This window comes from Mustela putorius, unplaced genomic scaffold, assembly GCF_011764305.1.
Source record: "Mustela putorius furo isolate JIRA1106 unplaced genomic scaffold, ASM1176430v1.1 tig00537227_pilon_pilon_pilon, whole genome shotgun sequence".
Taxonomy (NCBI): domain Eukaryota; kingdom Metazoa; phylum Chordata; class Mammalia; order Carnivora; family Mustelidae; genus Mustela; species Mustela putorius.
Window position 1 is genome coordinate 36,629,353 of NW_025422368.1, and position 132,038 is coordinate 36,761,390.

Sequence of the window (132,038 nt, forward strand, 5' to 3'; positions counted from 1 at the left end):
GTAAGACGTACTACTTTGCTTTTACTGACCAAAAACCAGTGGCTCTGAAAAATTAGGATGCCTGCATTTGTCAAGAGTAATTAATATGAGCTGCTGTAACAACCAATCTTAAATTTCAGTCACTTAATATATATATATATTTTTTTTTCTTGCAGGCATATTGTGTTAGGTGGCTCTACTGGGCAGGTTTCCTCCCAGGAGCTACTTAAGAATAGTCTCCTTCCAGGCTGTGGCTCTGTCCTCTTTAATATGTGGTTCCAGCATTTCTTGCTGTTATCCAGCCAGAAGATGGAGCAATGAGACAGAGTCTGCTTCAGACCATGTGGGACATATCACTACTGCTCTTTCCATGGGCAAGAGCTAGTTACATGGCTGTACCTAGGTGTAAGGTGGCTGAGCAAGCCCTTAATAGCACCTGGAGAGAAGACATAGGTTAAATGAACAGAACCCACCACAGTCTGCCATGATTCCAAAGCATGAAGTGTTAAGAGATAAATCTGGTCTTCAATCATGGTCTGATTGGCTATAGGATCTGTGTTTTTCTCTTATGCCCCATTACAGTACAAGGCAAAGGAAAGACCTACAAAAAGACTAATTGGTTCTTCATGCTGCACATGGTGGGTGCATAGTCACGATGAAAACAGGTCCTCAGCTTTGCTCTCTCATAAACTTTCTATTTGTTAGCTCACCAAGGATTGTTTAGTGCTAGGTTTACCAAACAGGATTTGTTAGAAATGACATCTTAATAACCTAAACTTAAAAACTTTCCTGGGTTTATTGATAATTTTTCTCCTCCCTATTCTAGGGTGAATTACAGTGGTATAGGACACAAAAAGATCAAACGAGTGATAAATTGACAAGAGAATGGGGGAAAGGGCAAATAAAGCTGGAGTCAAAACAGAGGCAGAGTTCAATCTGATAGCCAGGAAATCCTCTACAGAGCAGAGTGGGCAATGAATCTGGCTCTAAGATAGGTAGAAATATGGTTCTAGGATGCAAACATAAATAGCTATGAGGTGCACTACATCTATGAGAAGAATTAAATCGTCTGCTTCAAAAATATGTACAACCACAATACATATGTAAACCAGAAGAAAATATAACCCAACTCATGGACCATTGATTCATCCATTCATCATTTCATGAATACCTACTGAGTGACTGTTATGTGTCAGATGCTGTTTCAGCTCTGGTGTTACATCTGTGAATAAATCAAAATTCTGTGCCTATAGTTAGGGAAGAGAGATGATAAATAAATAACTTTTTAGTGTGTTGCGGGCTGACAAGTCCTAAGGGGAAATTCAGTAAGGGTGATAGATGAACCAAGCAGGAGTGGAGGAGAACTTGGAGGAGAACCAAGCTTCACTGACCGGATGACATGGGAACAAAGAACCAAAGGGGTGGGTTTGGTGCTTAGCTGTGCTAAAATCTGGAATGTTCCAGAAGCACTAAGTGGCAAGGGCACTGGTCTGGAAACATCTTTAAAGCTTTTGAAAGACATTAGGAAGCCAGGGAGGTGAAGTCAGAAAGATACTGTAGTACTGTGATATTTCCGTGCAGTAACAATGACCGTACAACATGTTCACATCATCTGATCAAGGCATATATTCCCCTAGGCTATGTTGAACGCACTTGACAGATTTTGCTCTTTGGTTTTCTTTTTCTATGCTTTATTCAGACCACTGCATTATTATTATAACAAAAATGAGTTCTTAATAAGATTTGGATTTCCTATTCCTATCTGCAGTGCATTTCTTATTTTATTTTATTTATTTGACACAGAGAGAGAGAGAGATCACAAGTAGGCAGAGAAGCAGGCAGAGAGAGAGAGAGGGAAGCAGGCTCCCCGCTGAGCCGAGAGCCTGATGGATCTCTTTCTTCTATATAAATTGTGGTCTGCGCTCTTGGGGAGAATATAGCCTAATAGAAGAAACAGATCCTAGGACCCTGAGATCACGACCTGAGCTGAAGGCAGAGGTTTTAACCCACTGAGCCACCCATGTGCCCCTGCAGTGCATTTCTTTTTTTTTTTTTTTTTAAGATTTTATTTATTTGACAGACAGAGATCACAAGTAGGCAGAGAGACAGGCAGAGATAGAGAAGGAAGCAGGCTCCCTGCCGAGCAAAGAGCCTGATGTGGGGTTCGATCCCAGAACTCTGGGATCATGACCTGAGCCGAAGGCAGAGGCTTTAACCCACTGAGCCACCCAGGTGCCCCTGCAGTGCATTTCTTAATCATGTCTTAGAGACTGTAGTTATTTATAAATATTTTAAGGTTGATTTTTACTAATAGTGTTCAGATGTTTGAGTACAAACATGTATTTAATAAAGCATTTATCTTGGAAAGAGAAGATCTTGGTTCAAGTCCTGACCCTGAAGCATACTTTCTGTAACCACAGATAAGCCACAATCACTGAGTCTCAATTACCCTGCAGTACAATAAAGAAACACATGTTCTTCACAATATCTGTCTTCTCTGCCTCATAAAGCTGTTCTAGGTAGGGATCAAAAAAATGATCAGTCTGGAAGTATGTTGAGACTTCAGTTTAAGACCATTGCTTTCTCTGATCCATTTCCCATATTTGATAACCTTGTGCCAGATATTTCACTAGGGTCTAGCTACAGTGATAAATTGTGGTCTGTGCTCTCGGGGAGAATATAGCCTAATAGAAGAAACAAGACAAACTTCTACCAGGGAGAACCACTCTGGGTGCTGAGAAGTTGGAGAAGGGCAGTCTATGTGGGAGGGAATTCAAAGTGAAGGTCAGAGACACTTCTTAGAAGTGAGCGGAACCCTAAAGAACGGGGAGGAATTGTTAGGAACATTAGGAGAGAAAGGGCATTGCAGGTATGTGGAACTGAACATGCAAATGCTTGTAGAGTCAGAGGACTTAGTACTTATCGTTTACCTTTTCTTATTGTAGGGAATATGTATGGATGTATGACTGGAAGATATTGAAACATGGAAAGAGAAAGGCATTTATGGACATCATTAAAAGATTTAATTAATTAAATCATTAAAAGATTTAATTCTGTAATAGTTTAAAGATTCCAGATGGGAGGAGGTGTTCTGTGGCAAGACTTGCTTCTTGGAGATATTATTCTGGTGGCAAAATAAAAGATGAGTGGATGGTTAGACTGAGAGATGGGGACCAGTTAGAAGACTTACAGAGATTCAGGCAAAAGAAAAGGGGATAAACTAGACAACAGAAAAGGGGAAGGATGGATGCTAGAATTGTATAAGGTAGAACTTTCTTTGATGCCGTTTGATGGGGTGGAACGGAGTGAAAAGAGTGATAAGCCATGCAGCATTTCTTCAATGTACTGATAAGCCTCAAAAGCTGCAAAAAAAAAAAAAAAAAAAAAAAAAGACTTGAAGCATATCTCCCCCCTAGGGAGACAGGGGAAAATCATTTCCAGATAGTGTTTGCACCTAATTAGTATCAACCTTTAAGAATTATTTAATGGTATGTACTAAAATCCTGTTCCTTTGGGTGGCTCTGCCTTAGGCTCAGGTCATGATCCCAGGGTCTTGGGATCAAGTCCCACTCCTGTCAGGTTCCCTGCTCTGCGGGGAGCCTGCTTCTCCCTCTTCCTCTGCCCCTCCCTGCTGCTTGTACACACTCTCTCTCTACCTCTCTGTCTCAAATAAATAAAATCTAAAAAAACAAAACAAAACAAAAAAACAACCAGAGATAAAATCCTGTTCTTTTACTGTTATCAATGAGGGACATAGAAAAGAAAATTAAGTAGGTTATACACCCATTATGAACTCACAACCCAAAGATCAAGAGTTGCACATTCTACCAACTGAGCTAGCCTGGTCCCTCAGGAGATATGTAGAAATTTTTTAATAGGTTTTTTTTTTTTTTAATCAACTTGTAGTTGAACATGTCTCAATAATATAGTCAGAAAACTGTAAGTCAGAAGTTGATTCAGGATTATCTTTAATGTTTTGCCTGAAGGGGACTGAAATAAACAAGATGAAATTAAAAAGATATAAATGTAACCCATCATAGATTGCACAGAGGTTAATAATAATCTAGATTGTTATTATCAGTAGTATCAGATAATAATATGGCCATTAATATTTATATAGTGCTTTTGATTTTTGAATACTTTCAAGTGTATTTTCTTACATGAACTACTCAACAACTTGATGAGATCAACATTTTTCACCTCCATTTTACGAATAAATAAATTGGGGGTTTGGTGAAGCTAAGTCACATTTTTTATTTAGTATGAGGAATAATGTTCTGGTAGTCAGAGCTTCCATAGATGGAATGAGGGGCCCAGTAGCAGCTCCTCATACTAAGGAGGTTTAGACAGAACTGGTCAGTTCCTGCCAGACAGGGCGTCCTGTGAGAAAGACATCAGTGGGCAAGAATTTGGGGCAGAGGAGTTTTTTGTGTTTAAGGGTTAGGGAATCATTGGATGCAAAACTTGACAAAAACTTGGAGCTAACTTTACTCCATCCTCTTCATTTCCTGAGTGAGAGGACTGACACCCAGAAAAGTCAACCTGTCCAAGTTGGCACAAGCCGTGGAAACTCTCTGTAGGTCACTGATCTCTAAGCTACACTCAATGATTCTATGAGAATCTTGGGAATCTCACAAGGGAAGGAAGGGAAGAAAGAAATGAGTGGAGCATATGGTTGGCATAAAGCCTCAAACCATCACATTTTCCCCCATGGGGAATATGAATATTCTTTCCCAGAATAAAAGTAGTTGGCAAGTGAGAGAGTTCTTTTGTGGTCAGCAACCCTTAACTGATCTTTCACTATATGCAGGACTATAAAGAGGTATGAGATATGGGCCTTATGCTAAAATCTCGTCCAAGCAAGTTGTGGTAGGCAGAGTAATACCCCCCACCCCAGAGAGTTCATAATCTAATCCTCGAGAGTTGTGATTATGTTATCTTACACAACAGAAGGGACTCTACAGCTGTGACTAAGATTATAGACTTTTTTTTTTTTTAAGATTTTATTTATTTATTTGACAGAGATCACAAGTAGGCAGAGAGGCAGGCAGAGAGAGAGAGAGAGAGAGAGAGGGAGAGAGAGGGAAGCAGGCTTCCTGCGGAGCAGAGAGCCCGATGCGGGGCTCGATCCCAGGACCATGAGATCATGACCCGAGCCAAAGGCAGCAGCCCAAACCACTGAGCCACCCAGGCGCCCCGATTATAGACTTTTTAGATGTGAAATTATCCTGTGGGCCCAATCTAAACATCACAGGAGTCCCTACAAGTACAGAACTTTCCAAGCTGTGGTCAGAGACAGAGAGATAATGACAGAATAGGGGTCAGAGAAACACACATGTGATGTAGGACGGACTAGACTGGCCACTGCTGGCTCAGCTGAGAAATGTGGGAGGTCTAGAAGCTGGGAAAGCCAAGGAAACAAGATTTTCTCTAAGAGTCTCCAGAAAGGAACACAGCCCTGCCAATACCTTGGTTTTAGCCTCGAGGGATAAGCGCTGGACTTCTGACCTAGAAAACTGTAAAATAATAATTTTGTATTGTTTTAGCCACTGGATTTGTGGTAATTTCTTACTTCAGCAACAGGAGAAGAAACAATGTATGCATGCAAAGTTAAATACACATAATCCACATTCCCTAGGACATAGCTACCTAGGTTAAATGTGAGGCCAGACTGATAGGGCTAGCCCATGTTCTTTTGTCTTTGTCTTTAGTCAGTTGCAAGACCTCAGTATTATTTCTAAAAAGCAGGTTATCGGCTGGCCCTGGGAGCCCTCAGGGCAGTGGAATACCTCATAAATTTTTGCCAATCAAATCCCAGCTCCAGCATGGAGTCTCCTAGTTTCCTTCTCTGCCTTTGATTCACCCTGCTGATGTCTACTGTTCTCTTGAGGCCTGAGGTGCCAGGCATTGGGACTGGGGCTCTATGGCTGACTCCATTTACAACCCCCCACCAGGATTGCTCTGTTTCCCTCTAGCCTTCCAGGTCTCCTTCAGCTTCCTGCCGCCCTCCTGTGGTGAAGCTGGGCTGCCTTTTCAGACCAAGTCTGAAATCTGCCTGCCTCACGTCTATGTTAAATGCCTTTGAAACAGTTCCAAAGCAATGCTACCCAAGGTCTAATGCCGTCTGTCGTTGCTTTGTGCAGTAACTCTACCGCTTACTGTTCCAGTCTCCTTCAGCTGTAAGTCCCGCCTCGAGTCTCTTTTCTCCTTGTAATGAATGATTTCCTGGGGGTTTCTCCATGCCTCCTATAAATAGATTTCAGGAGTATCCACCGCACCAGATTGCAAGTGGGGATCCCTCACAATTGCAGGAATCGTACAAGAGAGAATGTGCTAAGTAATACGAAAATGGATGGCTGTTGCAGGAGTTCTGAGGAGAGCAGAATCTAGCATAGTCTGGTCTGGAGTAAACTGCAGGATGGAGAGGTCCCCGTGGGTATTCAGGGTGAATTCCTACCGTTCAACACTTCACTTGAGCCGCGCAGATAATGAGCACTGAAACCAACAATTATGAAGTAATTGCGATGCAGAAATAACCAGCTGGCAGGAATGGCTGGAGGGAAGCATAGCTGAAAATGAGTCAGAGGGCCAGACATTTGAGAAAGAGGCAATAATTGAAATTATAAGGGTATGAATACTTGGAGAGTACAAAAAAAAAATAACAGATATCTAGACACTTTATTTATTCATGAGTATAAGCGTGGGACCTCTTGTTTATACCTTAACTAGCACTGTATCTAAAATGTACTTAGGGGCGCCTGGGTGGCTCAGTGGTTAAGCCGCTGCCTTCGGCTCAGGTCATGATCTCAGGGTCCTGGGATCGAGTCCCGCATCGGGCTCTCTGCTCAGCAGGGAGCCTGCTTCCTCCTCTCTCTCTCTCTCTGCCTGCCTCTCTGCCTACTTGTGATTTCTCTCTGTCAAATGAATAAATAAAATCTTTAAAAAAAAAAAAAATAAAATAAAATGTACTTAGGTGTTTCTGTGTCTCAGCGTCACTATTTCCAGAATTTTCTCTATTTCAGAAAGTTAAAAAATTTCCATCTTTTGTTTGAACTGCTCAATAAAATTGGAGAGTAAATTCTGACCTCTTTCACTTGGTTGTATTTTGCTTTTAAAAAAATCCCTATGTATGGGGCACCTGGGTGGCTCAGTGGGTTAAAGCCTCTGCCTTCGGCTCAGGTCATGATCCCAGGGTCCTGGGACTGAGCCCCACATCGGGTTCTCTGCTCAACAGGGAGCCTGCTTCCTCCTCTCTCTTTCTCTGCCTGCCTCTCAGCCTACTTGTGATCTCTGTCTGTCAAATAAATAAATAAAATCTTTAAAAAAAAAAATCCCTATGTCCTAGAGGGGCACTGTAATGGTTCCTTCACAGTAATGGGATTTTTAAATAAAATTTTGTAAATTAGAATGGGGATGTAGCAGTCTAGTAGGGTGCTGCATAAATTAAAAATATGAGCCATCTGCAGCCTCTGCCTCAGGAGATTCCGATGCTTGGGAAAGCAGAATCGGAGACTGCATAATATCTAATAGTCATAATAATAATGGCAATAATAATATTGCTCAGATCAGTTAAATAGGCTTTTTAAAATCAATCATGACCTAAAGGATGGGAAGAACAGTTGGCTGATGAGATTCCATCCTTTTTATCTAAAGAAAATTAATGTAATATTCATACACCATAAAGTTACACATTAACCATTTTAAATGTACAGTTCAGTGACCTTGAGTACAGTTCATCCAATTTTAAAAGAGCTCTGAAGGAAGAAAAATTTCCATAGAGAAGCTTCTAGCTCCACATTACATTGCACATGAAGTCTTTCTGTTTTAAATAGGTGTTTCTTTCTGTTTGGTATGCTATCAGTGCTGAGCAAACTGGTCACCTATTTAAGGTATCTGTGACCAGCATTTCTTTGAGAGAACTTGTATTAAGTGTTGGGTATCTGCTTTGGAATTCTTTCAGTCATGTATTTTCTGTGGTGTTTCCTCGGATTGTAAATTCCATGTGAGCAGGTTATATGGCTACTTTCGTTGATGCTATATCCCTAGAGGAGAGCCCAGAATGTATTTAGGAAGTATATGCTAATGACTGGTTACCTACTACTGATACTTTTATTTCCAATATTCCTTAGCGATTCCCCAGCAAAGGCTTGAGGTTGCCAGTATTTCAGGAGAGGACTCATAGAGCTAAATCCTGATCAACTAGGGACCTTTCAGAGCACCCATGAAGGCTGCTGCTACAAGGTCGGACATGAGGTGGCGCTGTTGCGCTTTATAATGACTTCCTCTTCTCCGCCAGGACTGACGTCTCCTTTATACCTGACCAGGCGGCAATCACTAAAGGAGGAACTCAGTAAGTAGATCAGTAACAAGTGCAGCTTTCACAGTTTCAGCAGAGGTTTCCTGCTGGCTAGTGTGTGGTGAGTCCCGGAAACCTCAGTGCCCACAGACTTCCCTTTGTGGGGAGCCCGCCCAGACTCCATCCTTTGCTGGCAGCCACGCCCCACCAGTGGGAAGGAGGGACTGAAAAGCATTTCCTTGAGGCTGGCACACCTTGTCGTTCCCAAATTGTTCATTTTTTTTTCTCCCTCTGGCTGGGCCAGTTGCATCTGAGAGCAGAGCGGCCGGAGAAGGGACACGGTAGTGGACGGGGATTGGGGGGCAGGAAGGGTGGGAGCTGGGTGCCAGTGATGCAGCAGGAGTGGACCTGGACACTTGGAAAGAAAAGAGGGAGGCCCAGAGTGGGACGGTTGTGAAGGGAAGTTCCAATTTTATGTGAACGAACAATAGTCATTATGTGAGTGAACATGTATTTCTTTGGAAGGAACATCTTGTGGGTTTTGACTTTTATGTATTTATGACTACACAGTATGATATACTCTTGGTGACCGAATTTCTCTAATTTGTCTTCCTTTTTCTGTGCCTCTTTTCCTTCTCCCTATCCGTCAACCCGGTCCCCATTTTGTCTCCTTTCCTCCCCTTTCATTTCGGTGACCGTGGACTCATTTTGTTAGGAATCCACCAGCCATGTGAGTTTCTCATACATTTCAGACCAAGCTTTCTTCCTGATAGTGAGAGCCATCAGCAGTTGTGGAAATAAAGCACTAGAGCTCTTGTAGGGTGCAGCACACACATACTGAAATGCACCTACCTGGAGGTGTCCTTCACCTCACACTCCTCACCCCTGCAAGGGGCCAACCTGGTCTCTAGTGAGAGGAACAGGTGCCCCATGCCCTCAACCTGGGTTTGAGTTGTGTGCATCCAGTTATATATGGATTTTTAAAAATAAATTCAGAACAGCACTGTAAATGCATTTTCTCTTCCTTAGGATTTTAAAGTGTTTTCTCTAGCATACTTTATTATCAGAATACAGTATGTAATACATAGAATCTACAAAGTTAGTGTTGCTCGACTGTTTATGTTATTGGTAAGGCTTCCGGTCAACAGACTATTAGTAGTTAAGTTTTGGGGGAGTCAAAAGCTATATGCTTACTAGCTGCTGCTTGGAGGATCGGTGTCCCTAAACCCTGCATTGTTGAAGGGTCAACTGTGCAGGCAGACTTCAGAGATATTGCGGGTTTGGTCTCGGACCACTGATATAAAGTGAGTATTGTAATGGAGGGAGTCAAATGAAATGTTTGATTTCAGTGCAAACAAAAGTTATGTTTATACTGTACTGTAGTCCATTAAGTGTGCAATAGAATTATGTGTAAAATTTAAAAAAGTGCATCCTTTAGTTAGAATACTTTATTGCTCAGGCATCAGTTGGTTGAATTTTGCTTTCTTGTGCTGCAAAGACACTGTGTTTTTTATGGTCATTTAAAGTGCCAGGCTCTTGTTTTCCGCTCAGATCATGATCTCAGAGTCTTGAGAGAGAGCCCGGTTCCAGGCTCCATACTCAAGTGTGGAGTCTGCTTAAGGCTCTCTTTCCTGTACCCCTGCGTGGCTCAGTTGGTTAAGGGTCTGCCTTCAGCTCAGGTCATGATCTCAGAGTTGTAGGTCCCTCAGGTGGGAGCCTGCTTCTCCCTCTGCCCGCTGCTCCCCCTGCTTGTGATCTTTCTCTCTCCTGGACAATAAACAAAATTAAAAAAAAATTATCAGAGGCATCTGGGTGGCTCAATCACTTGGAAACCTGCCTTTGGTTTGGTCATGATTCCCAGGTCCTAGGATCCAGTCCCACATCAGGCTCCCTATTCAGCCGGGAGCCTGCTTTCTCCCTCTCCTCCCCACCTGTGCTCTCTCTCACTATCTCTGTCACAATCTCTGTCTCTCTCTCTCTCTCAAATAAATAAATAAAATCTAAAAAAAATTATCATTATTAAAAAAAAAAAGACTTTCTTTCTCTAGGGGTGCCTGGGTGGCTCAGTGGGTCAAGCATCTGCCTTGGGCTCAGGTTGTGATCCTGGGGTCCTTGAATGGGGATCCAGCCCTTCCTCATGCTCCCTGCCAAGCAGGGAATCTGTTTATCCCTCTCTCTCTACCCCTTCCCACTGCTTGTGCTCTCTCACTGTATTAGTTTGCTGGGGCTGCTCTAACGAGGTACACAAGCTGAGTGGCTTGAGCAACAGAAATTTAGTGTCTCAAAGTTCTGGAGGCTAGAAGTCTGAAATCAAGCTGTTGGAAGGGTTGGTTCTTTCTGAGCACCAGGAGGGAAAGAGCTGTCCCAGGCCTTTTTCTTTGGCTTGTAGATGGCTGTTTTTTTGTTCGTATGGCTTCCCTCCTGCATATATGTTTTCAAATTTCCTTCTTTTTTTTTTTTTTTTTAAAGATTTTATTTATTTATTTGACAGAGATCACAAGTAGGCAAAGAGGCAGGCGGGGAGTGAGAGAGAGAGAGGAGGAAGCAGGCTCCCTGCTGAGCAGAAAGCCCCATGCGGAGCTTGATTCCAGGATGCTGGGATCATGACCTGAGCGGAAGGCAGAGGCTTTAACCCACTGAGCCACCCAGGTGCCCCAAATTTCCTCCTTTTAACAGGATACTAGTTATCCTGGATTAGGGCCCCCTTGAATGACCTCCTTTTATCTCAATTACCTCTGCCAAGACTATTTTCAAATAACTTCACATTCTGTGGTACTGGAAGCTAGGACTTCAACATCTGAATTTTGGGGTGGCACATTTCAACTCATAATAGTACCTCCTTCTTGAATTATGTACGCATTCAAAGTTAGTTGAGCTCGTCTATTTCAGGTGTCTTCTGCAGAAACTTTGTTTCCACCTTTCCCAACCAGCTCCTGCAGGCATGTGCTTCAAACTCCTCTGGGGAGTTTTGTGATTCTGCAGCTCTGTTTTAAACTGAGCATGTTAGTTTCCTTTTGAAATTTTATTTTTTAAAGAAGAGAGAGAGAGAGAGAGAGAATGTGTGCTGAGCAGAGGGTGGGGTGAGGGGAAGGGCAGGGCAGAGGGAGAGGGAGAAGGAGAGAGAGAATTTTAAGCAGAAAGCCTGACACCAGGCTTGATCCTGCGACCCTGACATCGAGACCTGAGCCCCAAATCAAGAGTCAGACGCTTAACTGATGGAGCCACCCAGGAGCCCCAGGCAGGTTAGTTTCCTATTGTTGCTGTAATGAATCAGCACACATTTGTTGGTTTCAACCAACCCAGATTTTTATCTTACAGTTCTGGAAGTCAGAAGTCTCAAGTGGGTAGACAGGCCTGCATTCCTTCTGGAGGCTCAGGGCAGAGGCCTTTTCCTTGCCTTTTTTCAGCTTCTAAAGACTGCTTACATTGCTTGGCTTGTGATGCTTCCACCTACAAAGCCATTTCAAGTCATTCTCACATTCCCTATGCCGGCAGTGACACCTGTGCCTTTTTCTTCCACATTCAGGGTCTTTGTGGTGACATCAGAGTCACTGGATAACCCAGAATAAGGGTTTCAAGGTCAGTTGCCTAATTCTGTCTGCAATCTCTATTCCCTTTTGCTATTTTGACACTCTTAAAAAACTAACATATTCATAGTTCTGGAGAATTGGACATAGATGTCTTTGATGGTTACCTGCCAGCCACACTGAGCTTTCAATGACTGGGTTCCCTTTATTGGGTTTATTGTCCTATTTTCACTCTGGGGGATCAATGTTTTGCTTGCTATGTGTAGCAGAGAACTACATATCCTTGTTATAGAGACAACCAGCATCCTGCCTAATGATAGAACTAAAGATGTGTTCCCATTGAGCAGAGAGCTGGGCACCCTGATACTTCCTATCTAACACTGTCAGAAACCACTTCCCAGCCCTACTGTAATTTTAGCATTACAATTAAATTCTTTATACCCAATTTATTTGTGTAGGTTATTTTTCTCTAAATATTTTTCTTTTGGATCCAATGCTATTTTTATTTTTTAATTTGCCAAAGATTTAAATATTTAAATATTTTAAAGATTTAAAATTTGTTAAAGATTAAAGATAAAAGATTTATTTATTTATTTTAGAGAGACAGAGTGAGAAGGTAGTGCTAAGGGAGAGAGAGAATCCAGGTGCACTCTTTCCCAAGTGGGCTGCCTGATGAGGGGCTTGATCCACAACCTTGGGATCATGACCTGAGCTGAAATCAAGAGTCGGACTCTTTTTTTTTTTTTTTTTTAAGAATTTATTTATTTATTTGACAGACAGAGATCACAAGTAGGCAGAGAGGCAGGCAGAGAGAGGGGCCGGGGGAAGCAGGCTCCCTGTCTAGCAGAGAGCCTGATGCAGGGCTCAATCCCAGGACTCTGGGATCATGACCCTGGCCGAAGCCAGAGGCTCAACCCACTGAGCCACCCGGGCGCCCCAGGAGTTGGACTCTTAACTGACTGATCTATCCCGGCGCACCCCCCCCCCAGTGTTATAGGTGAAGTTAGCAACTTTTTTTCATTAAACAAACATATGAATTTTGTTATGTGTTATATGCTGGTCTAGATGGGAAGGATACAGTAATGAAAAAAGAAAGTAGATGAAGGCCTGAAATTCTTGTTCCATAAAGTTGTCTCTCTCTCGCTTCATTCTTGGCCTTCCCACCAGCCTAGGTTTAGCCAGTCTCAATGCCCCACCGTACTTCTGACTTCAGATGCCCTCTGCCTGATTCTTGGCTGTGTTAATGAACGGCCTAAAGAAGCTGACCATGCCCTCCAGGAAATTACCAGCTGGTTGGGAAGAAACAGATAATAGGCCAACCGAGTAAGCACTGAGTAAGCAGCTTGGGTACTCAGTACTCTGTATTAGCATATCATCTATTGGACACAGTTTCTTTCTTTCTTTCTTCCTTTTTTTTTTTTTTTTTTTTGGACACAGTTTCTAACAGGGAAAATGAAAGTGGAAGAGAATGAGCACACACCCACACCCACCCATGAAGCAGTTACTTTCACCAACAACTGTGTAGGATGCAAAGAGTCTGCTCCGGAATGCAGGGACCTGAAATCTGTTTTAAGCTCTGGCACTCTTTTTTGTGCTCACTTTTTTATGATTTACCTCATTGTTATTCATTATCTCCTATTTCCCCCCTACCCCTTAGCGAATGAAGGGTTCATGTAGACTGGGAAACCTCAGGGGAATCTTCCTGGGTTGGAAAAATGAGTCTCTTATTTTTGAAATTCTCACCATTTCTTTCAGGTTCCATCAGGATAATAATGAGGGGATAGGTTAGAATTTAGCTGGGGAGACAGTCACCTCTGGGCAAGAAAGGAAAGTGGGGGTGGGGTGAAGGGGTTCCCATCCATCCCCTGATTTCAGCCTCTTTTCCTGAGCTGACTACTCTTACCTCCTCAGCTCAGGTGGCCTTCATTACTTGCTCCTGCCTAGAACACCCACTGAGCTGGGCAGGGTAGATCCCAGCGAATGCGACTTCGGAAGGTTGAGTTTTCAAGGAACAGAAGGATCTCCCGATGCTCCTGCCTTCATTAGCCCTCATCAGTCTCTGTCATGTCCCAACTTCTAAGAATTGTCTCCACCCCGTAACTCAATCTGTTTCCTCCATTATAATTACAATCTTTCTGGCAGTAGCCATGTAACCATATAGCTAATTTTTAATAATGCCCGTGGTCAAATCAACTTGAAGATAGTGATAACATTTTTCAAATCTGCAGTTGTAGATTTTTAGGTACTAAATTATTGTCAAGAAGTATAAATGAAAAGGAAGCCTGTTTTAATTTTCCTGCTGTAGCTGTTAATCTCCTATAGCCCCACATAGTAAACTGTCCCATTTGTATATATTCAGCAGTGGTTTTTAACATTGTCAGGTAACAAAAGACAGAAATATGGTGCTATTTCTAGAACACTGGCCTAAATTAAATTTACTATATGCACATAATTCTAGGCAATGTTAGAATTCTACTAAGAACAAATTGTAGCAGATGCTAAAGGTTAAGAAGAAACTGTATCAAAATATATATTATGGCCATAGGTAAATCTCAGTAATGAACATATAATACTCATATTTTAAGCCAGTTTGCTTTCTGGAGAAAGCTTCAGAATTATTAACTTTTGTCTCAACAGTTTTGAATGATTTAAGCAAACATACTGTGTTGGGTAAATACAGAGTGTTGTGTTGAAGAACTCCAGGAGACAAAATGTATGTTTATATTCATATTATGCTGTTAACTGAATGATGAAAAACGAAATTGATCCTAAGCACGTTTTTCTTTTCTCTTTTTTGAAAATATTTTAAAAATTTATTTGAATTTATTTTAAAATGTATTTATTTAAAAGAGAGAGAGAGAGAGAGCATGAGCAGGGCAGAAGTAGAGGAGAGAAAGGGAGAAGCCAGCTCCCCACTGAGCAGGGAGTCCAATGCAGGACTCGATCCCAGGACCCTGGGATCATGACCCGAGCTCAAGGGAGATGCTTAACTGACTGAGCCACCCAGATGCCCCCTAAGCACATTTTTCTGATGGTACTGAGCTATTAGGGCCAGTCGTATGTTAAAGCCTCCCCTCCCCAGCCCCAGTTTGTATCCTTTGGGTCAGCTTCTCCAAATCCCTCTTAAGTCAGTTGGGTCTGGCTTGGCCCAGGCAAGAAAAGCTCCTGTTGGCTCTTACCACCATGCTCAGTTGGGGCCCCAGTGTAGTGCTCCTTCTGGCTGGTTGGAGGCTAAGGCAGCAGGAAAGGGCTTGTTGAGCTGAGTAGTAGAGGTGACAGACTTGCTTATAGTTCAAGGAAGGTGAAGGAAGTCTAAGAAAATGCTAAATATTTATCTTTATTGCCTTGTTTTTCATCAGATTTGTAAGCAGATTCCACAAATCCAGCCAGTCTGGTCTGTAGCTGTCCTGCTTCCTACTTTTGTGGTTTCTTCCTACAGGTTTCAATACTTGGTCCCTTTAGTTGTTCCGGGGGACTGATGTCTTATTATGAGTCAAAATGAGTTCTGGCAGAGGAAGAAGAAGGAAATAAAGCATCCACTAGAGTATTCTTAAAGCCCTGTAGTCCCCGCAGGGGACTGTGAAAACACAGCTGGAATGTGAAGTCTCTAGTCTTCAACCTTGGACACGTAGGGCATAGATTTCCACAGGCTGGTCCAGACATACACAACCCAAGATCCATCAGGCAGAAGAAACTATGAAAGTATGTGCGCATTAGGAATTCTAAAAACTAGTATCCTTTTTCTTATCCTTGCTCCTACAAAACTTAACTGAATGACAAGGGGTCAAATCTCCAGTCAGCCTTATGAAGGGTGGAAAATGGTAGCAAAACAGAACCGGGGGGAGATTGAAGACACACAATAGAAGTCTGAGTTTAAGTGCTCATTGACTGTTGAAAGACATCTCTCTTGTGTGACTGAGTTTCCTCATTGGTAAGATGAGGAGGCAAGTTTTTCCTATTGCTTTTAGAGGGCTCTGCTGCTTGTTCAGCATTCTGTGGCATTTCTGGAGCGTGTGTTGCCCTCCATAGCATGCTCCTCAGGCAGAATAAGAGATGGAAGGCAGGGCTGCTCTTTTGTTACTTTAGTGGGGAGGTATGGCTATAGCAGCCCAGAAGGCCCAGCAGTGGTTACTTCCTTTTCAGCATGGAAATCGAATGGCTTGTTGATATTGAAAGTTGAACCTGTTGTATTTGCATCTGTTCTTGAAGCCCAAGCATCTCATGTATCACCAGCAGGTGACTCGGGTTTCACTGGCTGTGCTTCTCATCCTCACCCACATTCCATTTATAGGATAGTCCAATCTAGAATTCTAGATCAGGAGCATTCACATCTGATTAGATCTCTGATTTATCTTCTGACCTTGGGCCAGTCACCTTAACACTCAGACCTTCATTTCCACGGATGAAGTTGTTAAGAGAGCTGTAGAGTATTCGGAAGTGGCTTTCTATTATAAAAATGAAGAGGGACGCCAGGGTGGCTCAGTCAGTTAAGCGTCTGTCTTCGGCTCAGGTAACGATCACAGGTTTCTGGATCAAGTCCCGTGTCAGGCTCCCTGCTCATTGAGGAGTCTGCCTCTCCCTCTCTGTCTGCCACTCCACTAGTTCATGTTCTCTCCCCCTCTCTCTCTCTGTGTCAAATAAATAAATAAATAAAAATAAAATCTTAAATAAAAACAAATAAATAAGAATGGAAATATTACAATTCTGTAGGACTGGGGAAAAAGAAATATTAAATAAACCAAATGTGATCTTATAATGATCTATAAAGAACTACCCCTTCAACAACATTGCTTTTATCTTTCCAAGTCTGCTTTTCTTTGGCTGATATTAAAATTGACTATTTTTAACTCACTGAGTTAGCATTGGCTGGGGAATGGTGCCAAGCCGACTTAAAAATGGAAGCATGAGCTCATGTTAACTACAAACAGATGGCCCATAAAGATCTGATAGTATCATCATGGCCCCAGGTTGTGGGTTTATAGATATTCAGATAGCATATGAGATAAGTCCCTCACAAAAAGAAATTCACTGAACCTTGGGATAGAACTCTCTGTGCTAGATGGAAATCCTTATTATTTTTACTCTGAGTTATAGGATTTAACAGTGATAATCGGGGTTGCTCCTTTGTGGCTTTTGTTTAAACTTTAGTAAAACATATTTTGGGTGTCCAGGGAGCAGTGTTCTCCATAGATTACATGTGCAGAAGTATCTATGTGGATAGAAATTTAGAGATGTCATTCTTTGAATACTGTCTCCAGTCCCACCAATACAGGGCAATCTGAGAAGCTAGGTGAACTCAGGCTCATCCAAGAAAATAAACTGAGTTCTGACAGTCAGAGCTACAGAATGTGATGTTCTGTGGTCTATGCATTTATCCAAACATAAGAAGGAACAGTAGTGGCCTTTTAGTATGCTATGGTATTAGATATAGATAGGATGTCTGGCCAGTCTCTACGAGGCAGATATTGTCCAACCTGTTCTAGAATGAATTTTCTCAGAGACAGAACATTCTGTGATAGCACCACTTCAGACACAAATTCTGGCTTAACTTTTAGAGGCCACAGAACTGTGAATGTTAGCGTTGACAACAAATGAGACTTGTCCACTGAAAACTACAAAATATCATTGAGGGAAATTAAAGATCTAAATAAGTGGAAAGACATCTTGTGTTCTTAGGTAGGCAGACTTAATATTAAGATGGCAGTACTCCCCAAGTTGATTTATATAGTCAATGTATTCTCTACCAAAATTCCAGAAAGCCTTTTTTACAGAAATGGCCAAGTGGATTCTAGAAGTAACGTTGGAATGTAAGGATCTTACAATATCCAAAACAACCATTGAAAAGATCAAACTTGGATGACACATATTTAATGATTTTAAGACTCACTGGAAAGCTAAGTAATTAAGACTGTATACTATTGGTATAAGGATAGACATATAGACAGATTTAAGAGTCTTGAAATAAACTCAGACCTATGGCCATTTGATTTACTACACAGTGCTGAAACAGTTTATTGTGCAGACACATTGGATGTTCATATGCAACACTAAGACACTGAAACTGTGCGGAAACAACTGGATATCCACATGCAAAAGAATGAAATGGAATGCTTACTTCACAACATATGTAGAAGTTGACTCCAAATAGGTCTTAGACCCAAATGTGAGAACTAAAACCATTATTCAGCCACAAGAAAGAATGAAGTACTGATTTATAGCTACAGCATGGATGTGATGGTTAAGAAATGGGGTTCAGATGGTGGAGAAGTAGTGGGACCTGGGGCTTTCCTCATCCCTCAACACAGCAGTACTGAGGTCCGGTCACTTGGAACACCCAGGAAACCCATCTGAGGATTGGAAGAAGGATTTCCGTAGTTGGAGGGAAATGACATGGCAGGTGTGAGGTGTGTGGAACTGAATTGGGAGACAGAAAAGCTGCCATGCTGTGGAGGGGAAGGACCCCTTTCTGCAGGGAGAGAAGATGGAGAGAGGGAAAGACAGGTTGAGAGAGTGTGGCATCAGGTGTGCACAAGAAGAAAACTTCTCAGACCCAGACTGTGGTGGTTAATTTTAAATGTCTATTTGACTGGGCTGTTGAGTGTCCAGATAGCTGGGAAATGTTATTTCTGGGTGTGTCTGTGAGGATGTTTCTGGAAAGGATTAGCATTTGAATCAGCAGACTGAGTAAAGACCTGCCCTCATCAGTGTGGGTGGGCATCATCATATTTGGGGCAAATATGGTGGAGGAAGGGTGACTTCCTCTCTCTTGAGATGGGACTTCTGTCTTGTCCTGCCCTCCAACATTGGAGCTCCTGGTTCTCTGGCCTTCATGCTCTGGGACTTACACCAGTGGCCCCCAGTTCTCAGAACTTCAGCCTCATAATGAATTGTACCACCAGCTTTCCTGACTTTCCAGCTTGCAGACTGTGGGACTACTTGGCCTGCATAACTACATGAGCCAATTCCTATAATAAATCTCCTCTTACGTATCTGCATATCAGTGTATATCTATCTATCTACATCTATATATCTTATTGGTTCAATTCTCCAGAGAACCCTAATACAATGGGTGACCTTAAAAACATGGTAAGTGAAAGGAACCAGACACAAAGCTACAGATTGGATGATTCAGTTCATATGAAATGTTCAAAATAGGCACATCCACAGAGATAGCAAGTAGGTGAGTGATTGCCAGGGGCTGGGGGAGTGGGCATTGGGGTGTGACTGCTATTGGTACAGATTTCTTTTGGGAGATGATGAAAGTATTCTAAAATTATAAAGCAGTGATGGTTGTACAACTTTGTGAACATAAAAACCACTGAATTGAATACTTTAAGAAAGATGAGTTTTATGGTTATGTGAATTATATCTTGGTCAAAAAGAAAGCAATATTGAAGGTAATTCTAATTTTGCAAAAAAAAAAAAGAAAAAAGAGAGAGAGAGAGAGCGAGAGAGAAAAGAAAAGAGCAAAGATTTTCAAAGCTCTGCTAGAAAGATGGCATAATGTAAGAAAACAAATTCCAAAGCCACACAACCTGGAAATTCCAAATCCCTGTTACTAGCTGTGTGATCTGGAACAAGTTACTTAATCTTTCTGTGACCCAGTTTCTTCATCTGTATGTGAAGTGCTTAGAACGGCACCTAACACATAGGGAGCACTGTATGAACGTTTGTCATTGTATCTATATGCCATCAAATGCACTAGGCTGGAGCGGGAAGCTGTGCTAACCCATAAATGACCATTAAGGAGGGGCACAGCAGGGCAAAGTCCAAAGCAGATGGCTTCACTTGGTTTATTGTTTGAACGCCGCTCCGTGTTGACTCATGGAAAGAAATGGAGTTTAGTGGGAGAGGAGGGAGAGAGAGTATGGGTCCAGGATACAGTATCTATATTTAACTTTTCCTGGGTCCTGGAAAAGATCTAAAACTATGTCAGGAGAGACATTCAGAGGAGGGAACCCGAGAAAGGTATGGTGAAAAGTACTTTAAAAATTTTTGTTGTTCAATTTAGATAAATATTAGGCAAAAATTTTGAGGGTTTTCCTCTGGATTTAGATAATAAACTTAGGATCTTTGTTCTTCCCTTCCTGTCTCTACTGGGATGTTGTTACCTCTTTCATTACAAAATAAAATCAAACAGCTGTTTCAAGATTTTATTTATTTATTTATTTAGAATGTGGAGGGGAGGGGCAGAGAGAGAGGCAAGGAGAGAGAATCTCAAGCAGACTCTGTGCTGAGTGCAGAGCCTGTTGTGGGACTCGATTTGATAACCCTAAGATCATGAGCTGAGACGAAATCACGAGTTGGATGCTTAGCGAACTGAGCCACCCAGGCACCCCCAAGCATATCTTTAAAGTTCATGCCACTCCCACATTTTTATTCCCAAGACAATCAAGAAGCCAGGGCCGTGTCAAGTATTTCTAACAATATTCGCGTCCCTTTGTTTTAAACTGCTTTCTGCATCCTTGTAGGGTATATTTACTCTTCCTAACTTTTCTGTAAATCTGATTCTTTCTGTCAACATGTAGCAAAGAAGGACTAGATTACGCAGCCATATTGAAGGGATGGTAGAAGGTATTAGATTTCTTACTTAAAAGGATAGAGAAAAACTCAGTTGTCCATCTTTCCTTTGGTTCTACACTTCTGAATTCTCTTCTATGTGAATATATGTTACATAGCTTCAGATCATAATTTCGATTTCTTGGATACTAAATAAATAATTCTAATGCCTTATATTTTTACTTTATATGTTTCATGATGCTTTGTATACAAAGCTCTACAAAGAGATGTTAATTGGTTTATGTAAGGTCACACACAAGATGAGGCTAACCCAGGCGGTAACTGAGATCTCATATCCCCTTTGCCTGTATGAGCAGAGGATCCTTTTCTTTCTTTCTTTTTTTTTTTTTTTTTAAATATTTTATCCATTTATTTGAGAGGAAGAGAGCACTCATACACAGAGGTAGAGGGAAAGGGAGAAGCAGAATCCCTGCTGAGCAGAAAGCCCTTGCGAGGCTCAATCCCAGGACTCTAGGATCATTACCTGTGCTGAAGGCAGATGCTTAACTGAGCCACCCAGGTGCCCTGAGGATACTTTCTTTTCATTCTACATTTCTCCAAGAACTTTCTATTAAGAATAATCTAGGTGAGAAAAACATGACCAGTTCTAGGGCAGAAGGCAGCTGAAGCCAAGGTGAAGATTAATGCCAGAGCCTCATTATACTTGTTAGTATATATCCATGCTAGTATAGAAATAGTATTATTTAATGTTCATATGATCCCAGGTTTTTCTCCAAAGGGCATCTCTTATATGCATTAATCTGTCTTCCTAAAAATTATTGGCATTAATATATGAGAGAAGGAAAAGTATGATCAACAAATGATGGAACAGTGGGTAGAATTGGCCTGAAATCTCTGAAATACCAAAGACTTAACCCTATTTCCCAAACATTTACTATTGAAAAGTTCTAACTGTGGGCTGCAAGGATACTTCAGACAAAAGAGCCCTAGGCATGTGGGGGGAGGGGGAAAGGGCTAACACGATAATTCTACCTTAGACCTCTGAAATCCATTAACTTTCTTCTATTCTAGAATTTTAAGTCCTGTTGTATGTTTTATCTTATTTGTCTTGCCAGAACATCTCTGATTAGGTGGTTCAAGGATTATGATCCATTATTTTATGGATTAGAAGTTAAAACCCAGGGATGTGATAAAACTTGCCCAAAATGACAGAGTCAGAGAGAGACAGGGATAATGTTAAAACATGGATGCCAATTTAGAACTTTATTAAACTAGGGCCTGATAAATTTTAAATCTGACTACATTACTTTACCCACTAACTTAAAAAGCCATTTATTAAAAACTTCAGCTGAATATAAAATTGAGCATAAAATTAATGAACTTGAACATAAAATTAATATATTTATAGCAGTCCATTGTCCAGTTGTATGAAAATTTGACATCCCTCTTTGTATTCATTAAGGTTTTCCAGAAAAAATAGAATGAACAGAACATTTATATGTCATCTATGTATGTAGCTATCATCCATTGAGATTTATTTTAAAGACTTTGTGGATAGTTGGCAAGTCCAAAATCTTCAGGGTAGGTGAGCAGGCTGGAGACACAGTGAAGATATGCAGTTTAAGTGCAGCATGATGGCAGAATTTCCTCCTCTTTTGAGGAGGTCAAAGACCTTCAACTGTTTGGGTGAGGCATACCCAAATTATGGAGGGTAATCTCCTTTACTCAAATTTCACTGACTTAAATGTTAATCTCATTTACAAATTCCTTCACAGAAAGATCACTGTTTGATGAATTATCTTGGTACCATGGCCTAGCCAAGCTGACACATAAAATTAACCATTATACTCTTTTTTTTTTTTAATAAAGTCTTTTTTTTTTTTTAAGATTTTATTTATTTATTTGACAGAGAGAGATCACAAGTAGGCAGAGAGGCAGGCAGAGAGAGAGAGGAGGAAACAGGCTCCCTGCTGAGCAGAGAGCCCGATGTGGGACTCGATCCCAGGACCCTGAGATCATGACCTGAGCCGAAGGCAGCGGCCTAACCCACTGAGCCACCCAGGCGCCCACCATTATACTCTCCTTGATGAAAATTTTTATTTCTACTTTTAATTTTTTTATTGTAGAAAATTTCAAAATTATACAAAAGCAAATAGATAGGATGGTAAGATGACTACTTATGTATTTAATAACCCCAATTTAATGATTTTCAACACCTGGCCAATCACGTTTCATATTTATCTCTGCACACTTCCATTGCTTAAATCCTGGGATTGTTTTGAAGCACATGCCTATTTCTGCTTTCAAAAGAAATAAATAAAAGTACAATAATTTTTTTTTTTTTTGCATGTTCAGACTCATCTTCCATTAAAAAAAATCCTCTTAAGGGATGCCTGGCTGGCTCAGCTGGTGGATTGTGTGACTCTTGGTCTTAGGGTTGTGAGTTTGAGCTCCATGTTGGGTGTAGAGATTACTTAAAAATAAAATCTTAAAAAAAAATCCTTTTATAATTGACTCGGGAGAGAAATTCCTGGGTCAAAATTAGGAATGTCATTAAGGTTCTTTTCTTACATGTTGCCAAATTTGTTTCCAAAACTATAGAAATTTAGATTCCCTGTGGTTCTTCAGAGTATCAGAATTCTCTTTCATTTTTTTCTTCTTAAGCGGATAGGCAAAAATATTCGCATCTTGTTTTTACTTGAATGAGTATTATTTAATTACTAGTTAAGGTAAACATCTTTGATCTTACATTACCCTTCTTCCATATTTGTTAAATATTAACATTTTAGTTTGGTGTGTTGATTTTCTTTTCTTTTTTCTTTCTAATTTATTTTCAGCATAACAGTATTCATTATTTTTTCACCACACCCAGTGCTCCATGCAATCCGTGCCCTCTGTAATACTCACCACCTGGTACCCCAACCTCCCACCGCCCCCACCACTTCAAACCCCTCAGATTGTTTTTCAGAGTCCATACTCTCTCATGATTCACCTCCCCTTCCAATTTACCCTAACTCCCTTCTCCTCTCTAACTCCCCACGTCCTCCATGCTATTTGTTATGCTCCACAAATAAGTGAAACCATATGATAATTGACTCTCTCTGCTTGACTTATTTCACTCAGCATAATCTTTTCTTGTCCCTTCCATGTTGCTACAAAAGTTGGGTATTCATCCTTTCTGATGGAGGCATAATACTCCATAGTGTATATGGACCACATTTTCCTTATCCATTCGTCTGTTGAAGGGCATCTTGGTTCTTTCCACAGTTTGGTGACCATGGCCATTGCTGCTATAAACATTGGGGTACAGATGGCCCTTCTTTTCACTACATCTGTATCTTTGGGGTAAATGCCCAGGAGTGCAATTGCAGGGTCACAGTGAAGTTCTATTTTTAATTTATTGAGGGATCTCCACACTGTTCTCCAAAGAGGCTGCACCAACTTGCATTCCCACCAACAGTGGAAGAGGGTTCCCCTTTCTCCACATCCTCTCCAACACATGTTGTTTCCTGTCTTGTTAATTTTGGCCATTCTAACTGGTGTAAGGTGGTATCTCAATGTGGTTTTAATTTGAATCTCCCTGAGGGCTAGTGATGATGAACATTTTTTCATGTGTTTGATAGGCATTTGTATGTCTTCATTGGAGAAGTGTCTGTTCATATCTTCTGCCCATTTTTTGATATGATTGCCTGTTTAGTGTGTGTTGAGTTTGAGGAGTTCTTTATAGATCCTGGATTTCAACCTTTTGTCTGTACTGTCATTTGCAAATATCTTCTCCCATTCCGTGGGTTGCCTCTTTGTTTTTTTGACTGTTTCTTTTGCTGTGCAGAAGCTTTTGATTTTGATGAAGTCCCAAAAGTTTATTTTCGCTTTTTGTTTCCTTTGCCTTTGGGGTGTGTTGATTTTTTTTTGTTTTTCACTTTTCATGACCATTTATTTATTGTCATCTTAGTAATTTTCTTACTATAGTTACTAAGTTATATAGAATTTCCTTGTTTTTATTCATTGGTTGATCCTTTGTGAGTTTTTTTCCCTATTGGAAGGTGTCTTCTCACTCTCTCTTTATTTAAAAATATTTATTTATTTGAGGGAGAGCGAGCACACAAGCAGGGGAAGGGAGAAAGACAGGTGGACTCTGGGCTGAGCCTGGAGCCTAGTGGGGGCTCAATTCCATGGGGAGGGGTCACTACTGGAGCTGAAATCCCAATTCGGGCGCTCAACCAATTGAGCCACTCAGGTGCTCTAGGAGTCTTCTCTTTTAGACTTATCAAATCCTCACCAATCCAATATAACTTACACTGTTATTTCTTAAAACATATAATCATTTTTACAACTAAAATTTAATTTTGCATAGGAATGAAGGATGGAAATTAAAATTGCCAAACGAGTAACCATAATATACATATTATGCATAATCCACATAATGATAATCAATCTTAATAGTTCTCAATCTAGCTGTAATTTAGTATCTCCTGGGAAACAGTCCCTTTTTTCAGGGGTGATAGAAATCATAATTATGGGATTCATAATCATCACAATCTCTTCCAAGATCCACATATATAAATGTTATGATAATAGGTGTTTTGTTTTCTTATTCAGAGTTATGGATGCTTACTGATTGGTACAGCTACTCCCCAGCCTGGGAGATAGGTGAAGGAGGGAGGAAGGGAGGAGAGCCTGCATCGAATTGACTGTCATGGGTTGGGCACCATACTAGACTTTTTACATAACGTATTCTGTAGAGCTTTCAAATGCTTTGACAGATATTATGGTCTCTACTTACAAGTGGAAAAACAGGCTCAGAAAGGTGACAATGACTTATATGCAGTTATGATGAATGGTGGACCTGAGATTCAAATAGTCTGATTCCAAATCTCCTTCTCTTACCACGATCCCATAGGGAATTATAGGCAGGGTAGGGATAGGGATGAAACTTAGGAGTTTCTGGGCCTTCTGTGATATGGGTCAGAAGATGCCAGTCTGAAGGAGTCTTCAGAATTTGAGAGGCAAGGCGGTAGAGCTGCTTGAGGGGACTTGCTGGTTGCCCTGCCCCTTTACTGGTGGGATTCATTTCTTGCTGCTCTCTGTGGTTCTTCGCTGCCCTCAGGAGAGAAAGAGGCGTCCTGCTCCCTAAATGAGGAAGGGAAGGCATGGCAAGTTCTGGTGTTATGTCTCTGGATGCTTGTTGAATAATCTATCAAGCCAGGCCAGGACCTCAGACTTCCGACTCTGTTATCATAGCACCAACTCTTTGCTGATTCCACGTCTCATAATTTCCAGAATGCTTAGCTCTGCAGCATGCTGACTCACTCCTGAAGAGGGACTCTGCTGTTTGCTCCTCGAGGTGCCAAATGACATTCCCAGAGGCATCTTTTTTATCTTGCCAGGCCTTTGTTGTTGTTTACCTAGGATTACTTTCTATGTATAGAATCTTTAGAGGGACACACCCTGGATGACATGGCCTTGAGGTAAACGGCAGTTGAGCTGATTTCCTGATTGTGAAATCCCCTGCCCATTTTTCTCTCTGCCTGCCTGGGTCTGGGACTCTTTTATTAGACTATGAGAAAGTGTGTGTGTGTGTGTGTGTGTGTGTGTGCGCGCGCGCGCACGTATTCCTTCAGTCTTTCACAAAATATCTTCCTTCTGTCCTGTTCAGTGTGGCTCTCCTCTCTGCCAGAGGGCAATGTACTAGGATAGGCTGGGGAAGTGGCAGAGCAACAAAGGGCTTCTCATTTATGGGGGAAACTGCCAAGATTTTAAAAGTACCAGAAGTCTCCCCACCACCCTGAAAGAAAAGTCTAGCAGAGTGAGGGGGACTGATCCTTGGAAACACACTGTGACTGAAGACAGTTGCAGAGAGGTGTTTGAGAGAAGCCCCCAGCAGGTGTCTTCTGGTGTGTCCATCAGGTAGGACGAAGGGGACGCAGATGGAACAGAAGCGATTCTGTGTTTGGGGCGGGCCGTAGCTGTGTGTCCTTGGCTTTTCCCTGATTGAGAAGTCTTATCCTGGATTGGGGACATGGTTGTTTATTAGTGATCTCGGGAACAGAAAACAGTCAGTGGGAGAATATCTAATTTGAAATATATATGTTATTTCTGGGCTTTTGAGGTTCAAACATGGTAGATGGAGAATAATGGAATCAAGAATGTGCAAAATAGAATGATCCTTATAATAAAAATAAAATGTCTTGAATTTGTACAACACCTCAAAGGAAATAAAATGTAATCTCTGTAATCATATTTAAAATCTGATGGGGCATGTAGGGTTACTGTAATTCTTACCTAGATGTTAGGGAGCCTGTCTTGCAATCACATTGCTCCTCTATAAAGCAAATTTTTGGGGCTATACCAGAATGGAAGTTAAGCTTTCTTGTCTCTACCTGTGTAGCACATGCTTTAGGAATTCCTGTAGATATGTAAAAATAAGAAAAGTTGATAACACTCAGGCCCATTGTTAAAAGAAGGTCAGGACCTTTTTTTTTTTTTTTTTAAAGATTTTATTTATTTGACAGAGGGAGATCACAAGTAGGCAGAGAGGCAGGCAGGGAGAGAGGAAAGGAAGCAGGCTCCCCGCTGAGCAGAGAGCCCTATGTGGGGCTTGATTCCAGGACCCTGGGATCATGACCTGAACCGAAGGGAGAGGCTTTAACCTACTGAGCCACCCAGGCGCTCCAGAACCTTGGTTTAAACAAGGCCAGGATTCCCAGACACATAGAAGACTCTCTTCCAACCATTTGTAAGTGCATTTCAAACTCCGGGTTTCTAGGAAAGCAGGGGAGGCTGAAGATCAGAACAGCCACAGTCCTTCAGCATCTGAGAAGAACAGGAGGACAAGGGATTCCTTCTGGGTAACCTCCCTCTCTCTTTGTCTCATCCACACTATGTGGTATCATGCTGCACAAGGCAAGTTACCTACACTGGTCAGGTTTTCTGGATTGCAAGAGGGTCTTTCAATGTGCCTTTCTCTTTACTCTTTGTCCTCTGACCAGTGTGCTTCAAGAGAAAGGTGGAGGCTTGGGTGCTGCGTGGTGATTCTACCCCTGAGGCCAGTGACCTGTCTCCTGGTAGTTCTAGCCCCTTCCTGACCCTCATGCTCTCAGTGAAAGATTGCTAGTTCTGGAAGCTAGACCCTTTTTCTCAAAAAGCAGAAGGTAGAAAAATGATTAAGATGAGATCCAGGACGGTGAGCAAACAAAGAAAATGATCCAGGATTCTATGCTCTGGTGAGTACTGGGAAAAGTTTCTGATACTACTTTTATTTTCTGAATACGTTTTGAAGACAGACATGCAGACATTGTCTGTGCCCCTGTAAGATCTTGGAGAACTACTCACCCGCCCTTCCCAAATTATGTTGTATTTGTTGGTGAAGTTTGGTTTCAGCATTATTCTTTCTGTGATTTTCTTGGATTCTGACATAATTCTTTTTTGACGCTGTTGGTCTTGTCCATTTGAATGACAAGTACAGATGCGTAGTAAAGTAGTTTAAGGAATATTGGGTCTGTAATTAAAAGAGGGGGGCATGAAACCTTGCTGTGTCATTTACTTGCTTTTTTGTGTTAAAGGTTTTATGTATTTATTTGACAGAAAGAAAGAGAGCGAGCACATGAGCAGGGGAAGCGTTAGGCAGAGGGAGAAGCAGATTCCCTGATGAGCAAGGAGCCAGATACGGGCCTTGATCCCAGGACTCTGGGATTGTGACCGGAGCCAAAGGCAGACGTTTAACCTACTAAGCCATCCAGGCACCCCTGTTTTAACTTTTTTTTTTTTTTTTTTTTAAACCCTGGCTTATTCAAAACATGATCTTGCTGAACTGCAGTTTCCTCATTTCTGAGAAAATGCCTAACATATACCTGGGACATTGTAGTTGCTCAGCATATGTTTATAAGAGCTGAAAATAGGAAGGACAGCTTGCTTTTCAGAATGTTCAAGATTAAGTCATTTTGGAATCCTGTAGATAGAGCTGAGAAGTTCTTTTCTATCTCATTTCCAATTTAAGATGTTTATTCCAGAAGCACTTGGGTGGCCCAGTGGGTTAAGCCTCTGCCTTTGGCTCAGGTCATGATCCCAGGGCCCTGGGATCAAGCCCCATATCCTGCTCTCTGCTCAGCGGGGAGCCTGCTTCTCCCTCTCTCTCTGCCTGCCTCTCTGCCTACTTGTGATCTCTCTCTGTCAGATAAATAAATATTAAAAAAAAAAATCTTGTGGCAAATTACAACCTAAATATTAAAAGAAAAATGTTAATTCCAGTAAATGGTTTTTGGTTTTGGTTTTGTTTTGTTTTGTTTTGCTAGACAGCTCAAGGGTGGGGATGAAGGGGGAGGGGAAGAGAAGGTGAGTGAGGTAGAAGGTGGGCTGCCTCAGTCTGGGGGCTGCCACTTCCATATATTTTACCCTCCTCACCTGAGGCCTTTGAGCTGTCTGCCTCATAGCCCACAGCTATTAATAGCTCCCTTACCCAGCGTGGCATTCATCTGGGCGGATGGGTTGCTTGTCTTCATTAAAAACATGGCTGGTAGACCCACTTGTGTTGACACACAGATGAAAAGTTTGAGGGTGAGGCTGGTGTAACATTAATCATATCTTATGGGAACGGGGCCAGGTGTTATACAGAGGTCAGCTGAGGAATTTCTCATAACACGTAGGCAGAACGTGAATACAGAAGAATGGATCTAATTCTTAAAGTCTATTTGTAGATGTATTTGGTAAGAATTTCTTCTGGACACTTCTGAGTAAATTGCTGACTATATCTGGGAGATTATATTGTGCTCACTGGATAGAAGTGTTGCTAGTAGGAGTTGTTCTTCTTGCAAATAGAACTGTGTTTGTGTATAATGAAGCAGGTACAAATATGTGGCATAGTGTTATGCTTGCATTGTGCCTACGTATAAGAGTTTGGAGAGTTTGGGGCGCCTGGGTGGCTCAGTGGGTTAAAGCCTCTGCCTTCGGCTCAGGTCGTGATCCCAGCCAGGGTCCTGGGATCGAGTCCCACATCAGGCTCTCTGCTCAGCAGGGAGCCTGCTTCCCCCTCTCTCTGCCTGCCTCTTTGCCTACATGTGATCTCTGACTGTCAAATAAATAAATACAATCTTAAAAAAAAAAGAGTTTGGAGAGTTTATGTTCATAGTTAGCTTAATTTCAGTTATAACCATTCACTTGTCTGGTCTCCAGACGGTAATCTTGCAAAGATTTGGGCTGAACTTTACCCCCCATTTCACTCTCATTTTCTTCCTATCGAATCTCCTTCTTCGTTGTGCTATTTCCTCTTCTAGATTCTCAATTCAAGAAGGGAGCTGAACTTTGCAGTATGCCAACAGAAAGCCAGAAGTGGTTGAGAAGAAAGAAAATAAGGAATGATAACCACAAATGAGGCGATAACATTGTTTTAATTGGAGCCCTACCTGAGGAGATTTGGCACTGTTAGATGTAGGTATATGTAAACTATAGGCAAGCTGTGTACATATTTTCCAACCATTAAATGGAATTATCAGAATAAACAAGTTCCCAACTTTACTGGATCCTTGATTCTAATGACTTGAATCTAGTAATACAGGGCATAGGGAGAGAACTGTGGGATAATGTTTCATATATGTAAGGACTTCTCTTACAGTCTAGGTAAGAGAAGGAGTAGCCAACATACATTTTTTCTTTTCAAAGATTTATTTTATTTTAATTTTTAAAAGATTTTATTTATTTATTTGACACAGAGAGAGAGATCACAAGTAGGCAGAGCAGCAGGCAGAGAGAGGGGGACGTAGTTTCCCTGCTGAGCAGAGAGGCTGATGTGGGGCTCGATCCTAGGACCCTGAGATCACGACCTGCGCTGGAGGCAGAGGCCCAACCCACTGAGCCACCCAGGTGCCCCTCAAAGATTTTATTTTTAACTAATTTCTACACCCAACATGAGGCTCAAACTCACAACCTTGAGATCAAGAGTCACATGGTCTGTGGACTGAGCCAGCAGGGTGCCCCTACATTTTTGTCTTAACACAAGGAGAAAACTGTCTAGACGTAATCAAAGGGGATAGAGTATTAGCCACATGCACATAAATGTTGGTCAAGAACACTGATAAGTTAGAATCTAACCAAGAGGAAGAGTCATCCTAGAAGGTTCTGGCATGAAGGCATGTCTTTTCTCAGGTTGACACAGGGGGCACGCAAAGTGGTGTGGTAACTGAATATTTTGTTGTAGAGAGGAAAGTGATGTGGAGAGGAATATTGTTGCTACAAGTGAATATGAGCATCTTCTAATAGAAGTGCTTTGGTGGGCTCTAAAGGTGGTAAGGTTTCCTGTGTAGGCTTCCATGCCCCTGGGGGCGGGAATGCCTGGTGTGTTTACTTTAAAAAATTCTAGACTCGTTTTGTATATTCCATATGCCCGTAGCCAAACTGTAACAGTTGGAAAGAGCTTATTGTACAAATGCCTGGAAAGCAGTCTACGAGTGGCCCTCACCATAGCACCCCCCCGCCCCCCGCCACGTTTGTTTCCCTGCTCCAGCATCCAATTACATTGGGCTTCTAGTTGTTAACTACACCCAGGTTCTTCAAAATATCCATGCCCAAATAAAACTACACAAATGAACCTTGTTCGGGAAATGTCATAGAAGGTCATAGTGTATCCAGATGACCACCCTGTGCTCTGTAATAAGTATGACATGCCGGTGCAAGGGGATAAGCATGAGTCACTGGGTGTGGGTGGGTATGTTTGGCCGCATGCTTGTAGTTGTGTTTGGCCTGCCATGAGCCATTCTAGCAGGATACGTGTGCACACAGGCCTTTACATTTCTTCCTGCGGTAGGTAGCAGTGGGTGTATAGTTTGGTTTCTGGGCGGAGCTGGCAAGTTGGAGCTAGCTGCCGACCGACTTTTTTTTCTACTTGTACTGTGGTTAAGAGAGATTATGTTCACGAACACTCCTGGGAGAACCAAACTCGTTAAACTGGCTGCTCCCTAAATGAACACAGTTACATCTGATAGTGCACTAAAGGGAAGTAAGAGCAAAGGAAAACCAAATGAGAACGGCGGTGAGAAATTTCCAAGCAGCTTTGGAATTCTCCTGACCGTGCTAATGTCTTGTCATTTAAGATCCTCTCCTTCTCTACCATCTCAAAGCTCCCTGATTCCTGCCCTAGCACCAGTGCTATGTGGTCTTGTGGGATGTGGAAACTTTCCCAAATGACTTTCACCTTGCCTTCTTGGGTTATAAACTAGAAGAAGATGGACATCGTTATCTTCTAATTCACCGACTTTGGAGATCTCTTGTCCTGCACAAACCCACAAGGTGCCTCTCCTCTCCCAGGTCACTCCTCTGTATATATGAGCTTCTGTCAACCAGCCACACACCTGTCTTTCTTCTGAGTTTTAAGAAAATTGTCTACTTCTCATTTCACAGTACAAGCTCATGGAGCTCCAAGAAGAGTGAGAATGGGGGTGAGGCTGAAACTGGAAAACTTTATGTATGTGTTTCAGGCACTAAACGACTCTGCCTCAATAAGTCGTATTGTGGTTCCTAGTATCAACAATAAAGCACAACATGTAAATAGAAAACCACATATATGGTATAGAGCACATATGTACAATATAGTGTTCTGTAATTCTGATTTGTAAAATTTTTCTTATTAGCAAATCACTATAAAACTAGATCACATATGGGGCACCTGGGTGGCTCCGCGGTTTAAACCCTCTGCCTTCGGCTCGGGTCATGATCTCAGGGTCCTGGGATTGAGCCCTGCGTCAGGCTCTCGGCTCAGCAGGGAGCCTGCTTCCCCCCACCTCTCTCTGCCTACTTGTGATCTCTGTCTGTCAAATAAATAAATAAAAATCTTAAAAAAAAAACAACAACTAGATCATATACTTAGGATGCCCTGGACAGTTTAAAAAAATCACTTTTTTTTTCAGATTAGTCAGAATTAATTGGAACCAGGGAAGACTTTTGTTAACCAAAAGCAAAATAAAGTTTGCGGACATCTATAATATATCTATCTACAAGTTTACATATATGTGTGTATGTGTGTGTATACGTATGTATGTATAGACACCAGTTCTCTTCAGAAAGAGCGAACTGGGTTTTGGGAGATGTAATTTCATATATATGCTGACCATACAGTTAAAAGTGATGCACCTGAAAAATCTGTGGCCCAGTAAGCAAGAAGCTAGTTTCCTTGGAGGATAGTTCGGAACTGAATAAAAGGAGAAGGATGGGGTGGGAGAAAGATTTTTATGGTATATCACTTTAGTTTTTTTTTCTTTTTAGTTTCAAAACTTATATATTATATATATATAAAATATATTTATATATTTATTATAATATTTAATATCATTAAATATTATTATATTTAATATTATTAAATATATTAAAATATATTTATATATATTATATATTATATATATATATATTTTTTTTAAAGAGAGAGACACAGAAGATGGCTTGGTTCTGAAACTCCCTTTAATCTACATACTAGTAGGAATGAATGCCTGTGTCTGTCTAAATATAATGACCAGAGGAAGATCCAATTAAAAAATAAGGGATACACACACAATAAAATTAAACCTGCTTAGGAGTATAGGGGACGTAGATCAATCCTGCCGACCACAAATGCTCACACAGGTGCTGGGAACGGTGAATTTGAGCATTGGAGCGGGGGTCTTGGGTAGGAGGGGAAACTTTAAAATAATTTGAGAAACAATGGCACGAAGAGATAAGGCCATATTAGGGCTATATTTGCTGTACAATAAGAAAGACAAAATGCTAGGAAAGAACAAAGTTCTTCACACTTCAATATCAGGTAGATGGACAGAGATGAAAGGGTGACTCAAAAAGTTCCAGGTAGCCATGTACTTAATACCTAATGATTTTTGAAATTTAATTTTTAAAAAAATTTTATTCATTTATTTGATAGACAGAGACACAGAGAGAGGGGGAACACAAGCAGGGGGAGTGGGAGAGGGTGAAGCAGCCTCCCGGCAGAGCAGGGAGCCCAATGCGAGGGGCTTGATCCCACGATTCTGGGATCATGACCTGACCTGAAGGCAGAAGCTTAACAACTGAGCCACCCAGTAGCTCCCCTAATGACCTTTTGAGGGGCCTTAAAATTATCTGCATGCTCCGATTTATTTTTTTCAGAATAACTCCATTCTTGGGAATTATTCTCAGTGGTGCTCTGTGCATTCTCTGAGGGCCAAGCAAAGGAGTGGACAGCTGTGTGGCCTGGGAGATGAGAGGGGCATGGCACGAATACTACTGGAATGCAGTCTCAGTGACAAGCTGTGTGGTAAGGACAGACACCAGAGATGCCTATCTTCTGATTCCAGGATGACAGAGACTAAGGTCTGCATAGATTCCAGAAGGAAGATGAGTTTACTACTAGTAGAAATGAAGACAGTGTCCATAAAGGAATGGGCACTAGGGGTCATTGTCTTTGAAGAGGGACAAGTGCCAGTCAGAGATCCAGAGGCTACATCCTTCATCCTACATCACCTTAGCAGGAAAAATGAGAGATAAGACACAGAGCACACTTGATAGACTGAGATGTGGGGACACTGGGGTTTCTGATTAGAGAGCTGCTCCCAATAATGGTTCCATTGTATGGAAGTAAAGGGGAAGAAGGAAGGGATGATTATTTCAGGAATGAGGAGCTGAGGACTGGTGGGTAGGGGAAGTTGTGTGGATGTGAGATTGGGGTTCTTCTGCAATCTCTCCTCTCCCTGCCTGATTTCCTACCCAGTTGTCCGGGAGCAGCAGTACGAGATTATCATCATCCCAACCATCCTGGTTGGCATCTTCCTTATCCTTCTTGCCGTCATCCTGTGGCTTTTTATCAGAGGTCAAAGAGCTCAGCAACAGTCTCCTGGACTCCGAGGTAAAACTCAAACTGGGGCTGGGAGGAGGGCCAGGGAAGATGGAGATTACAAAAAGGAAGACCCAAGTCTCAGTAAGCCCAAGTCTAGAAGGTGAGGTCCTTGCTATGGGAGACGAAGTATGGGTCCTGTCTCGTGGAGTTGAGGAAAGGTGAGCTCTTCTCTAGGAATTCATGAGTAGAAACTCTGTAATGCTTGTTAGTTGAAACAACAGTGGGCAGAAGAGACTTCATGTGACTTGTTTCTATCTTTTTTGTTTTATTGCTCTATCAAATATTTGGCCATAGAAGTGTCTACATATTGGGGAAGAAGTTTAGTAGGTAAAGCCCTAGGCTTTTTTTTTTTTTTTTTTTTACCAGCCTTGAAAGATGATATTTTACTCTGTAATACATCCCAGCTCTGCTCTGTGTTCTGGACTGTATGATGAGAGGGGGTGGCCTTTATAGCAGTCTTTGGAGCATTAAGTAGGAGACAATGTCCTGTTCTGATGTACCACTGGGTATACCACTGGGTGTATAATGAAAATGAATTAGTTTACATGAAATTAGGAGTAAAAAGAAGAAAAAAAACATCCTGACAGGGATCAGAAACTGTTTGGTGGCTGATCCCTATTCCCTCTCTAAATGGGAATTGGGTGATGGGCATTAAGGAGGGCACTTGATGTCATGAACACTGGGTATTATAAGCAACTAATGAATCACCAGATTCTACCCTTGAAACTAATAATGCACTGTATGGGAACTAAATTGAATTTCAATAAAAATTTAAGAAATTAACCCAATTCTCTTCTAATTCATTTACAGAAAAACTTCTCAGAGAAGTGGTCTAACTTCACTCCCATGACTTCTACTTGTCACATTCTCTTTCGAACATACTAAAATAAGGCTTTTATCCCCACCACTCCACCAAAACAGTTCTTTCTGAGATTGCAAATGACAGCTATAACTGAGTCTTCTTCTCAACCTGTCAAAAGCATTTGGAACAAATTTGCACCTTCTCCTTCTTGAAACACTTTTCTTTTTAAATCTATAGTCACTCCCTTTTTTTTTTTTTTAAAGATTTTATTTATTTGTCAGAGAGAGAGAGAGAGCGCACAGGCAGACAGAGTGGCAGGCAGAGTTAGAGGGAGAAGTAGGCTCCCTGCTGAGCAAGGAGCCCGATGTGGGACTCGATCCCATGACACTGGGATCATGACCTGAACCGAAGGCAGCTGCCTAACCAACTGAGCCATCCAGGTGTCCCTATAGTCACTCCCTTAATGGTCTCATTTTCAGTACGGATTCAAACACTTTCTCTCTTCTAATTGTAGTCCCCCCAAACTTCAGATTCCTCTGTTCAACAACTAATTTCACAGTTTGGATCCAATACACATCTTGTATGTAATATGCCCCACAGCAAAGGTCCTGAAATTCCCTCAGAAATGTCCTCTGATTTTCGATGTGTTCAGTCTAAATCTTGCAGATGTCCTTGACTCCTTTTTCTCTCATACTTTGTATCCAATCCTTAAGCAAATCCTGTTAACTCTTATCTTCAAAAGAAATGCAAGCCTCTCTCATGTCTCATAGATCACTGCAATACCCTTCTAACTGGTTTCCCTCATTCTCTCCCTATCCCTTCAACCACTGTTCTCCACAGAGCGGTAGAATGATTCTTTTAAGGCCTAAGTCCTGGCCATTCTCTGCTTGGAATAAAATGTAATATTTTTTAGAATAAAAAAAGACAAAATTCTTTCAAGGCCTTCTAGAATCTGGGCCCACTCAGGCCTCATCTCATGTAATTCTCCAATTATCCCACATGACTCCAGCTGTACTAATTTCATTCCTCTTCCTCAGATATGCCAAGCATGTTTCTTCCTCAATACATCTGCTCTTCCTGTTCCCTCTGTCTGTAATATCCTTCCTGGTACCAGTGTGGTTTGGTCTCTAATTGCTTCCAGGCACTTCTCAAATGTCATCCCATCAGAAAGGCCTGTCTTGGCCTTGAAATACAGAATGGCATCACAGATAGCCTCTGATTCTCCTGTTTTCCTTTATAGCACTCATTCCCTGGTATGATAACATCTACTTCCTCTAGCCTACCACAAGAAAGTAATCATAAGAATCTGGACTTTGCCTATTCCCAACACCTAGAATAGTTCCTGGCATGCAGGATGTGATATCTGTCACATAAATGGGTAGATTAATGAGTGAATGGTGGTTTAATGAGAAGAATGAATTTCTCTTTCCAACGGAGAAAAATTGACTAAGAAAAAGGGAAAGTACCAAAAAATTTTTCTTTTTTTCTTCTTTTTTTTTTTTTTTTGGCTAAGACTCTAGGAAATACGTAATTAATTTGACTTTGGGGACATCTTAAGGGAGGAAGAATAACCATGCCTTCGAGTTGATTGACTTAAGCATTAGTCCCTAGTGGTAGTTACCATCACTTTATAGATATCAGCAGTTTGAGTACCTATTCAGGAGCGTCCTAAATTGTTTCTATACTAATGCTGAGCTGTAATCCTGAGAAAGGTAGAAAGAAAATGACATTACCACTTTTCAGAGGTCCATCTTGAGAAGTAGTAGGGTTATTATAAATGTTTTCCAAGGTTCGTGTTGATGCTGGTTCACACAAGGTAACACCACAACGCGTAGAGAGAAAATTGCTAAAGGAATTTCCTGGTTATCTGTCTGTGTGTTCCAGGCTCTGCTCTCCTGGAGCCCCTAGGGTAGGGTAAAGATGATTAGTATCATCTCTTTGTTCTAGGCATTGGCCCTGAACCTCCATCTAGGGGCCTAAACTGGGAGGCGGCAGGGCATGGAGGAAGTGTGTTTGTGCCACTTAAAGAGACCTCGGTGGAGAGCCTCCTACGGACTACCACTCATGCTCTGGCTAAGCTGCAGGTGCCCCGGGAGCAACTCTCTGAAGTTCTGGAGCAGATCCACAATGGTAGTTGTGGAGCCATCTACCGAACCAAGATGTACACGGGGGACCCTGCTAAGCCAAAGAGTGTTGTCCTCAAGGCTTTGGAAGGTAAAAGGAGAAGTGTTTGACTTCCCTATCTCTTTTTTACTTTCCCACAGTGAGCCCCCAGCCCTGAATGCTGACAAGCTTATGGACATTAAGATGTTAATCAATGGATAGCTGTGATCACAGTTGTGTGCAGAGGAAGAAAAGGATAGAAAGTGAAAACTGGAGGCAGAAATATTTTTCTTGGGGTCTTTTCCTAGCTCAGTGTTGCCTATTGAGGCTGCTGGAACTGATTTTTTCATACTGAATCTTAGTGCATGAGGATTTTGAGGTGGTTCCTTCATTTGTCTGCATTATCACTTTCCCTAATATTGTTTCCTTCCTTCCTTCCCCACTTCCTTTCTCTCTCTTTATATGGACCAGTAGTAATGGATACATAAAACAGAACAAGAATAAGGTAAGCAAGAATACTAATTGAAAGGCCTAGGCAGTGATAATATTTGAATGTGAACACTTGTCTATTTAGGCAGATGAAAGTCTATCCAGTTCTAAAGCCTATGATTGTTTGCTTTGACAAAATATCAGTGATATTGAGAATTATCTTCTAATTAGTTCCCCTTTCTCTTTTAACTTTTGTCAGTATTTCTTCTCCTGTGGAGTCTTGAAAATTACCATAGTCTTCCCTCATACCTCCCGTTGTATTGATCATGTTCTGACCACTTCCCATGGCTCATCTGTCCTCCACAGAACCAACTGGGCTCCAGGAGGTACAGGATTTCTTAGGGCGAGTCCAATTCTATCAGTACCTGGGGAAGCACAGGAACCTGGTGCAGCTGGAGGGCTGCTGCACGGAGAAGCTGCCGCTCTATATGGTGCTGGAGGATGTGGCCCAAGGGGACCTGCTCAGCTTTCTCTGGACCTGTCGGCGGGTGAGCAGCAGGGTAGAGGTGTTGGGAAGGAAAGGCTTGACCTGGCTGATGAGCTGTTCACATGTCAAGTAGCCTGGCCAATGACAAAGCAGAAAGATCTTATAGCAACATAATAGTGATTGAGTATTACCATCCAATAGAACTTTCTACGATGACAGAAAAATTCTCTTATCTTCTCTGTTCAAAATGGTAGCCACTAATCACATTTGAAGCCCCTGAAATGTGGCTGATGTGATTGAGAGACTGAATTTTTAAAATTTTATTTAATTTTAAATGATAAACACTTAAATAGCCACATGTGGCTAATGGCTATCATATTGGATAGTGTAGATTTGGAGTATGAACTTTGCACTTTATATCCTATGAGCTATGTGACTTTGGGCAAGTCGCCCCTCTGAGCCTGAATTTTCTGCATCTGTAAAATGGGAATAATAATAGGTTATTAATAAAGTTAACAGAAATTATGTATGTAAAAACTATTGTTAGTATGGATTGTAATTTTACTGCTGTTAGTCTTAAATGTGTCTTCTGTTCTATACCATCACTCCAATGTGCCAGGGTCGACAAGGAGAAATCCAGCCTGAACGTTACTGTACTTCATATTCATATTTAAATTTGTTTAAGTACAAATTTAAATGTTCAGAAATTTCCAGAGTAAAGTGCAAGTCGCTTTCCTTGCAGTTTTTCTGCTTCTCTACATATTCCTCTATCTGAAGTACTGCATGTTTCCCTAGTTAGTTCCTCACTTACAAGTTTAATATTAACCAAGCCTCCTCCAAAGACTGATTACTTTACTACTAAATGTGTATGATAAAGGGACCCTGTTAATACCTTACATCTGGTGGTGCAAATAGGACAATGTGCAAGTCTTGAGGCATTAAAACCTTTGTAAGAGATTATTCGTCTGTAACTTGTTCTCTGCTCTAACTTCGCTATTCTGTTTTTCAAAACGATTATGCTTCTCTAATTTAGACCATCTACACATGCTTCTCGCATTACACCAAATGTCTCCCCTTTCCTTTTTTTACTTTTTTGCATAGTCATTGTCCGCTCATCCTTCAGATCTTTTTTTGTCACCATCATCTGCTCTCTTTTCCATGTCCTTCATGGATCTTATAGATATGTAACCATATGTTTATATATGGTTATATACTTTGAGTTCCAGAAGGCAGCAGACGTGTTAAATAACTCACTCTTGTGTTCTGAGTTCCCAAGATGGAACCTGGCACATAGTAGGCATTCAGTAATGTGCTGAGTTAATGTGCTTAATTAATCACACACATACACAGTGCCCCAGGAAAACTGTTGCTTTATCCAGGGGACAGTCTTATGCATACCAGACTTTCTTAACTGCTATTTTGTTATTCCTTCCTTCTGTTGTTTATCTATACTCTTTATTGTTTATCTAAGTTGATATATCATTCTAGTTCTTTGCGTATCTGAGAATCTCTCATATTAACCTCTCCTTGAATCTTCATCCTTATGTTTTGGTATCTTTTCCTTAGCCTTGACATCTGAATATCTCTGCCCTTATTTTATTTTTTTCAAATCTGTTCATGTCATTTTGATATCATGCTTTTTCTTTGTCTCTTTAGGATGTAATGACCATGGATGGCCTTCTCTATGATCTCACAGAAAAACAAGTCTATCACATTGGGAGGCAGGTTCTCCTGGCTTTGGTAAGGCTTGGCAAAGTGACAACAGTTGGTATGGATTTTTCTTGTTAGCCTGATATTTGACATCATATTTCTCATATTTATATTTCCAAATGGTATAGATGATTAAGAAAACTGGATGGAAGTTAAGGGGCAGAAACTCAAGCGCTGATAAATTGTTTTCAGTTCTTTCTTTATGAAATTATTTAGATAATGTACCACAGGATTGGTAATTCTAGGCATAAAGTCGTAGGGTTTGTAGAAGGAACAGGAAGGATTATAAAAGGTGGTTAACAACCAAGGCCAAGAACTATATGCTTGACACTCTTACTTCCCCATATATACTAATATTAATATATGTAAAATGAAAAAAAAAAGATATGTAAAATGGCAAATAGTGAGCGAGTTGGGAAAAGAAACCAAATGGGTGAAACTCTACAGAGCTAAAAGAAGTGCACAATTTTATGCCTGAAAAACAAGAAAGACAAGTTCAGAACATGTTTGGCTGGAGACATGCTTTGATGCTGAATGTGATAGGAAATACACATACTTTAAAAAGAACAACAAACAAATGGAAAAGAAGAAATAAAAAGGGGCAACAGTGAGATCAAGCCTTCATTCTAAACCAACTTAATTAAATAAAGAGGTAAGAGAAAAATAGGGTTTAAAGGGTTTAAGAGAAAAAATAATGTACCTTTACCAGAATTAGGAAATTTAGATGACTATTTCTATGAAGTTATTTAGATAACTGTGCTTAAAATTAGCATTTACTATACAGAAAATCAGGCTCTGTGAAACTACTATTTTAGGTAGTTGATATATCTTGCCTCCTTGAGGTGTGAAATGTATCAGGGATCTAAATGGAATCTGGGAAAGCTTAGAAAAGAAGCCATGAGATGAGAAGGAGGAGTAGTTAACAGCAGAAGTTCCCATGGCATAGGAGAGAGCACATCGTAGAAATGAATATTATCCACAGAGGTTGGAGGGCCTAGTTAGTTTGCTCCCCTGATAAAGTTAGGGTGTCAGGATATAGACTATCTCATATTCTGAGCCACAATTGCAGTGGTTCCCCAAAGGGATGCACTGATCATGGGTCTGGGTTACTAGTTACAAGGCATTGTCATACTATTTTTTTTCTTACTTGGACAACCTCAAAGTCACTACATTCTTTAATTCTTCTCATGACAGTACAATCTCTTTGTCCTAAAACCTCACCTCACCAGGGACAGAAAGCTGCTAGGTACTGTTTTCTTTCACATCAGTGACTGGAAATGACCATCTTAACCTTTTATGTATGTATGTATGTATGTATGTATGTTATTCTTGTTTAGCAATCATAGACCTCAATCTCTAGCTCTTTGGTCATGTATAGCTTTTCAGGTTCGTACGCCTTGAATAGCCTCCTGTTTGGGGAAATGATTGCAGCAAATCCGTGCCATCCAGGCGCAATGGCTTTCAAATGCTTTGGCTACTCTAGAATCATTGTGATACTTCTTAAAAATAGAGATTACCAGGTCCTTCTTCCTAGATTTTGGTTAGGTAAACCTGGGCCAAAAATCATATGTTTTAAAAAAGCTCTCAGGAAATTCTGATTTGTAAGCTGACCAGAGAATTATTAGCAGAATTTGTAGTACTTCCTATGAATTAGAATACCCAGATCTGTTCACTACCACTTGAAACTGCGTGACCTTATGTAATTATTTAGATTTATCTGAAAGATACTTCCCTAACTCATCTGACCTACTTATTTTAGGGGCAGAATGAGATGATATAAAGCTCTGTATAAATTCAATATTATAACACTCAATTTCACTTTGTATGTATTACCTTATTTGCAGGACTGCTGCTAGATACTTGAAACCTGTTTCCTTTTCCAGGATCTAGCTGGAACCCATCCAAGAGAAATGTAAACTCAGTCAGGGGTCAGACCTTGACACAGAATGAGTGATCATACGGTCCAAACCCAGTATTAATGCTATTTGGATTATTTGCTCAGTTTGGTAATCCTAACCATAATGCAAAAATGTCTGATCCATTATGGTGATTTGGAAGTAATCTGTCATTATCAACAAGACTTGTTCAAAGTTGAAAAGTCCTGGTCTTTTTTGAGGATTCCTAGGACTGCTTCTCCTTGTCTTTGACTGGAGCCATGACCTCAGACAGCTGATCCATTTTTGATCTTATGCTGACAGGAATTTCTCCAGGATAAGCATCTGTTCCATGGGGATGTAGCAGCTAGGAATATCCTGATCCAAAGTGATCTTACTGCCAAGCTCTGTGGACTGGGCCTGGCTTATGAAGTCCATGCCCGAGGGGCCATCCCAGCTACTCACTCTGTACCTCTCAAGTGGCTTGCCCCAGAACGGCTTCTGCTGAGACCAGCTGGCATCAGAGGAGATGTGTACGGTTTGTCCCTGCCCTTTGGACTTCTTCCCTTCTTGACCTAGGTGTCCTTCAGTTCCTGACCATGACTACATCTGTTGTCAATTATGTCTCCTGTGAAATCTCTACTAAGTCGTCAGACAGACTCTCCAGGAGAAATGTGTGTTTTGTGACAGAGCTCATACTTGGCATCTGACTGCAATCTTTTCTACTGCCTTTTAAAGTATTCCTTCTGTATTAGATTAGCAGTTTTAATTAGGAAAGAGAAAAGAAATGTGAAAAGGTTCTTCATACCAATATCCAAGGACTTAATCTAGTAGAGTCCCTCTTCTCTGAAGGAGGTGGGTCCACTTAATCAAAAGTTCCTTTAAATCAGGAATTATTAAAATGAAAAGAAAATACATATTTATTGATCGATCTTTTGAGGGAAGGCCGAAGCCTTTTTTAGAGAATTGATCTGTTAAATGAAGTTATATATTGTACTTTGTATATAAATAACATCCATAACACATTAATTTTGAGGTTCAGCTTGGGATGATTCTGAGTGAAAAATCTGAAAAAAAAATGGTAAAGCAATTTGACTGCAGATGATTATTATTTTTTTCCAATTTTCTACTGTTGGCTCACCCACACAATTTGGAAACCCTTTCTTTTTAGCAGTGTATTTTTATAGTGTACTTTCAAAGCATTCAGCCTAGTTTTCAGGAGCTAATACTTTTTTGCATTTATATTTAATTGGTTACATAATTACATTGATATATCTGATGGTATAGTACTGTAAAGAATAACAATTGACTTTAGGTAACCATATAATTCAGCAGCTTGGAGAAGCACATAGATGTAACATATAATATCTTACTAGCGTGAATGTCATGAGAAGCAGAGGAAATTTAGAACATCAGTTAATATGGTGAGTCAATTAAGAGATTTCCATTGCTGCTTCACTGACATCTGCTTTTCAGTAGAGATCTGGGAATAATAAGCTTACCTGGGAAATATTGCTTGTTTAATGGTGATATTATAGAATAGTGAAATTAACATGTCTCAAGTCATATTGCTCTGACAAATATCTATTTCTGTTATGTGTAAGCTTGTTCTGTTAATATTTTTCCTAGGTTTGGGCAGTTAGATCTATGGAGGAAATAGTAGATAAATGATAAACCTCACTGGGACTTGTGCTAAGAATAAAGGCTAGAATTTCAGCAGGGATGAATGGAAAGGATTAAAAAGATGCAGAAAGTAGTTTCTTTAAGTTTGAGTAGATGTGTTTGTGTGTTTGCATAAACACACACACCCACAATTTAGCAATTGATAATAAACATCCATTAATGTGAAATATAGAAGAAAGGAGACATACAACCACTCTGAAAAGAGATTAGACTTGATGGGGATTGAACAGAAATACTTTTTAATGATTTCTAATTATGTTATGAGACACCTTCAGTTCCCCTGTTTGCCTTTATATGGTTCTTACGAAGGCCCTGATAGTTTAAGTACTCTCTTTAGGAAAGGAAGAAATAGAAATTAAGTAAATGGCTTTGTTTCTTTCACAGCTGGTCCTTTGGGATCCTGCTTTATGAGATGGTGACTCTAGGTAAGGAGCATCCCTAAAGTACTGCCTGTATGCAAATATAAAGTATGTTTACTGGGATGGGGGATGACATATGCTATGGGAAGAGGTTTCAGTATGATCTCTGAGGTTTGAACTGGGCTGACATGAAATCCCTTTACTCCTTTTAACTTTATTTGCTTTCATTTTCTTTCTTTCCCTCGACACTTTACCAATTCCAAAAGAGGTTTGAAAATCCAAAGAATAATTCCAACAATAACTTTGCATGAACATAAATATGTTGTCCTTAAATTTATTAACCCATTTGATAGAGAAAATGCAGTACTTTCCCACATTTGGGGAGTGGAGGGCAGGTCTCATTTCTCACTTCTCTCTGTTACTTTTATAAAGACTCAACATTTTCCTAAATTACCAGTTTTTTCACCCTTCTAAACACTTCTTTTTAAACCCCCAAACTCTCTACACTACATTCTTACTTGTTCACAGGGGAGCAACTATATTGTATCTAACACTTTTCCTTTGGCTCTACCATTTGCAGGCAGTTAGCCCAGGTGGATAAAGAGTCATGTTATAGTTCATATTATAGAGGACCTAAAGTTCCCTTGCTACTCTCATTTTTTCCCATACCAACAGGGGCACCACCATATCCTGAAGTCCCTCCTACGAGCATCTTACAGTATCTCCAAAGAAGGAAGATCATGAAGAGACCCAGTAGTTGCACACATACCATGTAAGTGGCTTTTAGGGTCTACTCTTCTCTCATTACAACTCATTTTTGATCATCATCAACTGCACCCTTTTATTTTATTTTATTTATTTATTTTTAAAAGATTTTATTTATTTATTTGACAGACAGAGATCACAAGTAGGCAGAGAGGCAGGCAGAGAGAGAGAGAGGAGGAAGCAGGCTCCTGGCCAAGCAGAGAGCCCGACGCGGGGCTCGATCCCACGACCCTGGGATCATGACGCAAGCTGAAGGCAGAGGCTTTAATCCACTGAGCCACCCAGGCGCCCCCAACTGCGCCCTTTTAAAGTGGCTCAGATAATCCCTAGCTGCCCCTTTATGTGCTAATATACAGCCTAATAGACTACATACAAACCTAGGTAGTAACATACATCTGCTCATATGTCATATACATATATATGTATATGTGTGTGTATACACACATGCACGCACAGTGTTGAGGCAACGACTGAAGACTATATTAGGAATCTAAGCTGATAAAGTTTAGTTCTTCCAGAAGCTTCTAAAATAGGTAAGAAGTGGACCAGATCCAATGTAAATACAGTAGTGTTTTGCTTGTCTAAATGTCAGTATCAGAGACTGCCAGTCTCGGTTCTGATAGAGCTGCCATAAAATCCATTGCTCTACAGTTACTCACTGGCTCCTATTTAGTATTTAACTTTTAAAAAATATTGACTGTTTTTCCAGTTCTGAGCAAATTAGAAGCCAACAAGAAGAAGGTGGGTAGCAAGAAATTAGAAAGATGGGAGAAGGAGTATCTAATAATGTCAGCAGAAGGGGAACAGCTGACGAGCCAGTGCAGAGGCAGAAAATGGGAAAATTAAAAAGCAAATTGGAAGGGGAGGTGAACCATGAGAGATTATGGACTCTGAAAAACAATCTGAGGGTTTTGAACGGGCGGGGGGTGGGAGGTTGGGGGAACCAGGTGGTGGGTATTAGAGAGGGCACGGATTGCATGGAGCACTGGGTGTGGTGCAAAAACAATGAATACTGTTACGCTGAAAAAAAAAAATAAATAAATTAAAAAAAAAGTATACACAGAGTTTTATAACCTATAATTTACAAAAAGGGAATTTTATAGACTATAAGAAAAGGTTAAAATATTTGTAAGAAGTCAGGGGAGAATATATTACTATAAGTTTCTGATAAAATTATTGCTATTTTTAAAATTCTTCAGCATTGAAAGGGTAAATTTCCATCACCAGAGTTCCTTACCAATAAAGTTATTGTATCGAGCAGATTATAAATGTTAAATACCAAAACTGTGTATATATATATATATATATATATATATATACACACACAACACACAAACACACACACAAGCATGGATACAGTATAATCATACTATCTGGGTATACTGGAATGATTATTGAAAAATATTTCTTATAGGTTTTTTTCTATGTGTAAAAATCTGTCCTTTATATATATATACCAATAAAGTAATTAGAAACTAAACTAGTCTTGCTACTTTACTGAGCATCGTTTACTTATCTTAAAATAGGTATAATGATAATCCTACCTCAAAGTTACTGTGAGGGTAAAATAAAATAATGCATTTCAAGTTCTACTACCATGCCTTATAAATAAAACAAGTAAGTTCTTGCTAAATGTTTCCAAGTGTTATTAAATTAGCATCTTTTATACAGTCTCATTGTACAACAATAAAGAGTATGGGAGACTCCGTGTGAGCTGAGGCTTATCATGGAAGGTTGCCTAGAAGAACTGTAGGAAATGATGACCATCAACAGGATGCTCAAGGAACTGGGCATTAACATGAGCAAAGACAGAGTTAGATGGGGTGAAGAAAGATGGTGTGTTAACATCTAAGGGATAACAAGACACTGACTTGTCTGGAGGAGAGGTGTTCAGTTAGGCAATGTTAGGTCTCTGAGGAAGAGAAGCTAGCAGGTAGGATGTCAGTTTTACATAGCAGACAGTGGGACACCCCTGTGGGTCCCTGAGAAGGATAAGACACCTGGATTGTAAACTGGATTGAAGAAAAGACAGCTTAAAGGTGGGTACATACTTTAGATTAAGGCAATTTCTTGGAGAAACAAAGTAATAAAGGAGGTCAATGACCTGGATTAATGAAAGGAAACATCTAATTAATTAGATTATTCAAAATTTGTGTGAATCATATTATTCCATAGCTTCTTATTTTGTTGGCTGTGAGGTAACTTGTACTGGGAGATACCTTATAGCTATGGTCTGCCATGCTACAAGTTAGTAACATCTAAAGGATAAGAACACTTCAGTTCTCAGAGTTTTGGGCAATAGAATGAAAAAAAAAAAACAACAACGACAACACTGTTCTGTCATACTGATTCTAGTTTGAGAAAACTTCATTCGTTCTTCTTATAAAAAGGACCCTGATAAGAAGATGGTATTAAGCGATTTAATACTAAGAGGAGGAGAGGGAATATTATTCTCCAGGGAGAACAGGAGAGGACAATGAGAAGGAGATGAAAACTGCAGAGTTTGTTGCTCCTGTCGTTAAGGTTTGTAAGGAGAAGAGACACGTTCCTCAAACATCTGCCTTGTCAAGGAAGCCAGTTTCTCTTATCTCCTTTCAGGTATGGTCTTATGAAGTCTTGCTGGCGCTGGAATGAGGAGAGCCGCCCCTCACTGAGAGAGCTGCACTCACGCGTAGAAATCGCCACTCGAACTGCAGATGACAAAGCTGTGTTGCAAGTACCTGAGTTAGTGGTGCCTGAACTGTATGCAGCTGTGGCGGGAATCAGTGTGGACAGCCTCTCCTACAGCTACAGCATCCTCTAAAGATCCTGGGGAAAGAAACATTTATGGGTGATCACATGCTATTGGGATGGATTCATCCAAGAATTGGAGAATAGCTTTCTTAGTGGGACATAAAGGGAGAAATAGGATATTCCTCTACACATTTCCCTAGATACCTGAAATGATCCTAGATGAGGCTCTACACTCCATTTACCCTGGAGACTGAGAAGGAGAGTTTCATTTCTGCTGTCCCAACCCTGGAGTCCCAACCCTGGAGACCCATGGTAGATGAGGTGGATGGTCCCATTACAAAGCAAGTCTTAGGGATCTACAATGTTTGTCTGGCACTTGCACAAATAAGCTGGTCCTCCCACCACAGGCCGATGTCCACCTGAAGCATGCTTTTATCTAGATTATTTTAGGGTCCAGAGAAGTTGGAGTCAACTTAGGGAATAGAGAGTCAATAAAGAAGATGATGAAAAATAAAATCAAAGGTTCTCTTTGTTCAAGTGTACAGACATGGACCAGGGTCATCCTTCAAACAGAGGGTGGAGGAAGGAGATGAAGTTCCTCAGCCCTGGTCTGTTCATGTAGGACTGGAGGAGGACCACGAAGGAAAATTTCCAAGTTTCTTTGTGGGTATAGATAAGAGAGAGATGGCTTCTTTTGATCTACGAGACAAGTGAACTCTGCTGGGACTACTTTTAATTAGAAGCTGGAGGGGTCCTTTCATGATTAACAACATTCACCAGTTATTGTTCATCAGACTAGCTTCCTGGTCCCCATAAAACTAGGGAAATTGAGCCAAGAGAGTCCATTAGGCTGTTAGGAATACACAGTGGACCCTTGAACAACATAGGTTTAAACTATGTGGGTCCACTTATACATGGAGTTTTTTTCTTGATAAATACAGTGCAGGCTTATCAATGTATTTCTCTTCCTTATGATTTTTTTCTAGCTTACTTTATTATAAGAATACATTATATAATATATAGAACATACAAAATATGTGTTGACTGTTTTTGGTAAGGTTTCTGGTCAACAGTGGCTATTACTAGTTAAGTTTTGGGGGATTCAAAAGTCATACAGAGATTTCTGACTGTGCAGGGGTCGGCACACTTAATTGCTGTGTTGTTCAATGTACTATGTACTATATGTGTGTTTAATAAGTAAGAAATGTGAAAGCCAAGAAAGAATGCTTAGTTGTCCAGAAGGTCTTTGAAAGGATTATAAAAGGGTGCAATCTGAGACAGAAGGATAGTAGTTTCTGATTCAATCATTTATTGATGTACTGTGAAGTTTATTTAGTTAAATTAATATGTATTGAGTAAAGGAGGATTTTTCTTGTACACAGCTGCCAAAATCTCTACAATAGGGAGGATAAAAGTAAATAAATTAAAAAAGTAAATAAATGGAAGTTAATGTCAACAGAAAAATTCAAGAGACAGTCTACATTGTCAGAAAACTGATTCCTCATGTGTGAAGTGGGGATAATACCTACACATAAGGTTGTTGTTGTGAGGACTGAACAAGAATATACATTTGTAGAGTATTGGGCTCATATGTGCTCAATAAATGGTAGTTTCCTTTCTTTTTCCATTCCTGTCCTAGAATCTTTCATCTCTTTTTCATATAAAATCTGCGGTAGCCAGAAAGAGAAGCTCAATGTGTCAGTCACACTGCACAGAAGGACATACTGAAGGATGGTATGGTACAAGTACCACGTGACTAAAATCATGAGCTCATCATTTTTGTATGAGTTTCTAGATGATGCTAGTAGCCTCAAACAATTTAAAAATACTGAAAATAACAGGGTGATGACAATGTACTTGAACATGTGATCTATGGTTTTAAAGAACACTCTGGGTGCTTCTGGAGGGACACTGAAGGCTACTGTAGGAAAGATTGGCAGTTGACAATTCTGTAGAAGTTGGAATCCTTATGAGGTCATGATTAGTCATCCAACTGAATAATGATTCTTGCCCCCGCAGAATACCACATGACGAGTAAGGATGCGAGTGAGTGTTAAGTTGCAATAGGGAGAAGGGAGGTAGAGGGCTTGGCACGTCATGATCAAGTCCTATGGAACCTCATTTTTGTCACTTGCCTGTTCATTTAAGTCAAATTTACAAAATATTTATGTATTAATTCAACTATTTAAAAAAAGGTGAGTGCTAGGTTCAACTGTGCAAGGCACTGTTGTACGTGTTGGATAAAACCGAGAGCTTTCGATTACAGTCTAGAAAGTAAGAGACTTTAGGTATATCTTTGTGTGGGTATAATTACAAATTGTAAGTGCTATGAAGAAAACCTGTAGGATAGTAGAATGAAATGTAAAATGACTTCCTGAAGAAATGGCATTCAAACGCAAACCTTAGGGGCAGGTAGGTAAACCTGACAAAGAGTGAGGAGAAGAGCCATCCGGGAGGGGAGTGGGGCTATAAGTATGTAAGTATATCTTGGGCAAGGAAAAAGGCAGGATTTGTTTGAGGAACTGCAAGTAGGCAGTGGATGGGGGCATAGTGAGGTTAGGAGGAAAGTGGTGCGTAATTCATCAGAGCACCGCTCTTTCATACTGTATGTTAATAGTTGTTTTGGTAGGAGGGGAAGCAGCAGACAATTCCTATTTAAAATTTTTACCCTTAATTTTATTTGTATTTCTGAATATAGGTTTAGAAAAATGGATAAAATAATTGTTTATTCTAAGAAAACTGGGTTTTCCCCCTCCCTCGGCCAGGCTTCCTCCAAAAGGGGGTTTATATTTTTGGCATTTTATCTGGACAGCCAATTCAGGCATTTCTGAACTAATGAGTGAAAAAGAGAATTAGAATATTTACCATTCAATTAACTTGAATCTGGGCTAGGATTTGTTTTATTGTTTTGATTCCACCCTCCTCTTGTTTTTCCAGTTTATGTTTTATTGTTTAAAAAGCCTCTAACAGCCAGGAACTAACCAAACGCCCACCTAGATACAGAGTCTAATTGAAAGTTGAAAATGTAGTTTAACTTAGAATAGTCTGAACCAGTAGTTTCAAATGACGCTCATGCAGAACACTAGTGTTTTTCAGGGTGGATTAAGGTGTTATTAAAATTGAATGACTTTTTTTTTACCATTTTTAAAGAAAAAGTAAGGTAATGGATAGAATTTTCTTAACCTTGCTGTAATAATTTTTATTAAATTTTTTCTTTATCATAGCTCATTTAAAAAAGTATGGCAAATACAATGGAAACTGGGAGGATAGCCTTAATTTAGAGACTGTTTTTTTCTTGTTTTGGAAATAAGAGTTAGTGGTCATGCTATGTGTTGGAAGCATATGATATTGTCATATACTGGAAAAATTATTAGTCTGAATACTGGAATTAAATATATCTTCATGTCATAATAATCTAGCAATAGTGCCTACCACATAGGAACATAGATCTGAGAAACAATGGTATGAAGCTTTTGGTGTTTCTGCGTAATGGTATTTCTCTTATTAAAAATGTAATACCACTAAGTGGTTGCAAAGATATTTACTAATGTTCAAAACCCATAGAGAAGTCTATTTTATTTTTTTAAAGATTTTATTTATTTATTGATACATTTATTTATTTGATACTTTTATTTATTTGAAAGCAAGAGACTGCATGCATGTTTGCAGCAGAGGAGGCATAAAGGGAGAGGGACAAGCAGTCTCTGTGCTGATTGTGGAGCCCCACGCAGGGCTCCATGTGGGGCTCAATCCCATGACCCTGAAACCATGACCTGACCTGAAATTGGGTCAGAGGTTTAAGTGACTGAGCTACTTAGGCACCCCAAGTAGTCTGTTTTAGAAGAGAGAAGAGAAAGGTGGGTGAATGGCACACAAAGGCTGAAATAGACCATTTCATTCTGTCATTAAAAGTTTTTTGATTACCTTAGAATGTTGTTTTAGATTATGTAATATTCTTGATTTATTACTCTGATCCATTTAAGGGAATGAGATAGCCCTGGCAGCTTTTGTTCTGTAAATACAAATTCAAACTATTCAAAAGCTACTGATAAAGAAAACAAATGAAAACAACAACAACCAACAACAACACCTCTCCTCTTTAGTGGTTATCTCAGGAAATTCAGGACATAATTGTGAAAATTTTAAGTAAGAATGATTTGATAATTTTAAATAGGCAAAAGGCAAAAGAAATGTGTGAGGACAGAGCAGACTCGAGAGATCAAAAGAAGAGAGAATCTGAGATGCAGGAAAAATCAGAACATTTTAAAAATTAACACTTCTAAGAAATAATCATCTCTGACCATAGCCCTCTGACTTGATACATCACTGTGAAGCTGAAAGCAGTAAAGTTAAAATATCAGGGGAAAATCATTATTCTATCAATGAATATTGTGTATTTGATTAAATCATTAAGCCTTAATTTTGGCTGGAGTTGGAAATAAAATGTGTATTTCTTAACTACTTCAGAAGGATATTTTAAAGCTAATCACAGATAGGTTGCTTTGGCAAAGGCAGAAATAGTTTTTTATTTGGCTTCATTTAAGCTGCCCAAACATTTGTTTTCATAAATAAACTCTGGTGATCCCGGTAAGTATGCTCTAATTTGAACCCTACAGCAATTGAGATTGAGATTTCTCAGTGTTTGAAAAATATTTTCACTATTTCCAGCCCAAGTAAAAGTATATGAAGTGGTTCTTAGGTAACTTCACTGTCCAACACAGTAGTCAAAACACACATGTAGCTAGTTAAATATTAATGTAAGTTCATACAAATGAAATAAAATTTAAAAAAATTTTCACTTCCTGGTCTCATCACTCATATTTTAAGTGCTCAAGAGCCGTTCAGAACATTTCCACATCTCTGTTGTATAACATCCAAGAAAAGACCACAAACCACAAAAACTTTATCACTCTGCAATCCTTATCAGATAGAAGAGAGAGTGAGGCTTATTTTTTTCATATAGATAAAGGATTAAATACATAATATTTTCACATTTCATCCTAAAAAGAGATAGGGTTAGAGCGGATTAGTCTCTACCTCAGAAGGGGATAAAGACAGTAATTGGCCTATAGATAAATATCTTAACACTGTGGATTCCACACTCACTGCTTACATCGTACTAAGTTCTGGTACCGGTAGCTCGCTCTCTTACATAAGCATGAACATGAACACTGGCATGTGTGCCAGAAATCTGAAGGACATGCACTAGGGAATCTAAAGATATTGAATGAGTCTCCCTTCCAAAAACAAACCAAATGGATTACTTCTTATATTTTCAGAGCTACTATGGGATATTGTAGCCAAATTTCTGTGGGTTATTCTTGTAGTAAGTACACTGACCAACTCATCCCTGTTTGCCTGGGACTTTGCAGGTTTTAAAACTGAAAGTTCCACATCCCAGGGAACTCCCCAATCCTGGTCGAACTGGAACAGTCACCTTAGTAGTAAGGGATAGTGCTTTATGTCTTTTGAATGTTTTCCATAATGGCAGAATAATCTTTATATATTAACATTTATGCAATGGTCAATATAGATTGCTATATTGACAGTTATAGAAGTATTAATATAGACTCTACATAATCTGGCCCAGTCTGCCTTTCTAGTTATTCTACTTGCATGAACCTTATCTTCTAACTATAGTGATTTCTTCGCTTTCCCAAATCACACACTTTCATAACACTGTGCCTTTGCTAAGACTGTTTTCTGCCTGGAATTCTTTCCCTCCCTTTGAACATATACTGAACTTATTCAGTGAGGTCTAATTCAAAATGTACCCCTTGTCACAAACCTTTCTTGATACTTCCCTTTCTACAGTTTCCCCGATTCCCCAATAAAATGACTTGCTGCTTCTGCTGTCCTACCAGCATTTTAAAAATATTCTTTCCTTTACTTAACAATTGATAATTTATTAAAATGGCTGATTTAAGCATCTGCAATGGTGACTTCAACCTCACCTCCCAGCTCAATAATGATGGATGTAATCTGCTTAACAATTTCAGGAGGACTGTGCAAATCAAGGAGTATCCTGTGGATCCTCAGCTGAAAATGATCCCAAGTCTTAGACGTTTTTCTTGTAGTGATTCTCAAAGCCTTGACAGGCATCTGAACTGGTCTTTCACTTTGAGATTCTTTTCCTCAAGTCAGCACATACCTTCTCCAAAAATTTATCTTGTGGCTGGTTAGAGTAATTCTTTTTTTTTTTAAATTTTTTTCATTTATTTATTTTCAGCATAACAGTATCATTATTTTTTCACCACACCGTGCTCCATGCAATCCGTGCCCTCTATAATACCCACCACCTGGTACCCCGACCTCCCACCCCCCGCCACTTCAAACCCCTCAGATTGATTAAGTGAATTGCTACCTCTGATTCTATGGGTATCTTCCAAGTGTCTTTAAAAAAAGTCATGGCTGCAGTGTGGCTTCCTGACTGACTTGTTCCTCTGTGAGAGGGGAACAGTGATGAGTCAAGAGCAGGAGCGGGATATCCAAAGCTCCACTGATGCTGTGACTGCATCTTCCTCAAGGAACTAAAAGTATTCTTTCTTCTAACATTTGCTTCATTATGTTAATTTTCTACTGTTTGCTTTCTTCTTTGGACTAAAAGTGTAAAGGGCTCTATCATTACCAGCGTCCATGCATTTCTGGCACATAAGAAATACCTGTTTTGGACCGCCTGGGTGGCTCAGGGGGTTAAAGCCTCCAGCTTCGGCTCAGGTTATGATCCCAGGGTCCTGGGATCGAGCCCCGCATCAGGCTCTCTGCTTGGCCTGGAGCCTGCTTCCCTTCCTCTCTCTCTGCCTGTCTCTCTGCCTACTTGTGATCTCTGTCAAATAAATAAAATAAAATAAAATAAAATGCCTGTTAAAATCATTAGGTGTTTTATAAATTTTAAAGCTTATTATATATTTATTATCTCATTTGGTCTTCTCAACAATTCTGGAGGTTCACAAAGTCGATTGCAGGACATTGTAGGATATTCATTTGGCTGGTGAACAAAACCAGATGTAGACAGTGAATAAATAACCAAGGTTAGTAGATGGTGTAGTATGTGGTGGGAATGAATCCAGGTCTTCTGACTGACACTCTTCTAAATCTTGCTGAAGGTTAAAGGTCACCCAACAGAATTACTCTGCTGGTAAAAATGAAAAAAAGGGTGATCAATAATATTTCAAAAGTAGATTTTGTATAAAAGTTCACCTAGTCTTTCTACTTCCCCTTCAAAACCCATTCCACATTGCAGCGTTTTGTCATCTCCCCAATTTAATTCTTTCTGGTAAGAAACGTGGGTTGGGGCGCCTGAGTGGCCGAGTCCCTTGGGCCTCTGCCTTCAGCTCAAGTCATGATGGGGGGGGGCGAGTCCACAATGGAGCCCCACATGGGGCTTCCTGCTCCGCGGGGAGTCTGCTTCTCTCTGCCCCTCTCCCTGCTCACACACTCTCTCTCAAATAAATAAAATCTTAAAAAAAGAAAAAAAAATAAGAAACGCGGGCTAAATCATTTGATCTTAAGTCAAACTGTCAAACTCCGTAGGCTACTAAAGATTAACCCTTACTGAATGATTCAAGTTTTACTATTAAGAGGAACTCTTAATGCCGTGACTGTCAGAGAGCTTCAGTTCCAATGTGCCTTTCAAATTTCAGACCTCTTGTCTGATGGATTCTTTCTACTTCATCTCTATTCCAGGCTTCTAGCTGCCGGATAACTAGCAGTCACTGCCCAAACGGGAAAGCTCCGGTCAGGAATCTAACTGGAGGCAAGGGTGATATTCCAGGTCAACCATTCGGATTCTGGGCTTTCTCTTTCTCCTTCCACCAGTTAAAGGGGACCGAGGCCACACCCACCTCGTGAGGACAGGATGCCGCGAGAATGAGACCCGAAAAGTAAGCGACTTGAAAACCTTAATTCTAAACCCATAAAAAATGCGCTCACATTTTCACACTTCTGTGTTTTACTAATATAATCGGACCTGTTTAATTTTGGGGGGAAAAATGTTCTTCCAACCCCAGTAAAGCAACATTCCTCTCGCCCTGGCGCCTCCAACCCTCTATAATGGGAAACTACCTTCCCGCTTTCCTTTGGTGACCTGGGACCCGAAAGGCGCGCCCGCAGTGACGCATTAATCCCGGGCGATGACGTCACTGCCAGGCGCCCGGCGGCAAGTTGGCCGGGCCTTGGGCTGGCTTCAGCGGGGCAAAAATGTCGATGGCCAGCGATTTCTACCTGCGTTACTATGTAGGGCACAAGGGCAAGTTTGGACACGAGTTTCTGGAGTTCGAGTTTCGGCCAGACGGTGAGCAGAGGAGGGGTGCTGCGGCCGCAGTCTAGCGCGGTGCGCGGCTAGGGGAAGCGGGGCGGAGCGGACGCGGAGAAGGCGGGTGGAGTGAACCCGTTTCAGTGGCTTGCAGGTGTACAGTGGGGACTGAGGTCACTGCTAGAGCCAAAGTAAATCCGAACCGAAGACTATCAGAAGCATAAGTTGGTTGTAAGTGAATTCAGAAAATCGAATCCTGCCAGATCCTGGAAACTTGAACATAGGGTAATCAGAATCCTACTTTCAGCACACCGTCTGGGTTACTTGACGTCATTCTTGAACACTTTAAAGAACGTCCCACCCCGCTGTTGCGCAATGGATGCTTAAAGTCTTCCGGTGACCGGTAATTTTCGGACTCCCATTCAATCATTGTATTCAGGCAGACGCTCTATGTAAGGCCACGTGTCTAGGAAAAGGAGTGATACCTACTCTGCAGGAGGGAGCTCCGCGTGTAGAAAAATAAGTGTAGGGTGCTTAAATATAGTCGTTCCCCATAGGATGCAATAAGAATAAAAAGGGGAAAATAGTTAGGGGTACATGTAGGAGTCAAAGAAAGCTTCCTAGGGAAGGTAGCAGTTGAAATTGTAGCTGGTGCGCAGGGATGCTCTGGGGTTCTCAAACACCGTACTGGGGGCTCACAGCTGACAAAATCCAAAGGCAGAAAATCTACTGGTGGTGAGACAAGAAAGGAATTTATTTCGGAGAGGCCAGCATCGGGAAGACGGTGGACTAGCATCTCAAAGACTGTCTCCAAAATGCCAAAAATAGGTGCCAAAAAAAATGTGGAGCAAAGGTGGGTTTGAGATCATCATAATGTAAGTAGTGAAAGCCCTCTTTCAAGGTGAGCCTTGAAATGAGAATAGGTATTTTCTTGGCCTTCGAGGGGGAAAAAAAACATTCAGACTGCTGAAAGCATCATGAGCAAAGGGTGAGGTGGAATTGTGTGTTGACAAGTAGGTGCAGGATATTCTATCATTTGAGAGCCCTAATTCTCTTTAGAGAGTTACTGTAGATTGAACTCTGCTTATAATAAGGACAGTTCACCTGCATAGACTTTTGAGAGCTTTGTGAGCATTCTTTGAGTGTGTGTTATGTGCAGGGCAACACATAAGTACAAAAATTGAGGGTACAATAATGAGTAAGTCTCTTTAATTTCTCTGAAGGAGTTATGTCTTGGAGGGTGATGCAGACATGAACCTAGTCATAAAAACAGTGTGGATGTTAACTGGTGTATTAAGCTTTGGACAAAGTTCTGTGAAAGTGAAAAAAAAAAAAGTAGAGAAGCATCACATTAGGCCAACTAGAAGCAGTACATAGTTCGTGTGCATCTTAGTCACAGTGCTAAAATAGTGGCATTGCTGTATTGTATACATATATTAATTTGAAGGAAGTAATTAAAAGAACATTTTGAAGTATTGGGGAAAACACGAGTATTGGAAGAAAGTAGACCTAGAGATGAATCTTTTTGACCCTGAGCAAGTTACTTAACTTTGTTCTCTCAAGTGTGAGTAGATGAGAGAATAAAACATTTTAAGGGTTGTTTTACCGATTAAATTAATTTTCTGGGTAAATCACTTAGGGCCAATACAGATATATAACATAGGCTTTAAAAGAAATGTTAGTTCCTTTTCAGGTTCCCTGTCTAGTTCATGACATAGCTTAAGCAAATGTGCCTTAAAAATGACCTTCCTCTTATACTAAATTATATTGAGGGTATGAAATATTTAAAAATTATGTTGAATATTTAAAAATTCTATTGAAAGCATGAAAGTTTTGAAAATGACTGACTTCAGTTGTAGCCAACTTCTTACCAACAAATATTTGAGTGTTTACAGGTCTAGCTAACATTGATCTTATGTTAAAAGGTGGAAATATTAATAAAAGTAGTACTGTAAAACAGTCTTTACCTTTGAAATTGCTTACAATGTCATATCTTTATTATTTTTTTAGCAGTTTTTGCTGTTATAGAGTGAATTTTTTTCCGCTCCCCACAGGAAAGCTTAGATATGCCAACAACAGCAATTACAAAAATGATGTCATGATCAGAAAGGAGGTAAGTTCTTTTCAATTGTTTTATTTTTTTACACTTAGACCATTTTCTTCATGTCTTAAGAATTTACAAAAGTTGTATTGCTGTAAAGAAGCCAATTTATAGATAGAAAAAGGAGTCCATTTAAATTAGATCTAAATGTAGCATGTGTAATGCCAAAGAAGCAATCTGAATATATTAAGTTGTCCCACCTTTGAACATATAATTTCATTCATTTCCTCCTTAGTTTTGTCTTTTTATCCCAATCCCTGCTTACATTAATTGATAGTCAAGATTATTTATTTATTAAAAAAAGATTTTATTTATTTATTTATTTGAGAGAATGAGAGAGGGAGAGGGAGAACACGAGAAGGGGGAGGGTCAGAGGGTAAACCAGTTCCCCTGCTGAGCAGGTAGCCTGAGGTGGGACTTAATCCTGGTTCTCCAGGATCATGACCTGGGCTGAAGGCAGTCACTTAACCAGCTGAACCATCCAGGTGCCCAATAATCAAGATTTAAACACAGTATGAATTTTAAATGAAAGGCTCAAAAGTTAGGGGTAAGAAAAAGTTCAGAGCAGTCACTGTAATGTCTACTTGTATCTGTTTGCCTCACAGATTTTCTGTTATCATTGTTAACTATTCAGAGGTATTTGAGTCCCATGTTATAAAGGCAAAATCCAGGGTTTTAAAAAGGGGCTATTTAACTTATCTTTTTTTTTTTTTAAATTTGGAGACAAATACATATTAAAGGAGAGGGAAAGCGAGTTAATAAAATCTTAAGGATGAGTGATTCTCTCCCATCTTGTATTTTGGTATCAGTATTAGATTTTTCTGTGGCAGTCTCTTTGAATATTTAGGGTTTGTCACTTTGTATGTTATTTCATTCGAGGAATTGTGGGAAGTAATATACATTGCAGAATTTTTATTGTAATTTATTCTCAGGCTTATGTGCACAAGAGTGTAATGGAGGAACTGAAGAGGATTATTGATGACAGTGAAATTACAAAAGAAGATGATGCATTGTGGCCTCCCCCTGACAGAGTTGGCCGACAGGTTTGTATTCAGTGGTTCTTCATGTGCACACATGGTAGAAATTGGTGATATAATTTTTATGTTTCTCCTTATTTATTTAGCATAGATCCTCACTGATTCTTTGGTTTTTCATTTAGTAGGCACCCAATTAAATACTCTTTAATTTTATTTTACTTGGTCTCATTTTCTGTACTGCCTCTGAATAGGAAAAGAGTCAGTACAGAGCTCTAAATTTAGACTTCTCTCTGACCAGTCTTCTCTGTAGCCTCACCAGTTAAAGTTAGGATGTTTTCCTGTTATGGATAATTGCTATTGAATATTAATTACTTCTATTAGGAATAACTACAGCTGTTTGTGAAATTCAAGAGAGGATTATTATTTATTTATTTTTTAAAAGATTTTATTTATTTATCAGAGAGAGAGAGAGAGCACAGGCAGACAGAATGACAGGCAGAGGCAGAGGGAGAAGCAGGCTCCCTGCCGAGCAAGGAGCCCGATGTGGGACTCGATCCTAGGATGCTGGGATCATGACCTGAGCCGAAGGCAGCTGCCCAACCAACTGAGCCACCCAGGCATCCCGAAAGGATTCTTATTGACTGTAGAATTTCACCTTCTTGGTTTTCATAATGTTGAGAACTCTTTACTTGCACCCTTATGCCCAGAGAAGGATTTGATTGGTTTCTCTGTTCAAACTGACCATTACTTTTGCCTCCTATTCCCTATGGAGTAATTAATGTTTCTCAAAGGGCTTTTGGAGAAGTTTGAAGGCTTAATTTCACTTTGTAGAGAGACAGTTTGATTGGGTTTTTTTCAACTCTTAAAGAAATGAGATATATCTCCTGGAGGAAGAAACACTTAATTTCACTTTTGTATATTCCTGAGGATTATACTTAATATCCCCTTTGACTCGGCAAAAATGTGGAGAAATCAAATAAATGGTGACATCCTGTAGCAGTCACTTAACTCCTCTTCTGTTTGAGGAAGCATTTAGGAAAGCAAAGGTAGAGTTAACAGAATTTATGTTCTGCATTGTAAATACTTCTAAAAAGTAAATTTAAATCTCGGTTTGTTTGTTGCAATAAGTACATACATACTAAAAAACAGATAACAGCAGTAAACCTTTAATCTCTTTTAGACTCAGGGAGAACCCAGTATTTTCATCTAGTTTTTGATATGTTCATGTGTCTTAGTGGGGAGGGGTAGGTATGTTCCAGAAATCATCTATTGGATCTTTGAGTCAAAGATTTTTTGATCCTTTGAGAGCGTTAGTTAGTCTCTGTTTTTTATGTGCCAAAAACTGTACATAATTAGGTCTCGTAATGAAGTACAGAGCTAAGATCATCTTTATTGGCATTTGTTATTTAACTCGGTAAATCACTGTAGACATAGACACTTAATTATTGGTTTTAGATTTGCAAATAAAATCTAGAAAAATATTTCTTCAATAATTATGGCACACTAGGAATGACTACAGTGTGTCATATTTGTTTTACTAGGTCTTAATTTTCTTTTTTTTAATTTGACAGACAGAGATCACAAGAAGGCAGAGAGGCAGGCAGAGAGAGAGGGGAAAGCAGGCTCCCTGCTAGCAGAGAGCCCAATGTGGGGCTTGATCCCAGGACTCTGAGATCATGACCTGGGCCGAAGGCAGAGGCTTAACCCATTGAGCCACCCAGGTGCCCCTAGGTCTTAATTTTCAGTGCTTTGTGAAGTCAAACCAAGGTGTCTTTCAGTCTTAACAGCCGAGGATTCAAATACCAATACCTTTGCTTACTCATGGTTGTAAATACATCATTGTTTTTTCCCTATGCTTTATGCGTCTGGTATTGTGCATTTATAAAATACTCTGAGAAGGATGTCTTAGGGCTTACAGAGTATGTTTGTAAAGTCCTTAATGGCAGGATCTCCTACCTAGTAGATGCCAAAGCGATGCTGTTAGTATTACACATTTTATTTATAAAGTCTGATAGAAAGATTAAATGTGCTTGTATTTATTTATTAAAAATAGGTTTATACCCATATTTACACAATTGTGCTTCAAAGTTGTATCTTTAGTTTTTACTGATTTAAGAAATATTTGTGTGTACTCTTACATATATCATTCATATTTATGGTGTCTTCTTTCTGAGATTTCTGGAAAGCTATTCTTGGTTGATCCTAATACTGGGGACTCCTGAGCAGTTGATGAGGTTTTTATTTTACAGACATAGTTTATGTCTATCATTCTTTTCCATTTGTTTCCTTCTCCTTTTCTTTTCTTTCCTTTTTTTTTTTTTTTTTTTTCCCCTCCTCTCTGACTGCTGGAAAACTTGCAGCTAAATTGGGACCTCTTGGTAACAAGGATTAGACACCATTGAGGTGGAGTTTTACATTAACTACAGCAATCTATTTTATTTTTTTCAGGAGCTGGAAATTGTAATTGGAGATGAACACATTTCTTTTACCACATCCAAAATAGGTTCTCTTATTGATGTAAATCAGTCAAAGTAAGTATGCTAAAGTATTTTAACTAATTGATGTAATTTAGAGATGTCTGTATGGCTCAGTCAGTTAAGCTTCTGCCTTCGGCTCAGGTCATGATCCAAGGGTCCTGGGATTGAATCCCACATCCAGCTCCCTGCTCAGTGGGGTAGCGGGGAGCCTGCTCCCTTTGCCTGCCGCTCCCCTGCTTGTGCTCTTTCTTTGACAAATAAATAAAATCTAAAAAAAAAATTGACATAATTGATTTGAGAGGCTCATTTTAGAACAGTAGCCAGTTTTCTAGGATTATTTCAGTGGCCACTTAATCAGTTTATTCTGCAGATATAATTCTGACGTTTATGTCATTAAAGACTTCCTGTCAAAGTGATTAGCAGTTTATTTTTCTGATTGTCAAAAAAATTTAATCTGACCACTTCATAACAAGTGGGCAAATTTTAATAGCTGTTTTTGGTTAAAAATCTGGGTAGGGTTTCATAAAATTTAAAAGAAATCCTTATTGGATTATATCAGCCTCATTAGCCTAATATTGCATCATTCTCCTCCTTGAGTTTAATGTGCGAAATTGAAGAAAATCAGTATAACTTAAATGTGCTTTTAGCTTCTTCTGTCTTCCCAAGTTTGTTTCCTTTGGGCCTTTGTAGGACATACTATTGTTTTTGCCCCCCAAATTTCTGTGCTTCCACTTCTTACTCGTGTGCCTCAAAATGTTTTCTTAGTGCTCTGTCATTTTAAATTGTAAGAACTTACTTGTTTGCTTTTCTGGTTTAAATGTGAATTTCGTGAGAACCTTGTTATGTCACCAAAGTTAGCACAGTGCCTGGCACACAAGAAGTGCTTTGTAAATATTTATTAGAGGAAGGAAAAAAGGAATGAATGCATAGTAACTATTGGATACAAAAGACTGTGTTTCTAAAAGATCAGTCAGATACTTTTGAATTATCAAGATGATTTTCCCACAGTTGATGAGGATGTGGTGTTCATACCCTAACTGGGATTTAAAATTGGTACAGGGTTTTTTGGGAAGCGGTTTGGTAATTATGCATCAAAAACTGCTAACATTTCATTTTTTAAAATTTATTTTTATTTAAATTAAATTAATTAACATATAATATATTATTAGTTTCAGAGGTAGACTGATTCATCAGTCTTCTATAATACCCAGTGTTCTTTCCATCATGAAGCTGCTAACATTTTAAATTCATGGTTGCTGGGGGTGGGGGAGGGGTAACTGGGTGATGGACATGGGGGAAGATGTGTGTTATAAAGAGGGGAAAATAATGTTAAAAAGGGCACAGGGAATGATTTTATGTATGAAAATAGAGAAATGCCAAAATATTTATAGTTATCCTGTGGGGAATGACATTTTATAGTATTATGAGGATTATTTTTTTCTATCTTTATAATTTTACCTGCTTTATACATTCTTACTATGTATAGCTATTTTTTTATAAGGAAATAAATACTAATATAAAATTATTATTACTAGTGAAGAGATTTATATATTTTTTAGAAAAGACAAATGGTGATCAGTATGTTCATTTTAGTTTCAGCAGATCCTTCCTTTCTCCTGAATTCTTTTGTTTTGGTGTGTGTTTTGTTTTTGGGAATTGACTTTAAAATTATGTTTCATCTTAGGAACAAAAAAAAGTAACTTTTACCTTTTTTAAATTTTAGGGATCCTGAAGGCCTTCGAGTATTTTACTATTTGGTGCAGGACCTGAAATGTTTAGTTTTTAGTCTTATTGGATTACATTTCAAGATTAAACCAATCTAAATTGTATGTTTTTGAAGCTGTTTTTATATTTAATTAAGGGATGGGTTTGTCATATACACTCTTGGGATTTTTATAAATGTGAAGGTTTTTTTTTTTGTATGCCAACTAACAATAAGAAAATACATAAACAGGCTTAATGGTTATTCTCAGCTTGGGTCCAAGTGGTCTGGATAGTTCTCACACATGAAATTCTGTAAATAAAAGCAACCTTTTGTTGAAAGTTTGCTGTAATAAAACATATCAAAGCCTGGATGGAGAGTGGGTTTTTTGTTTTCTTCTTTTTCAGAAGGCTAAGTCTTTTTATTCACTTTAAGGTAATAAAGAATTGTTCTAGTAGGTACATCCTATGGTAGAAGTTCTTTCAGGCAGAAATGTGATGCCAGATTTTCATCGTTTAAAGGCAATTGCAGATGTCTTCTTACCTAATGGTCTGTAATTTTTTTGGTGCCTATAGAAGTTGTTTACAGAAGATTCTGGATTTTTCACATGTATCCCAAACCCCTCAGGAATTCTTAAAATTTAAATATTTTTGGTATAATAAGTAATTGTCTAAAGAGTTATGAGTCAGGTCAGCACCCCAGTTGAAATACATCTTCTATTATACCCTTATTCCTTATTTGACAGTAGATTTTTGTCTATAAGATATTTCAGAATATATTTTATGTTTCTGTAGGAATTAAATGAGTTCTCAGCATTACAAGTTATTTAAAATCGAGACTTTAATGCATGTGTGTGTGTATCTGCACTATTAAGAGCATGGCTCAACTTATGATTCTCAGTTTCCTGCAACCTCTTTCATTAACTTCCCCTGGTAGTAACTATTGCCCTGGGATTGTTAATCTCCCATCTCCTAGTAGTGATAGTTCACTTGCCCTGGGATGTCAGGACTGACCTTATTGGGAAGAATTGATCTCTGAAGGTTTGCCAGTTTCCTGAGCTTGGTTCTAGAGTGGGTCTGTCCAATAAACTTCTTTGACATAATAGAGATGTTCTGTATCTGTCGACCAATAAGGTAGCCACTAACTACTACACGTGGCAACTTAAGTACTTGAGATGTGGCTAGTATAACTGAATTTATAGTCCTATTAAACTTTTTTCAAGATTTTATTATGAAAAATTTCAAGCATAGAAGTTATAAGAATGTAAAATGAATACCCATCTGTCAATTCAGTTCTTTAACTATTTTTACTGAAGTAAGTCTATTCTAGATCATGTCCTGTTAATTTTTCACGTAAGAATAAAATGGTGTAATTGCTGTTAACCAACCACTCTTTTTTTTATTGCTATTTAATTTGATTAAATTTTGATAGTCAGTGTGCCCTGTGTCTACCCTTCAGATATTGTAGCTCTAGAGCTTGTCTTGGCAGCCTGTTTGCCATGGAGTCCTGTCTGATCTTTGACACTGCATGAACATCCATGGCCATCCTCAAGATTTGTCCTAAAAAGTCACCTGATCTCACTGTGCAAGACTATACTGGTTATCACCTCCAGGTCTCTTCAGGAAATAAACATTTCTCTTCAAGTTGTAGACCTTGATGGATATGCAATGTCAAATCACATTGTAATTTTCTTACACTTAGATGTCAACCTCAAGGAGAAAGGGAGAAATGTTTACTCTTTGATCTTGTGGGCCCACAATTTTGTTTTGTTTTGTTTTTTGTTTTAAATAACCCATATTATTTATTTTTAACCATATATTTGCCCTTTACTGTTTACTACTTCCTCCATTTACATTCTTCCACCTAGGATTTTTTCCTTCTGCATGAAGAACTCCTTCGGTGGATATCTACAGGATAGGCACCAACTTCTCTTAGGTTTTGATTAGCTGAAAATGGTGTTTTTTTTTTTTAATTTTTAATTTTTTAATGAACATATAATGTATTTTTATCCCCAGGGGTATAGGTCTGTGAATCGCCAGGTTTACACACTTCACAGCACTCATCATAGCACATACCCTCCCCAGTGTCCATAACCCCAGCCCCCGTTCCTGACCCCCCTCCCCCCAGCAACCCTCAGTTTGTTTTGTGAGATTAAGAGTCACTTATGGTTTGTCTCCCTCCCAATCCCATCTTGTTTCATTGATTCTTCTCCTCCCCTCTTAACCCCCCCATGTTGCATCTCCACTTCCTCATATCAGGGAGATCATATGATAGTTTTCTTTCTCTGATTGACTTATTTCACTAAGCATAATGCCCTCTAGTTATATCCACATCATTGCAAATAGCAAGATTTCATTTCTTTTGATGGCTGCATAGTATTTCATTGTGTATATATACCACATCTTCTTTATCCATTCATCTGTTGATGGACATCTAGGTTCTTTCCATAGTTTGGCTATTGTAGACATTGCTGCTATAAACACTCGGGTGCACGTGCCCCTTCGGATCACTACGTTAGTATCTTTAGGGTAAATACCCAATAGTGCAATTGCTGAGTCATAAGGTAGCTCTGTTTTCAACTTTTTGAGGAACCTCTATGCTGTTTTCCAGGGTGGTTGCACCAGCTTGCATTCCCACCAACAGTGTAGGAAGGTTCCCCTTTCTCTGCATCCTCACCAGCATCTGTCATTTCCTGACTTGTTAATTTTAGCTATTCTGACTGGTGTGAAGTGGTATCTCATTGTGGTTTTGATTTGTATTTCCCTGATGCCGAGTGACGTGGAGCACTTTTTCATGTGTCTCTTGTGGGGCCACAATTTTTGGTTGCTCCTCCAAATAACCATTCTGTGGCTCCTCAGTAAGACATTGAGTGAGTAAGATGATCAAGATGGAGCAAAGTTGGGAGAAAGTTCTTCATTCTCTGATGTGTCTTCATTCTCTGACTTCTCTTTCATGCTGACTTGTTTTGTCTGTCTCCACTGTCTACTGAGTTTCTTAGATTCAAACCAAGATTGGAGGCTACATCATCAAGATAAATATTTTATATTGTCTCTGATTTTCTAATATCTTGTTTGAACTGGCTCTTAATTGATTATAAGCCGTTGGTGGACAATGACCACTAAAATTTTGTATAATACTAGTTTTATATGAAACTGGAAGGTTATAGCACTCAGGTCAGCAGATACACATTCCCTTCCCCCTCACCCTGTAAGCAATAATCAAAACTTATTTTCCAGGTATTGGTTTTGTGCCCATCGTTCCTTTGGCCCCTTTATGGGATGGAGTGTTGTTTCCTAGCATCTAGCACAATATTTTTCATAGAGTCAGTGCTTTGTAAAAGTATTGAGGTGGTTGTCTTTTGTACTTACTGCCATCAGATTATTTTGTCTCTGTAAATTAGTGTGAAGGGGAAGAGGTTCATTTCTGCTGCTATGGAAAGCCTTTCAGTCACCATGAACTTTGCATAGGCCCATACTCCTGCCAGAGTTGTATATTCAGACACCTTGGATAAAGATGTGTCTTTTGGATGTGGTCCAGCTGTGATCCTAATTTCTCAAGTAGAGCACTGTAACTTTGCTCAAACAAAGCAGTAGCTAATGGGACAGCAGAGAGGACTGTTGAGAATCCGGATGATCTGCCTGCCTCCACCATTTAATTTAATTTATTTTGAGTTTCTGAGGTTTGTGCCTCTGCTTCTTATAGTTAAGAGTGCAGATGGGTAGAGCACCTGGGTGGCTTAATCATTAGGCATCTGTTTTCGGTTCAGGTCAGGATCCCAGGGTCCTGGGATTGAGCCCATATTGGGCTCCTTGCTCCTTGGAAAGCCTGCTTCTCCTTCTCCCACTCCCCCTGCCGGTGTTCCCTGTCTTACTGTCTGTCTCTGTCAAATAAATAAATAAAATCTTAAAAAAAAAAAGTACAGGCAGGTATTTTACCAAATGATGCTGGCTTTATATTCATATGGACAGTTTTAATATAAATTGAATGATAGCTGAGATTCTTTATTTTGTATATCCTGTTATTAGATTATTCTGTTTTGAAATATATGAGACTTGTGAACATGGATTGTGCTGTAAGTTCAAGTACTGATTCCTGTAGTTTTTTAAAAGACTTTCTTGGGAGCAATTTTAGGTTCACAGAGAAAGGAGAGGAAGGTACAGAGATTTCCCATATATTCCAGCCTGCACACATGCTTAGCCTCCACCAGAATAGTACATTTGTTGTGTTTGATGAGCCTCCATTGACACATCATTGCCTAAAGCCCAGAGTTTCCATTAGGGTTCGCTCTTGGCAGTGTTTGTTCTGTGGGTTTAGGCAAATGTATAATGACATATATCCTTTTTTATAGTATCACAGCTAGTATTTTCACTACCCTAAAACTCCTCTGTGCTCTATCCATATCTCCGTACCCTCATCACCAACCCTTAGCATCACTGCTACTCTTTGTATTGTCTCCACAGTTTTTTTCCCATAATGTCATATAGTTGGAGTTATACAATATATAGCCTTTTCAGATTGACTTCTTTTACTTCTTTCACTTACATATTTAAATTTCCTTCATGTCTTTTATGACTTGATAGCTCATTTCTTCTTAGTACTGAGTAATATTCCATTGCTTGGGTGGACCTCTGCTTATCCACTTATCTAGTAAAAGACATCTTGGTTGCTTCCAGGTTTTGGCAATTATATAAAGCTCCTGTAAAAATCTATGTGTAGGTTTTGGGTGATCATCAAGTTTTTTGATTATTTTAATAATTGGCTTCCTATCATATGGTAATGAGCTAGAATAGAATGTCCACAAAATTTAATGAAAAAATAAACAACAGGTAAATGAATGATTTGAGGGTAAGTTCAGAGTCTAAACCATGTAAAATAGTGGAGGGAACACTAACTGAAACATCAGAAATCTCAATTATGCCCCTACTTTGCAGACTTAACTTTCCTTTTCCACCTGTGAGTAGACAGGTTACCTTTAGTGGCAGAGAGTCCATGTGGCCCCTGAAGTCCTTTTTTTGCCATAATTTTTTCAAGCTTATTTCCTGAGTTGGTCTTCTCATTTAGTTATTTAGAAATTGGAGGAAGGATGGGTATTGTTTGATAGACTGCTAGAGGGAAGTTGGGCCCTTATAAAGGATTTTACCTCCAGAACATTAGAGCCGATTTTATTGTAAAGACAAGGGCAGATGAGGTAGCTAGTTAGAGGAACAAGAAACCTCAAATGAGGTCTTTTGAGTTTTTTTTACATCAAAGACCAGAGAATTAGCATTGCTCAGTGCCCTAAAGTTTAGGTATGAAGTCTAACTGTGGAGGTGGGAACCTGGTGAGGTGAGGTACTCCTCTTAGAGGGATGCAGACCATCCTTCCGTAGAGGCTGATGTTGCCTCTAGATATCTTTCACTTTGGTCTGAAGTGGAAGAACAGCATGCTGCTGTGAAGTGATAAGCCACTGAGGTTTGAGGTGTTACCAGAAAGTTTGAAGGTGTGACTAGAAGCTGTGAGCTAAGCTAGTTGACAACGTTAATAATTGGTCAATAATGGTTGGGGTACAATGTGTGGTTTCCCAAATGAAAACAGGCTTTTACAGCAAAACAGCTAAGAAGTAAATAACTACATGCTTTATATATTCGTAGTGTGTATGTGTTATGTGTGTCTTGCACATAAGTGAATTTAGACGACGAAGTACAGGAACATTGAAAATATTTTTCAAATTTTTCATCTTTCTGTTTCATGAACCAGTGGTTTTTCAGATGAAGTTTGGTGCTTCCCATTTTGTGCTGCTTTGATCAAAGGGCCATGCTAGGAGTTTCAGTTAGTGCCACCTGAAGTCAGTGCAACCACTATCTGATGCTGCTTGTCTTCTTTAAGAAGAGTTTTGCCTCTTCAGAAATTCGAGATTAGTAACAAAGAAACCAAATAACTAGAGCTTGGAGGGAGCTGCTACACAATTTGCTTACCCAATCATTCATCTCCATTGCTTTTCTCTAAAACTGAAAAATCAGATTTTCTAGTCAGTTCCTTTTTTTAAAAAATTTCAGAAATTATAGTTTATTTCATTTTATTTTTATTATGTTCAGTTAGCCAGCATATAGTAAGTGTTCCATTAGTTTTTGATGTAGTGTTCAACAATTCATTAGTTGGGTATAACAACCAGGGCTCAACCCAACACATGCCTTCTTTAATACCCATCACCTGGGCACCCCATCCCTCCACCCCCACTCCTCCCTGTAACCCTCAGTTTGTTTCCGTGTGTCCAGAGTCTCTCACGGGTTGTCACATTCTCTGATTTCTTCCCATTCAGTTTTCCCTCCCTTCCTCTGTGGTCCTCTGCGCTATTCCTTATGGTCTACATAAGAGTGAAACCAATTCCTCTTCACTTGCTCCATCTTGTTCATTGAGTGCACATGTCAGCATCCCATGTCTTGTCTGTGCTGCAGTTACGAATAAACCAGACAGACGTGGTATTCAGCTTACAGAGGATAGACAGCTATGGTGGCGTAAAACAGTGTTCTGTACCTGGCCAGCGTGCGTCATGGGAACTGACTCCCTCGCTCCCATCAGCTCTAAGGATGGAAATCAAAACAGAATAAAGGCTCAGCATTACTAGTGACTGCATTGGACAGTAAGGTGTGAGTAACGGGGTCTGAGGTCACAGAATGAAGGTGGCACTATGCTGCCACATATTTCCAGCTCCTCAACTGTATTCATGTGCCCCCTGCCCCTCCCCACTCCTCTCTTCCAAGCCTGACATGAGGACAGAGAAACCAGCTCAGCCTGTCAGGATTTCTACTTTGCTGTCCTAGCACTTGCACTATTTATAGAACCTTGGGAGAAAGAGGGAAAAAAATGAATATTTGTGTGTTTTGAAGTCTGAGAAATCCTATCTATTGCTACTCTCATTGAATTCTCCCAAGCTTATGAAGTGAGTGATATTCTTATTGAACATATGAGGAAGGGGTCTCAATCGGGAGTGACTTGTTGACATTTTTACATCTAGGGAAGATTTGAACCTTGGACCTCAATAATACTCAATATTTAATGAGCCTGATTTAAACATGGATCAAGAACTAGCAATAATATGTCTTTGGGCAAGTCAATGAACTTCTTAACATTAGTTTCTTCATATATAAAATGGGGGCAATACTAAATAGCTATCAGCGTGGGGAGGTTTTGATAAGGTTATACATACAGTGGGTCCTTCAATAAATGACAATGTCTCTCTCTGCCACCTTTCCGATCACCATTAATACTGCTCACATCCCTACTCCCTGATTCTCTCAGCAGTTGTTTTATCTACCTATCATCTGTCTGTCTATCTATCATCTATCAATTTATTTATATTCGGCATTAGGATAGAGGGCTAGGATCTTTCTCTGTTTTGAGATTAACAAAGCCAATCCAGGATTGGAGTAAAGAAAAAAAAAATGTCCAGCAGCTGGTATTCTTGAGGTGTCCAGATCCAACCCATGAAGCTCTGCTTATATTATTGAATTAAATTAGCATCTGGGAGGTATTTCAGCTGACTGCCTGCACATGAAGACAAAGTGGTGATCAGAGATTAAGGTCGCTTTGTGTGTGTCGGGGGCGCCTGGGTGGCTCCGTGGGTTAAGCCTCTGCCTTCCGCTCAGGTCATGATCTCGGGGTCCTGGGATCGAGCCCTGAATCTGGCTCTCTGCTTGGTGGGGAGTCTGCTCCCCACCCCCCCGCCTGCCTCTCTGCCTACTTGTGATTTCTCTCTGTCCAATAAATAAATAAAATCTTAAAAAAAAAAAAAAGGTTGCTTTGGGGACTGAAGGGCATCAGCTGAGGGCCAAACCACAGCAGGGTAACCTAGCCTGGTCCTAGTGGTCAGAACACTCAGTAGCTGTGTTTGTACAGTGGTTTGTAAGAGAGGGGGGATGCATGAGCAAACTGAAGAATGGGAAATCCATCCGAAGTATGATGGTTTAGTTGCAGCTGGAGTTTGGTAAGGAAAGAAAAGAATGAGTAAGGAGCTTGGTCAGAGTCTGGTGAAGTAAGGGTGAGCTGTCTCTGCATGACCTCCCTCCTCTTCTGCTATAGTCCATATTAACCATAATCATCTCCTTCGAAGAACAGCTTCAGTTGGTTTCATAGACCTGTATGTCAGAAGACTGACAAGCCATATTAAATGAAAATGAACTTTAGTGAGGTTCGGGTAAGGTCTGGCTCATAGAAACAGTTACAGAAGTGCATTTCTTTCAGCTGGAAGTTTGTAGGTCTTCGTGAAGTAAGATTCATGCACAAAACTCAAGGAATAATTCAGCAACATCTCTTGAAAAAAAATCAAACGTGAACATTTTCACATACCACTGGTGGTATATAAATGGGAGCAGCTTCTCTGGAAGGCATTGGGCAGTATGTGTCAAAGTGCTTTCATGTATTGATCCCCTAATTTCATATTTAAACATTTTTCCTCAGACAGCATTATTTGTGAGTGATATTCTTGTAATGTAAGGGCAAATATTTTTTATACTAGGAATAAATTGGAAAACAACCCAAATGTTCAACAGTAGAGGATGGCTTAAATAAATTGTGGCATAATCTATATGGGTAATGACTATATATGGGTTTTTAAATAACATTTTTGATATTTTTTAAGTGAAGAAACATTTGTTAAAAATAATAATAAAAATTATGTATGGAATAATGCCAATTTTCATAGTAATCATAATGTGTGGATAAAAAATGGGAAGAATATACACCAAAATTTTTTATAGTGGAATTATGGATGTTGTAAAATAGTTTCTTTCTTTTTTTTAAAAAAAAGATTTTATTTATTTATTTGACAGACAGAGATCACAAGTAAGCAGAGAGGCAGGCAGAGGGAGAGAGGGGAAAGCAGGCTCCCTGCTGAGCAGAGAGCCAATCCCAGGACCCTGAGATCATGATCTGAGCCGAATGCAGAGGCTTAACCCACTGAGCTACCCAGGCGCCCCTGTAAAATTATTTCTAAAATACATTTACCTGTAGTTCACATAAATGGGAACCCCCCCTTTTTTTTTTCAAATAGCAGCATGCAAGAGAAAGTTTCTAACAGACTCTTTAAGACTTCAAGAATTTAGTTATGCTATTTCTTAGGTATATGTATACTTATACATAAACATTTTAATATTTTGTTTTGCTAGTAGTTTCTTTTAAATATGTGAGTTTTTTTGACAATATTGGTTCTTATTTTTTTTTCAAAGCTGTGTTTGTTTATATTTTCAGTCCTCAAATATGATTTTGAATGTTATTTTGCAAAGTGTATGAAGTGGTTGGTTAGCAGAAATGGAGGAAGATGCACCTCAACAGCAGCCTTTGCGTACAGTTTCCTTTCAGCACTTTGGTCAAGAGGAGGGGCAGTAAATTTCTGAGTAGGAGTACCCTTCAGAGACGATCTTTGTTATCTGAGTGTCCTACTAGTGCCACTGATAAGGAAGAGATACTGCGGAAAGAAAGATTCTAGGAAGGTAACATTTTATTATAAATGGCTTGGCGTGAATAGGGGACTGATCGCATTTAGACCTGCATTAACTCTTAAGCATGTGAAAACTGTAGTGCAACATTCATGGGAGGTTATTTTCTTTTTCTCGATACATTGTGACTCTTGCTTTGTGTCTGAATGATGTACATATTATCCGCCCTAAAAACTGTGTAATAGAAAAGACTCCTTTCCTTACGAAATTAGGGAAAATGTGATTAAGTTTAGGACATTTTGTAAATTAATAAATTTAAAGAGAATATAGTTACATGTGCAATTTGTTTTCCATATTTTCTGTTTCTTTTCACACCGACTCATAAAAGAACCAAGGTAAATTTTAAAGGTTTACTATTTAGTAATTTTTTTATATTGATATCCATTAAGAGATTGAATCCTTTATGGATATTAACCAATGACTGCCTGCTGACAATTTTATTTTCACAGAGGCTTCTCTTGCAACATCTTACACTAGAAAATTATGTCTAAATTTCAAATACAGACGGAATCTTTTGAGATTAAAAATATGGGCAACTGTGCTTCAACTGAGAGATTTTTCTCAGCACATCTTGCACAGGGCATTGGAGTCTGGATTGTTGGCCAATCTGTGATGTTAACCTTTAATAATTCTTTTGCAGATGGTGTATGGATTGTACGTTGAGAAACGCTCTGGTAGACTCATGTCATAATTGAAAAGAATGCAAGAACTTTTAAATATTTATATGTAGATATGAACATGTGTACTAAGGCCTTTTAAAGGCAAGATATTTATATTTTTTCAGAATTTCAGAAACAGAATTTACATTTTTTGAATTGATAGTTTAAAAATGTCTTAGTAATTTATACTGGTGACAATTTTGCCCAACATTTTTATATGTATGTTGAACATTTTGAGCTAAATTGGCTGGGTGAATAGGACCCAACCTATTCAATCTATTGGGAGATTAAAAAAAGAAAATTCTTTCTGCATATTCTAATAATTTTGGCAGTAATCACTAGGAGTATTTTAACAGAAATATTAAGGGGTTTTCCATTTCTTATATAATTCAGGCTCAGTCCACGTGCTTTATGCACTTGAAGGAGTTAAACCCACATTCACACATACACATACATACACAGACCTCTATGAATGTCCCCGGTATATTTCTACAGCCCGACATTTTAATTGTTCTTTTGACAGAAATCATCCTTTTGTGAGGTTTTAATGCAAAACATAGTTCCCTTCTTACTGTAGATATGAGCAATCAGCAAGTGATTTATTCTACCCTGAGATTTCTTCAGTCTCCTTCAGAGTCACCAAATAGATTGAGGCCAGATGGGAATCAAAAGTCTGGGAACACTGATGGCAAAGGTATGTCTTAAGCATCTCTTACGGATTGTCAAACTTTGACATTTGAAAAAAAGTTTCTGTCTGTCCTTCAGGTTGTCAAATGGTAATAAGAAACCATAATGGTGTAGAGAGCAGAACAAGTCTTCTTCTTTTTTTTTTTTTTTTTAAAGTTTGGAACAAATTGTTCCAAATTTGCAAAGCTAATAGTGTTTTTATTCAGATTTGGTTAAGAGGAATTTGTGAGGGCTTTAAAATGTAAAGGACAGATTGGAGTCTCAAGAGAGCACTGCATTTCCTAGAGAAATACAGCTCTTAGAGAATGTTTGAGAAATGAAAATATTTGTTAGAAACAATGTTTTTATTCAGACAAAAATTTTTAGGTGTCTTAAATATTTACCAATCTTATTTTTTCTTTATATTTTAAAGTTTTTTTTTCAGATTTTATTTATATATTTGTCAGAGAAAGAGAGGGAGAGAGAAAGAGAGAGAGAGAGAAAGAGAGAGCAGAAGCAGGGGGAGTGGCAGGCAGAGGAAGAAGCAAGCTCCCCAGTGAGCAAGAGGCCTGATGCAGAACTCAGTCCCAGGACCCTGGGATCATGACCTGAGCTGAAAGCAGATGCTTAACTGACTGATCCACCCAGGTGCCCCAATATTTACCAATCCTTAATTAGCAATGGAGAAACAGAAAGTTATTCCAAAGGAGCATTTACTTTTTGCTGCTGTCTTTATTGTTTATTTATTTATTTATTTGACAGAGAGAGCACATTAGCAGGGGAGGGACAGGCAGAGGGAGAGGGAGAAGCAGACTCCCCATTGAGCAGAGAGCCCGATGTGGGGGGCTCCTTCCTAGGACCCTGGGATCATGACCTGAGCTGGAGTCAGATGCTTAACTAACTGAGCAACCCAGGCGCCCCTTCTGTTCTTTTTTCTGTTCTTACCTTCTACCTTCAAATATTGTTACAGACTCTAAATTGAGAATAATTTTTACTGTCTTAATTAGTGATGGAGATAGAATTCTTAGACACAGGGCCTCAAAAGGAGGATAAAGGTAATATTGTCTAGGGAAAAATAGAACTGATGAAAAAAAAAGGACAGTTGATTTCTAGAAACTCTTTTAAGAATGGACCCTCATCACATTTCCAGCCTCATAATATACTCTGTTGGCTACCAATTCCTCAAGAAAAATGACTGCTTTATCCTTCTTTTTCATCATTTGTTGTGGTTACAGGAAGGAGTATACATGTCAGTGTGGATTCTTATACATTTTTATTATATTTGTTGCCCTCTGCTTTTTTCTTAAAATTTTTTGAAATTTTAAAAATTGAATTATAGTTGACATACAATGTATGTGAGTTTCGGGTATACAGTATAGTGATTGGACAACTCTATATGTTATGCCATCTGTAGGGGAAGTGCTTTTAAGATCCTAGAGGACTGTTCTTTTGTGTAGGATTTATACAATGGTGTATATCATCAGAAATATGAGACCTTAAAAACTGTAGTTCCTAGGTCAAAAATTAAATCAATTTGTATGATACATTTTTCTAAAATTTTTAGATAAGATTGTCTCTTTGTTTCAGATAGTATCCCAGGTTAAGGTTAGCAGTGAGCAAGACACTTCCTGATGATTATCTTTCTTCTTTATTTAAAGGGTTTTCAGTGCCCTGGTATCTCATTGCAGTAATTCTTGGGATCCTGTGTTTACTACTATTGGCGACAGTTGCTGTGTTGGGGACAAAGAGTGAGTAATTAAAATACATGCTTCAAGTTTGAGTAATAGTGACCACTATTTACACAAATATTAAGTGTGCTTCATTAATTGTTCCCTGGCTATCATTAGGGAATGTCCCACATATGTCACAGTGTCATTTTCATTGTGCTTAGCTCTTCCAATGGCTGTGTAGTTTAATGAGCTGTATGATATATCGCATTCTTTCAGATACAGAACTTCCTCATGCCTTCTGAGTTTAATCATTGTGAATCTTAGATACATATTCCCATAAAACAACTGTTGGAAATAAAGTATGACTTTCTCTTCATTTTTTCCCGTTATGTAATGAGGATATAGTTTAGTAAAAATACTGATTTTTTATGTGGATATTAGATGATCTTGAGTTCAACTTTTATCTTTTATTTGGATTTCTTGACATCTTTAGAGAAAATCACTAACATGTGACACTCAGATAAATGTACATATTTACGTCTTCCTCTCTTTTCTCCTGTGGATATTCGATGTACTCCAATAATAATGGTGCTGTTACTTTATGTTTCTTAGTGCAAATTTTCATGCTCAGGTGATGTGTTGCTAAGTGTTGTCTGATTGGATTTTCCTCTGGTACCTATTTAAAATTATGTGCTGACTGTTTCAAAGAAACTGAACTGGGGGCACCTGGGTGGCTCAGTGAGTTAAAGCCTCTGCTTTCGACTGAGGTCATGATCCCAGGGTCCGGGGATCAAGTCCCACTTTGGGCTTTCTGCTCAGCAGGGAACCTGCTTCCTCCTCTCTGCCTGCCTCTCTGCCTACTTGTGATCTCTGTCTGTCAAATGAATAAATAAAATCTTAAAAAAAAAAAAAAAGAAACTGAACTAAATGGTAAGGTGTTGCCATCATGATTTTATTCAGATATCTTATTTTATTTATTCTATGTGCAAGTTGCTAATAGCAGGAAGTTTGATGTTTCCATTTGTATGGTTAGTTTATTGAGGTGTTACTTTCTAAATGTCACATTAACCATTTAAAGTAATGAAATGGGTTGGTTGTCAAAGTGAGATCTTTTCTTTTGTCTTAAATTTTAATATTCAAGCATTATGAGTACTTTTGTATTATATCTATGTTATTAACTTTAGTTTTTCAGTATACTCAAGAAAACCGTCGGCAGAGGGAAATGATAGGAAACCTGACTCAAGAGCACCACATTTTGCAAAATGACAGCTACTTAAAGGAGAAACTTTTGACATATAAGACTTTAGAATATAACATTCTCAAAAATGAATTGCTTCAGCAAAAAAAGAAACAGGATTTACTCTTTACAAATAGGACATGTCAGAGAGAAAATAAAGGTATGAAGGGCATCTTGAATGAAAGATTGCATGATTTGCCATTATTTCTTCCCCTTCCAGAAGCTTTGAGGCCTAATAGGCAGGCTTATGATATGCTAGTGATCTAGGTCTACTAGACATCTTTTCATTTGTACTTCAAGCTGTAATATGAGTGTTTGGATTTGCCCGTGTAACATGTGAGACTGAGGACCCAGGAGTTGTGTTGGGATTAATAGAGTTCTGTATCTCCCCAAATTCAGTGGAAGTTCCTACATTCCTATTGGATTTCACCTAGAAGATGAAATAATATGTCAGCTTCCATGAAAACGTGGATCATTTTGGATCTGGGGGCAAATTAGACACTCCACTTTGTGGTTCACATAAAAAATGGAGGCTATTACTAAAAATATATTTAGGCTAAAATGGGTGCAAGGCCTTTTGTTTGGATGTTCTCATAAAGGTAATTGTGTGTGTGTTTCCATTCTGCATTGACCTCACATGTTGGGTCTATACACTCTCTGTAGTACTTCAAGTTTTGCCAAGGTGTTGGTGTTTGTATAACTGTGTGATAACACCCTTAAAAACATCTAACAGATAAGAATATTAAATCTCATATAATACAATCTGTTATGTAAATGATGGAACAAACTGACCCAGTTAATCAATAAGTATTAAATATTTGTTTAGGATTTGGAGTTTGCAAAACAATTTTGCTTACTTAATATCTTTTAGACATGGCAGCAGGAATTTATATTTTCTGTTATTAAAGAAATAATAGTACTTTAAAAATTTGGTATATTATAAAATGTGTGAGGAAAAGAAAAATTCCAAAAAATTGTGTTTCTTTTATTTACAAGGCATCCCAGAATCTTTTTAAAAATTTACTTTTATTATTTAAAAAACAGTTTTATTTAGGTATGATGAATGTGTGAAAAATTGCTCATATCTAATGTATATAATTTGACAAGTTTGGACATATGCATGTTTCTATAAAATCATCCACAATTAGGGTAGTAGACATGTCCAGTACCTCCAAAAGTTTTCCCATGTCACTTTTTCTTGGGGAGTGGTTAAGAGCACTTAACATGACATGTACCCTTTTAACAAGTTTTTAAGTAACAATTCAGTATTGTTAACCATAGGCCCTATATTGTACACCAGACTTTAGAACTTACTCATTTTGCATAACTGAAGCTATATACCCATGAACAAAAGCTCCTTATTTCCACCTCCCCTAGCCACTGGCAATCACCCTTCATTCTCTGTTTTTCTGAATTTGACAATTTTCTTGTGTCTCATATAAGTGGAGTCTCCCAGTATTTGTCCTTCTGTGACTGGCTTATTTCACTTAGTATAATATCCTCAAGGTTAATCCATGCTGTTAAATATGACAAGATTTCCTTCTTTATAAGGATGAGTAGTATTTATATGTATATAACCACATTTTCTTTATCCACTCATCCATCAATGGATTCTTGGGTTGTTTCCATATCTTAGCTGTTGTGAATGATGCTGCAATGAGTATTAGAGATATCACTTGGCATTCTAGAATCTTGGTGAACCTGATATTATCATTATTGATAGCTATTTAGATTTTATTTATTAGATTTATTAGATTTTATTTAATTATGGAGGGCTGATAAGTATATTGCATTATTTAACAGAATGCCAAATAATGTTTCACCTTATATGTTGTAGGCAAAGTCTATGGAAACTGCTGGTCCTGTTATGGAATAAAGTGTTATTATTTTATTCCTGAAAGTAAAAACTGGAGCAGATGTAAACAGACTTGCCAAAGTTATAATTCATCCCTTTTGAAGATAAGTGATGAAGATGAACTGGTATCATGGACTGTTACATCCATTTTTATTTTCCTAACTATGTCTCTCATGCTTGGGTCCAAGATAGTGAGGATGGGGAAGTCCAGAAAGAGGCACCTTCAGTTATTCTCTGTGTTGTGTCTGTTGAGTCAGCAAAAATTATGTAGGTGAGAAAGGTAAGGGTTCTAGAAAACCCTGCCTACTGATAAGCATATATAATCTTGCTACTTTCTAAGCATCCAGTATATATTATTTATCATGATGACCATTATTATTTCCAAAATGGAAACCCCTTTGAAGATTCAGTTTGGGTCTTTGCATTCATTTCCTTTTGTAAGGTGTGTGCAGGACAACAACTCACTGAAAAGTATGCCTCTCCTTCTGATGGAGCCCTTAACCCTTTAGTATTTATAGCCTGGAGGCAGTGGTTACTTACCCTTGCAGGGTGGCAACTAAGAACCTGGAGGAACCTAATCCACTAGGTGCTGTTAGGAATCCAGGAGCCAGATTGCCTGGGATCCTGCAAATCCGGTTCTGCCACCTATTACCTGGGTGACCTTGGGTGAATTACTTAACCTCTGGATCTCAGTTTTTCCATCTGCAAAAAGGAGATAATAATGAGGAATATAAAAGTGATAACAGTTTTACAAATTAACCTCGTGGTGATTTTCATGACATTTATAGGTAACATTTTCTTGATCAGTATTCTAATATATTGTATAGTGATGTATATCTTTCAAAAGGAATTGCAAAAGAAAATAGACAACAATATCAAAATTATCTTTTAAATTTATTACTACTAAAAACTATCCACACACACAAAATGTTTTTTACAGAGAAATATTTTTCAAAGATCAGCCTATACCTCTAATTATCTCTTAAGAAAACAGCACATTTATATGCAAATCTAATAGATGTTTTATCATCATAGCATAAAAAATTTATGATATCAAGTCATAAAATAATGTTTGTTGCAGTAAAATTCACTTAATTTAAACCTATATTTTAAAATATCTTCAGTCATTTAGTTAGACATTATGTAAAATGTCACTTTGCCGTATTACATTTTTTGACATAGGAAATATTTCCAAATACTGTCCCTTTTCCCTTCACCCCTTCCAACTACTAAACTATAGCAAAACTTTCTCCTGTGAGGCTGAGGGTTTTGGTGCACAACTTCCCACATATAGTTGTTATTTTAATAAATTTGTTGTGAAGATTACTATTTTCATTAATAATAAGTAATGATCAGGACACCTGGGTGGCTCAGTCAGTTAAGCTGCTGCCTTCGGTTTAGGTCATAATCCCAGGGTCCTGGGATTGAGTCCTGCATCGGGCTCCTTGTCCAGCAGGGAGCCTGCTTCTCTCTCTGCCTCTGCCTGCCACTCTGCCTGCTTGTGCTCTCTCTATGACAAATATATAAAATCTTAAAAAAAACAACAACAACAATAAGTAATGATTAGTTTCCATACCATTAAATATTTTTCTGGAGCATGATTTTGGGTAGTTTCATAGTGACAGACATTATTTAACAAATACTTAGATTAAAAATTTTTTTATATTTTAAGTAATCCATGAGAGTGGCAGGCATTTTTAACATTAAGTAAATAATCTTTGAGGAAAAACTTACTTCGGAAAAAAAGGCACGAGGATGGTGGAGGGGAGGGAAGGTTTTCTAGGAAGTAGAGATGAAGGGTGGTGTGGTGTGTAGCAGAGTACTGTCCCAAGAAACAGCTGGGACCTTGACCTTCCTCCTTTTCATTCAGCTAACAGATGGGGCTAGTCACATGATATGTTTTGTTTCCTTACAGGCCTTTATTCAATCCCAAACTTATAGGAATAACTACTGGATTGGATTATCATATGATGACAGAGAACAAAAATGGAAATGGATTAACACTGGCCCACCTTTTGGGATGTAAGTCTCTGGAATGCATTCAGGCTCCAAACGTTTGTGCTGGGGTTGGGAAGACTGTATCTAAAAAGAATCTCTTATATCACATGGTTTTCACACAGAGGTCATTGGTAAGAATAAGTAGAATGATGAAGAAAATGTTTTAGGAAGTATAATGAAAAAGAAAGAGAAATGTACAAATTATGAACAAAATTTTGATGCTAAACACATGCTCAGAAGTATGCCTTATGAGGTTCACAAACCAAACCCAAATAATAAAGTGATATGATGGTATTGGACCATCCTGACTCAGCTATAGTGATCCCTCCCACAGTTACAAATTAAGAACTTTAGGATCCCTAAAGTTCATTTGAAACTTCTTTATAGATGGTCCCTAACTAACAATGGCTTGACTTACAGTTTTTCTAATTTACAATAGTGAAGTCAATATGCATTCAGTAGAAACTGTACTTTGAATTTTTAATTTGATCTTTCTTTGGGTTGATGTGCGGTATGATCTTCTGTTGTGATGCTGGGTGGTGGCAGCTGGAGCTCACGGGGAGCCACATGATCACAAGGATCAGCAGCCCAGTACACTTAAAACCATCCTATACCCATTCAGCCACTCTGGTTTTCACTTTCAGTGTAGTATTCAGTAAATCACATGAGATACTCAGTACGTTATTATAAAATGGGCTTTGTGTGAGATGATTTTGCCTAATTATAGGCTAACACAAGTGTTCTGATCATATTTAAGGTACAGTAGGCTAAGCTAGTAAGGTGGGTTTATTACATGTGTTTTTGACTTACGGTATTTTTAATTTGTTTGGGGTTTATCAGGGCATAACACGGTCATACAATCTGTATATTACTAGTTTATATTACTTATAAATATAAGTGTGTGTTCACACACATACATACATATGCCTTCACTATAGTTTTTTTTTGTTTTGTGGTTTGTTTCTCTGTTTGTTTAGCTAATCACTACACCCAGTGTGGGGCTCAAAGTTATGACCTTGAGATCAAGAGTCACCTGCTGTCCAGCTGAGCCATCCACGCATCCCCATAGTTTTATTCTGAAGTGCAGCATTTTGTAAACTCTTGGGTTTCCATTTAGTTATAATATTCTGTTAGAGTGTTCAATGATTTTTTAAAAATCTTAACTTTTATACTTTTTATTTCTAGGGATTCTGGTTTAAGTTTTTAAATCTTGCTAGTTAATTTTCAAGGTGTCTTTTATTTCTTGAAAGATATCAAACGTACTTATTTTAAATTTGGTATCTGATAATTCTAATCTTTGAAGTTTTGTGGGTCTGCTCTATGGTTTCTGCTGGCTTTTGTACATGGTGTCATTTTCTTTGTAGTGTTTAGGGATTTTTTTCTTTTTGTGCTGCTGTGGGAATTATTTGAGGACCGAGATGAAGGTGGCAGCAAACTTACAAGAGTTGTCATGCAGGAAGTTATCTTGATGCAGTCCTGGCCTGTGAGTCACTTCCAGGAAAACAGCTCAGAGGCCCAGAACAGAAACGCCAGGCCAAATTAATATGCTCAAATTATATAGTTAATTAAATCAACTTAGAACAAGTAGCCTGATGCAAGGGGAAAGAAATGGGATAGCTTATCAGAATGGGTTGGGATAGCATCAGTCATCACACTCAGGATAAGGAGCAAATGGGTGAAAAGATCACCTGAATCCTGGTTACATAGTCTTCAGATGGCCTGACTCTTCTGCATCCCCCTTGCCTGACAGTGGTGTGGTTTCTAGGCTATCACTTGAGTTTGAGCAATGGGGCTCACAAACAGAAGGTTCTATGACTAGCATGCACATTTGCTCTAGTAGGGAGATGTGGGAGCATGTAAGGGTGGGGACAGCTGCAGCTTTTCAGTGATCCTGATGAATAAGCTAAGGATTTTTTTTTTTTTTTTTTGAGTTTGTTAGGCAGAGGGCCAGTATGAGTGTCACCAGTAAGAGGTGAAGTAAGACCTCATGGATGTTCCTATGTGTATAATGTGTATTTTGAGTGAGACATGTAGTGCTGCTTGGTTCTTTCTTCTTTTCCTGTGTTCAGCAAGCACATGCTCTCCTTACAGTATCTATACCTGATACGTCTCACTTCCTCATCTGTTACATATTGAACACATCTCATGCTTTCTGCCCATGCCTCCCAAGCTACCTAGTTTCATTTATATTATCTATCTATCTATCTATCTATCTATCTATCATCTATCTATCTATCTATTTCTGTAGGAGATTTGGATATTCAAATAATAGAGCAAATACAAATTGCATGTGGGATAGTTGGTAATTTTGGATTCTTAGGTGGGATTATTCATTTTCTCTTCTGCTTAAGTCCAAGGTTCAAGACTTTTCAAGACTTTTCGTGTATGCTGAAGATACATTTTCAGGGTCTCAACTCTTTGTAGGTTGTCTTCCGTATGGAAACCTGAGTGGAATTCATATTTAATCTAGTGTATAAATGAAGGGAAAAAATGACTTCAGTCCTTCACTTACACTTCTGGGTTCCCACCTTTACTTAACCTCAGCCTGAGCATGAATTTGCTTCTTGCCAGCTCATAAATTTATTCAAGAAGGTTTTAGTTTTTTTATTTTTTATTTTTTTATTTTTTAAAGATTTTATTTATTTGACAGACAGAGATCACAAGTAGGCAGAAAGGCAGGCAGAGAGAGAGGAGGAAGCAGGCTCCCTGCCGAGCAGAGAGCCCGATGCGGGGCTTGATCCCAGGACTCCAGGATCATGACCTGAGCCGAAGGCAGAGGCTTTAACCCACTGAGCCACCCAGGCGCCCCGGTTTTAGTTTTTTTAAAGATTTTATTTAGAGATACAGCAAGAGTGAGTGAGAAAGGGAGAAAGAGAGAGAAGCAGGCTGTCCACTGAGCAGGGAACCAATCACACCTGAGCCGAGGGCACACGCTTAACTGACTGAGCCACCTAGACATCCCTAAACAGCTAACCATGTGTGTTTTCTATTCTACAGTAACTATACATTCATGAGTTCTTCTGGAAGAGGACAATGTGCATTTTTAAGCTCAACAAGAACAGCAACTATTGAGTGCTCTAAGACCTACAATTGTATCTGTGAGGAGAGAATTCATGATGTTTTCTCTGCCTACTTTGATAGGTACAAGAAGAAAAGGTGCAATGGAACCTGTCATTTGTTTGTTTGTTTGTTTCTGTGATAATTTGTGAATACTTACATACTAGTGTTTTTGCTAGTAAGACTTAGTTTACTGGGGAAACAGAGATGAGTAGGAAAAGGAAGGAAATGTTCTTTTGGACTATGATTTAAGAGATTAGATGCCATCTGTCTTCTTGAGGGAGAGTGCATGCTTTTATCTTTGGAGAGGTTTCCCCTCTCTTTAATGGCCCTGAGAAATTCCCTTTCTCTCTCCTTAAACCACCCATAGAACCACTTAGACAACTCTGGTAGCCTGTTCTTTTTCTTATTAATAGCCTGGGTCTTTTCCTTATTAATAGAATAGATTGGATAAGTAATTTCAGTAGCCTCCAGGTTTGAGAGATGGCACAATTAAGAATTAAAAAATAGTTATTTTGCCTCCCTTCCCCCATCTAGATAATCATCTTGCATTAAAATGTTTTTACTTTGCTATAATTTCATTCCTCCTTAATAGTTGAAACAATAGTATAAAAACTCCCATATAGTTACTATTTGTTAATATTTTGTTCTTTCTGTGCTTTACAGTTCTCTCTCCCCTACTCCCTTGCTGTTCCATTTGATAATTAATTGTGGATTTTATGTCCCTTTGTCTAAATATTTTATAAGAACAAATACTTTGTCTTGTATAACCATGGTGGAATTATCAAAATCAGGATATTTAGCATTGATAGAGTACTGTGATTTTTTAAAAAAGATTTTATTTATTTATTTGACAAATACAGAGATCACAAGCTGGCAGAGAGGCAGGCAGAGAGAGAGAGGGAGAAGATGTGGGGCTCGATCCCAGAACCCTGAGATCATGACCTGAGCCAAAGACAGAGGCTTACCCCACTGAGCCGCCCAGGTGCCCCAAGTACTGTGATTTTGTCTATAACCCGTATTCAGATTTTGTCAACTGTCCTGATAATGTGCAGGATCATGGGATACATTTAGTTGTGATGTCACTTTCGTCTTTTTTAATCTCGGAGAATTCCTCAGGTTCCTTTGTCTTCTTGACCTTGACATTTTGTTTTGTTTTACTTTATAAGTACATATTTATTTATTTATTTAGAGAAAGTGTGAGAGGTGGGAGGGGCAGAAGTTGAGGAGAGAGAATCTCAACCAGACTCCATGCTGAGGGCAGAACCCTACCCCGGGCTCCATCTCAGGATACTGAGCCAAAACCAAGAGTTGGTCACTTAATAGGCTGAGCCACCCAGGTGCCTCCTACCCTCGACATTTTAAAAATCAACTTTATTTAGTAATTCTTTCATGCAATAAAACGCACACATTGTAAGTCGTGAGGTCAGTGGGTTTTTAGCAAATGTATACATTTCTGAAACACCATCAGGTCAAAGATACAGGACATTTCTATTGCCTATAAAAGCTCCTTTCTTCCCCCTCACTATCCACCTGGCCCCAGACAACCAGTGTTACACTTTCTGTCACTATGAATTAGTTTTGCCCCTTCTGGAATTTTGTAATCATGGACTCTTTTGTATCTGACTTCTTTTGCTCAGCATGTTTTTGAAATTAATCTGTATTCTTTCATGTGTCAGTAGTTTGTTCCTTATGTTGCTGAGTTGTATCCCATTGTACTGATATACCACAATTTGTTCATCCACCTGTGGACATTTCATGTCTTTCCTATTTTTGGCTATTGTGAAAAAACCTGTCATCAGTACTTACATGCAGGTTTCAGTGTGGACAGGTGTTTTCATTTCTTTTTGTTTATTAAATACCTATGAATTTGATAGCTGAGTCCTAAAGTAAGTGCATGTTTAATTTGATAAGAAACTTCTAGTTTGTTTTCCAGAGTGATTGCAACGTTTTGCATTCCTGGTAGCAACATATGAGAGTTTTAGTTGTTCTATATCATTGCCAGTTCTTGATATTGTCTGTTTATTAAAACTTAGCCATTATGGTGTGTATGTAATGGTATCTCATTGTTTTTTAGGTTTGCATTTCCTGAAAAGTAATGACATTGAGCACCTTCTCATGTGTTTATTGGCCATTTGTGTATTTTCTTTTGAGAAGTGTCTGTTTAGTTTTTTTGCCCATTGAAGTGTCCATTCAGTCTTTTTTACTTTTTTAAAATTTTTTAAAGAAGATTTTATTTATTTTACAGAGATATAAAGAGTGAGAGAACACAAGCAGGGGGAGCAGCAGAAGCAGGCTCCCCACTGAGCAGGGAGTCCGACACAGGGCTTGAATCCAGGACTCCAGGACTGGGGGATCTTGGCCTGAGCTGAAGGAAGATGCTTAACCAGCTGAGCCACCCAGGCACCCCTGTTCAATCTTTTTTAAAACTGGGTTTGCCTGTACCCCTGGGGATAAAAATATAAGTTTATAAAAAATAAAAAATAAAAAAAATAAAAAAAATAAAACTGGGTTTGTCTGTCTTCTTATGGAGTTGTAAATGTACCCAAATAAATAAATAAGTAAATGAAATCTTAAAAAAAAGATATAGAAAGATTTACTTCCTTTCCTTCATTTTTTCCTCTTGCTTTATGGTACTGCTTAGGGCCTCTGGTACAATGTTGGAGAGAGTGATAAGAGTCATCCTTGTCTTGTTTTCCGTGTTACAAAAAAAAGGTATTTAGTTTTTCCACTCATATGTGAGGTCTGCTGCAGGTTTTTGGAGATCTATCAGGTTGAGGAAATCCCCTTCTATTCCTGTTGATTGAGACTTTTACCATGAGTGAAAATTGAATTTTCTTATATAAATTTTCTGTATCTCTTGAGATGTTTATATAGATATTCTTTTATATTCATTAATATGATAGATGGCAGTATGATTTTTCAGTGTTAAACAAAACTTGTACTCTTTGGGTAATTCCCATGTGATCATGTTGTATTTATTATCATTTTTCATAAGTTGATAGATTTGCTTCTGTAATATTTTGTTAAAAATTGTGTATTAATGTTCGTGGTGGATATTTAATTAATTTATTTATTTTAAAAAATCATTTATTTATGAGAGAGAGCACATGTGAGCTGGGGAAGGGGCAGAGGGAGAGGATAATGGACAGAGACAGAGTTCCTGCTGAGCCAGCAGCCCAAGGCAGGGCCCCATCTCATGACTCAGAGATTATGTCCTGAGCTGAAATCACGAGTTGGATGCTTAGCTGAGCAACCCAGACCCCTAATTTGTTTAAGTATCTTTTTCTGTTTATGGTATTGGAGAAATACTGGCTTTATGTGTTCATTTGGGATCTTTCTGAATATCTGTCTATTTTGTGGGGTAGCATTTGAATTTTCACTCCTGAAGTGTTTCCTCAAATGTACTAGAGAAAGAATTTGTGTCTGAAGTTTTCTTTGGGAGAGTCTGTTTCATTAGGGTTACCATTTCTTTAATAGAGGCTCTTTAGACATTCTGTTTCCTGTCCATTTTGATTATCTTTCAAGGAATTTGTTGATTTTGCTTAAATTGTCAAAGGTATAGTTTTAGTGTTTTTCACAGTTGTATTAATTTCCTAGGGTTGCCATAACAAAGTACCACAAATTCACCAGCTTAAAGCCATCACAATTTATTCTCTCACTGTTCTGGAAGACCGAAGTCCAAACCAAAGTGTCAGTATGCTTCCTCAGACTTGGGTGGAATCTTTCTTTGCTTCTTCCTGGCTTTTCACTTTGGCTATTGCTTCCTGGCATTACTTGGCTTGCAGTTGCCTATCTCACTTTCTGCCTCTGTTATCACATGGCATCCTTTATGTGTGTCTCTGTCTTTGCATACAGTTTCCTCTTCATGTAAGGGTGCCACCCATATTGGATTAGAGCTCACCTCTAATGGCCTCATCTCAACTCGACTGCATCTACAGAGACCTTATTTCCAAAAGGGTCATATTCACAGGTGCAGGGGTTAGGACTTAGCATATCTTTTCAGAGGATATAATTAAACCCATAATAATGATATTCTCCAATTATCTGTTTACTGTTTATAGGATTTATAACCCTGTCATTTTTTTCCGTGATATTGTTTATGTTTCTGATATTGTTTTATTTGTATTCTTCTATTTTGATGAGTCTAGTTAGAGATTATCAATTTTTTTCTTTTTTTTTTTTTAAGTTTTATTTATTTATTTGACAGAGAGAGATCACAAGTAGGCAGAGAGAGAGAGAGAGGAGGAAGCAGGCTCCCGCTGAGCAGAGAGCCCGATGCGGGGCTCGATCCCAGAACCCTGGGATCATGACTGGAGTCGAAGGCAGAGGCTTTAACCCGCTGAGCCACACAGGCGCCCCAGAGATTATCAATTTTATTTATCTTGTCAAGAACCAGATTTTTGCTTCATTGATTTGCTTATGTTTGTCCATTTTTCATCTTACTTATTTCATCTTTTATCTTTTTTATTGTGTTATGTTTGTCTTTACTTCTTCTCTTTATTATTTTCTCTCTTCTATTTATTTTGAATATGACTGCTTTTATTTTCTTGCCTTCTTCAGTGAAAGCATTTTTATTTATTTACTTATTTGAGAGAAAGAAAGAAAGAAAGAAAGAGAGAGAAAGCAAGCAAGCGAGCTCGAGCTGGGGGATGGGCAGAGGGAGAAAGAGAAGCAGATTTTCTGCTTAGAGCAGAGCTTGACACAGGACTCCACCCCAGGACACTGCATTCATGACCTGAGCCAAAGTCAGACCATTAACTGACTGAACCACCCAGGTACCCCTTAAGCGAAAGCTTTTAATCCTGTTGTCACACATAGATCTTTACCTATATGAGACCTAAAAAGTTTGTAAAGGCCGAGTTAAGATGCTTTGTCATTGATCATTGTCTGAAGCTAAGGGGCCAAGTCTCACAAATGACCTCCTAAACTTTACCTAGTACAAAGGTCACAAGATGGAGGAATTGTACAGAGATGGGACAGCTGTAATGGAGATGTCCCTCAGCGCAGCTGAGTGCTAACGCCTTAGTGCACCTCACACACAGCCTCAGCTGTAGGTGATCATTGCAGGGATGATGGTGCAAGGCCAGGGTTTAACACCCTGAGAGATGTGTGAAGCGGAGGCTGAGAATCTGAGAAGGAACATAACATGTACCTTTTTTGCAAAACCCAGGTTCCGGGATTTAAGGTGGGTATTGTCCATAGGAGACAGGGATAGAAAGCTGGAGGATCGGAGAGAGGGAGAAGCCAGGGTAGTTTTAAGCCCCGTGGACCTGAGGCTGCACCTCTAGCAACAGCTACCTTACTTCTATGTTCCTGCCTCTTGTTGGACGCCTCTTCTGTGCTCCTAGGTTCTGCACAGGTGGCTCAGGGAAACCACCTCCTTTCCTCCCTAGGATAGGATAGGGGCTTCCCAGTGTTAAACTCTGAGTGTCTGTCCTTCTTGATTCCTGGTTGGTTTCGGAGCATCTTTGTCTCCTCATTGAATTCCCTAGATTTAATTCCCTTTGTTTTAAATACTCAGAGACATTTCTATTTTCCTTGTGGACACTTACTAATATACATGTATCTTCTCACTTTACCACTGTAACCATCCCGTGAGACAATACATCATCCTCATTTTATAGATGAGGAAACTGAAGCTTAGTAAGATCAGTCAATTAATTAATCATGGTGTTGGGGTTTGAGCCCTGGCTGCTTGCCTCTCCTCTGACAATGATATAGCTCTGATCTTTAGCTTTAGCTCGGATATCTTTGCATTGTCTTAATAGGTCAAGAATAATGATTGATAATAATAATTAGTGATAATAATGGATATGTTCCTGGGTACCAAGGCAGATGTATATGTTCTCATAGGCGTTTAAAAACAGTAGGCGCAATGCTTCCATGCAAATCATATGCTAATTACTTATAATAGGCCTTTCAGTCTATTATAGGAGCAGTAAGAACAGGTGTAGATACAAATTGAATTTGATAAAAGAAACAAAACAAAATCAGCAGTTGGACCTGATATTAAGTTCCCTGGGCAGATGCCTACTCATGATGTAAAAAAGATACAGCAGATCAACTGTGGCAGAGAGCTGTTTTCAATTTTCTCCTTTTGCCTTTATCAGCCATGTCTGTGTTCACATCTCCAAGTAAAATCTAGATTTTATTTAAAAATTTTAAAAATTAACATATAATGTGTTATTAGCCCCAGGGGTACAGGTCTGTGAATCGTCAGACTTACAGACTTCACAGCACTCACCATAGCACATACCCTCCCCAATGTCCATAACCCAATCACCCTCTCCCTACCTAACTCCCCCCGCAACCCTCAGTTTGTTTTGTGAGATTAAGAGTCTCTTATGGTTTGTCTCCCTTCTGATCCCATCTTGTTTCATTTTTTTCTTCCCTACCCCCCAAACTCCCCACTATGCCTCTCAAATTCCTCATATCAGGGAGATCATATGATAATTGTCTTTCTCTGATTGAGTTATTTCACTCAGCCTAATATCCTCTAGTTCCATCCACATTGCAAATGGCAAGATTTCATTTCTTTTGATGGCTGCATAGTATTCCATTGTATATATATACACCACATCTTCTTTATCCATTCATCTGTTGATGAACATCTAGGCTCTTTCCATAGTTTGGCTCTTGTGGACATTGCTGCTATAAACATGTGCATGTGCCCCTTTGGATCACTACATTTGTATCTTTAGGGTGAATACCCAGTAGTGTGATTGCTGGGTCATAGGGGAGTTCTATTTTCAACTTTTTGAGGAACCTCCATATTGTTTTTCAGAGTGGTTGCACCAGCTTGCATTCCCACCCATAGTGTAGGAAGGTCCCCCTTTCTCCGCATCCTCGCTTGCATGTGTCATTTCCTGATGAATCTAGATATTTTACACCTAAATCCCTAATGTAATTCATTCTCTATGTTACATGCTGGTTGTTTCACCCTTAACATGCTCTAGAATGAGTTTCATTTGGCCAGCTGTGCTTTTTCCTTTTTAGCTTCTCTGGGGAGTCAGCTCACATGGGACCTTTGTCCTGTCGCTGAGACTCCAGCCCTGTCAGCATTAACTGCTACTTTCCCACTCTGTGAAACTCCTTTGTCTCCTCTTCTGTCACTTTGGATCACATTAAGTAAATGTTTGTTAATACGAATTGCATTGGGAAGTATTTTTAAACCTTCTGTCATAATTAATGTTAATTTAAAACAGGTTTTCCTGTTTATTTCCTTACTTAGTAGCAGTTTGCTTTTGTTATTGAAGCAATACAAAAACAGAACATCAGTGGCTTTTATAGGGATATCTTAAAAGAGCAGTGAGCATTTAAAAAAAGAAGAAATTTCTTTGGTTGACTATGAAGAAAATTATTTTCCAGTGGTGAAAATTATAAGCAGAAAATTGGTAGCTCTAAGACTACTTCTGAAAAATTCTTTCAGAATATTTATGATGATAAAACCGTCAGAGGACATGGGGCTCTGGAGAGTGTGTACTTGGTGTCAGGTATCCAAAATGTACTTCAAAGGCTAAAAAAAAGACATTTTTAGAGTTTATTTTTATTCAAGAAATATTAATTAAACAAACTACTGTATATAGGAAACTATGGTAAGTATAAGCTATTTAAAGTTAATATGCATGTACATCACTGCCTAATCTAGACTGAATGGCAAAGCGATTATTAATTAACAAACAAATACCCACAATAGGAAATAAATTATTAATGATAAATGAATATTATAACTAGGGAGAGGTACAGAATGTAAATAACATCAAATACAGGGCTGCTAAAGCTTATATTTTCTTTTACTTTTTACACACTAACCCACTTGATTACTAAATGTGCTAAGGTGAAGATTAATACACTGAAAATCAGAGACAAAAATAATGAGAAGCAACTCTTCACAGAAACATGTTTAGGGACTGGTGTAAATGTTACATTAATGTAGGATGTTTATTCCTATTTTGCATAATGTATAGCTAATGAGGAACAACACAGTGGCCATATCATGTAATGTCATGTTTGGAAGTGAGAGCAGCAAACCCTTATTCTTTAACTTTGTTTTTGTTTCCAGATGTGGTGGCAATGCTATACATATAATATAATACATATCTTATAATTTAAATATTGGACCATTATTCTTTTATTCTTTCATTGAAGGAAAAGAAAGTTTTGCTGTTTTCTACCCAATAATTGAACAAAGCTAAAACATAAGAACAGTTATCAAATGACAATATTTCATGATTTATAATCTTTCCTCTGGCAAATTAAAAGATAATTTTTCTACTTCCCGTATTCCCACAGTTTGAATCTGTAATATTCTCTAAACAGAGAATTCTCTTGTGCATTTTCTTCTTTAACTCTGTCTGCCCCAAAGTGGGAGGTGCTGTAAGAATACTCTTGTATCCTCAGTTCTTCTTGGATTCCTCTGCCATCATGCAAACATCAGGGAAAGATGAGAGCTCTGTATGGAAACTACATGCAAAATGATTACAGAGATTCCTATCTAAGTAGGCACAATTTTGACCTGATTATTTCCCATTTCCCTGTCTTTTCTTTTTTTCCTCTCTCCTCTCTTTCTTTCCTTCCTTGCTTTCATTGTCTTGTCATCTACATTATTATTTTTTCCTCCAGTTATGAGTAAAAAATATGTATTCATAGATACTTGTTTTTGACCCTATGCCCTGGGTAAAGAGAGGAGCAAGAGGCTTTTGAGAAAAATATAAACATGGGGCATCTGGGTGGCTCAGCTGATTAAGCATCTGCCTTTGGCTCAGGTCATGATCCTTGAGTCCCAGGATCAAACCCCAAGTTGGGCTTCCTGCTTAGCAGAGAGTCTGCCCCTCCCCTCAATCCTGCTCTGTCTGGTTCTCTCTCTCTTTCAAATAAATAAATAAATCTTAACAAAAAAAATGTAAACGTATGTAAAAATTAGAAACTTGCAGAGTGTTTCTGAAAGATCAAGATCCCCTGTCCTACTCCTGGGAATATTTTCAGTTGTTCTGTACATCAGATCTTTTCTTTCTTTTCAGCCTGTATTAGGGAAAGTGAACCCCTATCACCTCTATTTCTGACCAAACTGTGTGTGGCCCTTTCTGATAAGGTCAAAGATATGATCAGCTACTGTTTCTAGAGATTTTATTAACATCCCTAATTCTGTCTGATGGGAATTGATATTTGAAATTCAAGAACAGGAGGAGAAACTCAGAACAATAAAACTTTAGAGAAGAGGAGTAAACCTCCTGGAGTACAATATTTTCATGTAGAATTCTATTAAATTAAGAGGAAGTCATTAAGTAGAAGAATTTGTATTCTGGTGATGGAATAATGCTGGGTCCTCTAGAGTTTCTTTCCTTTGGAAGTGCATTTCAAAGACCAAGAAGAGTGAAGATGCATGTTTACCTTTGTTCTTTAGAAGTAGTATTTTCGTGAATGCTTTGTGTCATCCTTTCTAGTTGGCCTTTATTCTTAATTATAAACTATCATGCAGACAGGGCATGTTTTATTCTCTAGAGGCATACAGATAAACAACTCTGTGAGATTTCTTTTTTCCTTATAAGTTGAAAACTTGTTGAAGATGAGTACTTTGTATATTAGCTGAGACAAACCCATTTAAGGTAATCAAATTGTTCTTTTTTAGATATTTTAAAAACTAATGGCTCCTTCTTTTTAGTTTTGTTTATAATTATCTTCCTCAAAAAGAACATTCATTTGTTCCTTTATTCACTTGTTCAGGAGTTGCTTAACACTATGTGTAAAGCATGATACTTAGTACTGAAATGATACTGCGATTAAATCCCAGAGCTCAAACCTCAGGCACTATGTGAAAGCATATGCAGTTGGGTTATAATTAAGATGATCTGAGAACCCACAGGAAGGTTGGAATTAACTCTGCTCAGGCACAGGGAGGACTTTTTCAAAGAAATGTGGTGGGTATTAAGGAGGGCACGTATTGCATGGAGCACTGGGGGTTATATGTAAACAATGAATCTTGGAACACTACATCAAAAACTAATGATGTACAGTTATGGTGACTAACATAGCATAAAAAAAAAGAAATCCATACAGTTGTATTTACAGGATGAGTATGTGTTTTGCCAGTTGGACAAGACAGAAGAATGAATTTCACTCAGAGCAATTATAGGCCAAGTGTGAAACTCTGCACAGACCATTGCACTGCTGGAAGGTAGGATATGGGACATTGTTGGGGGAGCTGTGACTAGGGACAAACCAGCATGGTGTTCAGCCAGAGCAGACAAATACAGGGTAGTTAAATAAAGAACAGATGTGAGAATGGATAATGCAGAAAGATCAAAATGTATCTGAAGATTTCTACTGAGGCCCAAACTGTTTCTCTTTTCTTCTTTGATTCAGGTCCAGTAACTCATCCCTCTTTGCTTTTCTATTAAAGGTTTTCTTTCCTGTGCTATTCTTTGGCATCACCACTTCCCTGGACACATACCTCAGGTGGGATCCTTCTAAATGCATTGTGTTTATATCCTCAAAGGCAAAGATTTAGATTCTTTTGCTTTTAAGGTTTGTCTTTTAATTCATTCATTTATTTTTATTTTTACTGATGATTGCTACAGATAAACTAGCAGAGGCTAATGATGCAAGTAGCACAGTAGAAGGTTTTTTTTTTTTTACTCCCTGTATTCTGTGGTATATAGTTTCTAGTTTCTTTTCTGTAAAGTAAAAAATGCCCTCTGGACCCATTACTTCTACATTATTTTGGGGGATAAGTAATAAGGAAATAAAAAATGTGTTGATGCCTGGTTAAATCTTGTGTTAGCCTTAGTCTAGCATGGCAGAGACTATTGGCCAATCCATGAGACTTTCCTTTCAAAAAAATTTTTTTATTGAATATTTTATTTATGTATTTGACAGAGAGACAGTGAGAGAGGAATCACAAGTAGCGGGAGTGGGAGAAAGAGAAGCAGGCTTCCCACTGAGAGGGAGCCCGATGTAGGGCTTGATTTCAGGATCCTGAGATCATGACCTGAGCCGAAGGCAAATGCTTAACAACTGAGCCACCCAGGTGTCCCTATGAGCCTTTCCAATCACCTTTTCTCCTGCCATTCCCACAAGTTATTCCCTTTCCTGGCTCCCCTTGCAGTGAGAGTGGCCACCCAGCCTACCTTTGGCCATTGAAATGTAAGACAAAGTTCGCTAGAAGATTTCTAAAATGGCTTTCATTGCCTTTATTCTCTTTGTTTTCCTGAATACTGACAGTAACCTGGAGCTGTAGCAGCTGTTTTGTGGCAGTGAGGTTGTCAACATGCCGAAGGAATGTTAGGAAGATTTTGAGAGCTAATGGCATTGATGATGTTTTTGAGCTGTTGGATCAGTGCTTAGTCACTCGATCTCTAGGTTTCTTTGATATCTATGTCCAGATATATGTCTAAGAACTACCTCCTGTGGTTGTCAATTTCAGCTGGTTCCTTTTCTCACAGAAGAAGGAGCACACAGTGAATTAAAAGCATAAACTAGGTAATTTGACAAGCGGGAAAAACAGGACGGAGAAATCAGAAGAATTTTGTATTTACTATTAGAGCTATAAACTGTGTTCTTATAATCTGATATTATAATATACAGAGGATGTGCTATGCTGTAAAGCAAGATGGTTTAAGGTTAAAAACAAACCAGGGCAACACAAATGGAAAACCTTGTGATTTGTGGCTTAGAAATAAAAGGGCCTTCAACCTCTCAGGCAGCCAAAGCCACAAATTCTCCCCCTACTAATATTCTCTGACAGCTCTGCTCTTATGTATTTTAGTTCCTGGCCTGTTATTTTATTATTATTTTTTTCTGATTATAGATTACATTTTGTCTTAACACCTAATGGTTTCACTCTCCTCTCCTTGACACAGCAGTATCCCTCGGATCTATAGAAGATCACAAATGGGAAATCCCAATGTAAGCTTTACTTAGAAAGGCCCTTCAAGGGAACTTTCACACAAAAGGAAGAAAATATACTCTTACATTATTTTTTATTGACTGCTAAACCCCATATGTCATATGGGATGTAGGAATTGTTTGTAATGATTTTTTTTTTTTTTCTCGAGCCATTATGGAGGAAGTTCGTTTCCCATATTTTATCTCAATATGTTTCTCTACTATCCAGAAATGACTGAGAAGGATATTTAGACAAAGAGAAATCTCATAACAAAAGGAAGAAAATACAATCCAGAACTTCTTTTTTTAGAAAAATTTATTTATTTTTTAAATTTCTTTTCAGTTCCAGAATTCACTGTGCACTACACCCAGTGCTCCATGCAATATGTGCCCTCCACAATACCCACCACCAGGCTCACCCAACCTCCCACCCCGCTCCCCTCCAAAACCCTCAGTTTCTCAGAGTCCACAGTCTCCCATGGTTTGTCTCCCCCTCCAATTTCCCCCAACTCCCTTCTCCATCTCCCCATGTCCTCCATATTATTCCTTATGCTCCGCAAATAAGCAAAAGCATATGATAATTGACTCTCTCTGCTTGACTTATTTCACTCAGCATAATCTCTTCCAGTCCCATCCATGCTGAGAAAAAAATTGGGTATTCATCCTTTCTGATGGAGGCGTAGTACTCCATAGTGTATACAGGCCACATCTTTATCCATTCATCCATTGAAGGGCATCTTGGTTCTTTCCACAGTTTGGCGACTGTGGCCATTGCTGCTATGAACATTGGGGTACAGATGGCCCTTCTTTTCACTACATCTGTATCTTTGGGGCAAATGCCCAGTAGTGTAATTACAGGGTCATAGGGTAGCTCTATTTTTAATTTCTTAGGGAATCTCCACACTGTTTTCCAAAGTGGCTGCACCGACTTGCATTCCCACCAACAGTGGAAGAGGGTTCCCCTTTCTCCACATCCTCTTCAATACTTGTTGTTTCCTGTCTTGTTAATTTTGGCCATTCTAACTGGTGTAAGGTGGTTTCTCAATGTGGTTTTAATTTGAATCTCCCTGATGGCTAGTGATGATGAACATTTTTTCATGTGTCTGTTAGCCATTTGTATGTCTTCTTTGGAGAAGTGTCTGTTCATGTCTTCTGCCCATTTTTTGACATGATTATCTGTTTTGTGTGTGTTGATTTTGAGGAGTTCTTTATAGATGTTGGATATCAGCCCTGTGTCTGTCCTGTCATTTGCAAATATTTTCTGCCATTCTGTGGGTTGTCTCTTTGTTTTGTTGACTGTTTCCTTTGATGTGCAGAAGGTTTTGCTCTTGATGAAGTCCCAAAAGTTCATTTTCATTTTTGTTTCCTTTGCCTTTGGAGACATATCTTGAAAGAAGTTGCCGTGGCCAATGTTGAAGAGGTTACTGCCTTGTGTTCTCCTCCAGGATTTTGATGGATTCCTGCCTCACATTGAGATCTTTTATCCATTTCGAGTTTATCTTTGTGTATGGTGTAAGAGAATGGTTGAGTTTCATTCTTCTACACATAGCTGTCCAATATTCCCAGCATGATTTATTGAAGAGACTGTCTTTTTTCCACTGTATATTTTTTCCTGCTTTGTCAAAGATTAGTTGACCATAAAGTTAAGGGTCCATATCTGGGCTCTCTACTCTGTTCCACTGGTCTAAGTGTCTGTTTTTGTGTCAGTACCATGCTGTCTTGGTGATCACAGCTTTGTAGTAAAGCTTGAAATCAGGCGACGTGATGCCCCCAGTTTTTTTCTTTTTCAACACTTCTTTAGCAATTTATTTTTTTTTTACCCGAAGTTTCACAGGGATTTATTTTGAAATTACATTTTTGGCATTTATGCAAAAATAGGCAAGTGTATTAAAATACAGAGTAAAACAAATAATATATACTTTTGACTGTAGGAGAGATATAGTCAGAATCCAGAATAACAATTTAAATAGTTTGTCATAATACACAAACCCCTCAGATATTAACAGACTTTTCTGGAATCTATGCTAAAAATTAACTGCCTTGTAATGATTCCATTCTTCTTCCCTGCTCAATTGCTAGTATATACAATGACATTTCTTAGCAAAATATAATTCAGAGGCACCATCCAATCTGAGATCTCAGATTCTAACATGTTATGACTTTTAATATGAACACCAGTATAACCAGAATTTAAACAAATTAGGGCAAATATATTAAAACATTTATACTTTAACATCTCTGATTCCATACAAATTTTAGGATTGTTTGCTCCAGCTCTTTAAAAATGCACAATTTTTCAAATTTCGAAAAGGTGGAATTTTGGTTAGAATGGCATTGAAAGTATAGATTGCTCTAGGCAGTATAGACATTTAACTATGTTTATTCTTTTGATCCATGAGCATAATCCAGAACTTCTGACAGGAAATATGATTATGCCAGCACTTATTTTTATAGAATCGTAGTGTTTGAACAGGATCTTATATGTCTAAAAGTCACTGCTAAGTGGCAATCTACCCTGTTTGAACACCCCCTGGAGAAATTGAACTCATTTTTCCCCAAGGTAGTCAATCACAGATTTTAACTGCTCCTAGAATATTTTTCTTTATTCTGGCTCAAAAATTTTTCTTCTTGCATCTGATCCGCATAAACACAACTTCTGAGCATTTTAATGGCAAAGAAGAAATAATACTTGTTAACATGCTTCATGACTTCTAAAGCTGAGTCCAGCATCTCAGAAAACAGGTCATCATCTCTCCCTGGATCCATGAATTCATCACAGTGCAGAAAATATAGAAAAGATCGTCTTATTTTATTTGAACATAGAGTCAGTGTGTCTTTGCTATTTGAGGGTTTTTGTCATTTTGGAAGAAAAATAAATACTAATGTCAGGAATTGTGTTCAAGTGATTGTTGCCTTAGTTTAAGAAACTGCCACAGTCATCCCAGCCTTTAGCAACCCCCACCCTAGTCATTCAGCAGCTATGGACATGGGGGCCGCCCCCTCCCCCCCGCCCACACCAGTAAAAAGGTGATGCCTCACTGAAAGCTTACAAGATGGTTAGCATTCTTTTAGCAATAAAATATATTTTTTTAAGATTTTATTTATTTATTTGACAGACAGAGACCACAAGTAAGCAGAGAGGCAGGCAGAGAGAGAGGAGGAAGCAGGCTCCCTGCTGAGCAGAGAACCCGATGTGGGGCTCAATCCCAGGACGCTGGGATCATGACCCGAGCCGAAGGCAGAGGCTTTAACCCACTGAGCCACCCAGGTGCCCCAGCAATAAAATATTTTTAAAATAAGGCGTGCACATTTTTAAAATTGACATATAATGTATTATTTGTTTCAGGGGTACAGGTGTGTGATTCATCAGTCTTACACAATTCACAGCACTCACCATAGCACATATTCTCCTCAGTGTCCACCACCCAGCTACCCCATTCCTCCTACCTTCCTCCCCTCCAGCAAGCCTCTGTTTCCTGAGATTAAGAGTGTCTTATGTTTTGTCTTCCTCTTTGGTTTCATCTTGTTTCATTTTTTCCTCCCTTCTCCTATGATCCTCTGTCTTATTTCTCAAATTCCTTGTATCAGTGAGATCATATGATAATTGTCTTTCTCTGATTAACTTCTTTCACTTAGCACAATTCCCTCCAGTTCCATTCAGGTCATTGCAAATGACAAGAGTTTTTTTTTTTTAATTTATTTATTTGTCAGAGAGAGAGCATGAGAGAGCACAAGCAGGCAGAGTGTCAGGCAGAGGCAGAGGGAGAAGCAGCCTCCCTCCTGAGAAAGGAGCCTGATGTAGGACTCAATCCCAGAACCCCGGGATCATGACCTGAGCCAAAGGCAGCTGCTTAACTGACTGAGCCACCCAGGCATCCCAAGAGTTCGTTTTTTTGATGGTTGCATAATATTCCGTTGTGTATATATACCACATCATCTTAATCCATTCATCTGTTGATAAACATCTAAACTCTTTCCATAGTTTGGCTATTGTGGACATTGCTGCTATAAACATTCAGGTGCACGTGCCCCTTCGGATCACTACATTAGTATCTTTGGGGTAAATATAGTAGTGCAATTTTTGGGTCATAGAGTAGCTCTATTTTCAACTTTTTGAGGAACCTCCATATTGTTTTCCAGGGTGGCTGCACCAGCTTGCATTCCCACCAAGAGTGTAGGAGGGCTCCCCTTTCTCTGCATCCTTACCAGCATCTGTCATTTCCTGACTTGTTAATTTTAGTCAATCTGACTGGTGTGAGGTGGTATCTCACTGTAGTTTTGTTTTTTATTTCCCTGATGCCAAGTGATGCTGAAAACTTCTTCATATGTCTGTTGGCCATTTGGATGTCTTCTTTTTTTTTTATTTTTAAGACTTTATTTATTTATCAGAGAGAGAGAGAGAGAGTGAGCACACAAGCAGGCAGAGGGCAGGCAGAGGCAGAGAAGTAGGCTCCCTGCTGAACAAGGAACCTGATGTGGCACTTGATCCCAGAACCCTGGGATCATGACCCGAGTCGAGGGCAGTGGCTTAACCGACTGAGCCACCCAGGCATCCCTGGATGTCTTCTTTGCAGAAATGTCCGTTTGTGTCTTCTAGCCATTTCTTGATTGGATTATTTATTTTTTGGGTGCTGAGTTTGATAAATTCTTTATAGATTTTGGATATTAGGCCTTTATCTGTTTGTTACTTGCAAATATGTTCTCCCATTCTGTTAATTGTCTATTGGTTTTGTTGACTGCTTCCTTTGCTGTGCAAAAGGTTTTTATCTTGATGAAGTCGCAATAGCTGATTTTTGCCCTTGTTTCCCTTGCCTTTGATGGTGTTTCTAGGAAGAAACAAGAAGCTGCTGCAGCTGAGGTCAGAGAGGTTGGTGCCTGTGTTCTCTTCAAGGATTTTGATGGATTCCTGTCTCACACTGAGGTCTTTCATCCATTTTGAGTCTATTTTTGTGTGTGGTGTCAGAAAATGGCCCAGTTTCATTCTTCTGTTTATAGCTGTCCAATTTTCCCAACACCATTTATTGAAGATACTGTCTTTTTTCCATTGGACATTCATTGCTGCTATGTCGAAGATTAGTTGACTATAGAGTTGAGGGGCCTTTTTTTTTGGCTCTCAATTCTGTTTCATTGATCTATGTGTCTGTTTTTGTGCCAGTACCATACTGTCTTGATGATTACAGCTTTGTAATAAAGCTTAAAGTCTGGAATTGTGATGCCACCAACTTTGGTTTTCTTTTTCAACATTCCTCTGGCTATTTGGGGTCTTTTATTGTTCCATATAAATTTTAGGATTATTCATTTCATTTCTTTGAAAAACATTGATGGTATTTTGATAGGGACTGCATTAAATGTGTAGATTGCTGTAGGTACTATAGACATTTTCACAATATTTGTTCTTCCAATCCATGAGCATGGAACGTTTTTCCATTTCTTTATGTCTTCCTCAATTTCTTTCATGAGTTTTCTGAGTACAGATTCTTTGCCTCTTTGGTTAGATTTATTCCTAGGTATCTTATGGTTTTGGGTGTAATTGTAAATGGGATCAACTCCTTAATTTCTCTTTCTTTTGTCTTGTTGTTGGTATATACAAATGCAACTAATTACTGTGCATTGATTGTATACCCTAACAATTTACTTAATTCCTGTATGAGTTCTAGCAGTTTTGGGATGGAGTCTTTTGGGTTTTTCACATAAAGAATCATATCATCTGCAGAGAGTGAGAGTCTGACTTCTTCTTTGCTGATTCAGATGCCTTTTATTTCTTTTTGTTGTCTGATTGCCGAGAATAGGAATTCTAGTACTATATTGAATAGCAGTGGTGATAGTGGACAGGCTTGTCATGTTCCTGACCTTAGGAGCGAAGTTCTCAGTTTCTCCCCATTGAGAACTGTTGGGCTTTTCATAGATGGCTTTTAGGATATTGAGGTGTGTACCCTCTATCCCTACATTGTGAATAGTTTTGATCAAGAAAGGATGCTGTACTTTGTCAAATGCTTTTTCTGCATCTATCAAGAGTATCTTATGGTTCTTATTCTTGTTAATGTATTGTATCACATTGATTGATTTGTGGATATTGAACAAATCTTACAGCCCAGGAATAAATTCCACTTGGTTGTGATTACCAATCCTTTTAATGTACTGTTGGCTCCTATTGGCTAGTATTTTGGTGAGAATTTTTGCACCCATGTTCATCAGGGATGTTGGTTTGTAATTCTCCTGTTTGATGCGGTCTTTGTCTCATTTTGTGATCAAGGTAATTCTGGCCCCATAGACTGACTTTGGAAGTTTTCCTCTCATTTCTATTTTTTCAGAACAGTTTCAGGAGAACAGGTATTAGTTCTTCTTTAAATGTTTGGTAGAATTCTCCTGGGAAGCCATCTGGCACTGGGCTCTTGTTTGTTGGGAGATTTTTGATTACTCCTTCAATTTCCTTGCTGTTTATGGGTCTGTTCCGGTTTTCTATTTCTTCCTGGCTCAGTTTTGGTAGTTTGTATGACTCTAGGAATGCATCCATTTCTTCCAGATTGTCTCATTTGCTGGCATATAGTTGCTCATAATATGTTCTTATAATTGTTCTTTGGTGTTGGTTGTAATCTCTCATCTTTCTTTCACGATTTTATTAATTTGGGTCCTTTCACTTTTCTTTTTGGTAAGTTTGACTGGGGGTTTATCAATCTTATTAATTCTTTCAAAGAACCAGCTCCTAGTTTCATTGCTCTTTTCTATTGTTCTTTTGTTTTCTATTTCATTGATTTCTCCTCTTATCTTTATTATCTCTCCCCCTGCTGGGTTTAGGCTTTCTTTGCTGTTCTTTCTCCAGCTCCTTTAGGTGTAGGGTTAGGTTGTGAATTTGAGACCTTTCTTTTTTCTTGCGAAAGGCTTGTGTTGCTATATACTTTCCTTTCAGGACTGCCTTTGGTGTGTCCCAAATATTTTGAACAGTTGTGTTTTCATTTAATTTGTTTCCATTAATTTTTTTCAATTCTTACTGAATCTCCTGGTTGACCCATTCATTCTCTAGTAGGATGCTCTTTAGTCTCCATGTATTTGAGTTCTTTCCAGCTTTCCTCTTGTGATTGAGTTCTAGCTTCAGAGAACTGTGGTCTGAAAATATGTAGGGAATGATCCCAATCTTTTGGTACCGGGTGAGACCTGATTTGTGACCCAGAATGTGATCTATTCTGGAGAATGTTCCCTGTGCACTAGAGAAGAATGTGTATTGTGTTGCTTTGGGATGGGATGTTCTGAACATATCTGTGAAGTCCCTTTCATCCAGTATGTCATTTAAAGCCTTTGTTTCCTTGTTGATCTTTTGCTTAGATGATGTGTCCATTTCAGTGAGGGGGGTGTTAAAGTCCCCTACTATTATTGTATTATTGTTGATGTTTTTCCTTGATTTTGTTATTAACTGATTTATATAATTGACTGCTCCCATGTTAGGGGCATAGATATTTAAAATTGTTGGATCTTCCTGTTGAATAAGATCTTTAAGTGTGATATAGTGTCCTTCCTCCTCTCTTATTATAGTCTTTGGTTTAAAATCTAATTTATCTGATATAAGGATTGCTACCCCAGCTTTCTTTTGATGTCCATTAGCATGGTAAATGGTTTTCCACCCCCTCACTTTAAATCTGGAGGTGTCTTTGGATCTAAAATGAGTCTCCTGTAGACAGCATTTTAATAGGTCTTATTTTTTTAAATCCATTCTGATACCCTGTGTCTTTTGATTGGGGGTTGTAGCCTGTATACATTGAGGGCAGCTATTGAAAGATATGAATTTAGTGCCATTGTGTTGCCTGTGAGGTTACTATTACTCTGTTCCTTTCTGGTGTATGTCACTTCTAGACTCTCTCTTTGCTTAGAGGACCCCTTTTAATATTTCCTGTAGGGCTGGTTTGGTATTTACAAATTATTTAAGTTTTTGTTTGTCCTGGAAGTTTTTTGTTTTTTTAATCTTTACTTCTATTTTCAATGATAGCCTAGCTGGATATAGTATTCTTGGCTTCATATTTTTCTTATTTAGTGCTCTGAATATATCATGCTCATTCTTTCTGGTCTTTAAGGTCTCTGTGGATACGTCTACTGCCAGTCTAATATTTCTTCCTTTGTAGGTTATAGACCGCTTGTCCTGGGCTGTTTTCAGGATTTTCTCTTTGTCTCTGAGACTTTAGGTTTTACTATTAGATGGTGGGGTGTTGGCCTGTTTTTATTGATTTTCAGGGGTTTCTCTGTGCCTCCTGGATTTTTTTTTTAAAGATTTTATTTATTTATTTGACAGAGAGAAATCACAAGTAGGCAGAGAGGCAGGCAGAGAGAGAGAGAAGAGGATGCAGGCTCCCTGCTGAGCAGAGAGCCTGACGTGGGACTCGATCCCAGGACCCTGAGATCATGACCCGAGCGAAGGCAGCGGCTTAACCACTGAGCCACCCAGGCACCCTGCCTCCTGGATTTTGAGGCTTGTTCCCTTTGTCAAATTAGGGAAACTCTCTGCCATAATTTGCTCCAATATACCTTCTGCCCCTCTGTCTTTCTTCTTCTTCTGGGGTCCTAATTATTCTAGTATTGTTCCATCTTATGGTGTCAGTTATCTCTCGAATTCTCCCCTGCAGTCCAGTAGTTGTTTACTTCTGTTTTTCTCAGTTTCGGTATTCTCCATCTTTTGTTCTTCTGTATCACTAATTCTCTCTTCTGCCTAATTTATCCTAGCAGTAAGAGCCTCCATTTTTTTATTGTACCTCATTAATAGCCTGTTTTATTTTGACTTGGTTAGATTTTACTTCTTTTATTTCTCCAGAAAGGATTCTCTAGTATCTTCTATGCTTTTTTCAAGCCCAGCTAGAATCTTTATAATTGTCATTCTGAACTCTAGTTTTGACATCTTACTAATGTATATATTGATTAGGTCTCTGGCAGTCAGTACTGTCTCTTGTTCTTTTTTTTTGAGATGAGTTTCCGTTTTGTCATTTTGTCCAGAGAAGAACAGATGAATGAGAGAACAAAATGCTAAAATGTTAGCAACAACCACAGAAAAAATATACACTAACCAAATTGGAAGAGACCTGAAACTGGGTGGAAAAGAAATGGAGGGGGAAGAAAAAAAGAGAGAAGAAAGAGAGAAAAAAAGAATATGGTCAGGCCAGTGAATAGAATAGTACCACACCCTAGATTTGGGATATATTTTGGTCAGTTAGATGAAACTGTCTCCCAAAATTTTAGAGAAAGAAAAACTTTATACACACACATACACAAATAAGGGTAAATACAATGAAGGGATGGAATATGACTGTAAAGATGAAATTTAAAAAATAGTCTAAAAAAGGACTTGATAAGAAGTTCATTGAGAAAAAGAGAGGACTAAAATTAAAAAAAAAAAGGAGATAATATGATCAGGCAGAAGACTAAAACAATGCCATACACCAGATTTTGGTTATATTTTCGTCTGTTAGAAGGAATTGTATCACAAAATTTTGAAGAAAGATATATATATATATATATATATATATATATATATATATATACACACATAAAATGAAGGGATAGAACATGATGTTAAAATGAAAATTAAAAAAGATTTTAAAAAAGGAATTGATAAAGTGTGGTTGAAAAAGGAAAGAAGAAAAATTAAAAAATAATAAAACAGAAAGAAAATTAGAAAAAAAATTAATTCCAAAAGTCTAAAGTATCATGGGAAAGAAGCCATGAATTCTATGTGCTGTATTCCCGTAGCTCTGAAGTTTTTCAATTCTCATTGATCAGAGAGCTTGGTCTTGGCTGGATATTCTTGCTGATCTTCTGGGGGAAGGGTCTGTTGCAGTGATTCTCAAATGTCCTTGCCCAAGGCAGAATTGCACTACCCTTGCAAGAGGCCAGGCTAAGTAATCTTCTTGGGAGCTTTTGTTCCCTGAACACTTTCCATACTGCTTTGGAGGACAGGAATGAAAATGGCAGCCTCCCAATTTCTGGCCCTGAGAGAGCTTAGAGCTCATGTCCCCACTCCTCAGTGCACCCTTAGAGAAAAACAGTCAATCCCTCCTGTCTCCTGGTCTCCAGCCGTGCTTTGTGCTCACCTGGCCTGTGACTAAGCATTTCTATCTCTGGTGCATGGCTCCCTTTGGAGTCTCCAAACCCAGCAGATTCCTGCAGCGTGCTTCCATGCCACTCCTCCTGGAGGAGGAAGGTGAGCATCCCCGGATCTGCCACTTGTGATATCCCTGCTCGAAGAACAGTGGTACGACTGTGCCAGATATCATGGTTTAAGGTAACTCTGAGCTAAGAGTCCCTCCTTGGCTCAGTCTTTGCAGTCAGCTTCCCAGCTCTGATACCTGGGAGCTCTGCCACACTCAGTCACCCCCAGTTTTTCTGTGACTCTGACTATGACCACACTGTCCCAGTGAGGGTTCCACTCCCTGCTTAGCCACTGGAGTGATGTCCCTCTGTGGAGTAGACGTCTAAATGCTGTGTGGCTTTATCACTTGCTGGGAGCCAGCTGATGGAGGCTCCCTCCCACCATGGTCTATCTTCCCTTGTATCATCTTGGATTCACTTCTCTGTACATCCTACCTTCGAGAAAGTGGTCACTTTTCTTGGTATGCACATTTTTTTTTAGAATACATAATGCCATTACACACTTAAAAGATTACAGTATAGTGTAAACATGATTTTCTAGGCATTGGGAAATCAAAATATTCATTTACTCACCCTATTATTGAGGTGGTCTGGAACTGAACTTGCAATATCTCTGAAATATGCCTGTACCTAATTTGTAGTAGTGTAACACATGATATTAGTATATAATAATAATAGGATAATGTATAATGAAATGTTGGCTAATTTATTTGTTTTTAAAGATTTTATTTATTTATTTGATAGAGATTACAAGTAGTCAGAGAGGCAGGCAGGGAGAGAAGAGGAAGCAGGCTCCCCACTGAGCTGAGAGCCCAATGTGGAGCTTGATCCCAGGACCCTGAGATCATGACCTGAGCCGAAGGCAGAGGCTTTAACCCACTGAGCCACCCACGTGCCCTGGCTAAGTTATATTTAAAACATATTATTTATAGTAAATATTTTAGGTTATAAAAATCCAAAGCCTTTGTAAAGGTAATAATTTAAAATGTACTATTTTGGGGATTCCTGGGTGGCTCAGTCAGTTAAGTGTCTGCCTTTGGCTTAGGTCATGATCTCATAGTCTTGGGATAGAGCCTCACCTCAGGCTCTCTGCTCATCCAGGAGCCTGCTTCTCCCTCTGTCTGCTCTGCCTGCCCTCCCCTTGCTTGTGCTGTCTCTGAAAAATAAATTAATATGGTCTTTTAAAAAAATAAATTAAAATGTGCCACTTTTGAAAGAACTGAAATTTAACCCGAAAACAATAAGGAAATTAATGGTCTGTAGTTTCAGTTAGATCACAGTGGGAAAAGCAAACAGGTCCCAAACTTTGACTAAACAGCAGTTGTTTGACAAAACATTTTCTGAAATATTTTGCCTTTTGGTGTAAGGATATCACTGTAAGCCCAGGAAGGTACAAAGGATGTAGTAAGACACCAATAGGAATGTACAATTATAGCCTTAGAGAAGTATAAAAAAATTATAGGACTAACAAAATAAAGGTTAAAAACTACTCTTATGTTTTAAGTTGAGTTTAAGTATAAGAATAGCAATAAGTTTTGAAGTAATCTTATTTCTGGTGTTTGCTGCTTTAAGGATTTGGGGTGTTCAAAAGACACTCTCTAATCACATTTTAAATTTTGTATAGGATTTGAGCAATATAGTTGAAATTAATGTTGAAATGTTTAAGCAGGCTTCAGATTCCCTTTATTAGTGAATTAGCTATTTCTTTGTAATGAATTACCCTACAGCTGATCTCACAGTTTTTGTGCATCAGCAGCTAGGTATGGCTCCCCTGGGTTCCTCTGACTCATGATTTCTCACAAAGCTGCCTTCAAGGCATGGGCCACAGTTGGGGACCTCAATTCCAAGCTTCAGGAGGAAGGATCTGCTTCAGAGCTCATTCACTGTGGCTGTTGGCTGGCCCCAGGGCCTCAGTGGCTATTGCCTCAGACTTCAATTTCTTCCTCCATGGATTCCTTCATAGGTCTTAACATCATAGCTGTTTGTTTCTTGTGGGTGTGGGGGAAGATGGTGGAGAGATATAGAAACCAGTTCACACTTCAAGAAAAGATTTAGGCAATGGCATGAACACCAGGAGGTATGGGAGATAATTGGAGGCCATTTTCAACAATTCAAATTACAAATATTAGCAAATATTATTTTTCATTGGCAAAAGCCTGTGGTCAAGTTTGTAATGGTCATTTTGTTTTCTGATTTGTAATTTGATTAAACTATCAACTCCTTGAGGTCGTGTACTGTGACTCACCTCTTCTTCAGTGCTTGATATAGTAGCCACCATGTGAGAAGTGCTCCAGAAATTCAGGCTGGATTTTATTTAAGTTATTTGGTTACTGATCACTTAAATTAAATTATAATTAAATGATTATAATAATGATAATTAAAAGAATCTGAATAACAAGAGTGCTTTCTGAAAACTTATAAGACTTGTGATATCTGAGGAGGAGTCAAGATGGCAGAGAAGTAGCAGGCTGACACTACTTCAGGTAGCAGGAAATCAGCTAGATAGCTTATCACCTACAAATCCAATGGGAGATCGAAGAGAAGAAGAACAGCAATTCTAGAAACAGAAAATCAACCACTTTCTGAAAGGTAGGACTGGCAGAGAAGGGAATCCAAAGCAACAGGAAGAGAGACCACAGGGGGAGGGGCCGGCTCCTGGCAACTGGCGGAGTAATGGAGCACAAAATCAGGACTTTTAAAAGTCTGTTCCGCTGAGGGATATCACTCCAGAGGGCTAAACCGGGGAGAAGCCCACATGGGGTCAGTGTGGCCTCAGGTCCCACAGGGTCACAGAGCTTGCAGGTATTAGAATGGGGAAGCCGGCTACAGAACTAGAGCCGAGGAGTGAGCTCTCCGCTCGGGGTTACCTTGAACTGGTTGCAAGCTCGGTAAGCTTGGAGCACGGCCGGAGGCCAGGGAGATGGAAGTAAATGGGCACTGTTCTCTGAGGGTGCACTAAAGAGTGGGGCCCCGGGCTCTCGGCTCCTCCGGGCCAGAGACCAGGAGGCCGCCATTTTCATTCCCGTCCTACAGAACTCCACGGAAAGCCCTCAGGGGACAAAAGCTCCCGAAAGCAAACCGAGTGGATTACTCAGCTCGGCCCCTGATAAGGGCGGTGCAATTCCACCTGGGGCAAAGACACTTGTGAATCACTATAACAGGCCACTCCCCCAGAAGATCAACAAGAAATCCAGCCAGGACCAAGTTCACCTACTAAGGAGTGCAGTTTCAATACTAAGGAGAGTGGCGGAATTCCAGAGGAGGAGAAAGCAAAGCACGGAACTCATGGCTTTCTCCCCATGATTCTTTAGTCTTGCAGTTAATTTAATTTTTTCTTCTTTTGCATTTCTTTTTCTCTTCTTCTGCTAAATTTTTTTAACTTTTACCCTTTTCTTTTTTAACGATTTTTAAACTAGTTTATCTAATATATATATATATATATATATATTTAAAAAATATATTTAGATATATATAAAAGAAATATATATATATTTCTTTTTTATATTTTTTCTTTATTCGTTTTCTTTTTTTAATTGTTTCTTTTTTTTTTTTCTTTCTGAACCTCTTTTTACCCCCTTTCTCCTCCCTCACAAATTGGGATCTCTTCTGACTTGGTTAAAACATATTTTCCTGGGGTTGTTGCCACCCTTTTAGTATTTTATTTGCTCTTTCATATACTCTTATCTGGACAAAAAGACAAGGTGGAAAAATTCACCACACACACACAAAAAAGAACAAGAGGCAATACCAAAGGCTAGGGACCTAATCAATACAGACATTGATAATATGTCAGATCTAGAGTTCAGAATGACGATTCTCAAGGTTCTAGCTGGGCTCGAAAAAAGCATGGAAGATATTAGGGAAACCCTCTAGAGAAATATAAAAGCCCTTTCTGGAGAAATAAAAGAACTAAAATCTAACCAAATTGAAATAAAAAAAGCTATTAATGAGGTACAATAAAAAATGGAGGCTCTCACTGCTAGGATAAATGAAGCAGAAGAAAGAATTAGTGATATAGAAGACCAAATGACAGAGAATAAAGAAGCTGAGCAAAAGAGGGACAAACACTTACTGGACCACGAGGGGAGAATTTGAGAGATAAGTGACACCATAAGATGAAACAACATTAGAATAATTGGGATTCCAGAAGAAGAAAGACAGAGGGGAGCAGAAGGTATATTGGAGAGAATTATTGAAGAGAATTTCCCTAATATGGCAAAGGGAACAAGCATCGAAATTCAGAAGGTGCAGAGAACCCCACCTCAAAATCAACAAGAATAGGTCCACACCCCGTCACATAATAGTAAAATTTACAAGTCTTAGTGACAAAGAGAAAATCCTGAAAGCAGCCTGGGAAAAGACGTCTGTAACATACAATGGTAAAAACATTAGATTGGCAGCAGACTTATTCACAGAGACCTGGCAGGCCAGAAAGAGCTGGCATGATATATTCAGAGCACTAAAGGAGAAAAACATGCAGCCAAGAATACTATATCCAGCTAGGCTATCATTGAAAATAGAAGGAAAGATTAAAAGCTTCCAGGACAAACAAAAACTGAAAGAATTTGCAAACACCAAACCAATTCTACGGGAAATATTGAAAGGGGTCCTCTAAGCAAGGAGAGAGCCTAAAAGTAGTAGATCAGAAAGGAACAGAGACAATATACAATAACAGTCACCTTACAGGCAATACAATGGCAATAAATCATATCTCTCAATAGTTACCCTGAATGTTAATGGGCTAAATGCTCCAATCAAAAGACACAGGGTATCAGAATGGATAAAATAACAAAACCCATCTATATGTTGCCTACAAGAAACTTATTTTAAACCCGAAGATACCTCCAGATTTAAACTGAAGGAGTGGAAAAGAATTTACCATGCTAATGGACATCAGAAGAAAGCAGGAGTGGCAATCCTTATATCAAATCAATTAGATTTTAAGCCAAAGACTATAAAAAGTGATGAGAAAGGATACAATATCATACTCAAACGATCTGTCCAACAAGAAGATCTAACAATTTTAAATATCTATGCTCCTAACATGGGAGCAGCCAAGTATATAAACCAATTAATAAGAAAAACAAAGAAACACATCAACAATAATACAATAATAGTAGGGGACTTTAACACTCCCCTCACTGAAATGGACAGATCATCTAAGCAAAAGATCAACAAGGAAATAAAGGCCTTAAATGACACACTGGACCAGATGGACATCACAGATATATTCAGAACATTTCATCCCAAAGCAACAGAATACACATTCTTCTCTGGTGCACATGGAACATTCTCTGGAATAGATCATATTCGGTCCTAAATCAGGCCTCAACTGTTATCAAAAGATTGGGATCATTCCCTGCATATTTTCAGGCCACAATGCTCTGAAGCTAGAACTCAATCACAAGAGGAAATTTGGAAAGAACCCAAATACATGGAGACTAAAGAGCATCCTACTAAAGAATGAATGGGTCAACCAGGAAATTAAAGAAGAATTGAAAAAATTCATGGAAACAAATGATAATGAAAACACAATGGTTCAAAATTTGTGGGACACAGCAAAGACAGTCCTGATTGGAAAATATATAGTGGTACAAGCCTTTCTCAAGAGACAAGAAAGGTCTCAAGTATACAACCTAACCCTACACCTAAAGGAGCTGGAGAAAGAACAAGAAAGAAACCCTAAACCCAGCAGGAGAAGAGAAATCATAACAATCAGAGCAGAAATCAAAAAATAGAAACAAACAAACAAAAAAAAAACAATAGAGCAAATCAACGAAACTAGGAGCTGGTTCTTTAAAAGAATTAATAAGATTGATAAACACCTGGTCAGACTTATCAAAAAGAAAAGAGAAAGGACCCAAATAAACAAAATCATGAATGAAAGAGGAGAGATCACAGCTAACATCAAAGAAATACAAACAATTATAAGAACATACTATGAGCAACTCTATGCCAACAAATCTGAGAATCTGGAAGAAATGGTTGCATTTCTAGAGACATATAAACTACCACAACTGAACCAGGAAGATATAGAAAACCTGAACAGACCCATAACCAATAAGGATTTGAAACAGTCATCAAAAATCTCCAAACAAAAGCCCAGGGCCAGATGGCTTCCCAGGGGAATTCTACCAAACATTTAAAGAACAACTAATTCCTATTCTCCTGAAACTGTTCCAAAAAATAGAAATGGAAGGAAAACTTCCAAACTCATTTTATGAGGCCAGCATCACCTTGATCCCAAAACCAGACAACGATCCCATCAAAAAAGAGAACTACAACCAATATCCTTGATGAACACAGATGCAAAAATTCTCACTAAAATACTAGCCAATAGGATTCAACAGTACATTAAAAGGATTACTCACCACGACCATGCGGGATTTATTCCAGGGCTGCAAGGTTGGTTCAACATCCACAAATCAATCAATGTGATACAACATATTAATAAAAGAAAGAACAAGAACCATATGATACTCTCAATAGATGCTGAAAAAGCATTTGACAAAGTACAGCATCCCATCCTGATCAAAACTCTTCAAAGTGTAGGGATAGAGGGCACATACCTCAATATCATCAAAGCCATCTATGAAAAACCCACTGCAAATATCATTCCCAATAGGGAAAAACTGAAAGCTTTTCCGCTAAGTTCAGGAACATGGCAGGGATGTCCATTATCACCACTGCTATTCAACATAGTACTAGAAGTCCTAGCGTCAGCAATCAGACAACAAAAGGAAATTAAAGGCATCCAAATCAGCAAAGAAGAAGTCAAACTATCACTCTTTGCAGATGATATGATACTATATGTGGAAAACCCAAAAGGCTTTACTCCAAAACTCATAGAACTTGTACAGGAATTCAGTAAAGTGTCAGGATATAAAATCAATGCACAGAAATCAGTTGCATTTCTCTACACCAAAAACAAGACAGAAGAAAGAGAAATTAAGGAGTCAGTCCCATTTACAATTGCACCCAAAACTATAAGATACCTAGGAAAAAACCTAACCAAAGAAGCAAAGAATCTATACCCAGAAAACTATAAAGTACTCATGAAAGAAATTGAGGAAGACACAAAGAAATGGAAAAATGTTCCATGCTCATGGATTGGAAAAATAAATACTGTGAAAATGTCTATGCTACCTAAAGCGATGTACACATTTAATGCAATTCCTATCAAAGTACCATCCATTTTCTTCAAAGAAATAGAACAAATAATTCTAAAAATTATATGGAACCAGAAAAGTCCTCGAATAGCCAAAGGAATATTGAAAAAGAAAGCCAAAGCTGGTGGCATCACAATTCCGGACTTCAAGCTCTATTACAAAGCTGTCATCATCAAGACAGCATGGTACCGGCACAAAAACAGACACATAGATCAATGGAACAGAATAGAGAGCCCAGAAATAGACCCTCAACTCTATGGTAAACTAATCTTTGACAAAGCAGGAAAGAATGTCCAATGGAAAAAAGACAGGCTCTTCAATAAATGGTGTTGGGAAAATTGGACAGCCACATGCAGAAAAATGAAATTGGACTGTTTCCTTACACCACACACAAAAATAGACTCAAAATGGATGAAGGACCTCAATGTGAGAAAGCAACCCATCAAAATCCTTGAGAACACAGCCAGCAACCTCTTTGACCTCAGCCGCAGAAACATCTTCCTAGGAACATCGCTAAAGGCAAAGGCAAAAAGCAAGGGCAAAAGCAAGAAGCAAGGGCAAAAATGAACTATTGGGATTTCATCACGATCAAAACTTATGCACAGCAAAGGAAACAGTGAACAAAACCAAAAGACAACTGACAGAATGGGAGAAGATATTTGCAAACAACATATCAGGTAAAGGGCTAATGTCCAAAATTTGTAAAGAACTTAGCAAACTCAACACCCAAGGAAGAAATAATCCAATCAAGAAATGGGCAGAAGACATGAACAGACATTTCTGCAAAGAAGACATCCAGATGCCAACAGACACATGAAAAAGTGCTCCATATCACTCAGCATCAGGGAAATACCAATCAAAGCCACAATGAGATATCATCTCACACCAGTCAGAATGGCTAAAAATAACAAGTCAGGAAAAGACAGATGCTGGTGAGGATGCGGAGAAAGGGGAGCCCTCCTACACTGTTGGTGGGAATGCAAGCTGGTGCAACCACTCTGGAAAACAGCATGGAGGTTCCTCAAAATGTTGAAAATGAAACTACTCTATGACCCAGCAATTGTGCTACTGGGTATTTACCCTAAAGATACAAACGTTGATCTGAAGGGGCACGTGCACCCAAATGTTTATAGCAGGAATATCTACAGTAGCCAATCTATGGAAAGAACCTAGATGTCCATCAACAGATGAATGGATAAAGAAGAGGTGGTATATATACACAATTGAATACTATGCAGCCATCAAAAGAAATGAAATCTTGGCATTTGCCACGATGTGGATAGAACTAGAGGGTATCATGCTTAGCAAAATAAGTCAATCAGAGAAAGAGAACTATCATATGATCTCCCTGATATGAGGAAGTGGAGATGCAACATGGGAGGTTGAGGGGGTAGGAGAAGAATAAAGGAAACAAGATGGGATTGGGAGGGAGACAAACCATAAGTGACTCAATCTCACAAAACAAACTGAGGGTGCTGGGGGGCAGGGGGTGGGGAGAAGGGGGATGGGGTTATGGACATTGGGGAGGGTATGTGCTATGGTGAGTGCTGTGAAGTGTTTAAACCTGGCGACTCACAGACCTGTACCCCTGGGGATAAAAATATATTATATGTTTATAAAAATTAAAAATAAAAAAAATACTTGTGATATGTGCTGCCACTTTATAAATTTAATTCGGCTTACTACTCTAATCAAAGGATCTTTTTCATTTCTGATGTTGTAATCTTGCATCATGACCACCAGATGGCACCACCACACAGACCTAGCTCTAAAATCAAGGCACTTAAATTTAGAGAAGTCTTTCATCTAAGAATGAAGTAACATCTATTCTCATAAACTGCCATTGGGAACGTTAGTAGACCCTTAGTGCAAATAAACTTAGCAAAATATATTTTATTTTATTTATTTTTAAAAATAGATTTTATTTATTTATTTGACAGAGACATAGGGAGAGAAGGAACACAAGCAGGGGGAGTGGGAGAGGGAAAAGCAGGCTCCCCGCTGAGTAGAGCACCCAGTATGGGGCATGATCCCAGTACCCTGGGATCATGACCTGAGCCAAAGGCAGATGCTTAATGGCTGAGCCACCCAGGAGCCCCAGCGAAATATAGTATAGTATTAAAAAATGGTAGTACTTTTTTCTTTTTTCTCAACACAGCACCAACACACAGTGCTGATAGGACTGTTTCTTTCTTACTTTTTTTTAAAAATTAAATTTATTTATTTTCAGCATAACAGTATTCATTATTTTTTCACCACACCCAGTGCTCCATGCAATCCGTGCCCTCTCTAATACCCACCACCTGGTACCCCAACCTCCCACCCCCCCCGCCACTTCAAACCCCTCAGATTGTTTTTCAGAGTCCATAGTCTCTCATGATTCACCTCCCCTTCCAATTTCCCCCAACTCCCTTCTTCTCTCTAACTCCCCATGTCCGCCATGCTATTTGTTATGCTCCACAAATAAGTGAAACCATATGATAATTGACTCTCTCTGCTTGACTTATTTCACTCAGCATAATCTCTTCCAGTCCCATCCATGTTGCTACAAAAGTTGGGCATTATTCATCCTTTCTGATGGAGGCATAATACTTCATAGTGTATATGGACCACATTTTCCTTATCCATTCATCCGTTGAAAGGCTTTTTGAGCTAATGATTCTACTTCTAGAAATCTGTCTTCAGAAAATGATATATGTGAACCAAATGCTACACACTTAGATTTTTATCCCAGCATTATTTGAATTGCCAAATAACAGGGAAAAAATCTCATGTCCAACAACAGTGGGAGGGTTGATATATATGATACAACCTTCCAATTGAAAAATATGAAAACCTGAAGATTATTTTTATGAAGTATTCAATGATATGACAAATGCTTTTGACATAATAGTAATTGAAAAAATTGGTTTGCAAAGTACTGTGTGATCCCTATTATGTATAAAATATACATGGAAAATATGGAAAAGAAATGTATCAAAACGTATATTATCAGGGACACCTCGGTGGCTCAGTGGATTTAGCCTCTGCCTTCGGCTCAGGTCATGATCTCAGGGGATCAAGCCCTGCATTGGGCTCCCTCCTAAGCAGAGAGCCTGCTTCTCTCTCTCCCTCTGCCTGTTGCTCTGCCTACTTGTGATCTCTCTGTGTCAAATTTAAAAAAAAAATCTATATATCTATATATATATATAAAATCAGGCAATTTAAAGGTTTTTTTTTTCTTCATATTTTCCTTATTGCCCCAATTTTTAACAATGACTACCTAGAAATAATATTACATATTATCAAGAAGAAGAACTCAAGTGTGAGGACAACAAAACAATGGAATGGAAGTTTTTTTTCACTTATCATAACTTAAAATTCTTTGTCTTCTACTATGTTAAACCATAAAAATATTTACTTGTTCAGTAATTATCTGGTGTTTTTATATGCCAGCTATCGCACTGTGTGCTCGTTATACAAAAATGAGTATATCACAATTTCTGCCTTTAGTGAACATATGGTCAACTCAGAGAGAGAGAAAGAGAGGGAGAGAGAAGCAGATATTCTGTAAGGAAAGGTGACAGATGCAAAAAAAACTAATAATGATATAGTATATTTTTCATAGTTTCAATTCTCCCAAATTGAACTGTCAAATGTTCTATTTATGAATGTGACACAGTGAACTTTGTACATATTTTTCATTGACTAAAGATTTCTAAGAGTAGACATGAGTGAATAATACTTGCAAGTATTTATCTGCTGGAAAAGATATTAACTACCTGTGAGAAAGAGATTATTGGCACTGTAATTCAGGTAGATTACAATACAGAACACCGTTACTAAAAATTCTTGGTTTGAGTTTACCAACATTTGGATTGTGGGACTGTACTCAGTTTCTCTAATGCAGATTTCCACAAGATTGAAAGAAGACCAAAAATACAACAAGATAAAAACAAGTTCTGGGTGCAAACCCTACATTTTCAAGCATCAGACACTTTAATACAATATCAGATTCTTATATGGATGTTTGTTACTGACCATACTGGAAGAATCCATACCCAAGAAACCAAATTTAAAGTTAGCAAAAGATTTAAAGGTAAATCTTGAATCAATATTATTTTAAAAATCTACCTTTTGCCTTGTTTTTGGACCTTGCGTGAAAATGAGGAAAGAGAGGAGGCCCTTGTCAGGGTCACCACACACTGAAACCTTCTTGTACTGGGCCCTGTGGTACACAGTGAGCATCTTGAGTTTGAGACTTCCTGTGTGGTTTTAGCTCAAATAACTGAGGTAGCCCTAGCTGCTGGGCTAGATATGTTGATAATCTCTCAGGAAGCATCTGAGTCTATTTTTATATTTTATTTTCATAGAGTATTGTATAGTGCCTTTTATAGTGGGCTTTCATCTATCCTTACAATGGTGGAGGGTTGAGTTGGCAGAGACAAGTAGCGGGTGATCGAAAACTCACTTATGTGTTAATTATATTTTATATTTTACTATTGGGTTGAATACACTTTGACAAAGCAATATCAAATCATGATATTTCTGAGCCTTAATGCTTTGGTAATTAGTGAAGGTAGGCCAAGAAGGGCAAGGTGCTGGTAGGAAACCAGGTGAGCATGAAAAAATGCAAATGTCAATCCACTCAGTGGATAAGTCCTTGGGATGTGACAGTGAGAGGTGAGTTCAGAGCTGCTTCTCTGAAGGCTGTGAATTGAATGCCTCCTGGCACAGTGCCTGCTCTTGGTGTATTACCATTAAGTGAGGGAGGATTCTCTGTTAGTTTGGACCTGGAGGTGACCTTTTTTGTCAAAATTTGGGCATGGAGGCAGAAGCATTAAGTGTAATTGAGCCTGGTTGTTAATTTATAAAAATATAATGAGATGCCACATAGATCATTCAACATATTCCCATTTTGTACTAAGTTAAGAAAGAATTTTATGTTCAGGGACATCTTTACTTTCGAACTATAGTCAACCTTTTTGACTTTTTAGTTTCTCTTTGTTATTTATCCCATTCATGGGTTTAAGGTTAGGGACTTTTCACAGCTATGATTCACTTGCTTCTGATGTCAGTACCCGTAGATTTCAAACTTTAGTTTGCCTCAGAATCATCTGGAGAGCTTGTTAAAATACAGATCATTGGGCCCCCCTCAGTTCCTGGTTCATTGATTCAGAAGTGAGGCCCAAGAATGCATTTAAATAGTGGAGCAGGGACCTTGAGGTGGGGCTCGATCCCAGAACCCTGGGATCATGACCTGAGCTGAAGGCAGACGCTTAACCAACTGAGCCACCCAGGCATCCCTGATCTTGTTTTTTTAAAATTTTAAACTACTGTTCATTTCTTAAAAAAAAAAAAAAGTCTCAATTAGCCTTTCCATTTCAGAGCCATATTTTCTGAATAAATGCTATTTCCCCAATAGAATGTGATCTCAGAACAAAGGCTTACTTTTTTTTTTTTAAACCTCATTAAAGTTCACTCCTTCCTTCTGTAGCTGGGGAAATAGCATTTATTCAGAAAATATGGCTCTGAAATGGAAAGGCTAATTGAGACTTTTTTTTTTTTTTGAAGAAATGAACAGCAGTTTCTCTTGTAGAGGAAGCAATTCCAAGGAAGGAATTCAGAGACTAACCATAGGGTATTGGTGAATATAATTAAGGCTTAAACCTCATTAAAGTTCACTCCTTCCTTCTTTAGCTGCCTTGTTCTCAAAGGAATCCCATTTGTGAACAAGTTCAGTTCCATCTCGTTCAAGGGTCAAAATTATCCCTTTGTGGTTCCAACCCTCTTATATGATGTCCAAGTTCCCTACCTTCTCTGGAGGAGAACTTAGAAGTGTCTAGAACTGTTGAGATATGAAATCACCAGAAGACAACAGGTAGGTGGTAGAAAATGCATGACCCAGGCCAGCTGGGTTATTTCCTGCTTTCTTTACCTTTATGTTCAAAAGTTATCTTGTTGGAATTCATCTCCACATCATCTTGTACTCTGCTTTCCCATCTCCAGTGCCTGGGGGAAAACATCCGGTTCAACAAGCACACTTCTGCTTTAGTCTCTTAGAGTATTTTCCTCATATATTAGTTTCATTTTTGTCCTGGGCTGAGTGAGAAAGAGTGTCTTTCAGGGTATGAGTGAGAGGAAGAGAAGAATTCAGAGGACATGAGAACAGCTAGGGAAATCTTGTAACTCTGTCTCTCTGTATTTATGTATTCACTCATATATTAGTTCATTTATATATTCTTTCTTCATTCAGCAAATGACTCCTGTGTGCCTTCAGTTAACATTACCCACCACTTAAAAAAATTAACATATAATGTATTATTTGCTCCGGGGTAAATAATAATCTGTGATTATTATCTGTGAATCATCAGGTTTACACATTTCACAGCACTCACCACTTTCTACACTTCTTAAGAGACTATTTTCCTTCCCCATATATCATTTTCTAACTAAATTAAGATGGTACATAATTAAAAATATGCAAAATGCGTATATGCAATTTTTTTCCAAGATTTTCTTTATTTATTTGAGAGAGAGAACGAGAGATAGCATGAAAAGGGAGAAGGTCAGAGGGAGAAGCAGACTCCCTATGGAGCTGAGAGCCTGATGCGGGACTCAATCCCTGGACTCTGGGATCATGACCTGAGCTGAAGGCAGTTGCCTAACCAACTGAGCCACCTAGGCGCCTGTGTATATGCACTTTAAATATACATTTAAATGTATAGTTTTTAACATATGTCTATCAAGTGTGTAAACACATATGTGTCATAGTCCTTATTTTAAGCTCTAATCAAAGGTACAGAATTGATGATTTGTGGTACAAATGTACGTTTCTTTATCTCCTAATCACCAAGAGTCAAAATATATTTTTTCTGCTTTAAAGTACTATATTTATTTATTTAATTAAAATTTTTTTTTCTCAGCCTAGCACATACCCTCTCCACTGTCCATCACCCAACCACTCCATCTCTCCCGCCCTCCTTCCTTCCAACAACTCTCAGTTTGTTTCCTGAGAATAAGAATCTTTTATGGTTTGTCTTTCTCTCTGTTTTCATCTTGTTTCATTTTTCCCTCCCTTCCCTTATGATCCTCTGTCTCATTTCTCAAATTCCTCAAATTCCTCATATCAGTGAGATCATATGATAATTGTCTTTCTCTGATTGACTTCTTTCACTTAGCATAATACCCTCTGGTTCCATCCATGATATTGTTTTTTTTTGTTTGTTTGTTTTTTTGCTGGCTGAGTAATATTCCAGTGTGTGTGTGTGTGTGTGTGTGTGTGCGTGCCACATCTTTTTTATCTGTTCATCTGTTGATGAACATCTAAGCTTTTTCCATAGTTTGGCTATTGTGGACATTGTTGCTATGAACATTCGGGCGCATGTGCCCCATCAGATCACTACATTTGTATCTTTGGGTTAAAAACCCAGTAGTGAAATTGCTGGGTTTTAGGGTAGCTCTATTTTCAACTTTTTGAGGAACCTCCATACTATTTTCCAGAGTGGCTGCACCAGCTTGCATTCCCACAAACAGTGTAGGAGGGTTCCCCTTTCCCCGCATACTCACCAACATTTGTCATTTCCTGACTGGTTAATTTTAGCCAGTCTTACTGGTGTGAGGTGGTATCTCACTGTAGTTTTGATTTCTGTTTCCCTGATGTCAAGTGATTCTGAGCACTTTTTCCCATGTCTCTTGGCCATTTGGATGTCTTCTTTACAGAAATGTCTGTTTCTGCCTGTTTCTTGATTGGATTATTTATTCTTTGGGTGTTGAGTTTGATAAGTTCTTTGTAGATTTTGGATACTAGCCCTTTATCTGATATGTTATTTGCAAATATCTTCCCTCAATATCTCAGTTGTCTTTTGGTTTTGTTGACCGTTTGTCAACACTTCTAAAATGTATCTGTTCAGTGCTTGCTTTGGCAGCACATATAATAAAATGTATCTGTTCAAATAACTTCTACTGACCCACAATCAGAAGATATTTATTAGTTGATAACATGTGTGCACATCCACAATTTTCTCACTGGAGCTTCACTAAAGTCCCCACATTAGGAATAGCCACAGCTATTACACAGAAGGGAATATAATAAACATCTATTGAAGAATGGTAATCAAGTGTTATTTCTTGAAATGTCCTCAAATGAATCAGTAGTGAAATCAGGAGATTCACAATTGTTTCCAAACAAATTGAGAAGAAATAATTTTCACACTCGACTCAGTTATGAATGAATGATGAGAGGATTCAAACTAATTTTCTGTAATATATAACTAAGGATATTTGTTTTTCAACACTGCTTTATCATGTAGATGATAAGACATGGAATAAGCAACTTAATGAACCTGGGCAAGCTGACTCTTATTTGGAACAGTGACTTCTCTTTTAAGTTGTCTGAATCATATACACAGAGGTTAAGCCATTGGAGGAAAGTATGCTAGGTGTTCTACATGAACTTAATTTTTTTCTATAGATGATAGAGTTTTTTTGTTGTCTTTGTCTAATTGGAGTTTGAAGTATGTGTTTTTACATCTGAGTAAACTGGATGATCTTTTATCTCTGAAGATTAAAAGGACATGGGTTAGTGTTTCTTTTTCATACTATTTCTGAGAAAGCATGTAAGTTATTCATGTGCATGAAGAGAGATGGCAGAATAGGATTTTCCCAAATATTGGAGATCCGTGGAATTGTTTTCTGCTTGATAAAGTCCAGGTAAATCTTTTAAATGACAGAATCTTGAAAATAAGTTAGATATAATATGTCCTATGCTAAATTATAATGAAATCCTTTAGAAAAATTATTTAACAAGGAACAGAAAATGACATCAGGATTCAGTGAGGATTGGGGAAAAGTACTCACTTTCTTTTTGCATCTGCTTCTTGGAAGGAAGATGTTTGACCTCTGTATGTGTTCTATGTTTTCAATCATCTTGAAGAAATTTTAATATACAATTCTAGAAGTCAGAGAAAGTGACAGTTTTTATTTTTAAAACTAAGTTTTGAGTTTCAGTCCTTCCTGGGTTTTCTGTATATCACTGAAACTTGTATTTCATGCCGTTAGACTACTAAAATATGATTTTACCTTTGCAATTTACTTCCAACAAAGATTTTTTTTAATCATCACTGACTCTTTTTAAAATTAATTTTTTAAATTTTTAATAAACATATAATGTATTTTTATATCCAGCGGTACAGGTTTGTGAATTGCCAGGTTTACACATTTCACAGCACTCACCATAGTCCAACAAAGATTTTGCCTCAGATTATTTTCTCTTATCAGTGATCAGCATATCTCTTTACTTGCTGAGGTATTGTCATTCACTAACCTTCTCGAGTTTTCTAGATGTGTTCTTTAAATTGATTTTAAAAGAGCAGCAGTCTTATGATCTATGAAGTATTTAAACTACACTTAAAAATTATTCCTATCCAGAATGATGTCAAACAATTTGTATGAGTCATTTGTATTGTAAAGATAAATATGTTACCTAACATATTATTCTAAAATTTTCCCCTCATGGCTTTTCCTGATACATTGTTTTCCATTTTCTTTTCTGTTTCTTTCTCAAGACTTAATGACAGTTTTTTTTCACCTTAATCTCCTAAAGGATCATTGTCACCTCTTCCAACATGTTGTTAAAAAATGAATTCCCTAGGGGCTCCTGGGTGGCTTAGTCATTAAGCATCTACCTTAGGCCTCAGGTGGTGATCCCAGGGTCCTGGGATTGAGCCTCACATAGGGCTCCCTGCTTGGCAGGAAGTCTGCTTCTACCTCTCCCATCCCCTACACCCAACCCCTGCTTGTGTTTCTTTTCTCACTGTCTCTGTCAAATAACTAAATAAAATCTAAAAAAGGGTAAATGTCCTACGATTAGGACCAGTATGGTTTAGCTGTGCTTCTGGGGGGTGTGTTGTATTATTTCTATAATATTTTTTCCAGGGCTAGTTTTCTGTTTTTTTTCTTTCCTTTTTAAAAAAATTTATTTATTTTTAAAAATAAACATATAATGTACTTTTATCCCCCAGGGTACAGGTCTGTGAATTGCCAGGTTTACACATTTCACAGCACTCATCATAGCACATACCCTCCCCAATGTCCATATTCCCACCACCCTCTTCCGCCCCCCTCCCCCCAGCAACCCTCAGTCTGTTTTTTGAGATTGATTCTTTTATGGTTTGTCTCTCTCCCAATCCCATCTTCTTTTATTATTTCTTTTCCTATCCCCCAATCCCCCCACATTGCATCTCCACTTCCTCATGTCAGGGAGATCATATGATAGTTGTCTTTCTCCGATTGGCTTATTTTGCTAAGCATTATACCCTCTAGTTCCATCCACGTCATCGCAAATGGCAAGATTTCATTTCTTTTGATGGCTTCATAGTATTCCATTGTGTATATATATACCACATCTTCTTTATTCATTCATCTGTTGATGGACATCTAGGTTCTTTCCGTAGTTTGGCTATTGTGGACATTGTTGTTATAAACATTTGGGTGCACTAGCCCCTTTGGAGCACCACGTTTGTATCTTTAGGATAGATACCCAGTAGTGCAATCACTAGGTAGCTCTATTTTCAGTTTTTTGAGGAACCTCCACACTGTTTTCCAGAGTGGTTGCACCAGCTTGCATTCCCACCAACAGTGCAGGAGGGTTCCCCTCTCTCCACATCCTTGCCAGCATCTGTCATTTCTTGACTTGTTAATTTTAGCCAGTCTGACTGGTGTGAGGTAGTATCTCATTGTGGTTTTGATTTGTATTTCCCTGATGCCGAGTGATATGGAGCACTTTTTCATGTGTCTGTTGGCCATCTGGATGTCTTCTTTGCAGAAATGGCTGTTCATGTCCTCTGCCCATTTCTTGATTGGATTATTTGTTCTTTGGGTGTTGAGTTTTCTAAGTTCTTTATAGATTTTGGACACTAGCCCTTCATCTGATATGTCGTTTGCAAATATCTTCTCCCATTCTGTCAATTGTCTTTTGGATTTGTTAACTATTTCCTTTGCTGTGCAAAAGCTTTTGATCTTGATGAAATTCCAATAGTTCATTTTTGCCCTTGCTTCTGTTGTCTTTGGCGATGTTCCTAGGAAGAAGTTGCTGCGGTTGAGGTCAAAGAGGTTGCTGCCTGTGTTTTCCTCAAGGATTTTGATGGATTCCTTTCTCACATTGAGGTCCTTCATCCATTTTGAGTCTATTTTCATGTGTGGTGTAAGGAAATGGTCCAATTTCATTTTTCTGCATGTGGCTGTCCAATTTTCCCAGCACCATTTGTTGAAGAGCCTGTCTTTTTTCCATTGGACATTCCTTCTTGCTTTGTTGAAGATTAGTTGGCCATAGAGTTGAGGGTCTATTTCTGGGCTCTCTATTCTGTTCCATTGATTTATGTGTCTGTTTTTGTGCCAGTACCATGCTGTCTTGATGATGACAGCTTTGTAATAGAGCTTGAAGTCTGGAATTGTGAAGCCACCAACTTTGGCTTTCTTTTTCAATATTCCTTTGGCTATTCGAGGTCTTTTCTGGTACCATATAAATTTTGGGATTGTTTGTTTTATTTCTTTGAAAAAAGTGGATAGGATTTTGATAGGGATTGCATTAAATGTGTAGATTGCTTAAGGTAGAATAGACATTTCACAATATTTGTTCTTCCAAGCCATGAGCATGAAACATTTTTCCATTTCTTTGTGTCTTCCTCAATTTCTTTCATGAGTACTTTATAGTTTTCTGAGTACGGATTCTTTGCCTCTTTGGTTAGGTTTATTCCTAGGTATCTTATGGTTTTGGGTGCAATTGTAAATGGGACTGACTCCTTAATTTTCTTTCTTCTGTCTTGTTGTTGGTGTAGAGAAATTCAACTGATTTCTGTGCATTGATTTTATATCCTGACACTTTACTGAATTCCTGTACAAGTTGTAGTAGTTTGGGAGTGGAGCCTTTTGGGTTTTCCACATATAGTATCATATCATCTGTAAAGAGTGATAGTTTGACTTCTTCTTTGCTGATTTGGATGCCTTTAATTTCTTTTTGTTGTCGGATTGCTGAGGCTAGGACTTCTAGTACTATGTTGAACAGCAGTGGTGATAATGGACATCCTTGCTATGTTCCTGACCTTAGCAGAAAAGCTTTCAGTTTTTCTCCATTGAGAATGATATTTGTGGTGGGTGTTTCATGGATGGCTTTGAATATATTGAGTTATGTGCTCTCTATCCCTACACTTTTTGAAGAGTTTTGATCAGGAAGGGCTGCTGCACTTTGTCAAATGCTTTTTCAGCATCTATTGAGAGTAACATATGGTTCTTATTCTTTCTTTTATTAATGTATTGTATTACATTGATTGATTTGTGGATGTTGAACCAACCTTGCAGCCCTGGAATAAATCCCACTTGGTTGTGGTGAATAATCCTTTTAATGTACTGTTGGATCCTATTGGCTAGTATTTTGGTAAGAATTTTCGCATCTCTGTTCAGCAAGGATATTGGTCTGTAATTCTCTTTTTTGATGGGATCCTTGTCTGGTTTTGGGATCAAGGTGATGCTGGCTTCATAAAATGAGTTTGGAAGTTTTCCTTCCATTTCTATTTTTTTGGAACAGTTTCAGGAGAATAGGAATTAGTTCTTCTTTAAATGTTTGGTAGAATTCCCATGGGAAGCCGTCTGGACTTTTGTTTTTTGGAGATTTTTGATGACTGTTTCAATCTCCTTACTGGTTATGGGTCTGTTCAGGTATTCTATTTCTTCCTGGTTCAGTTGTGGTAGTGTACATGTCTCTAGAAATGTATCCATTTCTGCCAGATTGTCAAATTTGTTGGCGTAGAGTTGCTCATAGTATGTTCTTAAAATTGTTTGTATTTCTTTGTTGTTAGTTGTGATCTCTCCTCTTTCATTCATGATTTTATTTATTTGGGTCCTTTCTCTTTTCTTTTTGGTAAGTCTGGCCAGGGTTTTATCAATGTTATTAATTCTTTCAAAGAACTAGCTCCTAGTTTTGTTGATTTGTTCTATTTTTTTTTTTTGTTTCTATTTCATTGATTTCTGCTCTGATCTTTATGATTTCTCTTGTCCTGCTGGGTTTAGGCTTTCTTTGTTGTTCTTTCTCCAGCTCCTTAAGTGTAGCGTTAGGTTGTGTAATTGAGACCTTTCTTGTTTCTTGAGAAAGGCTTGTACCGCTATATATTGTCCTCTCAGGACTGCCTTTGTTGTGTCCCACAGATTTTGAACCGTTGTGTTTTCATTATCATTTGTTTCCCTGAATTTTTTCAATTCTTCTTTAATTTCCTGGTTGACCCATTCATTCTTTAGAAGGATGCTGTTTAGTCTCCATGTATTTGGGTTCTTTCCAAATTTCCTCTTGTGATTGAGGTCTAGCTTCAGAGCATTGTGGTCTAAAAATATGCAGGGAATGATCCCAATCTTTTGATACCAGTTGAGTCCTGATTTAGGACCAAGGATGTGATCTATTCTGGAGAATGTTCCATGTGCACCAGAGAAGAATGTGCATTCTGTTGCTTTGGGATGAAATGTTCTGAATATATCTGTGATGTCCATCTGGTCCAATATGTCAGTTAAGGCCTTTATTTCCTTGTTGATCTTTTGCTTAGATGATCTGTCCATTTCCGTGAGGGGAGTGTTAAAGTCCCCTACTATTATTGTATTATTGTTGATGTATTTCTTTGATTTTGTTATTAATTGGTTTATATAGTTGGCTGCTCCCATGTTAGGGACATAGATATTTAAAATTGTTAGATCCTCTTGTTGGACAGACACTTTGAGTATGATATAGTGTCCTTCCTCATCACTTTTTATAGTCTTTGGCTTAAAATGTAATTGATCTGATACAAGGATTGCCACCCCAGCTTTCTTCGTTTTTTTTTTAATTTTTTTATAAAGATTTTTTTATTATTTATTTATTTGACAGAGAGAAATCACAAGTAGTCGGAGAGGCAGGCAGAGAGAGAGAGAGGGAAGCAGGCTCCCTGCTGAGCAGAGAGCCCAATGCGGGACTTGATCCCAGGACCCTGAGATCATGACCTGAGCCGAAGGCAGCGGCTTAACCCACTGAGCCACCCAGGCGCCCCCCCCCAGCTTTCTTCTGATGTCCATTAGCATGGTAAATTGTTTTCCACCCCCTTACTTTAAATCTGGAGGTGTCTTTGGGTTTAAAATGAGTTTCTTGTAGGCAGCATATTGATGGGTTTTGTTTTTTTTATCCATTCTGATACTCTGTGTCTTTTGATTGGGGCATTGAACCCATTAACATTCAGGGTAACTATTGAGAGATATGAATTTAGTGCCATTGTATTACTTGTAAGGTGACTGTTACTGTATATTGTCTCTGTTTCTTTCTGATATACTACTTTTAGGCTCTCTCTCTGCTTAGAGAGATTTCCCATAGAGCTGGTTTGGTGTTTGCAAATTCTTTCAGTTTTTGTTTGTCCTGGAAGCTTTTTATCTCTCCTTCTATTTTCAATGATAGCCTAGCTGGAGATAGTATTCTTGGCTGCATGTTTTTCTCGTTTAGTGCTCTGAATATATCCTGCCAGTTCTTTCTGGCCTTCCAGGTCTCTGTGGATAGTTCCGCTGCCAATCTAATATTTTTACCCTTGTATGTTACAGACTTCTTTTCCTGGGCTGCTTTCAGGATTTTCTCTTACAAGTCTTACTAAGACTTGTAAATTTTACTATCAGGTGATGAGGTGTGGACCTATTTTTATTGATTTTGAGGGGCGTTCTGTGCATCTCCTGGATTTTGGTGTTTGTTCCCTTTGCCATATTAGGAAAATTCTCTTCAATAATTCTCTCTAATATACCTTCTGCTCCCCTCTCTCTTTTTTCTTCTTCTGGAATCCCAGTTATTCTAATGTTTCGTCTTATGGTGTCACTTATCTCTCAAATTCTCCCCTCGTGGTCCAGTAATTGTTTGTCCCTCTTTTGCTCAGCTTCTTTATTCTCTGTCATTTGGTCTTCTATGTCACTAATTCTTTCTTCTGCCTCATTTATCCTAGCAGTAAGAGCTTCCATTTTTGATTGCACATCATTAAGAGCTTTTTTTTCAACTTGGTTAGATTTTAGTTCTTTTATTTCTCCAGAAAGGGCTTTTATCTCTCTGGAGAGGATTTATCTAATATCTCCTATACCTTTTTCAAGCCTGGCTAGAACCTTGAGAATTGTCATTCTGAACTCTAGATCTGTCATATTACCAATGTCTGTATTGATTAGGTCCCCAGCCTTCGGTACTTCCTCTTGTTCTTTTTTTGTGGGGAGTTTTTCTGCCTTGTCATTTTGTCCAGATAAGATTTTCTTTCTCCTCCTCTGGAATTCTGCTGTTCTTCTTGGTGAGTGAAGTTTCTTGGTTTCTTGTTGATCTTCTGAGGGAGGGGCCTGTTGTAGTGATTCTCAAGCATCTTTGCCCCAGGCAGAAGTGTACCACCCTTACCAGGGGCCAGGCTAAGTAATCCGCTTGGGTTTGCTTTCGGGAGCTTTTGTTCCCTGAGCGCTTTCCGTAGATTCCAGAGGACGGGAATGCAGATGGCAGCCTCCCAATCTCCGGCCCTGAGGAACCAAGAGCTCAGGGTCCCGCTCCTCAGTGTGCCCTTAGAGAAAAGTGCCCAACTGCCCCCATCTCCCTGGCTTTTGGTTGTGCTTGGAGGAAAGCGCTCAATCTGTCGCAGTTGGAGACAAGCGCCTGGTCTCTTCCATCTCCATGGCCTCCGTCCATGCTCTGAGCTCACCCAGCCTGGGACTGGTTCCAGGTAAGCCCGAGTTGACAGCTCACTCCTCGACTTTGTTTCTGTAGCTGGCTTCCCTGCTCCAATACCTGCAAACTTTGCGACACTCAGACACCCTCGGTCCTTCTGTGACCCTGTGGGACCTGGGGTTATGCTGACCCCGTGTGGGCTTCCCCCTGGTTTAGCCTCTGGAGCAATGTCCCTCCATGGAGCAGATTTTTAAAACTCCTGATTTTGTGCTCTGTTGCTCTGCTGCTTGCCGGGAGCTGGCCCTTCCCCCCGAGGTCTATCTTCCCATCACTTTGGATTCACTTCTCCACAGGTCCTACCTTCCAGAAAGTGATCGATTTTTTGTTTCTAGAATTGTTGCTCTTCTTCTCTTTGATGTCCCGTTGGATTTGTAGGTGTTCACAATGGTTAGATAAGCTATCTAGCTGATCTCCTGCTACCTGATGTGGTCTCAGCCTGCTACCTCTCTGCCATCTTGACTCCTGTCTTTTTGTTTTTTTTAACACGTTTTGCCTCCTCCCCCATAACATTTGAAGGCATAGCCTAAAAACAACCAGTTCTGCCTACAATTTTTTTTCAAGATTTTATTTATTTATTTGACAGAGAGAGATCACAAGTAGGCAGAAAGGCAGGCAGAGAGAGAGAGAGAGAGGAGGAAGCAGACTTCCCGCTGAGCAGAGAGCCCAATGCGGGACTCGATCCCAGGACCCTGAGATCATGACCTGAGCCGAAGGCAGCGGCTTAACCCACTGAGCCACCCAGGTGTCCCTCCCTACAAATTTTTGAGGAGTTAATTTGTATCAAGTATTTTAAAAATTTTAAAATCAAACAAGGAAATTTATTTTTTATTTTTGTATTAAAGATTTTATTTATTTGATAGAGAGTCCAAGCAGTCAAGGGAGAAGGAGAAGCAGGCACCCTACTGAGCAGAGAGCCAGATGTGTGGATTGAGCCCAGGTTTCTGGGATCATGACCTGAGCCTAAAGCAGACACTTAAGGAACTGAGCCACCCAGGTGCCCAAACAAAGAAATTTATATGAAATAGAATTCTTATTCTACAAAAAATTTAAAAATCTTATGCTCACTAGTTTGCCAGTGTACCATCAAATTAAACACTTTTTATATATTTTAATATTTTCAAGGGTTATGCTCTCTTGTTAGCTTTTATAATATAATTAGAACTATATAAGCCTCTATGTGCATAACATTTATTTATGATATTTATGATATTTATTTATCATATTTATGATATTTAATAATTTCCCATTTTAATCATTGATTAAATAGTTAATTACTCATATTATTCCTTCATTTATGTGACCATTTGCTCTGTTAACTCATGTAGTTAATCCAGGGGATCCAAGAAATATTTGCTAACAAAACCATCAGTTATATTCAGTGGTAAACCATGAAAAATTACAGGAAGTAATTCACCTTGTAACATAATTGTTAAATCAGAATTCATTAGCTTGTCTGCCTGCAAGTCTAATTTGACTGGATTGTATTTAAAAATCTCTATTCTTTGTGTTCTGTATACACAATCAAGCAGCACTAGTACCAGTGAGATGGGCTGAGAGCAAGAACTGCAGATAGAGTTGGTGATACCTGTGTCCATGGGCTGCAGTTTCTGCAGGCTCTCTCTGATCCAAACAGAAGAGAGGAGCCCCAGCAGGTGGATGGAATAGACGTGGGAACTGGGACCCAGGACAACTCTCCTGGGCTTTATATGCCCTCTGTTCTTGTAACCCAAGAGGCCTTAGTATTTGTAGGCTACATGTAAAAATGTGAGAAAGCAGCTCATACTGAGTTTCTGGTTTCTCATTTGCATCTTTTATTACAGAAGTGGACAGGTTTTTTTTTTTTTTTTTTTTTTTTTAAACAGAGAAGATGAAAGGGCACAATAATTTCAAGGGCCATGTCCATTTTGCACAGAATCCAACACAGCTTATTTAAAAAAAAAAACAAAAAAAGGACCATTAACATCACTATGACCGTTACCACCAAATACAAAGATTTGAGGTATAATTACTATAATAGACACTCATGTTTGGGGTTCTAAATGGAAACTTTAATGAGATATTTAAATCCATCTTCTAAACTAGTATAGTATCAGTTAACTGAAACTCCATGAACACTTTTTGTTTTTCCTTACAATTATCCGAAAGAGATTTTTGAATAATAAATTCTTCAATCTTAAGGTTTATTAGATTGAGAGCCACACAGTCTCTGGTTTGAAGGCACATAACTAGAGGTGCCTCCACAGGGTGCGGCCCAGAATAAAGATGGCGCCGGCTTGCCGTCCTGTCCGGCCAACAAGGCGCCAATTTCACAGTTTCAGTTCCTGAAACCTATGGCACTTCCTCCTCTCAGCCGACACGCCTTACCCAGCAACTGCTACTTGGCATAATCTTATTGGCTCTTCCCCCTCTGTCCTCACTTCCCTTCTGCTGCTCTATATAAGGTGTGCCCCCGCACAATAAAGTGAGATCCTGCTTCGACAGATCCTCCGAGCCAGGTGTCTTCTGTGGGTGCGTTCCGGGTTCGTGACACTCGCCATCCCGCTCAGCCCCAAGGAGAGGCCTCCGGCTGGCCCGGGCGCCTCCTCCCCTCGGCGGGGAGCCCAACACTGGTTCCTTTAAAATACATCTGAATTCAATTGCTTTACCTTTTGAAACATTTTCCCCCCATAACATGATCTCTTTGCAGTCTGCTTTTCAGCTCATTCTAGCAATATAGAGTATTACTGAAACTGTATTTCAAGTCTTGATGATTTTTGGTGTCCTTCCCCTGCAGTCTTAATTATAATTATAGTCTTAATTATAAAGGACAGAAATATGTTAGGTTTCTTCTCTGTAGTCTGAGGAAGCATTGCCTGTGGGATCATACGTAGATGGTCACAATGCAGGTGGAATATATGCATTAAAATAGCTTTATCTCTTTTCACATTTAATAATCATAGAAAAACACTGTAAAGGGTTATATTTCAATTGTGGATTTCATGCACACAGAAAAACATTTGGGAGTGGCACATTTGCAGACATCTTTTGTCTAGTTCTAGTCTGGAGAAATCATGTAATGGGAAATCCATTTTCATATTAGAAACAAGGGTTTACAGATATGTTCAAACAGAATGAGTGCAACCAAAGGATAACCACAGGCAACCTATGAAACAGCAATCCTAGTTCTGTTCTGGCTGTACTTCTTTGTTTTCTATCAGCCATTTTTCATTTGTGTCCTGCTCTCTCCAACTGCTAAAGACCTCACCACAACAACCATCTGGCAAGCTCAGACTCAACACCGATGTGATGGGAATATTAGACCCTGAAATTATTTGGTTAGGCCTCAGCTTCTCACATTTGTAAGTCCGTCAAGTCTTTCTGTTGTGGAACCTGGACTGGATCCTGGCAGAAGAACCAAGTGGCACTCAGAGACTTTGAAGGATTGGAGGTTTATTTAACACTGGTCGGCTCAGACAAGGTTGTTCTCCAAAGGTCTGAGCCCCAAGCACAAGCAGGGAGGGGGGGTTTATACACTTTTACTTCCGCATACTTGGTACTTTTGGCTTGCACAGGGAAGGGGGTAGGAAAGAAGACCTGGAAGGGCTTTGAGACAGGGACTGGAATTCCCTTGCTGGCTTGGTCAGCCATCTTAGAGTATGGTTTTTCCCTATTTCCATTCTTCTTAATTATTACTTTCCTCTACTTAATCAAAAGTCAATTCTCTGCCGCACTTCTTGATCATTTCCTTTTCACCGTTACCCCTTTTTATAGCACTTCATCTTTTTAAACAAATGATAATATCGTAATATTTTCGTCATACAACGCATGCCCCATTATTTCTAAATATTCCACTAATTCTTTAATCTTTCTTATTCAACACGGTTCTTTCAGTCTTCACTCTGATTATGTTTCACCT

The 132,038-nt window shown here is 38.9% G+C and overlaps 3 protein-coding genes across 12 annotated transcripts; all 3 read left to right on the forward strand.

The window, feature by feature from the left end:
- The first annotated feature begins 8,421 nt into the window (after positions 1 to 8,421).
- Positions 8,422 to 51,911, forward strand: STYK1 (serine/threonine/tyrosine kinase 1). Of its 6 annotated transcripts, none has more exons than XM_013057916.2 (12): positions 8,422 to 8,616; positions 27,312 to 27,545; positions 29,592 to 29,745; positions 33,442 to 33,589; positions 34,043 to 34,177; positions 36,918 to 37,184; positions 37,869 to 38,050; positions 39,646 to 39,729; positions 41,898 to 42,106; positions 43,641 to 43,681; positions 44,291 to 44,387; positions 46,979 to 51,911. In XM_013057916.2, exons 4-12 carry the CDS (start codon positions 33,544 to 33,546, stop codon positions 47,181 to 47,183), a joined length of 1,266 nt encoding a protein of 421 aa, XP_012913370.1. In that variant the 5' UTR covers positions 8,422 to 8,616; positions 27,312 to 27,545; positions 29,592 to 29,745; positions 33,442 to 33,543; the 3' UTR covers positions 47,184 to 51,911. The 6 variants fall into 6 exon arrangements, with proteins under 6 accessions (XP_012913370.1, XP_004755906.1, XP_004755908.1 ...); XM_013057917.2 differs by lacking the exon at positions 8,422 to 8,616 and adding an exon at positions 24,517 to 26,229; XM_004755849.3 differs by lacking the exon at positions 27,312 to 27,545.
- Positions 51,912 to 54,847: 2,936 nt separating this feature from the next.
- Positions 54,848 to 72,049, forward strand: MAGOHB (mago homolog B, exon junction complex subunit). Of its 5 annotated transcripts, none has more exons than XM_045073078.1 (5): positions 54,848 to 54,996; positions 57,422 to 57,480; positions 58,401 to 58,511; positions 60,894 to 60,976; positions 62,646 to 62,995. In XM_045073078.1, exons 2-5 carry the CDS (start codon positions 57,466 to 57,468, stop codon positions 62,743 to 62,745), a joined length of 309 nt encoding a protein of 102 aa, XP_044929013.1. In that variant the 5' UTR covers positions 54,848 to 54,996; positions 57,422 to 57,465; the 3' UTR covers positions 62,746 to 62,995. The 5 variants fall into 5 exon arrangements, with proteins under 5 accessions (XP_044929013.1, XP_004755913.1, XP_004755910.1 ...); XM_004755856.3 differs by lacking the exons at positions 54,848 to 54,996; positions 62,646 to 62,995 and adding exons at positions 55,227 to 55,406; positions 71,850 to 72,049 and having other exon boundaries at positions 57,378 to 57,480; XM_004755853.3 differs by lacking the exon at positions 54,848 to 54,996 and adding an exon at positions 55,231 to 55,406 and having other exon boundaries at positions 57,378 to 57,480.
- On the forward strand, positions 71,954 to 84,474 carry LOC101681618 (killer cell lectin-like receptor 2). Its single transcript, XM_013057923.2, has 7 exons — positions 71,954 to 72,091; positions 73,334 to 73,450; positions 75,081 to 75,170; positions 76,277 to 76,489; positions 78,167 to 78,309; positions 80,100 to 80,206; positions 83,180 to 84,474. Exons 2-7 carry the CDS (start codon positions 73,336 to 73,338, stop codon positions 83,379 to 83,381), a joined length of 870 nt encoding a protein of 289 aa, XP_012913377.1. The 5' UTR covers positions 71,954 to 72,091; positions 73,334 to 73,335; the 3' UTR covers positions 83,382 to 84,474.
- The last annotated feature ends 47,564 nt before the right edge of the window (positions 84,475 to 132,038 follow it).

What these genes read in the sequence shown, in the direction of transcription:
- STYK1 (XM_013057916.2), top strand. Translation starts at nt 33,544, where the DNA reads ATGGCACGAATACTACTGGAATGCAGTCTCAGTGACAAGCTGTGTG. An exon ending in GCTGGCATCAGAGGAGATGT is followed by an intron (nt 42,107 to 43,640) that starts GTACGGTTTGTC and finishes TTTCTTTCACAG; the next exon opens with CTGGTCCTTTGGGATCCTGC. An exon ending in TTATGAGATGGTGACTCTAG is followed by an intron (nt 43,682 to 44,290) that starts GTAAGGAGCATC and finishes CCATACCAACAG; the next exon opens with GGGCACCACCATATCCTGAA.
- MAGOHB (XM_004755853.3), top strand. Translation starts at nt 55,246, where the DNA reads ATGACGTCACTGCCAGGCGCCCGGCGGCAAGTTGGCCGGGCCTTGGGC. An exon ending in CTGACAGAGTTGGCCGACAG is followed by an intron (nt 58,512 to 60,893) that starts GTTTGTATTCAG and finishes TATTTTTTTCAG; the next exon opens with GAGCTGGAAATTGTAATTGG. An exon ending in ATTGATGTAAATCAGTCAAA is followed by an intron (nt 60,977 to 62,645) that starts GTAAGTATGCTA and finishes TTTAAATTTTAG; the next exon opens with GGATCCTGAAGGCCTTCGAG.
- LOC101681618 (XM_013057923.2), top strand. Translation starts at nt 73,336, where the DNA reads ATGAGCAATCAGCAAGTGATTTATTCTACCCTGAGATTTCTTCAGTCT. An exon ending in ATGTCAGAGAGAAAATAAAG is followed by an intron (nt 76,490 to 78,166) that starts GTATGAAGGGCA and finishes TATATGTTGTAG; the next exon opens with GCAAAGTCTATGGAAACTGC. An exon ending in ACTGGCCCACCTTTTGGGAT is followed by an intron (nt 80,207 to 83,179) that starts GTAAGTCTCTGG and finishes TCTATTCTACAG; the next exon opens with TAACTATACATTCATGAGTT.